The sequence below is a fragment of the Staurois parvus genome, unplaced genomic scaffold (genome assembly GCF_062004578.1).
Source record: "Staurois parvus isolate SC_StPar_1 unplaced genomic scaffold, SC_StPar_1.0 ptg001719l, whole genome shotgun sequence".
NCBI classification, from domain to species: Eukaryota; Metazoa; Chordata; class Amphibia; order Anura; family Ranidae; genus Staurois; species Staurois parvus.
In genome coordinates this window covers 587,990-732,168 of record NW_028319515.1, presented here as the reverse complement: position 1 = coordinate 732,168, position 144,179 = coordinate 587,990, and the positions used below count along the sequence as shown (strand labels likewise).

The following is a 144,179-nucleotide window of genomic DNA, read 5'->3' as shown; positions in this document are numbered from 1 at the left end:
CTGATAATTGCGCATTTGGCAGTGAGCACTTCATCTTTTGGCCCATACAGTTTGATTGACTTAGTAGCTCCATCGTAACTAACCTTCACATGTGGACAATCTTCTTTGATGCTTTTCTCCAGACCGTGTGCCAAGATTAATTTACAAACTGAGGATTCAAGAGGCACCTTATCTTCCACTGTGCTCAACTGTCTGGTGGTTTCTTCTACCAGTTTTCTGAATATTGGCTCAATCTTCGTAACATCTTCTGAAATACCCACAACGAACGCCTTCTCTGCAGCTAAGTCTGGTTTTATGAGGACTCCATCATATGATGAGACCTTTGTCCTGATGGCTTCCCACACTGGTGGCTTCAGGTCATAGTCTATGACTTTATACTTTGATATTAGAAGCGAGAACTCTGTTTGGACTGTATTGCTCCAGGTTGGTGCGATCTTTGACATGGTACGTAGATGTGCGGAGAGGTGGCTGGGAAAAGACAGTGTAATGAGAGGTTTTGGGGGGCCTGGCTTTGGCCATTTCACTTCACAATAGTGATCTGCCATTTGCTTCTCTATACTCAGCTTTATTTCTTCCTTGTTAAAGATAAATTCCAGTATTTGTGCACATATGGGACATTCTACAGGTCCAGGTGTCATGATATGTGCTTCTTTCTTTCCGTACAGCCATTGTCGGATAGACGGGTAATATGGGTACACGGATAGGACCGAGGAGTGAAATTTGTGCTCCTTTGTTAGAACCGTCTTTACAACTGCAACAAATAGATGGAAATTGATATTATACAGGGTTTATATAGCGGCAGAAGGTTTGCTCAGCGCTGTACATTGTAGTGGGGGACAGAACATGTGACAATACAGTAACAATACAATACACGAGGGGTTCGAGGGCCCTGATCCTGGGAGCTTACAATCTAGGAGGGAGGGGGTAGAGGTACAGGAGGAAGTGGCTGTGGGGGATGGAGTGGTAGGAGGAATAGAGGAGATCGGTTGTTAGGTGAGGGTGGGGTAGGCTTCCCTGAAGAGGTGGGTTTTCAGGGTGCGCCTGAAGGTGAGGAGGGTAGGTGATTAATTAGTATCACATTGGGCTTGATTTACTAAAGCTGGAGAGTGCAAAATCTGGTGCATCTGTGCATGGCAGCCAATCAGCTTCTACCTCCAGCTTGTTCAGGTAAGCTTTGACAATAAATCTTGGAAGCTGATTGGCTACCTGCACGGATTTTGCACTCTTTGGTTTTAGTAAATCTCCCCCCGTAGCGGTTCATGAACAGCTCAGATGGTTTTGGTCATGGCCTTCATGTCATTCAGAACTGGAGCAAAACATTTACTTAAATTGTTCACCTCATTTGGGCCCCAGATTTGTTGGAAAGCGATGTGAAGGGTCCGCGTGATCTGCTGTACAATGTAACAAGACAATGTTGGTCTGAACCAGCAGTCTCCAAACTACGGCCCACAGGCCACATGTGACCCTTTGCTTGCATTTATCCAGTCCTTGGTGACATTGTTCCTTCTGCTGATATGATGCACTGTTCTTCCCACTGACACCAACGACAAAGCACCAATTCTTCCATTGTCACCAACAGTGGGGCACTAGTCCTCCCACTGACACCAGCAGTGGGCTACTATTCGCTCCACTTACATTAACAGTAGGGTGCTATCTTTCCCACTGACACCAATGATGAGGTACTATTCTTCCAACTGACACCACCGATAAGAGTACTATCCCTCTACTGATACCAACGATTGGGCACAATTCCTCCCAATGATATAAAGGATTGGGCACAATTCCTCCCACTAATGCCAATGATGGGGCACTATTCCTCCCACTGACACCAATGATGGGGTACTATTCCTCCCACTGACACCAGCAGTGGAGTACAATCCTTCCCACTGACACCACCAATACAGTACTATCCCCCGCAATGATACCACCAATACAGTACTATTCCTCCCACTAATACCAACAATGGAGTACTATTCCTCCCACTGACACCGATGATGGGGGACTATCCCTCCCACTGATACCAATAATGCAGTACTATCCCTCCCATTGACACCAATGATGGGGCACTATTCCTCCCACTGACACCAATAATGCAGTACTATCCCTCCCATTGACACCAATGATGGGGCACTATTCCCCCCCACTGATATAAATGATTGGGCACAATTCCTCCCACTGACACCAAAGATGGGGCACTATTCCCCCCGCTGACACCAATGATGGGGCACTATTCCCCCCCACTGATATAAATGATTGGACACAATTCCTCCCATTGACACCAATGATGGGGCACTATTCCCCCCGCTGAGACCAATGATGGGGCACTATTCCTCTCACTGACACCAATGATGGGGCACTATTCCTCCCACTGACACCAATGATGGGGCACTATTCCTCCCACTGACACCAATGATGGGGCACTATTCCTCCCACTGACACCAATGATGGGGCACTATTCCCCCCACTGACACCAATGATAGGGCACTATTCCTCCCACTGACACCAATGATGGGGCACTATTCCTCCCACTGACACCAGTGATGGGGCACTATTCCTCCCACTGACACCAGTGATGGGGCACTATTCCTCCCACTGACACCAGTGATGGGGCACTATTCCCCCCACTGACACCAATGATGGGGCACTATTCCTCCCACTGACATCAATGATGGGGCACTATTCCTTCCACTGACATCAATGATGGGGCACTATTCCTCCCACTGACACCAATGATGGGGCGTTATTCCTCCCACTGACATCAATGATGGGACACTATTCCTCCTACTGACACCAATGATGGGGCACTATTCCTCCCACTGACACCAATGATGGGGCACTATTCCTCCCACTGACACCAATGATGGGGCACTATTCCTCCCACTGACACCAATGATGGGGCACTATTCCTCCCACTGACATCAATGATGGGGCACTATTCCTCCCACTGATACCAATGATGGGGCACTATTCCTCCCACTGACACCAATGATGGGGCACTATTCCTCCCACTGACACCAATGATGGGGCACTATTCCTCCCACTGACACCAATGATGGGGCACTATTCCTCCCACTGACATCAATGATGGGGCGCTATTCCTCCCACTGACACCAATGATGGGGCACTATTCCTCCCACTGACACCAATGATGGGGCACTATTCCTCCTTCTACTGAGCAGTATAAGCGGTATGTAATATTTTTACTCCCACTGACCACCAAGTCTTATGACATTGTTTATTCCCGCTGACACTTGGGCAGTTTTTTCTTCCACTGGTCCTAGTCTGCACCCCCACCCTGCCCTTTGTTTGGAAAGTTTGGTGACCCCTGATCTAATTTGTTAGTATTCTTGCTATATAGAGGCAGTTATTAATGGTGCAGCAAAAGCTCTGATAATGGATCATTGTCTAAATCCGGGGTCTCCATCCTCCGAGCCATGGACCAGTGCCAGTCCTTGCTCTGTTAGAAGCCAGGCCTCACTGAAGGAGCCAAGCAGAGACCAGGCTTGGTTGCATCACCGCCCACGGCACTGTCACCATCACCGGTTTTGTCCTCCTCCATGAGATTCTTAATCTCACAGGAGTGGAACCCTGTGTAATCGACTGTGTAAGGGAAAATGGAGCAGCCATTTATTGAATTAGATGGCCTAACAACCTATTTATTTTATTTCCTTGTTTCTGTATGAGAAACAACAGTTTCACACCTCATGTTCTCTCCTGCTGGCTCAACATTTTCTACTTCCAGTTCACACCACCTATTGTCTACAAGACTATTGTCACAGCCTTTGAAGATCTGTTAAACAACAAAGGACACTGGAAGTAACAATAACATGTGTTAACTATTCGCATCTCAATGAGTTACACCAAAGATACAGATGACTCTTCAAAGAAAGATCAGATAGCTAGTTACCACCCACTGTAGAGCATATAAATTGTATTAGAAAACCTTAGTAAGATAGAGCAAAACTTTGAATCCAACACCATGTATTGTTCTGCTCTCCCTGCATGGAGGTCTAGCTACATGCTTGTATAATAAACATCTACTTTTCAATCCGGCTTCAGCAGTCAAAATGTTACTGGAACCCATGAGTTTTGGGTTTCCCCGTCAATTTGGTCCTTCGAGCCGGAAAGGGAAACTCTACAGACATCGTTTAGACACAGAAGGACAGCACAACCTGGGAAGTCATCTCTGCTGGCATTGGTAAGCTAACTTTCTGCTTACTATGATTTCCCTTGTGCTGTGCCTTTGTATGTAAAGTCGATGTTGTGGAAAAGTACCCTTTCCAAGAACCTTGACTGTTGAATTTTTTTATTTTCTTTTTACTTTCCATACTATCTGTTACTTATTACTGTCCTTTTGCATGAATGTGTTCTGCTGAATGATTTGCCCTATTTCAGGCGCAATGTGTGGTTAGGTAGGATCTCTGCAGTTCCTGTTACCGGGCGACTGGGCAGGTCAGGGATCAGGTCTTCTGACTCAAAATATCTTGAGGTATGACTGATAAGGTACTAAGTGTGGTGGGGCCACGTGGTCCATTGCCATGGGTGACAGGCTGCTTAAAAAAACAGCACTGCTTGAAACATTAGTACCAGTTTTGATTGATGAAGCTTTCTTCTTTTTTTCTCTTCTGCGTGGCTCTCCATAAAGTCACACCATAAGTAGAGGAACTGTCTTTTCTATTCTACAGCAGTGTCTATAAACTGATGTGAAAGACTTTTTAGGGAAACAAAGCTGTCAGATACTATACTTTCTCTAAAAAGTTCTATAATCTTTTCCTATTGAAATTTTGGTTGCTTTGGTTGTACTGTATTGATCTCTTTATGCGCTGCCATGTGTTATACATATAAGTGGACTGTCTCTCTTTTTGTAGAAAGAAGTATTTTTTTTTTTTTTTTTTTTTTTACATTCTTGAATTGTTTTACTCTGTATAACCGAATCCCCTCAGCCTATGTGACTGAGGTGTCCCTGTTCAGTCTGTGTGGCTGATTTATGCATAGTATAGTCTGGTATATATCCTTGGCCAGGATTGGGGGCCAGATATACGGTTCCTGCTATTATCTAGGTATATCGTATCTTTGCATATGATCGTGGGGGCCTAGTAATAGAAGAATTCTGACATTATCTAGGTATATCGTATCTTGCATTTGATCGTGGGGGCCTAGTAATAGATTAATTCTTGAGGAAGTCTCACCACCGTGTGAGATGGGGAATTGTACCACCGTGTACACCCCAAATGGGTATCTGTGTGATACCACTGGGAGCTCCTCCTGGATTGCCAAAGTACATGATATATAACTTTGGAACAGGAGTGGCTGAATCCCTCAAGGAATGGAACCAAGGCACACAGGGGTTTAGTACCCCTAGAAGGGAAATTTCACCTTAAACTCTTGAAAGAATGTAAAAAAAAAAAAAAAAAAAAAAAAAAAGGGGAAATAATGAGATCTATATATAGATTTGAGGTACAGTGCAGAAAAAAATAAAAAAACAAGAGAGAATGCAGCCTTATTAGAGAAATGTGCTCATATTTTTGTCTAGAATTTAAGCAAGCTAATTGTGAGAGTATGTTGTTGTGATAAGATGTGTGAGATCCATGGATTGTATGTTGTATTGTCTGGGTTGACTGTATTAATGTGCCTAAAGTGTCGTGTCAGCAAAATATCTGACAATACTGATTCAATATCAGTGGCATAATAAGTTGAAAATTGTGAAAAGCTTGCTGGGGTAACTATTGGTTTGGACATTTAAGCCACACCCATTGCTGTTATTAAAATTGATAAAAAGTCAAGGGGAATGTTAAAAGAATTAGTGACATGTAAAAAGCATTTTCACTGATCTTATTTAAAGTTTAAAAATCAGGAGTGCTGTCTCATATGTTTAAGGTGCTGACAGCCCACCGAGTGCTGACCCCCCTTTTTCTTTAACACAGGTTAATTGCATGGTTTGTGAATGAGAACAGCTGTATTGTCATGCAAATTTACTGAGCCAAGTGAACTCTAAAGGAAATCAGATGTTAATAGTGAATTGTTATGTGTATTCACTATCTTGTGTTTGTTTGTTTTTTTAGAAGATACAGTTTTGGAAGTTCCCAATGTGTTCAGTATGGTGAAGTATAACTCTTGCACACAAATGGTAGCTTACTAAAAGGTTTACATTGAGCTGCTCATTTTTAACCACGGTGAATAATAATAATAATTTTTTTTTTCTTAATGGTATACCATAAACAAAATCCACGTGGTAATAATTAATTTGACGTCAATAATTTTTGGTATTAGAAAAGTGCACTGTTAGAACAACTAAGAGAAAATTTTAAAAGTATGTACTGTATGTTTTGTTGTTAGATCTTTAACCATTTGTTTATTAGGAGGAAAGTGTCATGTTTGTTACTAAATGTAATTGATGCTTATTCATCAGATTAGATCAATGCCCTGGTTGGACTTCTTTCAGGCTTTCAGAACGGAAGATCACAACCTTCATAAAAAAAAAAAAAATCAACCAATGGAAGCATTGTTCCAAATTGTTTTCTTCCTTGTTTTATTACTCTGTTTTCTTTTGTAAATACTTAAATGTTTCACCCCCATTAGCTGATATCGGTGTAGTTGGTTAAATTTGTACCTTCTTTGGAAGTTCCTATTTTCCTATTTATTGGGTGTTAGATCTTTTGTTGTGTGTTCTGATCTAACATGTATGGGCTCTGGTATTAACGAGTTCAACACTCTAAGAGAGGTCCCCAAACGAACCAAAGCCAGAAATCCCCTGATACCAGTGACAATAGAACTGAGCGTTTTCTATCTTATAAAGTTTTTATATTATTGTGAAAGTTTGACTATTGAGTTGAATAATTGTTTCTCTATTTTAACACCTATAATTAGAGATGAGCGAATCGAAGTATCCGAAGTGGAATTCGAGTCGAATTTCGGAAAAATTTCGATTCGTGCCGAATCCGAAAAACAGCCTAATTCGGACGCGCGAATCGAAATTTTTCCGAAAATGGCGGCTGACATGTGCGGCGACGGAGCGGGGATGTCGGGGAAGGCGCGCAGACAAGGCGCGCTGCCCCATAATGCATTCCTCAACGACATGTGATCGCATCAGCCAATCAGCAGCCAGCCAGCCAGCACTGTGTAATGGTCGAGGTATATATAGCGGCCATTTTGGAAATCTTCATTTGCCTGCAGTCATTGAACAGAGGCAGACCGCTCTGTACTAGGGACAGGGACAGAGTTAGGGCCACAGAAACGAGAATTGGGGACAGAGAGAAGTTACTTAGGGACAGAGAACCATTACTCAGGGACACAGACTTGTTAATGAGGGCCACAGAATCGTTCTTTAGGGACAAAGAAACGCTAGTTAGGGCCACAGAATTCATACTCAGGGACAGACAGAATTGTTACTCAGTGCCAGAGAATTGTTACTTAGGGCCACAGAAACGTTATTAGGGCCACAGAATTTTTACTCAGGGACAGACAGAATTGTTACTGAGTGCCAGAGAATTGTTACTCAGGGACAGACAGAATTGTTACTGAGTGCCAGAGAATTCTTACTCAGGGCCACAGAATTCATTCTCAGGGACAGACAGAATTGTTACTCAGGGACAGACAGAATTGTTACTGAGTGCCAGAGAATTGTTACTCAGGGACAGACAGAATTGTTACTGAGTGCCAGAGAATTGTTACTCAGGGACAGACAGAATTGTTACTGAGTGCCAGAGAATTGTTACTCTCACAGACACAAAATTGTTACTTGCACAGACACAGAATTGTTACTTGCACAGACACACAATTGTTACTCAGGGCCACAGAATTCATACTCAGGGACAGACAGAATTGTTACTGAGTGCCAGAGAATTCTTACTCAGGTCCACAGAATTCATACTCAGGGACAGACAGAATTGTTACTCAGGGACAGACAGAATTGTTACTGAGTGCCAGAGAATTGTTACTCAGGGACAGACAGAATTGTTACTGAGTGCCAGAGAATTGTTACTCTCACAGACACAAAATTGTTACTTGCACAGACACAGAATTGTTACTTGCACAGACACACAATTGTTACTCAGGGCCACAGAATTCATACTCAGGGACAGACAGAATTGTTACTGAGTGCCAGAGAATTGTTACTCAGGGACAGACAGAATTGTTACTGAGTGCCAGAGAATTGTTACTCTCACAGACACAAAATTGTTACTTGCACAGACACAGAATTGTTACTTGCACAGACACACAATTGTTACTGAGTGCCAGAGAATTGTTACTCAGGGACAGACAGAATTGTTACTGAGTGCCAGAGAATTGTTACTCAGGGACAGACAGAATTGTTACTGAGTGCCAGAGAATTGTTACTCAGGGACAGACAGAATTGTTACTGAGTGCCAGAGAATTGTTACTCTCACAGACACAAAATTGTTACTTGCACAGACACAGAATTGTTACTCGCACAGAGACAGAATTGTTACTCAGGGCCACAGAATTCATACTCAGGGACAGACAGAATTGTTACTGAGTGCCAGAGAATTGTTACTCAGGGACAGACAGAATTGTTACTGAGTGCCAGAGAATTGTTACTCTCACAGACACAAAATTGTTACTTGCACAGACACAGAATTGTTACTTGCACAGACACACAATTGTTACTGAGTGCCAGAGAATTGTTACTCAGGGACAGACAGAATTGTTACTGAGTGCCAGAGAATTGTTACTCAGGGACAGACAGAATTGTTACTGAGTGCCAGAGAATTGTTACTCTCACAGACACAAAATTGTTACTTGCACAGACACAGAATTGTTACTCGCACAGAGACAGAATTGTTACTCAGGGCCACAGAATTCATACTCAGGGACAGACAGAATTGTTACTGAGTGCCAGAGAATTGTTACTCAGGGAAGACAGAATTGTTACTGAGTGCCATAGAATTGTTACTCAGGGACAGACAGAATTGTTACTGAGTGCCAGAGAATTGTTACTCTCACAGACACAAAATTGTTACTTGCACAGACACAGAATTGTTACTCGCACAGAGACAGAATTGTTACTCAGGGCCACAGAATTCATACTCAGGGACAGACAGAATTGTTACTGAGTGCCAGAGAATTGTTACTCAGGGACAGACAGAATTGTTACTGAGTGCCAGAGAATTGTTACTCTCACAGACACAAAATTGTTACTTGCACAGACACAGAATTGTTACTTGCACAGACACACAATTGTTACTGAGTGCCAGAGAATTGTTACTCAGGGACAGACAGAATTGTTACTGAGTGCCAGAGAATTGTTACTCAGGGACAGACAGAATTGTTACTGAGTGCCAGAGAATTGTTACTCAGGGACAGACAGAATTGTTACTGAGTGCCAGAGAATTGTTACTCTCACAGACACAAAATTGTTACTTGCACAGACACAGAATTGTTACTTGCACAGACACACAATTGTTACTCAGGGCCACAGAATTCATACTCAGGGACAGACAGAATTGTTACTGAGTGCCAGAGAATTGTTACTCAGGGACAGACAGAATTGTTACTGAGTGCCAGAGAATTGTTACTCTCACAGACACAAAATTGTTACTTGCACAGACACAGAATTGTTACTCGCACAGAGACAGAATTGTTACTCAGGGCCACAGAATTCATACTCAGGGACAGACAGAATTGTTACTGAGTGCCAGAGAATTGTTACTCAGGGAAGACAGAATTGTTACTGAGTGCCATAGAATTGTTACTCAGGGACAGACAGAATTGTTACTGAGTGCCAGAGAATTGTTACTCTCACAGACACAAAATTGTTACTTGCACAGACACAGAATTGTTACTCGCACAGAGACAGAATTGTTACTCAGGGCCACAGAATTCATACTCAGGGACAGACAGAATTGTTACTGAGTGCCAGAGAATTGTTACTCAGGGACAGACAGAATTGTTACTGAGTGCCAGAGAATTGTTACTCTCACAGACACAAAATTGTTACTTGCACAGACACAGAATTGTTACTTGCACAGACACACAATTGTTACTGAGTGCCAGAGAATTGTTACTCAGGGACAGACAGAATTGTTACTGAGTGCCAGAGAATTGTTACTCAGGGACAGACAGAATTGTTACTGAGTGCCAGAGAATTGTTACTCTCACAGACACAAAATTGTTACTTGCACAGACACAGAATTGTTACTCGCACAGAGACAGAATTGTTACTCAGGGCCACAGAATTCATACTCAGGGACAGACAGAATTGTTACTGAGTGCCAGAGAATTGTTACTCAGGGACAGACAGAATTGTTACTGAGTGCCAGAGAATTGTTACTCTCACAGACACAAAATTGTTACTTGCACAGACACAGAATTGTTACTTGCACAGACACACAATTGTTACTCAGGGCCACAGAATTCATACTCAGGGACAGACAGAATTGTTACTGAGTGCCAGAGAATTCTTACTCAGGGCCACAGAATTCATACTCAGGGACAGACAGAATTGTTACTCAGGGACAGACAGAATTGTTACTGAGTGCCAGAGAATTGTTACTCAGGGACAGACAGAATTGTTACTGAGTGCCAGAGAATTGTTACTCTCACAGACACAAAATTGTTACTTGCACAGACACAGAATTGTTACTTGCACAGACACACAATTGTTACTCAGGGCCACAGAATTCATACTCAGGGACAGACAGAATTGTTACTGAGTGCCAGAGAATTGTTACTCAGGGACACCTAATCGTTGAATTAAATAGTATGTCAGACAACATGCAGAGGAGTGGCAGAGGAGGCAATGTTTTAGGAGCGAGCAGACGTGGCAGCAGAGGAAGGGGTCGAGGCAGCAGTATTCGCAGCCAGAGGCCAGTGCTCCCGGTGTCATCCAGCGGTCGTGTCTCCACCGACAACCCTGCCGTCATTGATTGGTTGGCTCGGTCGTCTTCCTCTTCCCAGGTCACCTCTGACACCTACAGCCAACGGTCGGTGGGTACGTCAGACACAACCGTTAGTTGGCATGGCCCGGGACCAAGCCCACTGAAATCACGTGTCCTCTACCTGCCCCTGTCCTTTGCTGTTCCCTCACCAAGCGAAGTATCGCATGCTGTGGGCTCAGCCCCACTGTACAGTGAGGAAGAGCTAACAGAGGGCGGTCAGGAACGGGGGGAGACATCGGCCTTTTCAGCAGCCAAGCGAACAAGTACTGGCGAGGAGAGTGGCTCGGTAGCCGGTCTAGAGACAGGTCTGTCTCCTGACCCAGACGCAGCCGAGGGGGCTAGTAGTGAGGCGGAGACCCTACTTGATGATGAGGAGGTTGATCGCACTTGGCAGCCTCGTCGTCATCAGGCAATTTCTTCCGCATCATCAGGAGAAGAGGGTGGCAGCTTGGCAGCGAGCAAAACAGTCGGTGGGTTGCCCAGGAGACAGCAGCAGGGTCGCATCAGTGTCAGTGGAGCCAAACGTCCACGGAGTAGAGCACCAGCTCCACTGCAGCCTACCACCACGGCCAGTAGTGGTGCCGGTGCGCACGGAGGAAGTAGCAGTCAGCCAGTGAAGAGTAGCGGGGGCAAAGTTTCCTACTCGGTGGTGTGGCAATTTTTCCTCAAGCCGCCCGAGGAAGTAAACGTAGCCGTATGTCGACTATGTGGCCAGAAATGCAAGCGTGGCCAGGGGGCCCATGTTGGGACTACAGCGTTGCGTCAGCATATGCAGCGTCACCATTCGGTGGCCTGGGAAAACCGTGATAAACATACGGCGGTTCTGCCTGCCCCAGCCCCCGCTCCATCACCCGCTCCGTTACTTGCTCCGTCACCCGACGTCGTCAATCGCCCTCTATCAGCCAGTCAAGGCTCCAACACCTCTGCTGAGGGGAGTTGTCGCTCATTGGCATCTTCCGCTCGTTCAGATGCTCCTTCTCCTGCTACTCCTCTTCTCGGATTCCGTCAACAGTCTTTCTTGGAATCCGTATCCAAGAGACAACAGTTTGCGAGCACGCACCCGACGGTGCAAAAGCTGAACGTCCTCCTGTCCAAGTTGCTGGTGCTGCAGTCCCTCCCTTTCCAACTGGTGGACTCAGCACCTTTCCGAGAAATGATGGCTTGTGCCGCGCCGCGGTGGAGAGTGCCAAGCCGTCATTTCTTTGCCCAAAAGGCAGTGCCAGCCCTGCATTCACATGTAGAAGAGATGGTGGGCCAGTCTTTGAGCATGTCGGTCTCTGCCAAAGTGCACGGCAGCGCCGACGTGTGGAGCTGTAACTACGGTCAGGGACAGTACATGTCATTTACGGCCCACTGGGTGAACGTGGTGCCGGCACAGCCGCACCAGCAACTTGGACAGGTCACGACGCTTTTGCCTCCACGTTTGCACGTCCTTGGTCCAGCAAGCATGTCCGCCTCTACCACCTCTTTTTCCGCCGTGTCCTCAGCCGCCACCCCCGTGCCAAGTCCCATTACCCGACCGGCATATCACATGTGCAGGGCGCAACGGTGTCACGCTGTGCTGCACCTGGTATGCCTTGGCGAACGTAGTCACACAGGGGAGGAACTGCTGAGTGTAATGAACAGAGAAATCGACAGATGGCTGTCTCCGCGCAAACTAAAAATCGGAACCATGTTGACTGACAACGGAAAGAACATGGTGTCTGCTCTGCGTCAAGGAAGGTTGTGCCATGCGCCATGCATGGCTCACGTGTTCAATCTGGTTGTCAAGCGGTTCCTAAAATCCACCATCCCACTGCAAGACATCCTTAAAATGTCACGTAAACTGTGCATGCATTTCAGCCATTCCTACACCGCAAAGAACACCCTCATTGAGCTGCAGCGGCAGAACGGAATTCCACAGCATCGCCTGATCTGCGACGTTGCAACAAGGTGGAATTCAACCCTACACATGTTAGACCGCCTTTACGAGCAGCGAAAGGCCATCACCGATTTCCTGATGTTACAAGCGGATAAAGGTACTCCCCTGTGTAACTTAGATGTCAGCCATTGGCAGCTCATGCGTGACACCTGCCGCTTGCTCAGGCCCTTTGAGGAGGCCACGCTATTCGTGAGTCGGCAGGACTATGGGATGAACGACGTCATTCCTCTGTTGCACGTCCTGGAACAAATGCTGTTAACAATGGCTGGTCAGGGTGCGGTAGACGTGGCGCACAGATCTCAACGCCACATGACCCCTGTGGGGGCAGGACAGGAAGAAGAGGAGGAGGTAGAGGAGGACATTTGTGCTCAGGAATTATTGAGTGAAATGGGTGGTTTTTCCACTCAGCGGACAGGAGTGGAGGAGCAGGAGCATCTGGTAGAGGAGGAGGAGGAGGAGACAGAGGACCCAGACGCACCGTGGCAGTATGCTGTGGAGATGGAGGCAGGGAGTCCCTCGCATTCCTTGGCACAAATGGCCCATAGCATGCTCGGTTGCTTGCGTAGCGACAGCCGAATAATAACCATCAGACAGAGGGATGACTTTTGGCTGTCCACCTTGTTGGACCCTCGCTACCGGTCCAAAATGGTGGCCTTTTTCACACCTGCTGAGAGGGAGGCCAAAATTACGTACTATAAAAACCACCTATGTAGTCAGTTGGTCTCTGCCTTTGTGCGCCAACGTCCATCCTCAGACACTGTGGGCCCTGTGCGCTCGCGTTCCGCTGGCATGGCAGCAGGGGAGGGGTGGGGTGGTAGGAGCAGTGGCAGCTCCACCAGCAGCGGCTGCCTCAGTCTGCAGTCGATGATGAGTAGCTTTCTTCACCAGCGCAGTGAGGAAACTACTAACCAGCCGCAGCAGCAGCAGCAGCATCAGGTGGACCTGGAGCAGGAGCTCAAACAACAGGCTTGGGCCTACTTGGACAGCACCCTGCCAACCGAGGTAGACAATCCCCTTGACTACTGGGCAACGAAACTTGACCTTTGGCCCCAACTAGCTGAATTTGCCCTTGAAAGGCTGTCATGCCCGGCCAGTAGCGTGGCATCGGAGCGCGTGTTTAGTGCGGCAGGAGGTATTGTAACTCCGCGGAGGACACGACTGTCCACCCAAAGTGTGGAGAGACTCACGTTTGTGAAAATGAATCAGGCGTGGATTAGTCTGGATTTCAAACCACCAGTTCCTGACACAACTGACTAAATCCGCCATGAATCATGCCTCAAACATGTGCCACTTTCAGGTCTCCTCACACTGCTGGTGTGTTGAATTTTTTGACATAGGGTGCTGGCAGATTACGGGCCTCCTATAGCTGCTGCCAGGCCCCTAATCTGCCATAGGCCCCTATATACCGCCTCCTCCTGCTGCTGCCAGGTCCAGAGTCTCTCATGGGTCCCTGTACGGCCTCCCATTGCTGCTGTCTCCATCGCCACACTCTGCTGCCATGTGCCACTTTCAGGTCTCTTCACACTGCTGGTGTGTTAAATTTTTTGACATAGGGTGCTGCAAGATAACGGGCCTCACATAGCTGCTGCCAGGCCCCTAATCTGCCATGGGCCCCTATATACCGCCTCCTCATGCTGCTGCCAAGTCCAGAGTCTGTCATGGTCCCTGTACGGCCTCCCATTGCTGCTGTCTCCATCGCCACACTCTGCTGCCATGTGCCACTTTCAGGTCTCTTCACACTGCTGGTGTGTTAAATTTTTTGACATAGGGTGCAGGCAGATTACGGGCCTCACATAGCTGCTGCCAGGCCCCTAATCTGCCATGGGCCCCTATATACCGCCTCCTCATGCTGCTGCCAAGTCCAGAGTCTGTCATGGTCCCTGTACGGCCTCCCATTGCTGCTGTCTCCATCGCCACACTCTGCTGCCATGTGCCACTTTCAGGTCTCTTCACACTGCTGGTGTGTTAAATTTTTTGACATAGGGTGCAGGCAGATTACGGGCCTCACATAGCTGCTGCCAGGCCCCTAATCTGCCATGGGCCCCTATATACCGCCTCCTCCTGCTGCTGCCAGGTCCAGAGTCTCTCATGGGTCCCTGTACGGCCTCCCATTGCTGCTGTCTCCATCGCCACACTCTGCTGCCATGTGCCACTTTCAGGTCTCTTCACACTGCTGGTGTGTAAAATTTTTTGACATAGGGTGCTGCAAGATAACGGGCCTCACATAGCTGCTGCCAGGCCCCTAATCTGCCATGGGCCCCTATATACCGCCTCCTCATGCTGCTGCCAGGTCCAGAGTCTCTCATGGTCCCTGTACGGCCTCCCATTGCTGCTGTCTCCATCGCCACACTCTGCTGCCATGTGCCACTTTCAGGTCTCTTCACACTGCTGGTGTGTTAAATTTTTTGACATAGGGTGCTGCAAGATAACGGGCCTCACATAGCTGCTGCCAGGCCCCTAATCTGCCATGGGCCCCTATATACCGCCTCCTCATGCTGCTGCCAAGTCCAGAGTCTGTCATGGTCCCTGTACGGCCTCCCATTGCTGCTGTCTCCATCGCCACACTCTGCTGCCATGTGCCACTTTCAGGTCTCTTCACACTGCTGGTGTGTTAAATTTTTTGACATAGGGTGCAGGCAGATTACGGGCCTCACATAGCTGCTGCCAGGCCCCTAATCTGCCATGGGCCCCTATATACCGCCTCCTCCTGCTGCTGCCAGGTCCAGAGTCTCTCATGGGTCCCTGTACGGCCTCCCATTGCTGCTGTCTCCATCGCCACACTCTGCTGCCATGTGCCACTTTCAGGTCTCTTCACACTGCTGGTGTGTTAAATTTTTTGACATAGGGTGCAGGCAGATTACGGGCCTCACATAGCTGCTGCCAGGCCCCTAATCTGCCATGGGCCCCTATATACCGCCTCCTCCTGCTGCTGCCAGGTCCAGAGTCTCTCATGGGTCCCTGTACGGCCTCCCATTGCTGCTGTCTCCATCGCCACACTCTGCTGCCATGTGCCACTTTCAGGTCTCTTCACACTGCTGGTGTGTAAAATTTTTTGACATAGGGTGCTGCAAGATAACGGGCCTCACATAGCTGCTGCCAGGCCCCTAATCTGCCATGGGCCCCTATATACCGCCTCCTCATGCTGCTGCCAGGTCCAGAGTCTCTCATGGTCCCTGTACGGCCTCCCATTGCTGCTGTCTCCATCGCCACACTCTGCTGCCATGTGCCACTTTCAGGTCTCTTCACACTGCTGGTGTGTTAAATTTTTTGACATAGGGTGCTGCAAGATAACGGGCCTCACATAGCTGCTGCCAGGCCCCTAATCTGCCATGGGCCCCTATATACCGCCTCCTCATGCTGCTGCCAAGTCCAGAGTCTGTCATGGTCCCTGTACGGCCTCCCATTGCTGCTGTCTCCATCGCCACACTCTGCTGCCATGTGCCACTTTCAGGTCTCTTCACACTGCTGGTGTGTTAAATTTTTTGACATAGGGTGCAGGCAGATTACGGGCCTCACATAGCTGCTGCCAGGCCCCTAATCTGCCATGGGCCCCTATATACCGCCTCCTCCTGCTGCTGCCAGGTCCAGAGTCTCTCATGGGTCCCTGTACGGCCTCCCATTGCTGCTGTCTCCATCGCCACACTCTGCTGCCATGTGCCACTTTCAGGTCTCTTCACACTGCTGGTGTGTAAAATTTTTTGACATAGGGTGCTGCAAGATAACGGGCCTCACATAGCTGCTGCCAGGCCCCTAATCTGCCATGGGCCCCTATATACCGCCTCCTCATGCTGCTGCCAGGTCCAGAGTCTCTCATGGTCCCTGTACGGCCTCCCATTGCTGCTGCTCCATCGCCACACTCTGCTGCCATGTGCCACTTTCAGGTCTCTTCACACTGCTGGTGTGTTAAATTTTTTGACATAGGGTGCTGCAAGATAACGGGCCTCACATAGCTGCTGCCAGGCCCCTAATCTGCCATGGGCCCCTATATACCGCCTCCTCATGCTGCTGCCAAGTCCAGAGTCTGTCATGGTCCCTGTACGGCCTCCCATTGCTGCTGTCTCCATCGCCACACTCTGCTGCCATGTGCCACTTTCAGGTCTCTTCACACTGCTGGTGTGTTAAATTTTTTGACATAGGGTGCAGGCAGATTACGGGCCTCACATAGCTGCTGCCAGGCCCCTAATCTGCCATGGGCCCCTATATACCGCCTCCTCCTGCTGCTGCCAGGTCCAGAGTCTCTCATGGGTCCCTGTACGGCCTCCCATTGCTGCTGTCTCCATCGCCACACTCTGCTGCCATGTGCCACTTTCAGGTCTCTTCACACTGCTGGTGTGTTAAATTTTTTGACATAGGGTGCAGGCAGATTACGGGCCTCACATAGCTGCTGCCAGGCCCCTAATCTGCCATGGGCCCCTATATACCGCCTCCTCCTGCTGCTGCCAGGTCCAGAGTCTCTCATGGGTCCCTGTACGGCCTCCCATTGCTGCTGTCTCCATCGCCACACTCTGCTGCCATGTGCCACTTTCAGGTCTCTTCACACTGCTGGTGTGTAAAATTTTTTGACATAGGGTGCTGCAAGATAACGGGCCTCACATAGCTGCTGCCAGGCCCCTAATCTGCCATGGGCCCCTATATACCGCCTCCTCATGCTGCTGCCAGGTCCAGAGTCTCTCATGGTCCCTGTACGGCCTCCCATTGCTGCTGTCTCCATCGCCACACTCTGCTGCCATGTGCCACTTTCAGGTCTCTTCACACTGCTGGTGTGTTAAATTTTTTGACATAGGGTGCTGCAAGATAACGGGCCTCACATAGCTGCTGCCAGGCCCCTAATCTGCCATGGGCCCCTATATACCGCCTCCTCATGCTGCTGCCAAGTCCAGAGTCTGTCATGGTCCCTGTACGGCCTCCCATTGCTGCTGTCTCCATCGCCACACTCTGCTGCCATGTGCCACTTTCAGGTCTCTTCACACTGCTGGTGTGTTAAATTTTTTGACATAGGGTGCAGGCAGATTACGGGCCTCACATAGCTGCTGCCAGGCCCCTAATCTGCCATGGGCCCCTATATACCGCCTCCTCCTGCTGCTGCCAGGTCCAGAGTCTCTCATGGGTCCCTGTACGGCCTCCCATTGCTGCTGTCTCCATCGCCACACTCTGCTGCCATGTGCCACTTTCAGGTCTCTTCACACTGCTGGTGTGTTAAATTTTTTGACATAGGGTGCAGGCAGATTACGGGCCTCACATAGCTGCTGCCAGGCCCCTAATCTGCCATGGGCCCCTATATACCACCTCCTCCTGCTGCTGCCAGGTCCAGAGTCTCTCATGGGTCCCTGTACGGCCTCCCATTGCTGCTGTCTCCATCGCCACACTCTGCTGCCATGTGCCACTTTCAGGTCTCTTCACACTGCTGGTGTGTTAAATTTTTTGACATAGGGTGCTGCAAGATAACGGGCCTCACATAGCTGCTGCCAGGCCCCTAATCTGCCATGGGCCCCTATATACCGCCTCCTCATGCTGCTGCCAAGTCCAGAGTCTGTCATGGTCCCTGTACGGCCTCCCATTGCTGCTGTCTCCATCGCCACACTCTGCTGCCATGTGCCACTTTCAGGTCTCTTCACACTGCTGGTGTGTTAAATTTTTTGACATAGGGTGCAGGCAGATTACGGGCCTCACATAGCTGCTGCCAGGCCCCTAATCTGCCATGGGCCCCTATATACCGCCTCCTCCTGCTGCTGCCAGGTCCAGAGTCTCTCATGGGTCCCTGTACGGCCTCCCATTGCTGCTGTCTCCATCGCCACACTCTGCTGCCATGTGCCACTTTCAGGTCTCTTCACACTGCTGGTGTGTTAAATTTTTTGACATAGGGTGCTGCAAGATAACGGGCCTCACATAGCTGCTGCCAGGCCCCTAATCTGCCATGGGCCCCTATATACCGCCTCCTCATGCTGCTGCCAAGTCCAGAGTCTGTCATGGTCCCTGTACGGCCTCCCATTGCTGCTGTCTCCATCGCCACACTCTGCTGCCATGTGCCACTTTCAGGTCTCTTCACACTGCTGGTGTGTTAAATTTTTTGACATAGGGTGCAGGCAGATTACGGGCCTCACATAGCTGCTGCCAGGCCCCTAATCTGCCATGGGCCCCTATATACCGCCTCCTCATGCTGCTGCCAAGTCCAGAGTCTGTCATGGTCCCTGTACGGCCTCCCATTGCTGCTGTCTCCATCGCCACACTCTGCTGCCATGTGCCACTTTCAGGTCTCTTCACACTGCTGGTGTGTTAAATTTTTTGACATAGGGTGCAGGCAGATTACGGGCCTCACATAGCTGCTGCCAGGCCCCTAATCTGCCATGGGCCCCTATATACCGCCTCCTCATGCTGCTGCCAAGTCCAGAGTCTGTCATGGTCCCTGTACGGCCTCCCATTGCTGCTGTCTCCATCGCCACACTCTGCTGCCATGTGCCACTTTCAGGTCTCTTCACACTGCTGGTGTGTTAAATTTTTTGACATAGGGTGCAGGCAGATTACGGGCCTCACATAGCTGCTGCCAGGCCCCTAATCTGCCATGGGCCCCTATATACCGCCTCCTCCTGCTGCTGCCAGGTCCAGAGTCTCTCATGGGTCCCTGTACGGCCTCCCATTGCTGCTGTCTCCATCGCCACACTCTGCTGCCATGTGCCACTTTCAGGTCTCTTCACACTGCTGGTGTGTTAAATTTTTTGACATAGGGTGCTGCAAGATAACGGGCCTCACATAGCTGCTGCCAGGCCCCTAATCTGCCATGGGCCCCTATATACCGCCTCCTCATGCTGCTGCCAAGTCCAGAGTCTGTCATGGTCCCTGTACGGCCTCCCATTGCTGCTGTCTCCATCGCCACACTCTGCCATGTGCCACTTTCAGGTCTCCTCACACACTGCTGGTGTGTTGAATTTTTTGACATAGGGTGCTGGCAGATTACGGGCCTCCTATAGCTGCTGCCAGGCCCCTAATCTGCCGTAGGCCCCTATATACCGCCTCCTCATGCTGCTGCCAGGTCCAGAGTCTCTCATGGGTCCCTGTACGGCCTCCCATTGCTGCTGTCTCCATCGCCACACTCTGCCATGTGCCACTTTCAGGTCTCCTCACACTGCTGGTGTGTTCCATTTTTTGTCATAGGGTGCTGGCAGATTATGGGCCTCCCATAACTGCTGCCAGGCCCCTAATCTGCCATGGGCCCCTATACCGACTCCTCATGCTGTGACGTTGCAACAAGGTGGAATTCAACCCTACATATGTTAGACCGCCTTTACGAACAGCAAAAGGCCATCACAGATTTCCTGATGTTAAAAGCAGATAAAGGTACTCCCTGTGTAACTTAGATGTCAGCCATTGGCAGCTCATGCGTGACACCTGCGCTTGCTCAGGCCCTTTGAGGAGGCCACGCTATTCGTGAGTCGGCAGGACTATGGGATGAACGACGTCATTCCTCTGTTGCACGTCCTGGAACAAATGCTGTTAACAATGGCTGGTCAGGGTGCGGTAGACGTGGCGCACAGATCTCAACGCCACATGGCCCCTGTGGGGGCAGGACTGGAAGAAGAGGAGGAGGTAGAGGAGGACATTGGTGCTCAGGAATTATTGAGTGAAATGGGTGGTTTTTCCACTCAGCGGACAGGAGTGGAGGAGCAGGAGCATCTGGTAGAGGAGGAGGAAGAGGAGACAGAGGACCTAGACGCACCGTGGCAGTATGCTGTGGAGATGGAGGCAGGGAGTCCCTCGCATTCCTTGGCACAAATGGCCCATAGCATGCTCGGTTGCTTGCGTAGCGACAGCCGAATAATAACCATCAGACAGAGGGATGACTTTTGGCTGTCCACCTTGTTGGACCCTCGCTACCGTTCAAAAATGGTGGCCTTTTTCACACCTGCTGAGAGGGAGGCCAAAATAACGTACTATAAAAAACACCTATGTAGTCAGCTGGTCTCTGCCTGTCTGCGCCAACGTCCATCCTCAGACACTGTGGGCCCTGTGCGCTCGTGTTCCGCTGCCATGGCAGCAGGGGAGGGGTGGGGTGGTAGGAGCAGTGGCAGCTCCACCAGCAGCGGCTGCCTCAGTCTGCAGTCGATGATGAGTAGCTTTCTTCACCAGCGCAGTGAGGAAACTACTAACCAGCCGCAGCAGCAGCAGCAGCATCAGGTGGACCTGGAGCAGGACCTCAAACAACAGGCTTAGGCCTACTTGGACAGCACCCTGCCAACCGAGGTAGACAATCCCCTTGACTACTGGGCAACGAAACTTGACCTTTGGCCCCAACTAGCTGAATTTGCCCTTGAAAGGCTGTCATGCCCGGCCAGTAGCGTGGCATCGGAGCGCGTGTTTAGTGCGGCAGGAGGTATTGCAACTCCGCGGAGGACACGACTGTCCACCCAAAGTGTGGAGAGACTGACGTTTGTGAAAATGAATCAGGCGTGGATTAGTCTGGATTTCAAACCACCAGTTCCTGACACAACTGACTAAATCCGCCATGAATCATGCCCCAAACATGTGCCACTTTCAGGTCTCCTCACACTGCTGGTGTGTTCCATTTTTTGTCATAGGGTGCTGGCAGATTACGGGCCTCCCATAGCTGCTGCCAGGCCCCTAATCTGCCATGGGCCCCTATACCGCCTCCTCATGCTGCTGCCAAGTCCAGAGTCTCTCATGGGTCCCTGTACGGCCTCCCATTGCTGCTGCCTCCATCGCCACACTCTGCCATGTGCCACTTTCAGGTCTCCTCACACTGCTGGTGTGTTCCATTTTTTGTCATAGGGTGCTGGCAGATTACGGGCCTCCCATAGCTGCTGCCAGGCCCCTAATCTGCCATGGGCCCCTATACCGCCTCCTCATGCTGCTGCCAGGTCCAGAGTCTCTCATGGGTCCCTGTACGGCCTCCCATTGCTGCTGTCTCCATCGCCACACTCTGCCATGTGCCACTTTCAGGTCTCCTCACACTGCTGGTGGGTTCCATTTTTTGTCATAGGGTGCTGGCAGATTACGGGCCTCCCATAGCTGCTGCCAGGCCCGTAATCTGCCATGGGCCCCCGTACCGACTCCTCATGCTGCTGCCAGGCCCGTAATCTGTCATGGGCCACTGTTGTCGCTTGTTGGCATATTCCGCTCGTTCAGATGCTCCTTCTCCTGCTACTCCTCTTCACGGATTCCGTCAGCAGTCTTTCTTGGAATCCGTTTCCAAGAGACAACAGTTTGCGAGCACGCACCCGACGGTGCAGAAGCTGAACGTCCTCCTGTCCAAGTTGCTGCTGCCAGGCTCGTAATCTGTCATGCGCCCCTGTACCGCCTCCTCATGCTGCTGCCAGGTCCAGAGTGTGTCATGGGCCCCCGTACCGACTCCTCATGCTGCTGCCAGGCCCGTAATCTGTCATGGGCCCCTGTACCGCCTCCCCATGCTGCTGCCAGGTCCAGAGTGTGTCATGGGTCCCTGTACGGCCTCCCATTGCTGCTGCCAGGCCCGTAATCTGCCATGGGCCCCTGTACCGACTCCTCATGCTGCTGCCAGGCCCGTAATCTGTCATGGGCCCCTGTACCGCCTCCTCATGCTGCTGCCAGGTCCAGAGTGTGTCATGGGTCCCTGTACGGCCTCCCATTGCTGCTGTCTCTATCGCCACACTCTGCCATGTGCCACTTTCAGGTCTCCTCACACTGCTGGTGGTTTCCATTTTTGTCATAGGGTGCTGTATGGCCTCCCATTGCTGCTGCCTCCACCGCCACACTGTGGCTCCACACTCTGGTTTTGGCCCCGTGACTGCCCAAATGAGTGAAGTGTGCGGTGATTCTAAGATCGACGGCACTCATCTGCATGTCATACTGACTGACAGTATTATTTCTCTTCCCCAGCAGACTCCAAGGGCATTTAAATTAAAGGTACAGTGTTCTGCACTAATATTAAGTCTCTCTGAAGCCTAGAAACACCCTTTTTTAAGTTAAATTCACAGCGAATTTATTCGACTCGAATCGAATATTGTCCACGAATTCGCCGAATCAGTCGAATCGAATTTTTCATTTCTTCGCTCATCTCTAAGAAATATAATTAATGTGTGTTAGTGTTACTATATTGATTGTTAAGCTTAGTTAGATATTGTCAGGGTCTTCAGCTTTTCTTCAGATCTGTCTCCTCTATTTCCAAAGAGCAACAGGTATGCTGGTACATGTAGTTCCATGACTTTAAATTATAAGGTTCTGCTGTTGCCTATTGTCCCACAGGACTTGTGTTTAAGGCTGCTTAACCTCCTGCTGATTATTTAATGAACCCAGCCAGGCCATCTCTTCTCATTCTAATGTGGCTCATTGCCTCAGGCTTTACACCTTAAAGGTCCTAGAAGATTGTCTCTGTGTCTCCGAATGTGTTTCAATCCTGTTTCCTGTTTGGTGTCACCGTACATCTCTATCTGCTCTTAGAGACCCCTGTTTGTTTGCTTGCTTTACTACCTACTCCTAGTTTTCTGTTCCCAGTGTCTGTGTGTTTCTATGCATGTCAGCTTGAACTGAGCTCCCTACTGTCCAGTGATCCCTGTGCCTCATCACTGCAAGGGGTTCTTATTTATCAGTTAGTAATTCCCAGTAGCTTCCTGCCTGGGTGAGTACGAGGACCGCAACCTGGGGACTGTCTGCAGCAAACCCATCTCTACCTTCAAGAGCTCTGGAGAAGACAAGGCAGTTCCTTAGACTCTGCGCCTCGGCCCTTACAAGGGCCCTCGCCCTTGTTACATGTGCGGACATGCTGTGTTCTCCCCAGATGATACTGTTGGGTATCCTTCCGTTCTTAGACTCCTTGATATATCAGCTGTATCCTGTGTGCCTGCATTCCCTGTGAGCCCTGATCCCCAGTGCTACAAGTGTTTCTTACTAGCATTTTGTGTCCTGCTTGACTTTAAAACCAGTACCCCAGTGCTGAACTGTCCTCCTGCCATCCTTCTAAGTCCTGTATTCTGTGCTCTCCAAGTCTCCTGTCTCTGTATTTACATGTTCCTGGTCAACTGTAAGGTCACTGATCCCAGCCATACATGATAGGCCCTTTTTAAGATGACGACTGAGTAACACATTATACAAAGTGAGAGTGGTTTCTCCTCATATTAAGATGTATTTCTTTTTTTTCTAGGTCTTATTGTCTCTATAACACAGATTTACTTCGGCAGAAAAATAAAAATGCCATGGCTTCATGGGCATTTTTGTTAAATACCTAATGTTGGACTAGCAATCTGAATGACGCCATCTTCAAAAATATCCTCCCTTATTCCTGGACTTCTTGACATCAGCCACAAACAACAGTGATGGAGAAAAGTGGTTTCAAAACTTTTGAGTATCTGAAGAACATTTCCACTTATCATTTCAGCTGTCCATGAATAGAAGTCAAAGCTCAATTTGCTATAATTGCAGCAGATCTGCACACCTACCGGAAGTTTCTTGTCATGTGGACTGCGATGGTCCTGAAGAAAATATTATGTATGAACATTGTACGAGTTCTTAGGTGTTGCAGTACAGTCTTATGGAGGACTAGCTGTCAGGGATACATTGGAGGAATCAACTGCAGACTTGGCGTTCATAAACAGTTAGCCCAACACACAGTTTTTTTAGACTTTTTGATTTTTAATTTTTGTTTAATGTTTTGCATTTTTCAGCCTTTGTGAAGCAAAATTAGATTTTTCTGCAGAAGTAAATTGGATATATATATATCAGGAGAAATATGAACTAGAAAGAAATATTAGGCAAACAAAGTGAGATGTATGAGAATTTAAAGGAGGGGAGGAATTGTAAAGTAAAAATGTTTCTCAAATTTCTTTTTATGAAGGGATAATTGTTTGGACAATATGATGTCCAAGAGGAGGGATTGTAAGGGAAAATGGAGCAGCCATTTATTGAATTAGATGGCCTAACAACCTATTTATTTTATTTCCTTGTTTCTGTATGAGAAACAACAGTTTCACACCTCATGTTCTCTCCTGCTGGCTCAACATTTTCTACTTCCAGTTCACACCACCTATTGTCTACAAGACTATTGTCACAGCCTTTGAAGATCTGTTAAACAACAAAGGACACTGGAAGTAACAATAACATGTGTTAACTATTCGCATCTCAATGAGTTACACCAAAGATACAGATGACTCTTCAAAGAAAGATCAGATAGCTAGTTACCACCCACTGTAGAGCATATAAATTGTATTAGAAAACCTTAGTAAGATAGAGCAAAACTTTGAATCCAACACCATGTATTGTTCTGCTCTCCCTGCATGGAGGTCTAGCTACATGCTTGTATAATAAACATCTACTTTTCAATCCGGCTTCAGCAGTCAAAATGTTACTGGAACCCATGAGTTTTGGGTTTCCCCGTCAACTGCACATGTGCCGGATTTGTCGGTGGGAAGAATGTCCCTTACATTGGGGGTCGGTGGGAAGAATGTCCCTCACATTGGGGGTCAGTGGGAAGAATGTCCCTCACATTGGGGGTCGGTGGGAAGAATGTCCCTCACATTGGTGGTCAGTGGGAAGAATGTCCCTTACATTGGGGGTCAGTGGGAAGAATGTCCCTTACATTGGGGGTCAGTGGGAAGAATGTCCCTTACATTGGGGGTCGGTGGGAAGAATGTCCCTTACATTGGGGGTCGGTGGGAAGAATGTCCCTCACATTGGGGGTCAGTGGGAAGAATGTCCCTCACATTGGGGGTCAGTGGGAAGAATGTCCCTTACATTGGGGGTCAGTGAGAAGAATGTCCCTTACATTGGGGGTCAGTGGGGAGAATGTCCCTTACATTGGGGGTCAGTGAGAAGAATGTCCCTTACATTGGGGGTCAGTGAGAAGAATGCTCCGTACATTGGTGGTCAGTGGGAAAAGAATGATCCCCTTACAGATAGCTAAAAAGATCACTGGTGTCAGTGGAAACTTATCTGAGAGGCAGGAATTGCTCAAGGAACCCCTAACAACCTCTGGAGGAACTACCTGCCATAGTCAGACCTGACAATGGTTCAAACTCTTCTTTAATCCCGCCATAATTGAAAAAATATTTTTGCTGAGGTTCCAGTCTGTGACTCTGACCAATATTTATCCTCAAACACAAAACATACAGACCGAAACCTGTTACCTTCAGCACTGGAGAATGTAATGATGGCGGCACCTTCTTCCAGTAACATCTCCTTCTGCTCTATCGGTCCACCTCCGTGCTTTGCACTCTCAAAGTAAAGTTCTAGGTAGTCCTCTGCTGTGTTGACCGGGAGACCCTCCACCCTGACACTTCTGGTGTTCTCCAGACATTTGGCTCTCAGTTTTTGTTGTTTGATTCTCGGACTTCCAGAAAACCTTCCAATGAAATCCGGAACATCTGCAAGAAGACAAGTCACAATCAGCTCATGAAGAAATGTCTACACAGGAGTGTCACGGATCCAACCCACACGTACACGCCCACAGTGACTAGCTAACCAAGGTGCGCATGTCCGGCTGTGATTTGGGGTTGTGAGGGAATGAGGGGGACTTAGTCTGAATATATATAATCAGGGTCCTCAATTTATTGATATATGGACGTAGGATGGATATTAGTCCTTGGCCAATCAACCCTGGGGGTGTTCCTGTACCAGCCCACAGGATGTTCTGGGTACTGAAGTGCCCAAAGTCGATTGGACTAGGAACGGTTTGAATCAGGGATAGAATTTCCGACACCAGTGCATCAGTCCGATCGCGACAGTACCAATCGCTGTTCAGCTGTCGCAATCAGGCGCCATATAACCATTTTCTGCGTTTCTCTGGGATTCCACAGAGGCTACAAATACAGTTTTACATGCAGATGTAGCCTACAGTGTGTCCAATCAGAAGGAAGTATTTTCATCTCTCTGCAACTAATATTTTAGCTTTCATGAGAGATTAAATATTTTCCTTTGACCTGGGTATCTAATTCATGGCTTGGCAGACAGGTCGGAGCCACTCCTGGTCTCCTGCTGGGTCACGAAGCGGAAATGGCTGGAGCTTCTCTTTTAAACTTCCAGAAGGTGACAAAGTCTGACTACATAGGTGGCAAAGTCTTATTGGCATCTAGGTGTCACCTCCAGCTTAGAAGCTGCTCTGTCCTTTCAGAAGCTAATTGGTGAACATATGTCTCTGACTGAATTCTGAACACACCTTTAATAACATGGAATGAAACTAAATCTACAACATATTTCTACTGATCACATCTCAACTACCCAAACCTTATGTTTATGTTACAAGGAGGAATATCCAAAGACATCAAGCGGAGCTCCAGTGACTTTTTTTTGGTTTTCTGCTGCGGGTAGAGTGGGGAAGGGATCGAACCTCTGTAATGATTTTAGGCTTCATTCGTGCTGTTGGTTACGGCCGTACAAAGCAGAGTGTCTCTACAGGCAGGGATCACAGGTGTTTGCAGACAGTCGCAGTCAGAGAGCCTGCAGGTAGGTGCAATCTCCATCGGAGGTGGCGCTCTTCGCTTTGTTGGTGTGGCAGCAGAAAGCACACAGAGTCCCAATTTGCCAATTAATGATGCTTTGAACCAGGGGCGGACTGACCATTCGAGCACTGGGCACTGCCCAAGGGCCATGAAATGCCCCTTTTTTATAAGCTTTTTTGGGTGTGCTTTGAGTCTGGGCAAGGACACAGGGGCCCCATGATCCCCTATTGCCCGGGGGCCCCATGAATTGTCAGTCCGCCCCTGCTTTGAACTTGTTAACAGGCCCACAGGGGACCTCGCCCAAATAGAACACCTACACCAGTTCAGAGCAGAGTCAGCGGTTGACATCGCCTGTCACGAGGAGCGGAATGCGACCAGGCCAGTCCAAACAAAAGAGGAGCTTCATGAAGAGGTAGACGTTGGCCCTACTCTACCGGAGGCTCTTCTTGTTGCTAGTCCTGTCCCCGACAGATGGGCATCCTGTCCTTACGCTAGCCAATTGCATAAAGCATGCCAAAACCTGGGGGGCAGGGACTTAAAAAGACTCTGCGTGACCGAAGATGGCCACCGGGGTCACCTGGATCCAACGTGTCCAACCAGACCACTGCTCCAGGGGACAGAGGAAACGATAGAGAAACAAAGTTTCTCGTGACTTTCTAATGCAGCTGCATTGCCATTACGGAAGAGCGCCAACTCCAATGGAGACTGCGAACTGCACCTGCCTACAGGATTTGTGACTGCAACTGGTCACCGCCTGCAGAATTACGGCCACGTGAATGAAGCTTTATCAACAAAATGGCCCGGTACCCCAACATGTAACACCCCTTCATAGGGAAGCACCAATATGTCGGAGGATGAAATGTATCGACCTGAAAATAGTGCCAATAGGAAAACAGGGTGCTGATAATGGCCGCCGTAAATGCGCAATTTTATCTGTGATTTTGCTGCGATTCACGATCTTACCATGAAATCTCCATCTTTCCACATTTAGGGTGCATTTTTCATAGGTCATGTGACTAAAAAAACCCACATCAAAACGCAACACGTCTGCATTTTTGATGGGTTTTCAATTGCATTTCAGGTCTGGTCACACCAATGCAGTTTGCGGTTTGTCCGTTTTGCATGTTTTTGCACTCGTTTTTTGATACTTTTTTTGTCCATCTTGTTGCTGGGAAGATTAAAAAGGCAAAACACATCTCATGTGCATTTTTGATGCATCTTCAATGCATTTCAGGCCTGGTTCGCACTAATGCAGTTTGTTCATTTTGCAGTGCGTTTTGCATTTTTTGCACGCATGTTTTTCACACTTTTTTTTCTTGTCCATCTTGTTGCTGGGCAGATTAAATCTGCAAAATGCACCAATGCAGTTTCCGGTGTCTCTGTCTTGCGGTGTGTTTTGCATTTTTTGCACTCTCTTTGATGGGTTTTTTTTGTCCATCTCGTTGCTGGGCATATTAAAAATGCATAACGCATCCCATGTGCATTTTTTATGCATTTTCAGTGCATTTTAGGCCTGGTTTGCACCAGTGCAATTTGTGTTTTGTCCATTTTGCAGTGCGTATTTGCATTTTTTGCACGCATGTTTTTCTCGCTTTTTCAAATTTTTTTTGTCCGTCTTGTTGCAGGGCAGATTAAAAATGCAAACCGCAACACGTGTGCATTTTTGATGCATTTCAGGCCTGGTTCGCACCAATGCAGTATGCGGTTTGTCCATTTTCTGTGCATTTTGCATTTTTTGGCACGCATGGTTTTCACACCTTTTTTGATGTTTTTTCTTGTCAATCTTGTTGCTGGGCAGATTAAAAATGCAAAACACGTCCCGTGTGCATTTATGATGCGTTTTCAGTGCATTTCAGGCCTGGTTTGCATCAATGCAGTTTGCCAATCACTGATTGGCCAATCAGTAATCACATGCAGAGTAGTAAGCAACATGTCACTTCTGACATTGCTTACTACATGTGAAATCTGTGAATGATCACAGAGATCACATGGTACAGGGCTATTCACATGCATTCCAATCACAGCTCACACAGTATTTCTCAATGGCTGCAGGAATGCAGACAGGGAGAAAGAGAAATGATTGCTTTTACAGCCTTTATGGGTGTAAAAGCAATCAGTGTAAAAAAAAAAAAAAAAAAAAAAAACTTCATTACCCCCCACAAGTAGTACAGTGTCACCATGGTGACCCCACACTGCTAGGGTGACAGTATGTTAAAACAAAACAAAAATAATAATATAAAAAAAATTTAATTTTTTTTTTTAATTATAATTTTTGGATATAAACTAATTTGGGTTATTTTTTTTTTACTAAAAAGATAACTGAATACATTTTGGCTGAGATTTATGATGAAATATTATTTATTTGCAAACATTTATAAAAAAAACACTTTTTTTCAAAATTTTTGGATGTTTTCTTTTCTATAGAAGAAAAAAAAAAAATCCCAGCAGTGAATAAATACAACCAAAATAAAGTTTTATCTGTCTCAAAAAAAATGCAAAAAAATTCATCTGGGCACAGTGTTGCATGACCGCGCAATTGTCATTCAAAGTGCAACAGCGCTGAAAGCTGAAAATGGGCCTGGACTGGAAGGGGGGGGGGGGGGGGAGAAAGTGTCCGGACTGGAAGGGGGGGAAAAGTGTCCGGACTGGAAGGGGGTGAAAGTGTCCGGACTGGAAGGGGGTGAAAGTGTCCGGACTGGAAGGGGGTGAAAGTGTCCGCACTGGAAGGGGGGAAAGTGTCCGCACTGGAAGGGGGGGAAAGCGTCCGGACTGGAAGGGGGGGAAAGCGTCCGGACTGGAAGGGGGTGAAAGCGTCCGGACTGGAAGGGGGGGAAGCGTCCGGACTGGAAGGGGGGGAAAGCGTCCGGACTGGAAGGGGGGGAAAGCGTCCGGACTGGAAGGGGGGGAAAGCGTCCGGACTGGAAGGGGGGGAATGGTCCGGACAGGAAGGGGGGGAAAGTGTCCGGACTGGAAGGGGGGGAAAGTGTCCGGACTGGAGGGGGGGGAATGGTCCGGACAGGAAGGGGGGAAAAGTGTCCGGACTGGAAGGGGGGGAAGTGTCCGGACTGGAAGGGGGGGAAAGTGTCCGGACTGGAAGGGGGGGAATGGTCCGGACAGGAAGGGGGGAAAAGTGTCCGGACTGGAAGGGGGGGAAAGTGTCCGGACTGGAAGGGGGGGGGGGAAATGTCCGGACTAGAAGGGAGGGAAAGTGTCCGGACTGGAAGGGGTTAAAAAGTTGAATACAGTTTTATATATATATATTTATAAAAAACTGTCCATTTCGGTTTCGGTTTTCGGCCAAATGTGTCCTAAATTTTTGATTTGAGTCCAAGAATGTTCATTTCGGTGCACCACTACCCCTACGCATAGAATACACAATAACAGTTCAAACTGAATCCACCAACCAAACGGTTCCATGATCCCAAATAGTTCAGACATCACAAAACCGTATCCAGCTGAAAAAAGGAACTCACACTCCCATAGATCAATCCCAGTATTTTCAAGTAAAGGAGAAAATTATCATTTAAAAAATAAATTGTGGGAAAAAAATGAAATAATGAAGAAACTGTGATATGAAAGTGGATAAAAAGTAATGTAAGTGCATCGACCCTACATGTACCCTACTGCATGGTATGTGCTAAAAAGAGATCCCTGAAATAGCAAAAGGTAGGCCTAAATGACCCGGAGCTGGGGAGGAGTGGTGGTGCAAATCCCAGACTGGCTGGATATAAATTAGTATTCTGGAATATTGGCAAAACTGGGGAAAGGATGCTCACAGCATATTGTGGTGATCCACTTGGGTCATCCCACTGGTGAGATCTACAGACCCTCTCGGTGGCGGAGAGGAGCGCGAACACCAAGTTTCCCAGGAGCTCAATGAACCCGGTATCTCACCATTCTCAGAAGTAAAGGTGACAACAGCAGACTGGATCTCCGGAATCCTCTCCACGTGAAAGTCGGTCTCTTCAATCTTCTCACTGATATTCTCCACCAGGAGGTTTAACATCTCCGGAGTGCAGCTGTCCTGGAGGTTCTCAATAAGAACCTGAGAGGATGGTGGGTCCTGTGTCACCTCATCGTCTTCTCTGGTGGGTTTCTCTGTCAAAGAGAAAAAATGTGACAATTACCAACACGTAACGCCTTTTCAATGTCAAGTCCTGGTGGAGACTGTTACCAGCTAGGAAGGCCTACAAACTTTGGATTACGACCTCATGACCCTAATGTGAAACAATAGTTCTAAGGAAAGCGTTACTAATATGCAAGTTGGCATTCTTACATATTTGTGCCTATTGGTGGGGGCCAGGGGCGGACTGACCATTCGGAAACTCGGGCACTGCCTGAGGGCCCGGGGTCAGTAGGGGGCCCCATGAGATGCCCCTGGTACCTTTTTCATAGGCTTTTTTGAGTTTGGGCAAGGACACAGGGGCCCCATGATCCCCTATTGCCCGGGGTCTACATGCGTTGTCAGTCCGCCCCTGGTGGGGGCAAACACTGTAGGTGCTGGTTTGTGGAGGGGCAACTGAGTTCCCTCCAAGGAGCTTCAACCAGGGAGTGTCTGCCAGGGTTGTGAAGGTGCCTACAAACACATCTTTCCTGATACAACCATGCATGCCTGGATGAGGAAAACATTTTTACTATCTGTATGAAACTTCGATCTGTGTGGGAATACCTATCAGGATCCGGATCAGAACCTGCAACCTCCGCTGTGTCCAGCGATGTCTCTTCTTGCTGAGTCATCTGGGATGCTGGACAGCTCCCTGGACAGTTCCTTGAATGATCCTGACTTGAACCCTGTTTTATTTATTTATTATTTTATTACAGGTACTTATATAGCGCTGTCAATTTACGCAGCGCTTTACATAAACATCGTATAGCCACATCAGTCCCTAACCCTCAAGGGGCGTACAATCTAAGGTCCCTAACTCACATTCATACGTACACATACTAGGGCCAATTTAGACAGGAGCCAATTAACCTCCAAGCATGTCTTTGGAGTGTAGGAGGAAACCGGAATACCTGGAGGAAACCCACACAGGCACAGGGAGAACATGCAAACTCCAGGCAGGTGGTGCCATGGTTGGGATTCGAAACGACGACCCTAGTATTGCCAGGCGGAATTGCTAACTATTTTCTTGAACCTTGAACTCTTTCCTCTTCCCATGAACTTCCTGATTTAAGCCATGAATCTGCACTTCCTGTTTTCCAGATGATTGTACTCTCTCCATCCAATGTCTCGTTTTTGTCACTCCTGCCAACATCCGTATCTTTGCTACTTTATTTCTTGACCACGCTTCTGCTTGATCCCAACCTGCAACCACTTGTTACCCACCTTCGTCTTGTTTACTGACCATGCTTCTGCTTGAACCCAACCTGCAACCACTTGTTACCCACCTTCGTCTTGTTTACTGACCACGATTCTGCTTGAACCCAACCTGCAACCACTTGTTACCCACCTTCGTCTTGTTTACTGACCACGCTTCTGCTTGAACCCAACCTGCAACCACTTGTTACCCACCTTCATTTTGTTTACTGACCACGCTTCTGCTTGAACCCAACCTGCAACCACTTGTTACCAACCTTCGTCTTGTTTACTGACCACGCTTCTGCTTGATCCCAACCTGCAACCACTTGTTACCCACCTTCGTCTTGTTTACTGACCACGCTTCTGCTTGATCCCAACCTGCAACCACTTGTTAACCACCTTCGTCTTGTTTACTGACCACGCTTCTGCTTGATCCCAACCTGCAACCACTTGTTACCCACCTTCGTCTTGTTTACTGACCACGCTTTTGCTTGATCCCAACCTGCAACCACTTGTTAACCACCTTCGTCTTGTTTACTGACCACGCTTCTGCTTGATCCCAACCTGCAACCACTTGTTACCCACCTTCGTCTTGTTTACTGACCACGCTTCTGCTTGAACCCAACCTGAAACCACTTGTTACCCACCTTCGTCTTGTTTACTGACCACGCTTCTGCTTGAACCCTACCTGTTATATCTGCAACTGAACCCCGACTTGCTCACCTCCTGATTGGGAAATCCTGAGGACTTTAACCTGATACTAACACAAAGGAAAACCCATCCCCACCATCAGGAGCTCTGGTGAACACCGACTAGTGCACTAGACCCTGCACCTTGGGTGAGCCCGTGTCATCCACCATGGTGATTGGCTTGTGTATTTATCCAGCAGCCAATATCTTGCTGGACACAGGAATATTATCCAGTTTAGATTTGGGTTTGCCCGCCTGTATTGTCTTTCTCTCAGAAGGGGGTGTAACCCCTGTGCCCACCACTAGACTTGCTGCCGGATGATTCACCATATGCATCTAATGAGGTAAGCATGTATAAAACAATTATCCTTTATATAATAATGCTGATGACAACTGGATGCCATATCTATGATTGTTATTAATTGATGACTATTTGACCCAGTTTATTCCCTCATCACTAATTTGGGTCCTGAGGAAGCAAGATGCTGGCGAAACGCATTGGCCTTTAGGCACTGGAAGAACAGGATATATTTCAGTGGACTTTCATCACTCTACTGCTCATACGTGATTGAGCTGCCTTCCAGTAGCTAATTAATATTCATGAGGATGTTTTGGGCCCCCAGGTCCAATGGGGAGCTTCTCTGTGTTTTTCATAGGTTTTTATAAGTATTCACATAATAAAAATTCTTCTTTTTTATGTGGATTTGCTGTCACCTCTTAGGCCGTGCCGATATAATCCTACATTGAGATAAGCTGGAAATTGGTTGTCAATTGCCAGAACATTCCGAGAAGATTTGTGAAGCACCTCCCATATCTTGTCCCATTCTCCAGGAGGTTTGGAGGTCGCAAAGTCTGGCTCCCACCTAGAACAGTAGGCCGGCATCTGAACATTTATATTACCCATTATGGACTGTTATTTAGCTACCTTCTGCCCGCCCTATAGTCCAATGACGGGCGCAAGGTGGTTCTCTCGTTCTGATAGGACGTCATATGATGTCCTTCCATTCTCACTGCGCATGCGCGGCTCAGGGAGTGTCCCTCGGACCCAGCGGATCACGGAAAGAGCCGAAGATGTCGGCTCGGTCATGTGATCAGCTGTGTCCAATCACAGCTGATCACATGTAAACACAGAAATGCCAGTTATCGGCATTTCTCTCCTCTCAAGCTGTCACGCTGACAGAGGAGAGGAGAGCCGGTAATTGGCATTCCGCGGAGGGGACATGTACACTGATCATCAGGGCACTGAAGATCAGTGTGGCCCCAGAAGTGCCACCTGTCAGTGTCCATCAGTGTCAGCGGTCAGTGCTCATCAGTGCCACATGCCAGTGCCCATCAGTGCACATCAATGCCACATATCAGTGCCCATCTGAGCTGCCTTTCAATGTCACCCATCAGTGCCAGTCGGTGCCACCTATCAATGCCAATCAGTGCTGCCAATCAGTGTCGCCTATCAGTGTCGCCTATCAGTGCTCATCAGTGCCGCCTATCAGTGCCACCTATCAGTGCCAGTCAGTGTTGCCTATCAGTGCACATCAGTGCCAGTCAGTGCCACCTAACAGTGACAGTCAGTGCTGCCTAACAATGCCAGTCAGTTCCGCCTATCAGTGCCAGTCAGTGCCGCTTATCAGTGCTATATATCAGTGTCATGCATCAGTGCTGCCTTTCAGTGCCCATCAGTGATGCCTGTCAATGCCCATCAGTGCAACCTACCAGTGCCTCCTCATCAGTGCCCATCAGTGCCACCTATCAGTGTCCATCAGTGCAGCCTATCAGTGCCCATCACTGCAGCCTCATTAGCGCACATCAGTGAAGGAGAAAAATCACTTATTTACAAAATTGTATAACAAAAACTAAGAAAAAAGGTTTTTTTTTCAAAATTTTCAGTGGTTTTTGGTTTGTTTAAGAAAAAATAAAAATCCCTGAGGTGATGAAATACCACCAAAAGAAAGCTCTATCTGTCTCAAAAAAATGATAAAAATTTCATATGGGTACAGTGTTGCATGACCGCGCAATTGTCTTTCAAAGTGCGACAGCGCTGAAAGCTGGAAATTGGCCTGGACAGAAAGGGGGTAGAAGTGTCCGGTAGGCAGGAAGGGGGTAGAAGTGCCCGGTAGGCAGGAAGGGGGTAGAAGTGCCCCGTAGGTGGGAAGGGGGTAGAAGTGCCCTGTAGGCGGGAAGGGGGTAGAAGTGCCCGGTAGGCGGGAAGGGGGTAGAAGTGCCCTGTAGGTGGGAAGGGGGTAGAAGTGCCCCGTAGGCGGGAAGGGGGTAGACGTGCCCGTAGGCGGGAAGGGGGTAGACGTGCCCGGTAGGCGGGAAGGGGTAGAAGTGCCCGGTAGGCGGGAAGGGGGTAGAAGTGCCCGGTAGGCGGGAAGGGGGTAGAAGTGCCCGGTAGGCGGGAAGGGGGTAGAAGTGCCCGGTAGGCGGGAAGGGGGTAGAAGTGTCCTGTAGGCGGGAAGGGGGTAGAAGTGTCCTGTAGGCGGGAAGGGGGTAGAAGTGCCCAGTAGGCGGGAAGGGGGTAGAAGTGCCCTGTAGGCAGGAAGGGGGTAGAAGTGCCCTGTAGGCGAGGGGTTAAAGGAGACCAGACCCTTAGTCATCGGGTTAGTATGGCACCTGGATTCAGATGCCTTCTGGGGAGTAGACTGTGACGGGAGTCACTTTGGGTGGGGGGCCCATGGAACACAGCTCACTTTGGAGAGGTCGGGGGACCCCTGTCTCAGCTCCCCATATCCCTCTTATGTGTAAGTCACCCTGTGCCTGTTAGGGGTGCAGGGTGAAATATCCTAATATTGTGTAGACATGTATAGGAGATAGGTGGGAGTTTTGGATTGTTTGGTGTTATGTGATTGCATCCCATTGTTCTATTGTGTGTCTTGCTTGGGAGCAAACTATAATGGGATGTATGTGTTTATGTGTATTGGCTTGGTGGGGGGTGTCTGCTTATGTGTTTCTTGTTGCTAGATTTGGTTTGCCTCGCCCTGTGTCCATATGCAGGGAGGGGGGTTGTTCCCTTAAATGTTTATATCTTGTATCTGTGTTAAAATAAAGCCGTCTATTTCCTGGTTTCGTTCAAGAGTGGTGTCCGTGGATCTGTGTTCGGACGGGGAAGCGGGAGTCTAACAGAAATACCCCAGTGCAGTCGGGATCCGGTTCCGTTACATAGACCAGTCATGGTTTGGGTCAGGACTCTAGTAGATGGTGAATCTGTAAATATCGGAACCTCTCCGATTCTAAATAAGATTCTTTAAGCGATTGGAAAGATTGGATCCCCCTTGTGGTTAATAGGGAATGAACAATTGTAAAGTTATGTTGCTGTCACCACCGATAATCCTGCAGATTTTCTTGTCCCGGAGGAAAGAGGGGGCAATTGAACAGTGGCAACAATGGAAGATGCGAAGAAATCATCCCAGCCAGATATTTAACCGAGTCCCAGACCGCCGGGGTATGTGACAGGACCGGGCGGGTGTGCACCATTTCTTCAGGATCAGACACCCACTTAGCATTGTGTTGGGTATCTAGGCCAGTGGTGGGCAACCTTTTTTTTCAACTGAGCCAAATCTCGCCAAAACCACGATTGAAATTTATTTTGAGAGCCACATTTTTAAAACTGAAAATACATCCCCCATATAGTAATTCATCCCCCATAGTAATTCATCCCCCATATAGTAATTCATCCCCCATATAGTAATTCATCCCCCATATAGTAATTCATCCCCCATATAGTAATTCATCCCCCATATAGTTCAATTCATTCCCCATAGTAATTCATCCCCCATAGTAATTCATCCCCCATATAGTAATTCATCCCCCATAGTAATTCATCCCCCACAGTAATTCATCCCCCATATAGTAATTCATCCCCCATAGTAATTCATCCCCCCATAGTAATTCATCCCCCCTATAGTAATTCATCCCCCATATAGTAATTCATCCCCCATATAGTAATTCATCCCACATAGTAATTCATCCCCCATATAGTAATTCATCCCCCATATAGTAATTCACCCCCCATATAGTAATTCATCTTCCATAGTAATTCATCCCCCCTATAGTAATTCATCCCCCATAGTAATTCATCCCCCATAGTAATTCATCCCCCCTATAGTAATTCATCCCCCCTATAGTAATTCATTCCCCATATTGTGTCAATTCACTTACCTTTGCTCCGCGCGTTCCTCTCGCCGTGTTCCCGCGCCGTTCCGGTCTTCAGGGCGGACTGTGAGAGGAGAGGAGTTCGTCATGCTGCCCCGCCTACATCCTGACAGCCAATGTTTGCCACGCTCCGCGGGCCGGATTAAAAGGTCCGCCGGGCTAGCTGCAGAGTCCTGACTTTTGGGGCGGCCGCCCGAGAGGAGGGAGGGAGGGGAGCGGGCGCCCGGCACACAGAAGAGCCGCATTAACGTGTGTAAAGAGCCGCATGTGGCTCGCGAGCCGCGGCTTGCCGACCACTGATCTAGGAGGTCCCAGGTCTCAGCAAAGCTGGCTCTCAATACTGTTCAAGCCAATGTACAGTATCATTGCTCCCCACTGATTACCAAGAAATAGGCCCAGTGTTGGCGGACCCTGAAATTCTGAAATGGCGCACACTAGTAGGACGTTTGTAGGCCTGTGTGTGAGATATCATGAGAGTCAGATCATCACCATCTGACAACTGCTTAAACTACGTTTCCTCCAGCATTAGGACACATGATTAAAGGATGAAATTAAGGTTCCAGGGATGGAGGGGGAAGATAAAGAGAAGGATGTTTTGCGCACAGAACAGCCAGACAGATATTAGCCTTGTGCATTGAGCCTACAGCTTCTGGGACTATAAGAACTTGGGCTGTACAGTCTGTATTTGTATGGTGAACGAAGGACTGTCCATAGTGACAAAAGCTCATATGTCCATTTTTTTCTGCTTTTGTTTTAAATAATTTGAGATGACTTGCAGTGTTTGCATCCTTGACTAGCATTGGTGGAATCTCTGCCCCCACATGAGCAAAATAATACCAAATTCCTGATTGGTGTGAACTTGGATAGGGTTGGGTTGTATGGGATGCCCAGGGGAACTGCAACTGAGGACAACTCCTTAGCAATTCAGTACAAGTCTCTTTACAGCAAACTCTTCTTGGAGAGCTCTCCAGTCTCTCCTGGTGCACCACCCCAGACCACAAAGGAATCCTCACCTAATCTATCTGTACTGGGTGAAGCCCTGGGCAAGGGGGTCCAGAAGCTGCCACTTTAATAAAGCAGTCCCAGATGAGGAGCCAGTTGGGTTGGTCACCTGACTGCCCTCTAACCTAATCTGGCCCAGGGGGTGTAGGATTACTCCCTCAGTCCTCTCCTGTGAGCGTGATGGGTTTGGTGGCTGCCTTCAGGCCTTACACTGGGCTAGCTCCTTCCCTGCTCCACAAGATGTCCTCTCTCAGGGCACCCTCCCAGGACTTCACACTCCAGCTCACTCCATCTTCTACTGGACACTGACCACTTCCTGATGAGGCTCTCTCATACTGAAGAGCTACCCTGACCCTATGCCAACCCTCCTGCTTGGGGATGTCAGAGTCCCTTTGAGTATGCAGATCAGCCCCTCCTCACCTCCAACCGTTGCCTTCTAAAAATGTCTCAAGCCTCTAGAGCAGGGGGAGGTATCAGGGAACTGACCTGCAGAGCCCACAGCCCTGACCTAAGTTAACCTGGTTTACTCATCTCAGGCTGCCACTCAACCTCTATCTAAAACCTACCTAGCTCCCTGGCTAACTAGAGGGGCACTACAACTTGCCAAGGCCTTTCCTGACAAACTAAGGCAGCAAGTGGAGCTACAGATATCCCACTACACCCAATGATCATCTAAATTGTTCTAGAAATATGAGATGGTGTGATTGGTTGTTCTGAGAACAATATACATGAAACAATTTATTTATTACAGTTTCACCTATTGATGTCCGTTACCTTCTTCTCCTGGACTCTGATATACTTCATGGTCCTACAAAATGGAGAAAACACAACATTTTATTGTCAGAGCAGATTTGAAAGTGATTATAAGTGTCATAGAAATAGAAATGCAGATATACGAACACAAGGGTTTATATAGAAACTTCTCTAACTGCTGTGTACTCAAAGCCCAGCTTGTGGCCCATTTCATTGCATTGCTTTTTTCTTTCCTGGCAGGAGGTTGCAACCACTTCCATACCGTGCACTTTCACCCCTTCCTGCCCAGGACAATTTTCAGCTTTCAGCGCTTTTGCACTTTGAATGACTATTGCGCGGTCATGCAAAACCGTACTGTAATGGTCGCGCGTACTGGGCACACGAATAGCTTTTAGGGCAGATGTCTCCTCTGTCCTAAAAGTATCCGATGACACCAAGATCAGTCTGATCACATGCTTTACCGTGTTTACATCTAGGGCAGGGGCAAGGGCAAAGACACAGGGCCCCATGATCCCTTATTGCCCGGAGGGCCCCATGAGTTGTCAGTCTGCCCCTGATCTGGGGAAACCGGAAGTGATGACAACACACGTTGCGTCGGTTTCTCATACCATAGAGCTCATCGGTGACCTTATGGTCCTCCATGAGCTCTGTGGTAAGCCTGCTGTCATCAGTTCATGGGTTCTTCTGTGGGACGGTCCTCCATGGGTTCTGTGGTAACCTTACGGTCCACCATGGGCTCTGTGGTAAGCCTACTGGCATCAGTTCTGGCTTCTCCAGTGGGACGGTCCTCCATAGGCTCTGTGGTAACCATACGGTCCACCCTGAGCTCTGTGGAAAACCTGCTGTCATCAGTTCATGGGTTCTTCTGTGGGACGGTCCTCCATGGGTTCTGTGTAACCTTACGGTCCACCATGGCTCTGTGGTAAGCCTACTGGCATCAGTTCTGGCTTCTCCAGTGGGACGGTCCTCCATAGGCTCTGTGGTAACCATACGGTCCACCCTGAGCTCTGTGGAAAACCTGCTGACATCAGTTCTGGGTTCTCCGGTCGGACAGAGAGGCACTGATGGGAGCGACCCCTCCCTTCTCCTGTAGCCGCTTTGATGGCTATTACAAACAAGCCGATCGCCTCCTGAAAAAAACAATATGGGGATGATGGCTGTTGCCGCAGGGATCATCCTGGTATACCACTTGAAACTGCCGACCTTTCACGAACATTAGATGGTCTTCAAGTGGCTGTACCCCAATCCAACAGATCTGGCCCCCCCTCCGGCCTAGATGGTTTTGGATGTAGAGACCACTGCACTCTGTATTTGCATCCCAAGGGTACTTGTCCTAATTCTATGAACCCAGAAGTTTCTTTTAATGCTCTTCTCTTATTTTACATTTTTGTTACAGATGTTTAAGTGTTGTTTTACCAAAAATGGCTGCTGAGGCTGCATGACGACTCTTACTGATATATTCCACATGTACAATTGTATATGCTCTTTACCTGTCATACTGTTGTGACTACAGAGCTGTATACTGTGCCTTTTACTATATGTATATCCTAATAAAAAGTGACTCAAATTTGTAGCACCCTCCCTAGATATCTAGGGGGCGCCAGATAGTTGTTTTTTCCAGCTAGGAAGGCTGAATAGCAGCCTGGGCTGAGCTAGAAGGGTTTATTTTAGGTCAGGGCTGAGAGGCTCTGCAGATCAGTTCCTTGACACCTCCCCCTGCTGCAGAGATCTTGAAGATTCTAGAAGCAGTGGGTGGAGGTGAGGAGGAGCTGGCCTGCACATTTGGAGGACATGGCCAATCCCAAACAGGAGACTTGGCATGGGGCTAGGGCAGCCTGTAAATGTGCTGAAGCCTGTTCAGTAGCAGGCGAGTTCGAGTGAAAGATAAAGTGAGAGGGTGGAGGCAGAAGCGCCTGGGAGGGGGCCCATTTGGAAAGAGGCTCACCTACAGGCAGAAGAGCTGGAAAGGAGGAAAGCTCAGGATCTCATTGGCCCCCAGAGTGAGGACCATCTGTGCAGCAGGGAAACTCACAGACAGGGGACTGAGTGAGTAGACCTGCAAATGGGATTGGTGGGGAGAGGCTGGTGAACTGCTTAAAGGTAACAATTTCTTTTCAGGCTTAGAGTGAGACTGATTTCCTCTATGAGACACTTACTGCTGGGGACTTCCTGTGCAGGGGATGAAACCTTTACTTCCTGTGTGGGGGACGAAGCCTTTACTTTCCGTGTGGGGGACAAAGCCTTTACTTCCCGTGTGGGGGACGAAGCCTTTGCTTCCCGTGTGGGGACGAAGCCTTTGCTTCCTCGAGGGGGGGGATCTCTTTGTACTTGTGTGTTTCCTTCATCCGGTAATTGGACAATCAGCTGTAATGTTGTTCCACCTGGTAAATTCAGCTGATGGTTCTTCCTCTGCAGACCCGATCTCGTGCTGCGATGAAAGGAGAAAATAAGGAAAATATCTAAGAGATACAAGAATCATAAAGTAAAGTACGATGTATAACGCACAGGGAACCGGAATCCTGATGGAAAAGCTAAAAAAGCTGAAAAACTTAGCAACAAATATTACTTTTCTCTATCGGTTAATAAAAAAAAAAAACGGCAAAGCTAAAAAATGCCTTAAAAATGCTGTATGAAATGTGTGTGAAAAAAAAATGCACGAAAAACTCTCCTTATTCACTATGATAAAGTGTGAATGTAGCCTACAAGTGTGGGGAAGGGGATCCCTTGCAGCACCTTCATGTGAATTCTCCTGGGATGAGATGTTTTGGGATTCAGAACTGACATCGGAAAGTTCATTGTCTTATGGACAGCACATGGAGCTTTTGGCCACCGCAGGGATTGTTTGTTCATCTTTAATCGTTTCTCAATAAAGTTGAATGTAAGAGTGCCGGACCTTCCTTTATTGGTTATACTCATGGAGGGTCCCACAGGACAGAGGGGGGAGTGCGGAACGGACTTGTTCTCACAATGCAGGAGCAGAATCGGGGGATGGGGACAGAATGTTGTCAACCTATAACAGGAAGTGCCTTAACAAGGACCTTCATGGCAGGATCGTCATTATTTTATAAAAAACTGTAGATTTAAAAGAGGAACTAAACTGAAAATGCTATTTTATTTCTTTTTAATATTCAATGCAAACTCTTCAATCCATCCATGTCTCCATCCATCCATATCTCCACCCATCCATGTCTCTGCCCATCCATCCATGTCTCCATCCACCCTTCCATGTCTCCATCCATCCATGTCTCCACCCATCCATCCATATCTCCACCCATCCATGTCTCCATCCATCCATATCTCCATCCATCCATATCTCCACCCATCCATGTCTCCGTCCATCCATATCTCCATCCATCCATGTCTCCACCCATCCATGTCTCCATGTCTCTATCCATGTCTCCATCCATCCATGTCTCCATTCACCCATCCATGTCTCCATCCATCCATGCATCCATCCATGTCTCCATCCATCCATGTCTCCATCCATCCATATATCCACCCATCCATGTCTCCGTCCATCCATATCTCCACCCATCCATGTCTCCACCCATCCATGTCTCCACCCATCCATATCTCCACCCATCCATGTCTCCATCCATCCATGTCTCCATCCATCCATGTCTCTCTCCACCCATCCATGTATCCATCCATCCATATCTCCACCCATACATGTCTCCACCCATCCATATCTCCATCCATCCATATCTCCACCTATCCATGTCTCCGTCCATCCATATCTCCATCCATCCATATCTCCACCTATCCATGTCTCCATCCATCCATATCTCCACCAATCCATGTCTCCATCCATCCATGTCTCCATCCATTGAGGTCTCCACCCATCCATATCTCCACCCATCCATGTCTCCATCCATCAATGTCTCCATCCACCCATCCATGTCTCCATCCATCCATATCTCCACCCCTTCATGTTTCCATTCATCCATGTCTCCATCCATGTCTCCACCCATCCATGTCTCCACCCATCCATTTATCCACCCATCCATCTCTCCACCCATCCATCTCTCCATCCACCCATGTCTCCATCCATCCATATCTCCACCCATCCATGTCTCCATCCATCCATGTCTCCATCCACCCATCCATATCTCCACCCATCCATGTCACCATACATCCATATCTCCATCCATCCATATCTCCACCCATTCATGTCTCCATACATCCATGTTTCCACCCATCCATGTCTCCATCCATCCATGTCTCCATCCATCCATGTTTCCACCCATCCATGTCTCCATCCATCCATGTTTCCACCCATCCATGTCTCCACCCATCCATGTCTCCACCTATCCATTTCTCCTCCATCCATGTCTCCATCTATCCATGTCTCCATCCATCCATGTCTCCATCCATCCATGTCTCCATCCATGTTTCTGCATTACTTTGCTCTGACTTTCATGCGACTTGAGGGCCATAGACTTCAATGTAAACCCCCCAAAGTGGCAAGAAAGTCGCATCTGAATGTTGTATATGCGACTTTGTAAAGCAGAAACAATTGTCCTCGGTCAAAGCCAAAGTTCAGTCAAAGTCGGACCCGAAGTCTTATCTGAGATATCAGTGACTGAGTTTACATCTATTGTAACAACATCATCCCAATGACAGAAACACACAAACATCCCCCGCTGGCTGAATTCCCTCCAGGCACGGCCTCCTCCCACACACCTCGGCCTCCTCCTACACACCTCGGCCTCCTCCCACACACCTCGGCCTCCTCCCACACACCTCGGCCTCCTCCTACACACCTCGGCCTCCTCCTACACACCTCGGCCTCCTCCCACACACCTCGACATCCTCCCACATAGCTCCGCCTCCTCCCACACACCTCGACATCCTCCCACACACCTCAGCCTCCTCCCACACACCTCGACATCCTCCCACATAGCTCCGCCTCCTCCCACACACCTCGGCCTCCTCCCACACACCTCGGCCTCCTCCCACACACCTCGACATCCTCCCACACACCTCGACATTCTCCCACACACCTTGACATTCTCCCACACACCTTGACGTCCTCCCACACACCTCGGCCTCCTCCCACACACCTTGACGTCCTCCCACACACCTCGGCCTCCTCCCACACACCTCAACGTCCTCCCACACACCTTGACTTTCTCCCACACACCTCAACATCCTCCCACACAAAACAGAAAATTACAGAGCCTCTCGCTACACTTGGGAATAAATATAGATTGTCATCCCCCACCCCCTGACTGATGGCCAACCACACTGCCCCAAATATTGCCCAATTAATAAACCCCCCATAACCACCTACCCCACGCTACACAGTCACTTCCCGACTCACTACCCAACCTCTGCGACAGATCAATGGTCCATTCTCTGGACAGACAATCATTTCCCTCCTCCTTGTAGTGTATGAGGATCCCCTCCAGTACTCAGTACTTACCTGCCTCCTCCTTGTAGTGTATGAGGATCCCCTCCAGTACTCAGTACTTACCTGCCTCCTCCTTGTAGTGTATGAGGATCCTCTCCAGTCCTCGGTACTTACCTGCCCCCTCCTTGTAGTGTATGAGGATCCCTCCAGTCCTCAGTACTTACCTGCCCCCTCCTTGTAGTGTATGAGGATCCCCTCCAGTCCTAAGTACTTACCTGCCTCCTCCTTGTAGTGTATGAGGATCCCCTCCAGTTCTCACTACTTACCTGCCCCCTCCTTGTAGTATATGGTGATCCCCTCCAGTCCTCAGTACTTACCTGCCCCCTCCTTGTAGTATATGGGGATCCCCCTCCAGTCCTCAGTACTTATCTGCCTCCTCCTTGTAGTGTATGAGGATCCCCCTCCAGTCCTCAGTACTTACCTGCCCCCTCCTTGTAGTGTATGAGGAGCCCATCCAGTCCTCAGTACTTACCTGCCTCCTCCTTGTAGTGTATGAGGATCCCCCTCCAGTCCTCAGTACTTACCTGCCTCCTCCTTGTAGTGTATGAGGATCCCCTCCATTCCTCAGTACATATTTGGCACCTTTTGGGGGGAAGGGGGAGCAGATACCTGGTTTTGACAGGCACCCTCTCCCACTTCCAGCTCAGTTCACTGTGAGGAAGTCACCCGGAAGTTCAGCCCCTCCTTGCTCCCGCAATATCCTGGGAACTTTCACAGGTCCCACAAGACTGCTGGACTGATCAGGAGGTGCGGCGTGACTTGCATATGTGCAGTGGGCACCCGGCTGTGAAGCTGCAAGCTGTCAAAGCTTGGTGCCCCCAGTAGAGATGCAGGCGAGAGAAGAGAAAGAAAGGGGATGGCACGGGGGAGAGAAGGGGAGAAGGGACGGTGTGGAGGAGAGAAGAGGGAGAGAGGGGACGATGCGAGGGAGAGAGGGGGAGAAGGGACGGCTCCGTGGAGAGAAGAAGGGGAGAAGGGACGGAGCGGGGGAGAGAAGAAGGAAAGAAGGGATGGTGCGGAGGAGAGAAGGGGAGAAGGGACAGCTCCATGGAGAGAAGAAGGGGAGAAGGGATGGCTCCGGGGAGAGAAGAAGGGGAGAAGGGATGGCTCCGGGGAGAGAAGAAGGGGAGAAGGGATGGCTCCGGGGAGAGAAGAAGGGGAGAAGGGGAGGTGCGGAGGAGAGAAGGGGAGATGGGACGGTGCGGAGGAGAGAAGGGGAGATGGGACGGTGCAGGGGAGAGAAGAAGGGGAGAAGGAATGGTGTGGGGGAGAGAAGAAGGGGAGAAGGGACGGCATGGGGGAGAGATGAAGGAGAGAAGGGATGGTGCGGGGGAGAGAAGGGGAGAAGGGACAGTGTAGGGGAGAGAAGGGGAGAAGGGACAGTGTAGGGGAGAGAAGGGGAGAAGGGATGGTGTGGGGTAGAGAAGAAGGGGAGAAGAGACAGTGTGGGGGAGAGAAGGGGAGAAGAGATGATGTGGGGGGGAGAAGAAGAGGAGAAGAGACAGTGTAGGGGAGAGAAGGGGAGAAGGGATGGTGTGGGGGGAGAGAAGGGGAGAAGAGACAGTGCGGGGGAGAGAAGAAGGGGAGAAGGGACGGTGCGGGGGAGAGAAGAAGGGGAGAAGTGACGGTGCGGGGGAGAGAAGAAGGGGAGAAGGGACGGTGCGGGGGAGAGAAGAAGGGGAGAAGGGACGATGCGGGGGAGAGAAGAAGGGGAGAAGGGACGGTGTGGGGGAGCACATCGCTGGACCCCAGGATAGGTAAGTGTGTTTAATAAATGTCAGCAGATGCAGTCTTTGTAGCGGATGACTATTAATAAACACAAAAACAGCCGGAGCTCCACTATAAGTCCTGCCTAGTAGCTCAGGACCTGAAATTTTGAGCCCCACTTATAGTACATATCCCTACCCCCCCCCCACTTCCCCAGTACCTACCTTTCTCCTCCTTGAAGTATATGGTGATGTACCCCGGGCTGCAGTCGCTGTCTCCGATCTCACACTCTCCTCCGTCTGATTTGCTTTTACTCCCGAAATACAGTTGCAGTTTATTCCTCAGGGCTCTCAGCTTCTCTGGCCCCTGATCCCACTGTAGGGCCACAGGGTGCTGGTACTTGCTGCCTCCCATCCTGGAGAGAAATGGGAGAGGCGGCAGAGTGAAGCTCCGTGTCTTCAGAGAATGTGGAATTTATTGTACAGAATTAGTTTCAGTTTTGCAGGTCAGGTGATTTACTGTAACTACCAAATATAAAACCTGAAGATCCGAGGAGATATCATGTACAGGAGGCGGGGCTGTGTCCTCCTGCATCCGACAGCTGATGGAGATGTGATACATTGTATCCATATCATACCGATCCATATATCCGTGTATTCCTGTCCATACCATACATACTGATCCATTCTATACATTCCTATCCATACCGTACATACTGATCCATTCTATACATTCCTATCCATACCGTACATACTGATCCATTCTATACATTCCTATCCACACCGTACATACTGATCCATTCTATACATTCCTATCCGTACCGTACATACTGATCCATTCTATACATTCCTATCCGTACCGTACATACTGATCCATTCTATACATTCCTATCCGTACATACTGATCCATTCTATACATTCCTATCCAGCAGTGATTGGCTTTCACCATTTTGCTGTAGGCCGACCCCACATTGCCTTCAATGGAGCAGTTACTGCGATCGTTCAGTATATACAATGAGGAACAGAAGTATTTGAACCCCCTGCGATTCTGCAAGTTCTCCCACTTCTCCATCATGGAGGGTCTGACATTCACATTGCAGGGGATTCCCACTCTGAGGACAGAATTCAGGAGATCACATTGTATGATTTGTAAAGAATGTATTTGTCTCGCACGGCTGAACAGAAGTATTTGAACCCCTAAGAAACAGCAAGAATTCTGGCTCTCATAGACCTGTTACTGCGCCTTTACAAACTCCCCCTCTACTCCACTCATTCATCTCACTTAGTAGCACCTGTCTGAGCTCTTTAAAGACCCCTGTCCACCCCACAGTCAGTCAGACGCCAACTACTACCATGGGCAAGACTAAAGAGCTGTCAAAAGACACCAGAGACAAAATTGTGGACCTCCACAAGGCTGGAATGGACTACGGGGCAATTGCCAAGCAGCTTGGTGAAAATAGATCAACTGTTGGAGCAATTGTTAGAAAATGGAAGAGGCTAAAGACGACTGTCAGTCTCCCTCGGACTGGGGCTCCATGCAAGATGTCACCTCGTGGGGGATCACTGATGAGAAGAAAGGTGAGGAATCAGCCCAGAACTACAAGGGAGGAGCTGGTCAATGACATGAAGAGAGCTGGGACCACAGTTTCCAAGGTCACTGTCGGTAGAACACTACGCCGCCATGGTTTCCAATCATTCATTGCACGGAAGGTTCCCCTGCTCAAGTCATCACATGTCCAGGCCCGTCTGAAGGTTCCCCTGCTCAAGTCATCACATGTCCAGGCCCGTCTGATGGTTCCCCTGCTCAAGTCATCACATGTCCAGGCCATCTGAAGGTTCCCCTGCTCAAGTCATCACATGTCCAGGCCCATCTGATGGTTCCCCTGCTCCAGTCATCACATGTCCAGGCCCGTCTGAAGGTTCCCCTGCTCCAGTCATCACATGTCCAGGCCCGTCTGAAGGTTGCCAATGACCATCTAGATGATCCAGAGGAGGCATGGGAGAAAGTCATGTGGTCAGATGAGACCAAAGTAGAACTTTTTGGTCTAAACTTCACTTGTCGTGTTTGGAGGAAAAAGAAGGATGAGTTGCATCCCAAGAACACCATCCCTACTGTGAAGCATGGGGGTGGTAACATCATGCTTTGGGGGTGCTTTTCTGTGAAGGGGACAGGACGACTGCACCGTATTAAGGAGAGGATGAATGGGGCCATTTATGGTGAGATTTTCAGCAACAACCTCCTTCCCTCAGTCAGAGCATTGAAGATGGGTCGTGGCTGGGTCTTCCAACATGACAACGACCCGAAGCACACAGCCAGGAGAACCAAGGAGTGGCTCCGCAAGAAGCATATCAAGGTTCTGGAGTGGCCTAGCCAGTCTCCACACCTAAATCCAATAGAACATCTTTGGAGGGAGCTGAAACTCCGTGTTGCTCAGCGACAGCCCCGAAACCTGACAGATCTAGAGGAGATCTGTGTGGAGGAGTCGGCCAAAATCCCTGTTGCAGTGCAAACCTGGCCAAGGACTACAGGAAACGTCTGACCTCTGGAATTGCAGACAAAGGCTTCTGTACCAAATATTAACACGGATCTTCTCAGGGGTTCAAATACTTCTGTTCAGCCGTGCGAGACAAATACATTCTTTACAAATCATACAATGTGATCTCCTGAATTCTGTCCTCAGAGTGGGAATCCCCTGCAATGTGAATGTCAGACCCTCCATGATGGAGAAGTGGGAGAACTTGCAGAATCTCAGGGGGTTCAAATACTTCTGTTCCTCACTGTAATTCCACTGATTGGAATCCGAAGATTGTTTAGATCAGGGGTTTCAAACTGATGACCGTCCAGCTGTTCCCAAACTACAAGTTCCATCATGCCTCTGCCTTTGAGAGTCATGCTTGTATCTGTCAATCTTGCAATGCCTCATGGGAGTTGTAGTTTGGCAACAGCTGGAGGGCCGTCAGTTTGACCCCCGTGGTTTAGATCATTAATGCTTCTCAGATCCTCTGTCCAGACAAACTCTTCCAGTATCTCCGCCATGGAAGTGGAACGTTCTTTACATCATTATATCTCTTAGCCTTCAGCATATTATAAACAACGGATTCAATAAAATTCTAATTCTGACCGGAGTGATAACTATGGATAAGGGGATACCACCGGTCATCCTGTACGGGGCTCAGGCCAACAGGGGGGGCCCAGGCAGCTGGGTGAATCGGATGTGGGTAGGGAGGGTGATTGGCACGGCAGGGGTGCAATTACTGGAGCCGATCCCCTGTATGACTCTCCCTACAGCAGCTGAAATCCGGCTTCTTCTCCTCTCCCTCCTGCTGGCTTTCAGCTGCTGCAGAGAGAGCCATATAGGGGATGAGTTCCAGCAATTGCCCCCCGTCTCACCCATCACCCTCCCTGTGCACCATTTGTTTCCCCCTGCTGCCCCTGTGGGCTCCCACCCCCGCAGTGCTGCTGGCTTTCCTCTTCTCCTTCCCACTTGCAGCTGCAAGCACACAATAGGATCCTTCAAGATGGAGAGTGGGGGAAGGGTCCGGTAAATATGTCACATTTACTAGCCCTTTTCTTTCCTGAATAAACACAACAACGGATTGGCTCCGATAATTCACTGTGTTCATTCATAATTGAAGCATAGTAAACTGTGTTTTTTTTTTTTGGGGGGGGGTGTTCATTCATAACTGAAGCAGAGTAAACTGTGCTTTTTTGTGTGTGTGTGTGGGGGGGGGGGGGGGAAGGGTGTTCATTCATAACTGAAGCATAGTAAACTGTGCTTTTTTTTGGGGAGGGGGTGTTCATTCATAATGGAAGCATAGTAAACTGTGCTATTTGGGGGGTGTTCATTCATAACTGAAGCATAGTAAACTGTGATTTTTGTGGGGGGGAATGGAGTGTTCATTCATAATTGAAGCATACTGTGCTTTTTTGGGGGGGAGTGTGTGTTCATTCATAACTGAAGCATAGTAAACTGTGCTCTTTTTGGGGGGTGTTCATTCATAACTGAAGCATAGTAAACTGTGTTTTTTTGGGGGGGAGGGGATGTTCATTCATAATTGAAGCATACTGTGCTTTTTTTGTTGTGTGTTTGTTCATTCATAACTGAAGCATAGTAAACTGTGCTTTTTAGGGGGGTGTTCATTCATAACTGAAGCATAGTAAACTGTGCTTTTTTTTCTGGGGGGGTGTTCATTCATAACTGAAGCATAGTAAACTGTGCTTTTTGGGGGAGGGGGTGTTCATTCATAACTGAAGCATAGTAAACAGTGTTTTTTGGGGGGGGGGCCTGTCAGGTTGGCTGTATGGGGCCCCGTGGTTTTTAACAGCAGCCCTGTTCTCAACTGATTCTACCCAGCCTGAGCATCCGTGTGCAAATCCTCCGACCCCAATAAGTAATGCAAAGCCATTGTGTAGCGCTCACCTCGGGAGTTACTTGTATACAGACAGATATAAAAGGATTATCAGCTTTAAATGTCTCTCTCTGGTTTTAGGACAAAATCCGAGAGATAAAAGATAATGAAAATAAGAGGAGAAAAAAAAATAGGTCACAATGTAAATCCATCGCTTGAGGATGATTGGAGGAGTCCATTATTCTTCCAGTCCTCGGAATTCATTTCATAGAAGAATAAGACGTTTGCTCCTCCCCCCCCCACCTAGCAAAACAGTTTCACATAGATTGTGTGGATTCCTCATCCTTCTGACATTCACTTGAAAACGAGTATTTCTGGTCACACAGATTCACACGTCTTCCACATCTGAAAGACAAGAAATTCTCAAAGAAAAGAACATAAAGATAAAACAAAGTCTTTACCACTTCCAGTCCGGACACTTTCCCCCCCTTCCAGTCTGGACACTTTCCCCCCCTTCCAGTCCGGACACTTTCCCCCCCCTTCCAGTCCGGACACTTCCCCCCCCTTCCAGTCCGGACACTTCCCCCCCCTTCCAGTCCAGACACTTCCCCCCCCCTTCCAGTCCGGACACTTGACCCCCTTCCCAGTCCGAACACTTTCCCCCCTTCCAGTCCGGACACTTTCCCCCCCTTCCAGTCCGGACACTTTCTCCCCCTTCCAGTCCGGACACTTTCCCCCCCTTCCAGTCTGGACACTTTCCCCCCCTTCCAGTCTGGACACTTGACCCCCTTCCCAGTCCGAACACTTTCCCCCCTTCCAGTCCGGACACTTTCCCCCCCTTCCAGTCCGGACACTTTCTCCCCCTTCCAGTCCGGACACTTTCCCCCCCTTCCAGTCTGGACACTTTCCCCCCCCTTCCAGTCCGGACACTTTCTCCCCCTTCCAGTCCGGACACTTTCTCCCCCTTCCAGTCTGGACACTTTCCCCCCCTTCCAGTCCGGACACTTTCCCCCCCTTCCAGTCCGGACACTTTCCCCCCCTTCCAGTCTGGACACTTTCCCCCCCTTCCAGTCCGGACACTTTCCCCCCCTTCCAGTCCGGACACTTTCTCCCCCTTCCAGTCCGGACACTTTCCCCCCCTTCCAGTCTGGACACTTTCCCCCCCTTCCAGTCTGGACACTTTCCCCCCCTTCCAGTCCGGACACTTTCTCCCCCTTCCAGTCTGGACACTTTCCCCCCCTTCCAGTCTGGACACTTTCCCCCCCTTCCAGTCCGGACACTTTCACCCCCTTCCAGTCCGGACACTTTTCCCCCCTTCCAGTCCGGACACTTTCCCCCCCCTTCCAGTCCGGACACTTTCCCCCCCTTCCAGTCCGGACACTTTCCCCCCTTCCAGGCCGGACACTTTCCCCCCCTTCCAGTCCGGACACTTTCCCCCCTTCCAGTCCGGACACTTTCACCCCCTTCCAGTCCGGACACTTTCACCCCTTCCAGTCCGGACACTTTCCCCCCCTTCCAGTCCGGACACTTTCACCCCCTTCCAGTCCGGACGCTTCCCCCCAGGCCAATTTTCAACTTTCAGCGCTATCACACTTTGAATGACAATTGCGCGGTCATGCAACACTGTACCCATATGAATTTTTTAGCATTGTTTTGAGACAGATAAAGCTTTATTTTGGTGGTATTTATTCACTGCTGGGATTTTTATTTTTTTTGCTATATAAATGAAAAAGTCCAAACATTTTGAAAAAAAAGTGTTTTTCTTATAAAATTTTGCAAATAAATAATATTTCATCATAAATCTCGGCCAAAATGTATTCTGTTATCTTTTTTTAGTTTAAAAAAAAATAACCTAAATTAGTTTATAACCAAAAATTATAATTAAAAAAAATATTTTTTACATTTTTATTTTATTTTTTTATATTATTATTTATGGGTTTTTTTCTTAACATACTGTCACCCTAGCAGTAGTGTTACCATGGTGACACTGTACTACTTGTGGGGGGTGATGAAGGCTGTACAATCATTTCTCCTTCTCTCTGTCTGCATTCCTGCAGCCATTGAGAAATCCTGTGAAAGCTGTGATTGGTCACAGCTTGTCACATGGTACAAGACTGTTGTGAATAGCCCTGTACCATGTGATCTCTGTGATCATTCACAGATTTCACACGTAGTAAGCAATGATGTCAGGAAGTGACAGTTTACAACTATTCATGTGATCACTGATTGGCCAATCAGTGATCACATAAATAGGGACCTCACACAGAGGTCCCGCACAGCGATCGGTGTTCCACTGTGTCTGAAGGACAACGATCGCGGTGCCACATGCTCACAAGGAGCGCACACAGGCAATGGATGCGGGGGGATGTTTAGAAACGTCCACCCGCTTCAGCAACACTCCCGTCCGGACGTTTATCTACATGGGACGGACGGGAAGAGGTTAAAAACAAAAACCAGACTGAATGCGGCCTTCACACTTTTTCTCTTTATTCTTATTAAGAGCACAGAGCATGCAGGATGTCACACCTATTACACCCGTGTCACCACTATGACATGATAATAAAAATTACAAAAAAGAAAAACACAAGAGAAACCCAAACACTGTATGAACCACACACATATATACATACACACACAAATACACTGTGAAACATGGCGGAGGGAGCATCATGGTTTGGGGCTGCTTTGCTGCCTCAGGGCTGGACGGATTGTTGTCATTGATGGGAAAATGAATTCCAGAGTTTATCAAGACATTTTGCAGGAAAATGTACGACCATCTGTCCGCCAACTGAAGCTCCGCAGAGGATGGGTGATGCAACAGGACAATGACCCAAAGCATACAAGTAATTCAACAAAACAATGGCTGCAACAGCACAGAATACGCCTTTTGGAGTGGCCCAGTCAGAGTCCTGACCTCAACCCCATTGAAATGCTGTGGCATGACCTTAAGAGAGCGATTCACACCAGACATCCCAAGAATATTGCTACACTGAAACAGTTTTGTGAAGAGGAGTGGTCCAAAATGACTCCAGATCGTTGTGCAGGTCTGATCTGCAACTACAGGAAACGTTTGGTTGAGGTTATTGCTGCCAAAGGAGGGTCAACCAGTTATTAAGTCCAAAGGTTCACAGACTTTTTCCTCCCTGCACTGTGAATGTTTACATGTTATGTGCAATTAAACCATGGCAACATCTAATGTTTGTGTAGTATTATGTTCAGCAGACTGTGTTCTTCTATTGTTGTGACTTAGATGACGTTCAGAGCACATTTTATGCCCAATTCATGCAAAACTCCACGGAATCCCAAGGGGTTCACATACTTTTTCTTGCAACTGTATATGTATACTGTGGGAACTCGCTTCAAAGTGGTAGAGTTTTTCATTTAAAGCACACAGCGACTTGCTTCTTTAAGGGCCTTTCTGCCCAATTTTATTTAAACAAATGTCCCATAACATAAAGCTTCCCACACAGGGGTATCCACCATCAAAAAAAACAACGATTCAGCCTCCTGGCTTATGCTCAGCTTGATGTCTGTCTCCTGCAGACTTCTTCAAGAATTATGGCTCTCGCACACAGCTAGTCTCTAGCAGCCCCTTGCTGCTTTTGGCTTCCACCTCTCCTAGGTGAAGCCCTCCTGTCTTCCAGGCAGTGACCTCCTGACTCCTATCTGCCGGGGTGGAGCCCAGAACTCTGGTCCTGACTCTATCTAAAGGCCTGCACACACCTGTGCAATCAGTCTCCTGGCCTATTCCAACACCTGGTCCCAGGATTGGAGATTTCATCCCTCCCAAATCTCTGAAATCTCCAGGCTCCAGATCCCAAAACAGACCTTACAAACAAAGGAGGAAAGTGAAAAGCCACTTTCCTCCGTATCAAACACTTACCCTGGAGCCCCTCAACCTGCCTTGTTGAGAATCCTGGGTGACAGATCGCCACACTGTCACAATACACACACACACATACAGTGAAGGAAATGCGTATTTGCTCCCCCCTGATGGTGAATGTTCGCCCCTCACACAGAAATGATCGGTCTAACAATGGAATGTTCGCCCCTCACACAGAAATGATCGGTCTAACAATGGAATGTTCGGTGTAACACTGAGAGACAGAATACAACAACAAATTCAGCAGAAATGCGTCTAACAAATGATGACGGATCTGCATGTTCATGAGGGAAAGAAGGATTTGATCCCCTTCACAAAACATGACTTAGTACTTGGTGGCAAATCCCTTGTTGGCAATCACAGAGGTCAGACGTTTCCTGGAGTTGGCCCCCAGGTTCGCACACATCTCAGGAGGGATTTTGGCCCACTCCTCTTGGCAGATCCTCTCCAAGTCATTAATATTTGGTGGCTGATGTTTGACAACTCGAACTTTCAGCTCCCACCACAGATTTTCAATCGGATGAAGGTCTGGAGACTGGCTAGGCCACTCCAGGACCTTAATGTGCTTCTTCTTGAGCCGCTCCTTTGTTGCCTTGGCCGTGTGTTTTGGGTCATTGTCATGCTGGAACACCCATCCACCACCCATTTTCAATGCCCTGGCTGAGGGTTTGTTCTATGGATAGTTGTTACTTTTGTTGAGAGTATAAGTATTTTTTTTCTTTTTTGTATTGGGTGTTAAATTGAATTGTGCAACAAGCAGCAGTGTTTGGTGGCATTACTCTTGCTTTGGTGATCTTGTGCTGAGTACAGGGGCGGACTGACAACTCATGGGGCCACCAGGCAATAGGGGATCATGGGGCCCCTGTGTCCTTGTCCAAACTCAAAAAAGCCTATAAAAAAGGTACCAGGGGCATCTCATGGGGCCCCCTACTGACCCCGGGCCCTCGGGCAGTGCCCGAGTTTCCAAATGGTCAGTCTGTCCCTGGCTGAGTATATTTGTGTATCTCAATAATGGAGGGAATTTTGGAAGTAAAGGACACTGCGGCTGTTGTTCAAGCTATACAAGGACCTGCTGACCCGTGGTGGGAGGCACACAAATGGGTGGATGAAAAGATTTGTGGCAAAAAGCTCAATACACATGAGGTGAAGTACGTTCTCATTTCTGCTGCCGGCTGGATTGCACGGCAATACAAAACTGTTTTTCAGCAGAAGCAAAAATTGGATGGTGAGGTGGAGTTTTTAAAAGCTGAAGTTGAAAATGTGAAATTTCTCGCCCAGCAGGCTGCTGTATTTAATGCAGAGAGCAAGCATATTACTAATGAAAACACAAAATGTCACAACAAGATGACGTTTGTTAATGAATGTTGGGGGAATGCCCAGTGTACTATAGGGGAGATAGGCTCCGAACGTGCGAAGGTTGACCATTCTCAATGTCTAGCAGAGATAATGTCTCTACAGAAGCAGAGTGTTGGTGTTGCTGCAAGTAAGGTCCATGATGGATGCTTAGACAATGGTTTTGTAGCAGCTGTTGAGACTGACTTGGTCTTGGAAATAGAGATTGGGTCTAACCGTAATAGTAATGCAGTGGCAGTGACCACATTGGGTGAGTCTGTTGTGGGTGAATGTTCCTCAGACAATGAGAGTGTGAGGTCTCGGGATTCCAGCCATTGTCATGTGTCTCAGTCATCATGTGCTCATAGAAGGGCTTATTCAGGGAAGCCAGTTCTGAGATGTTTTGCTTGTGAAAGGTTGGGGCCCATCGCACGATATTGCTTTGATGGTAATAGTAGTAAGCAAAGGGACTCTCGGTACCCCAAAACTGCACCAAGACACAAAGAAGTTTACTCTGCAAGGTGGGGCAGTTCTCCCAGGCATGGAGGCCACAGTAGCCAAAGCCAAGTCTTTTTTAAAACCCAAATAACGAGGTTCCAATCTGAGAATAGTCAGCTAAAGCAAGAAAGACCTCAGTTTATGGAGCAACTGAAAGAGCTGAAAATGGAGGTGTCTTCATATACGCAAAGATACTACACTGGGATGGACCACCATTTTGTTGATAGTCCGTTGACAGTTGGACGTGTGGGACGAGTTTTTCCAATATAAAGTTCTTTGGCGTGCATTAAGATTTAGCTACTGCTCTCGGAGGTTTGGCCTCAGTATTTGGGACATTATTGGAGGACCTTGGCATATATTTGTGTCTCCGAAGGTAAGCCTTCATGATTTAGTTGTTTTTAAAGTCAGGTGGGAAATAAATTCCAAATAGTTTTTGTAGTGGTTATAGTTTTAGACAGCTGGAAGACAGTTGCAGGGTAAACGCCCAATTTAGCAACTGCATCCATTCTTTGTTTTTTTTCCTAAAGATTGTAGACCTCTATGGCAGCGGGGGTGGCGGGGTGAATTAGCTTGCAAATAGTACATTGTTTTATCTTCAAACACAATGTTTAAGGACTCGGCTAATAAACCGTTTGTCTGAGAAGTTCTTGTCTTTCAGATGTTGGAGACTTGACTGGAAATGCTCATTTTCAGTGAAGAACAGAATGCCATGAAAAGCTGTGTTGTGTTGATACCAACATACATGACTTACAAAGACTTTAAACTAATGGACTTATCAAGCGATGGACTTTACATTGTGATTTGGTTTTTTTTTTTTTCCACCATCATTTTTTTTCCCTTATTTTTGTTATCTTTTATCTCTCAATCTTTGTCTTAAAACCAGAGAGAAGTATTTAAACCTGATAATCAATTTAAAACCTGTATATCCTGTACCCTCTGTATACATGTAACTCCTGAGCAGGGGCGGACTGACAACTCATGGGGCCCCCAGGAAATAGGGGATCATGGGGCCCCTGTGTCCTTGCCCAAACTCAAAAAAGCCTATAAAAAAGGTACCAGGGGCATCTCATGGGGCCCCCTACTGACCCCGGGTCCTCGGGCAGTGCCCGAGTTTCCAAATGGTCAGTCCGCCCCTGCTCCTGAGGTGAGATGCTACAAAATGACTTTGCATAACTCATTGGGCGTTGGAGGATTTGCACACGGATGCTCAGGCCGGGCAGAATAAATTGAGAATATAATACTTTGCGAGGCTTTCTGTCAGGAAATGCCTTCCAGTAGTACAAGAAAAGCGACGCAGCGCACAAATATGCGCATGCGCAGGGTGCTGACAAGACGAACAGATGTGTGGGCACCTGGACAGAGGCGTGCACGGCTGCGCACGAGCCTGCGCACTCGCACGCGCAGGTGCACGCCTGTCACTTATGCTGGCGCCAAGCGGGCTATTTAAACTGGCTGCTGCGGTTACCTAGTTGCCGTATGGTCTTTTCCCCCTGCTTGTGTTCCTGACTTCTGTGATTGTTCCCTGTTGCCGAATCCAGCCTGTGCCTGACTACTGATTGATTGCCTCCTGCCCTGACCCCTGGCCTGTCTTTGTATTACTCTTCTGCCTGCTCCTGATTGACTGACCTCCTGCTGCTGAACCTGGCCTGTGACCCCAGTACACTCCTGCCTGCTGTTCCTGCCTGATCTGTCTCATCCAATACCGAACCCGGCTTGTCTGATTCTGCTGCTCTCTACACGGTGCACCTGCATCCATCCATCCTGCACGGATCCCTCTGTACCCTGCTCTGGTCTGCTACGCATCAGTCCAACAGCTCTCATTGGACAGATCCCAGGGACTCTTACCCCACCGAGCTCCTGCGACCGCTGTCCCACTCTCAGCGGTCCCCGAGCCGGGGTTGTATGAGAGGTCTGCCTCTTCACGTCAGGCTCACTATCCAGGTACGTGACACTTTCTTTAACTTGAATGATGGGGATATTTTAGAGGCTGGTGAAGAGAGATGTAACCGGTTTCAATTTCATATTTTATATAGGAGCCATTATGAAGCATTCAATACCTCAAATCACAATGCAACCCTTCTAGTTCATTATATGTTCACTATTTATGGATCGGTTCTGAGTAAAAACCGACTCAACTGGGGCATGTAGGGACATTGTCATTTTATATATATATATATATATATACTGTGTTGTGGTGTATTCTCATGTTATTGGCCAGCATAGGACTGAGCTAGATGTATTTTACACAACAAAAGCAGCCAAGAACTCTTTCTTTGTTCATTTTATACAAGATCACCTCGGCACTCCGGGGCCAACTTGTTACATTTCAAAGGAGGTAATTTGCAAATTTGCGAGGGTGCTAAAAAGCAGATCTCTCTGTCAGACTTGAAAGGAGTTGGTCAACCTCTGCTAAAAGAGGTATTAAAGCTCTCTCTAAAAGGGGAAGTTTAAAGACTGCTCCCCTGCTCCCCATTAAGGATTGGCACCTTTGGGAGGCGGGGGGAATAGGTAACCGAATTTGACAGATACCCGCTCCCACTTTCGGTGAGGCTGATGTGTCCTTCTGCGGCCATGCAAAGTACTGGCAGAAATGCCAGATCTTCCAGAACTTCTGCCGTGGACAGGACCCTGACATTGACAGGTACCTGCTCCCACTTCCGGTCCGATCGCCTAGACGATTGGAAACGGAAGGTGTCCTCCCTCCCTGTAGTCTTTTGGGACACGTGACAGGTCTCAGAAGACTACATGTCACAGTGTGGGGTCGGGTTCAGAGACCAGTAGCTATAGCAGCAGACCAACCAACAGGATAGGTAAACAAGCAGGTCACCCTGGGAGATGACGCAGGCTCACCTGAGGTGCGGGGTCTAAGCACTAACCGGTATTCACCAGAACTCCTGATGGTGGAGATGAATTTTGCTGTGTGTTGGTCGCAGTTCTCAGGATCACCCCACCAGGAGGTGAGCAAGACAGGAACCAGTAACTGATATGGCAGGTAGGGATCTAGCAGAAGCGTAGTCAGTAAACAAGCCAAGGGTCGGTAACAAGTGGTAGCAGGTTGGGATGAGGCAGAATCGTAGTCAAGGAACAAGCCAAAGGTCGGTATCGAAGGTATGGATGGCAGCAGGAGAGACAAAGCGAGATATTGGCTGGAGAAGGCACAATAATCTGGCAAATAGGTATGTAAGCCCTTCTGGGATTTAGATGCTTACTGGGTAGTCGGTTCAAGCCAAGGTCAGGTACCAAATGGGAATCAGAGCAGATGTAGTCAGATGGGATAGCCGAGGTCATACACAGGGGAGCAAGAGAGAGAGAGTATCCATAAGCCAGGCCGAGGTCAGATCAGGGGTAAGGCAGAGTAGACAGGTCCAGGAGCATGCCGAGTCGGTAACAGGAAATCACGGGTCAAAGTCACAGGGAACAGGAACAAGGCACGGGGAGCTAGAGCTCATCCAGCAACCAGAGGAAGTGATGAGCCTCCTTATAAAGGCCATCTGGCACCAAAACTGAGGCTGATGTGTCCTTCTGCGGCCATGCAGAGTACTGGCAGAAATGCCAGATCTTCCAGAACTTCTGCCGTGGACAGGACCCTGACATTGACAGGTACCTGCTCCCACTTCCGGTCCGATCGCCTAGACGATTGGAAACGGAAGGTGTCCTCCCTCCCTGTAGTCTTTTGGGACACGTGACAGGTCTCAGAAGACTACATGTCACGGTGTGGGGTCGGGTTCAGTGACCAGTAGCTATAGCAGCAGACCAACCAACAGGATAGGTGAACAAGCAGGTCACCCTGGGAGATGACGCAGGCTCACCTGAGGTGCGGGGTCTAAGCACTAACCGGTATTCACCAGAACTCCTGATGGTGGAGATGGATTTTGCTGTGTGTTAGTACCAGGTCGCAGTTCTCAGGATCACCCCACCAGGAGGTGAGCAAGCCAGGAACCAGTAACTGATATGGCAGGTAGGGATCAAGCAGAAGCGTAGTCAGTAAACAAGCCAAGGGTCGGTAACAAGTGGTAGCAGGTTGGGATGAGGCAGAATCGTAGTCAAGGAACAAGCCAAAGGTCGGTATCGAAGGTATGGATGGCAGCAGGAGAGACAAAGCGAGATATTGGCTGGAGAAGGCATAATAATCTGGCAAATAGGAAGTGCAGAGACATGGCTTAAATCAGGAAGTTCATGGGAGGAGCAAAGAGTTCAAGGTTTATCAGAAAACAAGGCACAAGGCAGGTATCACATACCTGGTGATGGAGGCCAATGGAGAGAGGGCTTCCCTTGCGGCTAAGTCCAAAATTGCACAGGTCGCCTGTAGGAGTGCTGGTTGGTGGTCCACTCAGAAGCACAGCTGGTGCACGGAGATAGGTCTGCAGATAGGTGGGGCCTGTGCGTGGTATGGAAGCCCTTCCGGGATTTAGATGTTTACTGGGTAGTCGGTTCAACCCAAGGTCCGGTACCAGGTGAGAATCAGAGCAGACGTAGTCAGATGGGAAGGCCGAGGTCATACACGGAGGAGTGAGAGAGGGAGTATCCGCAAGCCAAGCCGAGGTCATATCAGGGGTAAAGCAGAGTAGACAGGTCCAGGAGCAAGCCGAGTCGGTAACAGGAAATCACAGGAAACAGGGCACGGGGAGCTAGAGATCATCCAGCAACTTGAGGAAGTGATGAGCCTCCTTATAAAGGCACCAAACTGAGGCTGATGTGTACTTCTGCGGCCATGCAGAGTACAGCCAGAAATGCCAGATCTTCCAGAACTTCTGCCATGGACAGGACCTTGACAGCAAGATTGTCCAATAGATCAGGCAGAGTGTTGTCCAGCATCCCAGGTAGCTCAGTGAGAAGAGTTACTGCCTGACACAGTAGAGGTCCCAGGTTCAAGTCCAGGCCCTGACACTACAGGACCATTCATGAAGCGCAGAGCTTCTCATTCATGCGCAGTGGGTACCCAGCTGTGAAGCTGCACAGCTGGGTGCCCACACTGAAGATGTCATCCTCCTGGAATACAGGATGGCCAGTGAAACGGGCTGTGGGGGACAGGTAAGTGGCTGTTTTTTAAAAGTCAGCAGCTATAGTTTTTGTAGCTGCTGATTTTTGTTTTTTGACCGGGTGAGTGGAACTCCGCTTTAAGTACAGTAAATAGCATTCTTCAAAGGGTAACTTGTTTATCTAATTAATAGTAATAGAATGTAGTTTAGGAAATATTGGGATAACTCTACTTCAGCTGTCCAAGCCCAAAAGGCATTACCCGTCACCCAGAAAATCAAAGGGGCTCCTAAAAGTGACCAATCAGAGTGCTTGCCATTGTATTAAGGAAGCTTCTTTTTGGCTGGTGGTCAGAAAGGGGTTCTCTGGAGGTTTCTAATGATTGCATGAATATTCTACGTATCCCGTCATCTGCCTTGTCTGTACCTCTGTCTTATGAACTGTCTCTGAACTGATCAAATGCATCTCTCCGGAAAAGAACTGTTAGCTGCTGCTGGAAAAGTACATTTATAAATATACACGGGTCATACGTCCTCCATCATTGATAGAAGACAACAGAACTGTTCCTGTGTGGACCTCATAATTGATAAGACAACACATGCCAAAGAACTTTAATTGGAAACACTCATCCCACACGTCCAACAGTCATGAAGGCTTGTCCTTGGAAACACAACAATATGCCAAGGTCCTCCATAATGTCCCAAATACTGAGGCCAAATCTCTGAGAGCAGTAGCTAAATCTTAATGCACGCCAAAGAACTGTAATTGGAAAAACTCTTCCCACACGTCCAACTGTCTATGGACTATCAACAAAATGGTTGTTCATCCCCGTGTAGTATCTTTGCGTATATGAAGACACCTCCATTTTCAGATCTTGCAGTTGCTCCATAAACTGAGGTCTTTTTTTCTTTAGTTGACTATCCTCAGATTGGAACCTCGTTATTTGGGTCTTAAAAGAGACTTGGCTTTGGCTACTGTGGCCTCCATGCCTGGGAGAACTGCCCCACCTTGCAGAGTAAACTTCTTTGCATGTTGGTGAAGTTTTGGGGTACCGAGAGTCCCTTTGCTTACTACTATTACCATCAAAGCAATATCATGTGATGGGCCCCAACCTTTCACAAGCAAAACATCTCAGAACTGGCTTCCCTGAATAAGCCCTTCTCTGAGCACATGAGACTGAGACACATGACAATGACTGGAATCCCGAGACCTCACACTCTCATTGTCTGAGGAACATTCACCACCAACAGACTCACCCAATGTGGTCACTGCTACTGCATTACTATTACGACCAGACCCAGGGCTGCTGTTAGAAACAATGGGGGCCTCATACAGCCAACTTGACAAAAAAAAAAACAGTTTACTATGCTTCGGTTATGAATAAAAACAGTGAATTATCAGCACCGATCATTCATTGTGTTCATTCAGGAAAGAAAAGGGCTGGTAAATGTGACATATTTACTGGACCCTTCCCCCACTATCCATCTTGAAGGATCCTATTGTGTGCTAGCAGCTGGGAAGGAGAGGAGGAAAGCCAGCAGCGCTGTGGGGGTGGGTGCCCACAGGGGCACCCAGGCAGCAGGGAGAAACAAATGGTGCACAGGGAGGGTGATGGGTGAGGCGGAGCGGGCAATTACTGGAACTGATCCCCTGTATGGCTCTCTCTGCAGCAGCTGAAAGCCAGCAGGAGGGAGAGCAGAAGAGGAGCATCTGGGCAGCAGGGGGAAACAAATGGTGCACAGGGAGGGTGATGGATGTGGTGGGGGGGCAATTGCTGGGCCCGATCCCCTGTATGGCTCTCTCTGCAGCAGCTGAAAGCCAGCAGGAGGGAGGGAAGAAGAGGGGCACCAGGGCAGCAGGAGAAAACAAATGGTCCCAAAAAACCCCCCAGTTTACTATGCTTTGGTTATGAATGAACACAGTGAGTAATCGGTACCAATCTCCCACTAGTCCATTGATGGAGAGGGGCAGGGGAGGGTCAAACCAGGATGCTGTCCAAGCAGCTGACAACCTCCTTATCAACTGATGAGGTCATTGGTTGTCAGGATGCCGGCGGCTAAAAGGTTGTAATGGTGCACAATGAAAACCTGTGGCTTTGTGTAGCTAAAAGGCAGGCTTGTTCCACCCACTGGCTTTTTTAGACATTTTGCCAAGGCACCCCTGAAGAAAAGTCAAGGCACCCCAGGGTGTGGTTGAGAAAGGCTGGTCTAATCATCCATCGTAGACACCAACACTGTAGAGACATTATCTCTGCTACACATTGACAATGGTCAACCTTCGCACGTTCGGAGCCTATCTCCCGTACAGCACACTGGGCATTCCCCCAACATTCTTTAACAAACGTCATCTCGTTGCGCCATTTTGTATTTTCATTAGTAATGCTTACTGTTTTAAATTCAGCAGCCTGCTGGGCGAGAAATTTCACATTTTCAACTTTCAGCTTTAAAAAATTTCACCTCATCTTCCAATTTTTGCTTCTGCTGAAAAACAGGTTTGTATTGTCCGGCTATCCAGCCGGCAGCAGAAATGAGAACGTACTTCACCTCATGTGTATTGAGCTTTTTGCCCCAAATATTTTCCTCCACCCATATGTGTGCCTCCCACCACGGGTCACCAGGTCCTTGTATAGCTTGCACAACAGCCGCAGTGTCCTTTAGAGCTCATATACACAGGGCGTGTGGAAAACTCTTCTGAACGATGGAAACCAACTGCTGGAAAACGTAGGTTAACCCCTTCCCACCCTGAGGGTAAAACAAATCTTAATGCCTAAGCACAATTTTTCAACATTGACCTGTGTTAGTAAAACCGTCCGTATCATCACAACTACTTCGTACATCCAGGTGGATTATACCGCGTTTTTTTCAGGACAAATTGGGCTTTCATTTGGTGGTAAATGGTAATGGATATCTCCTGATTTTTTTTCTTATCAAAGGAAAACTGGCCCAAAATAGTAAAAAAAAATATTTTTTTTAATTTAGCTGTGTGCTTCTTGTTACTACCATAACCTACCACCAAACAGCAACCCAAAATAAATCCTCCAGCTCTTGGCGATCGCAGCGATACCATATATGTGGATGTTAGTTGTTGTTTGTAGCCGGAGTACGGCCCAGAAACAATAGTGCGCATTTTGTCTTTTTTTACCTAAAACACACTGACACTGACACTTATTTTATATAAATTCTGACCTTTGACCCTGACCTTGACCCAAACACTAACCCTGGCACTGAACTACATCAAACCTTCATCTAGGGATTTATTCTTTATTTTTATTTTATACTTTAATATTTATTTAACTTTTTTTTTTAATGCTAGGAGTTAGTGAGATACAATGTGTATAATGATACAATGTATAATAGAATGTATATAATGATACAATGTATAATGGAATGTATATAATGATACAATGTATAATAGGATGTATATAATGATACAATGTATAATAGGATGTATATAATGATACAATGTATAATGGGATGTATATAATGATACAATGTATAATGGGATGTATATAATGATACAATGTATAATGGGATGTATATAATGATACAATGTATAATAGAATGTATATAATGATACGATGTATAATGGAATGTATATAATGATACGATGTATAATGGGATGTATATAATGATACGATGTATAATGGGATGTATATAATGATACAATGTATAATGGGATGTATATAATGATACAATGTATAATGGGATGTATATAATGATACAATGTACAATGGGATGTATATAATGATACAATGTATAATAGAATGTATATAATGATACAATGCATAATAGGATGTATATAATGATACAATGTATAATAGGGTGTATATAATGATACAATGTATAATGGGATGTATATAATGATACAATGTATAATAGAATGTATATAATGATACAATGTATAATAGATGTATATAATGATACAATGTTTCTCTCTCCTTCATTCATAGAGAGAGAAAAAAAACAAGGGGGCCGGGCTGTACAGTGACTGATCACTGTGATAGCCAATCAGAGCCAATCGGGAATCATTAGAACGGGACTCAGTGCTCTCAGTGACACCGCGGTCTTTGTGCTGGGAGCACGCAGTGCGACTCGCTCCCAGCGGAAAGACAGGTATGAAAAAATGCGGCCCGCCATGGAAAAAAGCCCCGTTCTGTGATGCCACGTAATTGTGTGACATTGGCTGTGAGGGGAGTGACTTTTGGGGGTGGGGGGACCTCTGTGTCAGCTCATGTTCCCCTCATTATGTTTATTTCACCCTGTGCCTGTTAAGGGGTGTGAATGTAAATGTCCTAGTATTGTGTAATGGTTTTTTGTCCTTTGTTCTCGGCCACGTGGCTGTCCATTGTCCTTTGCCATGTGCTATAGCCCTTCCCACTGATGGGGCTGGCTGATGATGTATTTCCTGTAGCCCATCCCACTGATGGGGCTGGCTGATGATGTATTTCCTGTAGCCCTTCCCACTGATGGGGCGGGCTGATGATGTGTTTCCTGTTCCTGGTTGTGTTTCCCCGCCCTGTGTATATAACTTGTGTTGTGTGTAAAAATAAAGGAGTAGACTTCCTGTTTTAAGAAGAGTCGGGTGCTGTCTTATTACCTGCATGATCAGTGGGTGGTGTGGTCCATGGATGGTGTTCGGACAAGGAAGCTGCGGTATAACGGAATATACCCAAGTGTGGTCTGGGGTCTGGTTCCGTTACATCGGCGTCAAGGGGTTAAAAACCGTCAGTTTAGTTGTGTTTATGCGTGTTTGCGTTTAGGAGTGTTTTTAAAAGATAACCTCAGGAGACCCTCCCAAATGCCAAGAATGCACTGAAAAATAGTAAATAATTAACAATTTCTTCTTCCCTCATCCAGGGCATTGAAAATGGGTCATGGATGGGTGTTCCAGCATGACAATGACCCAAAACACACGGCCAAGGCAACAAAGGAGCGGCTCAAGAAGAAGCACATTAAGGTCCTGGAGTGTCCTAGCCAGTCTCCTGACCTTCATCCGATTGAAAATCTATGGAGGGAGCTGAAAGTTCGAGTTGCCAAACGTCAGCCACCAAACCTTAATGACTTGGAGAGGATCTGCCAAGAGGAGTGGGCCAAAATCCCTCCTGAGATGTGTGCGAACCTGGGGGCCAACTCCAGGAAACGTCTGACCTCTGTGATTCCTTGTCGGCATAGTGTGTTACCAATTGTTTTCTTGGTGACTGTGGTCCCAGCTGCCTGGAGATCATTGACAAGATCCTCACGTGTAGTTCTGGGATGATTCCTCACTGTTCTCATGATCATTGACACCCCACGAGGTGAGATCTTGCATGGTGCACCAGACCTAGGGAGACTGACACTTGTTTTGTATTTCTTCCATTTGTGAATGATTGCACCAACTGTTGTCACCTTCTCACCAAGCTGCTTGGCCATAGTTTGGTAGCCCAGTCCAGCCTTGTGTAGGTCTACCATCTTGTCCCTGACATCCTTGGACAGCTCTTTGGTCTTTGCCATGGTGGAGAGTTTGGAATCTGATGGTTTGATGGCTCCTGTGGACAGGTGTCTTTTATACAGGTAACACAATGAGATTAGCAGCACTCCCTTTAAGAGACTGCTTCTAATCTCAGCTTGTTACCTGTATGAGAGACACCTGGTAGCCAGAAATCCTGCTGAATGATAGGGGATCAAATCCTTCTTTCCCTCATGAACATGCAGATCCGTCATCATTTGTTAGACGCATTTCTGCTGAATTTGTTGTTGTATTCTGTCTCTCAGTGTTACACCGAACATTCCATTGTTAGACCGATCGTTTCTGTGTGAGGGGCGAACATTCCATTGTTAGACCGATCATTTCTGTGTGAGGGGCGAACATTCCATTGTTAGACCGATCGTTTCTGTGTGAGGGGCGAACATTCCATTGTTAGACCGATCATTTCTGTGTGAGGGGCGAACATTCCATTGTTAGACCGATCATTTCTGTGTGAGGGGCGAACATTCCATTGTTAGACCGATCATTTCTGTGTGAGGGGCGAACATTCACCATCAGGGGGGAGCAAATACACATTTCCTTCACTGTATAACTTTTCCCGCAGCAACTAGTCCAACAGTTTTTTTCCAGAGAGATGCATTTATTCGGCCAGCGACAATCCCCCAGGCAATAGGAAATCATGAGGACCCTGTGTCCACTCCCACACTCAAACTACACCCAAAAAAAGCCTATGACAGGCACCATGGGCTTCTCATGGGGCCCCCTATTGACCCTGGGCCCTCGGGCAGTGCCCGAGTGACTAAATGGTCAGTCTGCCCCTGGGAGTGTACAAGGGTCAGTAGGGCAGAGGACAGGGGTCAGCAGGGCAAAGGATGGGAGATCAGCAGGGGAGTGTACAAGAGTCAGTAGGGCAATGGAAAGGGGTCAGCAGGGCAAAGGATGGGAGCTCAACGGGGGAGTGTACAAGGGTCAATTGGACAGAGAACAGGGGTCAGTAGGGCAAAGGATGGGAGATCAGCAGGGGAATGTACAAAAGTCAGTGGGGCGATGGACAGGGGTCAACAGGGCAAAGGATGGGAGCTCAGCGGGGGAGTGTACAAGGGTCAATTGGACAGAGGACAGGGGTCAGCAGGGCAAAGGATGGGAGATTAGCAGGGGAATGAACAAGAGGCAGTGGGGCAAAGGATGGGAGATCAGCAGGGGAATGAACAAGAGGCAGTAGAGCAGAGCACAGGGGTCAGCAGGGCAAAGGATGGGAGATCAGCGGGGGAATGTACAAAGATCAATTGGGCAGAGCACAGGGGACAGCAGGGCAAAGGATGGGAGATCAGCAGGGGAATGTACAAGAGGCAGTAGAGCAGAGGACAGGAGTCAGCAGTGCAAAGGATGGGAGATCAGATCTGTGGGGGCATCTAGTGGTCACATCTGCACTCTTCACGTGAACCCATTGCAGCCTCTGGCATTTCTTGAAAGTCGCAGGGCGTCACCCCGTACAATGAACGCTCTGCAACACATCACATTTACTTTCACATTGCTGTGCGGGGAATTCCCAGAAAGAAACTGCTGAGATCAAATCCGAGACGAGTCCCCACTGGCCTTCACCCGAGAAATGCTCTCCCGTAATTGCATTTCTTCTTTCGGTGTCTCTTCAATAAAGCCACATGGAACCAAAAAAGCAAACATTCGTTAGTCCTCATGCACGCCGGACGATTTCAGTCTAGGTTCACACCTATGCAGCTTGCGTTTGAGGCGTTTATGCATCGAGTTTTGCGTTTTTGCACTTGTGTTTTTGATGCATTTTTGCCTTTTTTTAATTTTTTAAACATTTTTCTTTGTGCTAGGCAAATTTTAAATGCAAAACACAGCAAAAACCCAACAAATGCTTTTCTGCAGCGTTCCCATTGAGGTCTATAGAAACAAAAACGCAATGTTTTACGTTAAAGTCCCTGCCCCTTTCCAAAAAAACGCACCGGGGTGAAAACGCCGAAATGTGAACCTGTCCAATAGGAAATCATGTTAACCACTTGCCAACCGTGCTATAGACGAATGACGGCTACAGCGCGGTGGTACAGTTCTGGGAGGGCGTCATATGACGTCCTCCCGGAACGCGCCTTCCTGCGCACCCCCACAGACACAGCTGATCATGTGATGTGGTAAAAGGCCAATGACAGCGGCCTTTTACTTCATGATCAGCCGTGTCCAATGACAGAGCAGATCACCGGTAAATGCAGTTACTGGTTATCAGCTGCACTTTCCTCACCCTGTAAGTACTGCTGATAAACCGATAATTGTCAGAGGACGTCACGGCATCGATCCTCAGGGCACTGATGATTAGTGCCCAGCAGTGCCACCCACCTGTGCTCATCAGTGCCTAACAGTGTCACCCACCAGTTCCCAGCAGTGCCCCTGTAATGGAACCGGACCCCGACCGCACTGGGGTATTTCCGTTAGACTACCGCTTTCCTGTCCGAACACAGATCCCCGGACACCACCGCTGACCATACAAGACTAGAGGAGACCACCAGACTTGAAGGAAACCAGGAAATAGACTCCTTTATTTTAACACAGATACAAGATATATACATTCAAGGGAACAACCCCCCTCCCTGCATATGGACACAGGGCGGGGCAAACCAAATCTAGCAACAAGAAACACATCAGCAGACACCCCCCACCAAGCCAATACATAAACACATACATCCCATAATAGTTTGCTCCCAAGCAAGACACACAATAGAACAATAAGATGCAACCACATGGCATTAAACAATGGACAACCCCCCACCCCAATATCCGGACATCTCACCCTGTACCCCTAACAGGCACAGGGTGACTTACACATAAGAGGGATATGGGGAGCTGAGACAGAGGTCTCCCCACCTCTCCAAAGTGAGCTGTGTTCCATGGGCCCCCCACCCACAGTGACTCCCTTCACATATCTCCCATTTCGGCAGGAGACTAACACAGGAGGAAACCCCAGACGGGTGGACTCCGAAGTTAGTCTGTACTTCCAGTCCCCCAATGCCAGCACCCACACAGTACCCCAAGCAAATTGTCTTACAGAAAGCATTACTCACCCAGCCAACCTCTGCCTCTCCCGTAGAACATACCCGCCGCTGGGGAGAAGTACGGACTGGTCCTTCTCCCTGAAGTCCTCTCAGCTGCTGGAGAGAAGACAGGGTGGCCGGTCCAACTCTGTCATGCTGCTGAGGATCTGGGCCGACTGCCCAGCCTCCCTGGGGTATCCAGGTGGTGACTGTAGTCTCATCCACTTTGACCTGATGGACATCCCCCGGTGTTTGCAAAGTAAGGCTGACATCCTCCTGTCCCAATGCCAGACCCTTTTCTGGGGTTGTGTCAGTGGAGACTGAAGTCCCATCCATGTACATCAGCTCAAGCTGCAGTTGTGAGGTGCCGATTGCATCCTCTTCCTGTAGCTCCTGCGGTGCTGATTGTTGTGGGCAGAGGTCAACCACGCCATGCCCTGATGCCAGCACTTCTGCTGGAGGCACGACGGCTGGTTCCTCCTCAGCAGAAAAGTCAATCAAATCCCCAGTCTCTGGAATTTCCACTGCCGATTCTTGGGCATGCTGCTGAACATGTTTTAGCAGTTGCCTGTATGCCCTTTCCAGATCCTGTACTTTCATCAGCAGGTATTCCAGATCTGGTTCAAGCTCTGAGACCCCTGTGAGACTGAACATAGCCTCTCTGTCTTCTTGCAGGTCCTCCAGGGTAGGTTCTCCTTCATCGCCAAACACAAAATGATCTGTAAGGCTCTCCCACAGCAATCCAGGGCCACCAAAGTCATATCCCTCTGGAGAGCATTCTGTTGTCACCTCGAAATATTCCTGCTCTGCGTACCATTGCAGAGCCCGATATCTGTTGTCCAGCTCTATCTCCTACTGGACCAGCCTGTCCAACTCAGTCACCCATTGCTCCTGCGTTCGCTCTCCCAGAAATGGCATCCGTAACTTCCGATGGTCCCTGGCCCATTCCCCTGGGGTTGGATAGCACTTGCCCTTGTCCATACCAGCAACCTGGAGGGCTCAACTCCAAAGCACCTCCCAAATCTGCTGCCAGAGCTCCACGTACTCATCCGTAGACACAGTCCTGGGGTATGGTGCAAGAACGATCCGCAGCAGCCCCGGGAACTCTGATGCCAGGTCCATATCTCCACTGGGGTGACCGACGTCTCCTTTCCTGATCTTGAATCCCGGTGGTGGTTTGGACGTGTTTACAGCCAGGAAGCACAATCCCACCGCTTGCCACCAATGTAACGGAACCGACCCCGACTGTGCTTGGGTACTTCCGTTAGTATACTGCTTCCCCGTCTGAACACCGACCACAGCTGCCCAACAGTGCCACTCATCAATGCTGCCTAGCAGTGTCACCCATCAGTGCCCAGCAGTGCCGCCAGTCAGTGCCCAGCAGTGCCGTCAGTCAGGGCCTGTCAGGAATGGACTTGTCAATAGTGGTGGGACTCACCTGCCTTGTGGGCTGCAGTACCAGGGCTGGCCAGTGGGTGCTCTCAACAACCAGAGGCTCACTTCGGCAATTACCCATCACCTGGGGCTGATTGCAGGTGGTGTATTTAAGGGATGGCCAGACCTGCAGTCAGTGCCTTGTTGTACTGTTTGCTTGGCCCTGGTTTCCTGATCCTGTTTCTGCCTGTCCTGACCTCGGCTAGTCCTGACCACTCTCCCGCCTGCTCCTGGTACTCCGTTTGCCCGTTTGCTACTGACCCGGCCTGCCTGACTACTCTTGTATCGTATGTTTGTTATCTGTTAGAGGTTTGGTTCAGTTTGTTTGCACTGTGTTATGTTTAGTTTTGCACTGCGTTTGTATTGTCAGTCTCAATAAATTATATTATTTACTATATCTTAAACTTGCGTTTCCCTGTGTCAGTCCACACACTTCTGGTCATACCCGCATCCCTGACATTGCCGCCCAGCAGTGCACATCAGTGTGGCCCATTAGTGCGGCCTATCAGCGCCCATCAGTGCCGCCTATCAGTGCCCATCATTGTTGCATATCAGTGCATCATCATCAGTGCCGCCTATCAGTGCTGCCTATCAGTGCCCATCAGTACTGCCAATCAGTGCCCATCAGTGCTGCCTATCAGTACAGACTCATCAGTGCCACCTCATCAGTGCCCATCAGTGCTGTCTGTTTAAAATGTAACAATAGTGAGCGCTGTCTAACAGCAGCTGATACACTCAGGTAACCACATAAAACCTTCAGTATAACATAAATATTCAAGTGCAGCGCTTGGAATAAAAATATAAATCATAATAATAATAGTAAAGTCTCAATAAAGTTCAGTATACAATGGATAATGTGAATGGTGCCAACGTGCGTATCCTTATTAGGTGGTGCTCCATATAAATAACAAAGTTGTGCGCTCACCAGAAGCGCATAGATTATCTGCTAACATTGTATCTCTATCTAGACCCGCCACATCATTCATCGTGTTATCCAAAATTAGCTCACTATATCCTTTTTCCATAAATCTTTTTTTTCAGAATCTCTAGCCTGAAGATGGTAATCATTTATATCTGTACAGTTTCTGCGAATCCTAGTGAACTGTCCCTTCGGGATATTAGCTAGCCACAGGGGGGGGGGGGGTGGCAGCTATCTGTGAGAATGTATCTGTTGGTTTAAAAAATGATTTCGTAGTGATCCTCCCATGGTAATTGTCAGGAATGGACTCAGCACTGGTGGTGGGACTCACCTGCCGTGTGGGCTGCAGTACCAGGGCTGACCAGCGGGTGCTCTCAGCAGCCAGAAGCTCACTCCTGCAGTCAGCCAACACCTGGGGGCTGATTGCAGGAGGTGTATTTAAGGAATGGCCAGACCTGCAGTCAGGGCCTTGGTGTATGTTTCCCATGAGCCCCTGTACTGTGTATCCTGTGTTCCTGTTCTGCTGACTATCTGATTTGTTGCTGACCCTGCCTGATCCTGACCTCTGCTGACTTCTCCTGCTTGATCCCTGGCTTGCCTGACCATCCTTCTGCCTGATCCTCTGTACCGCGCTGCCCGTGAGTTACTGAACCCGGCTTGTGACCCCGACTATTCTCTACCTGCTCCTCCGGTACCTCGCTGCCCGCACGTTGCTGACCTGGCCTGCCTGACTACGCCTGACACTACCCAGACGATCCATCCATCCCGCACAGATCTGTCCCTGTTACCAGGTCTGCCAGCCTCTTCATGTCAGGCTTTCCCCCGGTACATACCCTCGGCAGACCCCTCTACCACAGTTGGGTGCACTCAGGGGCCGCGACCTGGTCTCAGTCCTGCGCCAAGTCCATTCCCACCATCAGGGGCTCTGGTGAAAAAGCAGACTGGGGCTTAGACTCCGCACCCTGGGGAATCCTGGTCTGTGGGTCACTAGAGATCCTGCCGGGCGGTGCCTGACAGTAACTTACGGCCCGCCTGACCATTCCACCTCTCCAGCCCTGACTACGCCTGTGTTCCTGAAGCCTGCTACTTCCCTGTGTCAGTCCACACATTTCTGGTCACACCCCGAATCCCTAACAGTAATTCATTAGGGTAAGGTCTAAAAAGTTGATCTCTGTTTTACTAAAGGTATATGTCAAACTAATATTACGGTCATTATTGTTCAAAGTACCAAAAAAGTTACAGACTGTTCATCTCCGTTCCATGCTAGGAAAATGTCATCTATATATCTTTTATATAGTGAGAGTTCTGGCCATTCTCTTGCGTAGATGAAATCTTCTTCCCAATAGTCCATGAACAGGATAGCCAAACTGGGTGCGAATTTGGCCCCCATGGCCACCCCCTGAATCTGTAAGTAGTATTCGGTACGGAGTTTTTTAAGTATGCAGAACCTGGGAAGCTCTTCATTATCCAGAGAGGGGGAATTCCTGTAATCAGGTGGCTGACCCTACTGATCCCTAAGGAGACCTCTGGAGCAGACATCATTCATTTATTGCGGATGTGACGGGAGTGACTTTTGGGGGTGGGGGGACCTCTGTATCATCTTCCCAAATTCCCATTATGTTTAAGGCTCCCTGTGCCTGTTAAGGGGTACAGGGTGTGTATGTGAATGTCTGAGTCTTGTGTATAGTGTGTGTTCCTTTGTTCTCGGCCACATGGCTGTCCATTGTCTGTTTGCCATGTGCTACCCCCCATTGTGCTGTGTCTTCCTGTCCAGCCAACTATTATGGGACGTACTGTTTGTGTATTGGTGTGGGGGTTGGTTAATGTCCTTTGCCATGTGTTTCATCCCATTGTTCTGTGTCTTGGTGGGATGGGGAGGGGTGATGATGTATTTCCTGTTCTTGGTTGGTTTCCCCGCCCTCTGTATATATCCTTTTTTTTGTGTTAAAATAAAGTGTTGGCTTCTTGTATTAAGAAGAGCTGGGTGCTGTCTATCTCCTGAGGGATTTCAAGGGTGTGGTCCGTGGATGGTGTTCGGACAGGGAAGCTGCGGTATAACGGAAAAACTCAGTGCGGTCTGGGTTCCGGCTCCGTTACAGCGGAGCTGCCCATTTTGGAGACGGATCTCCCAGATGCACACCTCATCACTTTGATTTATCAATGCGCTTCTGGTAAGCGCACAACTTTGTTATTTATATGGAGCACCACCTAATAAGGATACGCACGTTGGCACGATTCACATTATCGATTTTATACTGAATTTTATTGAGACTTTACTATTATGATTATTATTTATATTTTTATTCCATGTAGTGCTGCCTGTTTGCAAAATTTTATAATAGAGACAAAGAAAAACTTTTTTTTCCAATTTTTTTGCCTTTTTTTGTTTATAGTGCAAAAAATAAAACACCCAACGGGGAGTACATAGCACCAAAAGAAAGCTCTATTTACGTGAAAAAAATGCTAAAAATTTTATCTGGGTACATTTTGTAATTTTATCCGCGTAATTGTCATTCAAAGTGCAACAGCGCTGAAAGCTGAACATTTGCCTGGGCAGGGAGGGGGTGACAGTGTCCGGTGGGCGAGGGGTTAAATGGACTGCTGTGCGGTTCTGCAAAACGCAGCGGAAAACGCCTAGGTGTGAGCCGAGGGTTACCGTATGCAGTGATCGCATGAATCCGATGATTTGTTTGGTGTCTCCTCATCGCCCCGGGTTACACACCATGGAAGGATATTCTTTGTTCATTTCCCATTTCAGAGGTTTACAGCCACCGCTTCCCCGCCGCCCTACAGGATCAATAGTGCTACAGGGTGGCAGGGCTGTGCAAAGTCACCGATATATACCTGGTTTTGTATTTCCGAGTAGGGGGCGTGCACGTGTGTGTAGTGCCCTACCCGCTCCTCCATTGGCGGCTACAGCTGTCAATCATTGGGTCCCGGCCGGAGATTACCCGCCGGCACCCGGCGATCGATGAGTATCACTAACAGGGGAGAGGCCTGTATGTAAACAACACGGGTCTCTCCCCCGTCAGCAGGACATGTTGCTTTGTATCTCTCTGCACAGCATGTCTCCCTAGTAACACAGCACACAGTTAACCCTTTGATTGCCCCTCATGTTAACCCCTTCCTGCCCAGTGCCATTAGTACAGTGTCAGTGCTTTTTATTAGCACTGATCACTGTATTGGTGTCACTGGGGATGTCAGTGACACCAAGTCAGTCCCCCCTCCCCTCCCCAGTGTCAGAATGCCCGCGGCAGTCCCGCTATAAGTCGCTGATTGGCGCCATTACATATTTAAAAAAATAAAAATCCCCGTATCCATTTGTAAACGCGGTAACTTTCACGAAAACCAATTAATTTACACGTATCGGGATTTTTTCAGTGAAGACACGGAGCAGAATACATTTTATCCTTTATTTTTTTACTGGACCTGTTTTATAGCAAAAAGTCAAAAATATTGTTTTTTTTTTCTCAAAATTGTCGTTTTTTTTTTGTTTATAGCGCAAAAAATAAAAACCGCACAGGCGACCAAATACCACCGAAAAAAGCTCCATTTGTGGGGGAAAAGTTAATTTAATTTGGGTGCAGTGTTGCATGACCGCGCAAATGTCAGTTAAAGAAACCCAGCGCCGTATCGCAAACATTTACCTGGTCAAGAAGGGGGGGGGGATCCTCTGGAGGGGGTTAAGTGCCAGAACTGGCACTGCTCAGAGAGGAGCAACCTGGGGAGGTTATCTGAAGTTCAGTACTTATTTCCAGCTGAGTGCAGTGCAAGGCAATCCACCAGCTTGCAGCCAGCAATTGAACTTTTATTAAAGTTCATTAAAGAAAAAAAAAAGGAACAGTGCAATGCGCTGAAACTGGCGCATGAGCACCGCATTGGACAGGCTGGACTGCACCGCACGGCTGGTGTTAATTCTTTGCACAGATGGGGATAAGGAAAGTCATTGTCTTCTTACACTTCAAAAGGCTGGAAAAACATCCTCTGCGCTGCATTTATCTGAAGTAAAATTGTATCGGATTCAACTTCTGTGTCTTATTGAAGAGTTAAGCTGCCTGTGGAGAGTGGTAAGTAAGCAGGTGACCACACTGTCCAGACTGACTGGATCTGAGGAGGTATGTCAATGAATAAAGCAGCATTTGAAACAGAACAGTGTGACATGGTCAGGTCTGGGGGGGTTCTGAGGTGGACTACGCCCGCCCAGTTTATAGTTGTGCCCCCTCCAGGCCAGCCCACTTGCTTGGAGAATGTACCTGGTTTGCTGAGCTCCTTCCCCCACCATCCCCACATTTAGGTGGGGGCAGCCCGGCGTAGTGAACTGTGAGCAGTAAAGTCCGTACAGCGGCAGGGGAGAGAGCTGGGAGGAGGTGCGGACTGTGCTGTGCTCTCCCCCCACCTATCAGAACAGCTCTCCTCTGTACAGCAGATGACACAGGATGGCTCTCAGATCACTATGTACGGGTTTTATTACCCTCCCCCACCCACATTTCCTACTGCCGGGAGGTCAGCAGTCTTTGGAGGAGATAAGGGCAGCAAATCAAACCGCGTGTGTGCAGGCCGATGTAAGAGCGATCCTGTATCATCCGCTCTATGGAGGAGTGTGGTTCTGATAGGAGGAGGGACAGCACAGCCCAGCCCGCACCTCCTCCAGAGATTTTCCTCCTGTAAGTTGGGGGGGGGGGAAACCTACTGATGGGGGAAACTGTAAACACAGTAGGGGGGGGGGGTGACATTGAATTGTGCTTGGGATGCTAAGTTTGTGGATGAGGGGGGATGGAGGGCTATATGTGATAAAGGGAAAAATGGGGCAATATGTGCTAGGAGGGCAGATTGGGGTGTGGATTTGTGCTGCGAAGAATTGGAGAGGAAAGAGAATGTGTGCTAGGAGGGTGAATTTTTGGGGCGGGGGGACATTTGTACTAGGAAGGAGGATTTAGGGGGGGAGTTCGAGTTGGGGGGTGGGATTGGGGGATGGAGATTTATGCTAGGAGGTAGGATTTGGACTGGGAGAATTTTTGTTTGGGGAGAATTGGGGAGCTGTGAAATTCCCAGGTCATAATGGCAGCGCAGCTGCAGCAGCCAGCTACACACTGCACAGATCAAGGCGGTGTCTTTAAGGCAATCCAATCTCAGTTATGTGCTGCGTGGGGAGGAGGAGATCAGCTGAGATCCCAGGCTCTGTACAGTGTGGCACAGGGAGGAGGAGCAACTCTGCTGAGTGCTCTGCCATCAGTAACCCTGTTGACCCCAGTTTTCCATCCTGTTGATCCCTGTCCTCTGCACTGCTGACCCCTGTCATATGCTCTGTTGACCCCTGTCCCCTGCCCTACTGACTCTTGTACACTCTCCTACTGATCTCTCATCCTTTGCCCTGCTGACCCCTGTCCACTGCCCTACTGACTCTTGTACACTCCCCTGCTGATCTCCCATCCTCTGCCCTGCTGATCCCTCTCCTGTGCTGTACTGACCCTTGTACACTCCTCTGCTGATCTCCCATCGTTTACCCTGCTGACCCCTGTCTTCTGCCTTAATGACTCTTGTACACTCCCCTGCTGATCTCCCATCCTTTGCCCTGATGACTCCTGTTCTTTGCCCTATTGACTCTTGTACATTCCCCCGCTGAGCTCCCATCCATTGCCCTGCTGAACCCTGTCCTCTGCCCAATTGACCCTTGTACACTCCCCTGCTGATCTCCCATCGTTTGCCCTGCTGACCCCTTTCTTCTGCCCAATTGACCCTTGTACACTCCCCTGCTGATCTCCCATCCATTGCCTTGCTGACCCCTGTCCTCTGCCCTACTGACCCTTGTGCACTCCCCCACTGATCTCCCATCTTTTTCCCACTGACCTGTGTCCTCCACCTTACTGACTCTTGTACACTACGCTGCTGGTGTCCCATCATTTGCCCTGCTGACCCCTGTCCTCTGCCCTACTGCAGAGAGTTGTGTGTGTGCGGAGAGCTGTGTGTGAGGAGAGCTGTGTGTGTGCGGAGAGCTGTGTGTGTGCGGAGAGCTGTGTGTGCGGAGAGCTGTGTGTGCGGAGAGCTGTGTGTGTGCGGAGAACTGTGTGTGCGGAGAGCTGTGTGTGCGCGGAGAGCTGTGTGCGCGGAGAGCTGTGTGCGCGGAGAGCTGTGTGCGCGGAGAGCTGTGTGTGCGGAGAGCTGTGTGTGTGTGGAGAGCTGCGTGTGCGGAGAGCTGTGTGTGTGCGGAGAGCTGTGTGTGTGCGGAGAGCTGTGTGTGTGCGGAGAGCTGTGTGTGTGCGGAGAGCTGCGTGTGCGGAGAGCTGCGTGTGCGGAGAGCTGTGTGTGCGGAGAGCTGTGTGTGTGCGGAGAGCTGTGTGTGCGGAGAGCTGTGTGTGTGCGGAGAGCTGTGTGTGCGGAGAGCTGCGTGTGCGGAGAGCTGCGTGTGCGGAGAGCTGCGTGTGCGGAGAGATGTGTGCGGAGAGCTGTGTGTGTGCGGAGAGCTGTGTGTGTGCGGAGAGCTGTGTGTGCGGAGAGCTGTGTGTGCGGAGAGCTGTGTGTGTGCGGAGAGCTGCGTGTGCGGAGAGCTGCGTGTGCGGAGAGCTGCGTGTGCGCGGAGAGCTGCGTGTACGCGGAGAGCTGCGTGTGTGCGGAGAGCTGTGTGTGCGGAGAGCTGTGTGTGCGGAGAGCTGCGTGTGCGGAGAGCTGTGTGTGTGCGGAGAGCTGTGTGTGAGGAGAGCTGTGTGTGTGCGGAGGGCTGTGTGTGCGGAGAGCTGCGTGTGCGGAGAGCTGTGTGTGTGGAGAGCTGCGTGTGCGGAGAGCTGCGTGTGTGGAGAGCTGTGTGTGTGAGGAGAGCTGTGTGTGCGGAGAGCTGTGTGTGAGGAGAGCTGTGTGTGTGCGGAGAGCTGTGTGTGCGGAGAGCTGTGTGTGTGCGGAGAGCTGCGTGTGTGGAGAGCTGTGTGTGAGGAGAGCTGTGTGTGTGCGGAGAGCTGTGTGTGTGCGGAGAGCTGTGTGTGTGCGGAGAGCTGCGTGTGCGGAGAGCTGCGTGTGCGGAGAGCTGCGTGTGCGGAGAGCTGTGTGTGTGCGGAGAGCTGTGTGTGCGTAGAGCTGCGTGTGCGTAGAGCTGCGTGTGCGGAGAGCTGCGTGTGCGGAGAGCTGCGTGTGCGCGGAGAGCTGTGTGTGCGGAGAGCTGCGTGTGCGCGGAGAGCTGTGTGTGCGGAGAGCTGTGTGTGCGCGGAGAGCTGTGTGTGTGGAGAGCTGCGTGTGCGGAGAGCTGCGTGTGCGGAGAGCTGCGTGTGCGGAGAGATGTGTGCGGAGCGCCTTTCTCCAAATAGGAGAAGATATCTCATTCTGCAATTGAGAACTGAAAGAGAAAGTAAAGAGCTCTGAGCCATTTTCACATCCTGAACACGCGATGTATGACTCATAAACCTTCATATTGCCAGCCGAACCTTCACTGCCAGAGGAATGGGGGACCCCCAGTACCCTTACCCCGTGTCCCTCCAGTGGGATGGTGGCCCCCAGAGGCTGAAGAAACTGAAAAATAAACTTCTGCTGTATTTCCAGAAGAGAAGCAAATCTAATGGAGGAGAATGTGAGATCCGAGACACCGACTGCAGCCGGGGATACGTCACCATATACTTCAAGGAGGAGGAAGGTAGGTACTGGGGGGGGGTCCTCATACACTACAAGGAGGAGACTATGATCTTTGATCATATCCCCCCCCCTTATGTATTATACATGGAGATCATATCCCCCCTTATGTATTATACATAGAGATCATATCCCCCTTATGTATTATACATGGAGATCATATTCCCCCCTTATGTATTATACATGGAGATCATATCCCCCCTTATGTATTCTACATGGAGATCATATCCCCCCTTATGTATTATACATGGAGATCATATCCCCCCTTATGTATTATACATGGAGATCATATCCCCCCTTATGTATTATACATGGAGATCATATCCCCCCTTATGTATTATACATGGAGATCATATCCCCCCTTATGTATTATACATGGAGATCATATCCCCCTTATGTATTATACATGGAGATCATATCCCCCCTTATGTATTATACATGGAGATCATATCCCCCCTTATGTATTATACATGGAGATCATATCCCCCCTTATGTATTATACATGGAGATCATATCCCCCCTTATGTATTATACATGGAGATCATATCCCCCCTTATGTATTATACATGGAGATCATATCCCCCCCTTATGTATTATACATGGAGATCATATCCCCCTTATGTATTATACATGGAGATCATATCCCCTCTTATGTATTATGCATGGAGATCATATTCCCCCCTTATGTATTATACATGGAGATCATATCCCCCCTTATGTATTCTACATGGAGATCATATCCCCCCTTATGTATTATACATGGAGATCATATCCCCCCCTTATGTATTATACATGGAGATCATATCCCCTCTTATGTATTATGCATGGAGATCATATTCCCCCCTTATTTATTATACATGGAGATCATATCCCCCCTTATGTATTATACATGGATATCATATCCCCCCCTTATGTATTATACATGGAGATCATATCCCCCCCTTATGTATTATACATGGAGATCATATCCCCCCTTATGTATTATATATGGAGATCATATCCCCCCTTATGTATTATACATGGTGATCATATCCCCCTTATGTATTATACATGGAGATCATATCCCCCCCTTATGTATTATACATGGAGATCATATCCCCCCTTATGTATAATACATGGAGATCATATCCCCCTTATGTATTATACATGGAGATCATATCCCCCCCTTATGTATTATACATGGAGATCATATCCCCCCTTATGTGTTATACATGGAGATCATATCCCCCCTTATGTATTATACATGGAGATCATATCCCCCCTTATGTGTTATACATGGAGATCATATCCCCCCTTATGTATTATACATGGAGATCATATCCCCCCTTATGTATTATACATGGAGATCATATCCCCCCTTATGTATTATACATGGAGATCATATCCCCCCTTATGTATTATACATGGAGATCATATCCCCCCTTATGTGTTATACATGGAGATCATATCCCCCCCTTATGTATTATACATGGAGATCATATCCCCCCTTATGTATTATACATGGAGATCATATCCCCCCTTATGTATTATACATGGAGATCATATCCCCCCCTTATGTATTATACATGGAGATCATATCCCCCCTTATGTATTATACATGGAGATCATATCCCCCCCTTATGTATTATACATGGAGATCATATCCCCCTTATGTATTATACATGGAGATCATATCCCCCCTTATGTATTATACATGGTGATCATATCCCCCCGTATGTATTATACATGGAGATCATATCCCCCTTATGTATTATACATGGAGATCATATCCCCCCTTATGTATTATACATGGTGATCATATCCCCCCTTATGTATTATACATGGAGATCATATCCCCCCTTATGTATTATACATGGTGATCATATCCCCCTTATGTATTATACATGGAGATCATATCCCCCCTTATGTATTATACATGGAGATCATATCCCCCTTATGTATTATACATGGAGATCATATCCCCCCTTATGTATTATACATGGAGATCATATCCCCCCTTATGTATTATACATGGAGATCATATCCCCCCTTATGTATTATACATGGAGATCATATCCCCCCTTATGTATTATACATGGAGATCATATCCCCCCTTATGTATTATACATGAAGATCATATCCCCCCTTATGTATTATACATGGAGATCATATCCCCCCTTATGTATTATACATGGAGATCATATCCCCCCTTATGTATTCTGTATGTCTTATTGGTTTTGAATTGTTTTGGCCTTGATTTTCTTTTTACACCTTCTGTTATTTTATATGTAACTTTTACATGATGATGGCGTTTCTTCATTTTTATATTTTTAAAAAAGCTTTTTTCCTGTTATTTAAAGCCACATATGCTTTATTTTAGCCTTTTATATGTGTTGCTCATGGGGATATATTTTGCAGTGTGTTTGGATACAGTCCTTCAGAAGATTTCCCATGTCTGTTCTGTGTTCTTTAATGACAACATTCCATCGCAGTCTAAGTCTTGCAGAGCAGCTCTCATCTTTGCTCTCTTAAAGTGAAACCTTTATATCTTTCCAGTTTGTGTTTGTGTTTTAAAGCATAGAGTAATTGAAATCATGTTATGGTCACTGCTTCCCAGATGTTCTTTAATATGAACGTTGGTAATAAGCTCTGCATGGTTTGACATGACCAGGTCCAGAAGAGCATCATTTACAGTTGGGGCTTCTATAAACTTTGCCATAATATTGTCTTGTAATATATTTATAAATTTCCACGCTTTTACTGTTTCTGCAGTGCCATGACTCCAGTCCATTTCATTGTAGTTAAAATCCTCCATTATTATCACTGCCCCAGGCCTTTCACATCTTTCATCTATTTTTTCTTAGTGGGCATTCATATGAGTCCTGGACAATTCAGAAAATTCATATTCAATAAAGAATTCATATTTTAAAGTGACAGTTATTATGTGCAGGAATCAATAGCAAGCAAACGGAATCTTGTGTAGGTCTGACAATGACAGAGTTAATTCTGTAGAGAGATATCACTGATTGAAGAACTCCAGGCACCAATCAAAGACAGTCCAACCATGCTCCACAAATTCAGCTGGAAAGCAAGAAGTCACACACTGATGTTGTCAGATCACATCCATATTTATGAAAAACAAAAAATGTGGACTAAAAATTAGCAACTGTATCTTTAAGGAGCACTGATGTCCCCTCTGGTGTATCTCCTCAGACCACAGATGAATCCTCCTCTTCAGCCCTGCTGTCTTGAGGGTATCCCTGGGCAAGGGATTCAAAGATCTGCACTTAGGTAGTCCAGGTTGAGAACTGGTTGGGTATTGCACCTGACCGCCCTTTCCCGTTATCTGGCCCAAGGGGTGTAGGAGTACTCACATTGTCCTGTCCTGTCAGCTTGGTGGGTTGTAGCTGCTTTCAGGCCTTATGTTGGGCTGGCTTTTTCTCGTCCGACAGGTTGTCCTCTCTAGAAGACTTTAGCACAGTGGAGATACTTCTGTCCAGCAAACATCCTATAGTTAGGCTCCCCTTCCTGGGGCCACTTCCCAGGCTCCACTTTCCAGCAACTTCTCTCAGTCCATATTCCACTCGACTCCACAGGCTCTGCCATTTTTAAGGGTTTCTCTTGGCCATTATACCTGGACTCCTGCCTGAGGATTGGCCAAGTTCCCTCAAACATGCAAATCTGGGCCTCCCACCCCCCATTCCAGAAAGTTCCAGCAGTTTCTGGAATGGTGGTAGGGCTTCCTGGTTATCAGGAAGTCACTATTAAGAGGTTGCAGTTTACCCTGAGAGGAACACACTGAGACTGTACAACCGAATGTAAGTCACCTGTTATTACTATCTATGAATAAACCCTACTGATTGGAAATACTACACAATGGAGGATCTGTTTTTCCACTCACTGTCTTTGTGAGAGAGAGCTTGCAGACAACCGGTGGTGAGGAACCTGGGAGGCATAGCAGTGAAGGAGTGGAGGAGACCTGATAGGAGGAATATCAGGAAGGTGCCAATACCAGGAATCTTGAGGATCCAGGGTGATCCTAAAGGCTTGTGGGCCCCTTGGGGTCGCAGGAAGGAGGTGAGCAGGCATTTCAGCCAAAGTGGATAAGAAGTGTGTTGGTTCACGTGTGGCACTATCTATACACACTATGCATGGTTATCAAGAACACTTCGAATAGATGAATGTCAATGAGAAAATTGGACATTGAATGAAGTTGAAGTGGCACCGTCACTTGCTATTTATTGATCTATTTATTGTTTGGAGTGACACTATCACTTTTATTTTTTGATTTAAGGTCTCATTTCTCACCCAGTGGTATTAGAGCACTGAGAAGACCACAGCACTTGTCACATTCATTTTATATTTTATACTTTATATTCCGATATTGTTGGTTTTGTTTATGTTTTAGTGCTATTAGTGGCATAAGAGCACTGTGAAGATTACAGCACTGGTCACATTCACATTTTCATTTTATATTTTTATAGTATATTTATGGCATTTTTTAAAGCGCTACACTAATTTATACAGATTTTTACACTGATTAGGGTATTGGTTGGAGTGTCAGCAGCTTACTCACTAGGAGGGGGAACTGTCCATAGAAGCGCAGGAGGATCCATTATCATCAGCTTGGTGGGTTGTAGCTGCTTTCAGGCCTTATGTTGGGCTGGCTTTTTCTCGTCCGACAGGTTGTCCTCTCTAGAAGACTTTAGCACAGTGGAGATACTTCTGTCCAGCAAACATCCTATAGTTAGGCTCCCCTTCCTGGGGCCACTTCCCAGGCTCCACTTTCCAGCAACTTCTCTCAGTCCATATTCCACTCGACTCCACAGGCTCTGCCATTTTTAAGGGTTTCTCTTGGCCATTATACCTGGACTCCTGCCTGAGGATTGGCCAAGTTCCCTCAAACATGCAAATCTGGGCCTCCCACCCCCCATTCCAGAAAGTTCCAGCAGTTTCTGGAATGGTGGTAGGGCTCCAGAAGCCCTGACCTGTACAGCCTCCCAGCTAGTCCTGAGGTGACCTCACTACCTCACTCCTGGGTTGACTCATCCCAGGCTTCTAGCAAGCCTCTGACTCACAAAAAACAAACCCTATCTAGCTAAACCTAGATGGCGCTACATTACAAAAATGTCTCTGACACTGGGGCTGATCATTTCTTATAGGTCAAAGAAAAGGATGAATGTACATTGTATGAGCAGATGACACCATTGGGAATCTCACCAGGTTCCACCACTCATGAATCTCATTTGTGTTGTATTTCTAATTGTAGCCACCCTGCCATATGCAAGAGTGCCTCTTAACTTCAGCCTGCATTTCTGTAACCAGCCAGGGTTACTTTTTAGGTTTGTCTTTCCCAGTTACCCCAAAGTGCAGCCTGACTGTCAGTTCTCCCCAGGAGATACCTGTGACAGCGGTGCGTACTGGGCTAGGGTATAAATACATGGGATGAGCTGATGCAAACTCTCTTTACCTCAGGCTCTGGTCTGGGGAGGGTGTATGCTATAAAGGTGCTCTCTGTAGGCCTGTCTGCTGGAGGAGGCCTATATGGAATGAGCCCTGAGTTAGCCTTCTTTGGGGAAGGCAGCATGTGAAGGGGTCGTAAAGCTGCTTCTAATGAGTGTTTGCCAGGATGGGAGCCCTAGGTAAAGCTGGTGGACTCTCCTGAAGATACTAGTGTTAATATCGGAGTGAAAGGCTCTTTCCTACTCCAAAGTTTATGTAGTGCCGGAGTTCTACTTCAATTCAAAGCACCTTTTCCCTTTTCCTTCTGGACTGTAATGAAGCTATTCTCTGTTTTTATCCAGTGACTGGCACCCAATTATTCACCATCCCACATTTTCAGGCCAGAATTCCCCCCTGAGAATTGAATGTCAGCTCTCCATATACCCCTGGATGGTGTCATTTGCTTGGGGGGGGGGGGTAGAGGGGCTACATACTGTAAATGCATAAGTAAAGTCATTGTTGTTACATGTATGAGAGCCTCATGAAACAAAGGACAGGCACATACCTACCCTGCTGTCATTCTGGGAAATATCAGCCTGTCTATGACTGCTGCTTCTCAGGATCCATAACAAAAACTGTATTAGACTGAAACTTTAGGTGTAAATCATTTTACCTGTAATATTGTACCGGGGATGGTTAGGAGTGGGGAGTTGTCCTTGGTAGGCATCTAGGTGGAGTTGGGAGGGGGAAGGGTGTCTTGGGTAGGTGGAGCTGGGGGGAGATGGGTGTCTTGGGAGAATAGTTAGGTAGGGTTTTGAGGGGCGGAGAAAAGTGGCTTGGGTAAATAGCTATTTGGGGCTAGGAGGGAGGGAGGTGTCCTGGGTAGGAAGCTATGTGGAAGGATAAGGGGCATCTTGAGTATATAGCTATGTGGAAGTGGGAGTTGCATTGGGTAGGTATTTATATGGGGTTGGAAGGGGGAAGGGTATCTTGGGTAGTTAGCTACATGGAGCTGGGAGGGGGAAGGAGGAATGTCCTAGGTATTAGGTAGCAATGTGGGGCTGGGAGGGAAAGGGGTTTTTGGGTAGTGTGATGGAGTGACTTTTGGGGGTGAGGGGACCTCTGTGTCACATCATGTTCCCCTCATTATGTTTAATTCACCCTGTGCCTGTTAAGGGGTACAGGGTGTGAATGGGAATGTCCTAGTATTGTGTATTGGTGTGTTGTCCTTTGTTCTCGGCCACATGGCTGTCCATTGTCCTTTGCCATGTGCTGTAGCCCTTCCCACTGATGGGGTGGGCTGATGATGTGTTTCCTGTAGCCCTTCCCACTTATGGGGCGGGCTGATGATGTGTTTCCTGTAGCCCTTCCCACTGATGGGGCGGGCTGATGATGTGTTTCCTGTTCCTGGTTGTATATCCCCGCCCTGTGTATATAACTTGTTGTTTGTGTAAAAATAAAGGAGCTGACTTCCTGTTTTAAGAAGAGTCGGGTGCTGTCTATTTCCTGAGGGATGTCAAGGGTGTGGTCCATGGATTTGTGTTCGGACAGGGGAAGCTGGAGTCTAACGGAAATACCCAAGTGGGGTCTGGTTCCGTTATCCATTAGGTATCTAGGTGGAGCAAGGGGGGGACTTGGGTAGGTAGCTTCGTCAGTCTGGGAGGGGTGTCTTGGGTGGAAACTATGTGGGATTTGGAGGGTCAGTTAGGTGGGTGTTTTTTGGTAGTTAGCTATGTAGAAGAGGATGATGTGTTTTGAGTGGACAACTATGTGGGGTTGGTTGGGGAAAGGGTGTCTTGGGTAGGTTGCTATGGGGCTGGTTGTAGGTGAGCTAGCAATGTTCTTTGAATTTTTGTCAAAGACTAAACCATAAAAACTGTCACTAATAAAAAAGAAAAACCTTGTGTCCATCCCTCTACAATCCATATCAACATAGTTTTCTATATCAAAGAGATAGGTAGCTATGTGGGGCAGGAAAGGGGAGGGGTGTGTTGGATAGGTAGCTATGTGGAAATGGGGGGAGAAGGGGTGTCTTGGGTATATAGCTATGTTGGAGAGAGAGGTATGTTTTGGATAGGTAGCTATGTGGAGTTGGAAGGAGGAAGGTTGTCTTGGGTAGGTAGTTAGGTGGGGCATTTTAGGTATTAGGTAGTTATGTGGGGATGTTGGGATAAGGGATTTCTTGGGTAGGTAGCTAGGTAGACCAAGGAGGTAGAGGGGCCCTGAGTATTTAATGCTGGGGTGGGGTGTCTTGGGTGTGCAGCTATGTGGGTTTGGGAGGGGCAAGAGTGTCTTGGGTAGTTAGCGATATGGGGTTAGGAGGGTAAAGGGTGTCTTGGGTAGGTATGTAGGTGAGGCTGGGAGGGGGATGGGTCTCTTGGAGAGGTAGCTATGTGGGAGGGGTGTCTTGAGTGGGCAGCTATATGGGGTTGGTAAGGGAAAGGATGTCTTGGGTAGGTATCTATATGGGGCTGGGAGGAAGAAGGGTGTCCTATGGTGGTAGAAATATGAGGTTGGTTGTCCTGGATAGGTAGCCATAAGTTGTGGGTGAGTTAGGAATGTTCCTTTTATTTATGTCGAACAAACAAAACCATACAAATTAATGCTATTAAAAAACAAAAATGCTGCATCCATCTGTCAACAATTAGGAAAATTTATGATGTGTAAAAAGTGATTCTGAATGCTGATGTTTCCCTTTTTTCGGGGACAGAACTCAGAGGAATATAGGAAGGACAGGACTGTCTGGATGGTCCAATATACAATATCTGTGAATCTTCTCTATCGCAGCACGAGATCGGGTTCTGCAGAGGAAGGATCATGAACTGAAATTACCAGATGGAACGACATTACAGCTGGAAGTCCGATTACCGGAAGACACACAGAGTACAACGACCTCCCCACCCCCACAGAACAAAGCTGGGGTAAGTGTTGGGTACAGAGAATGGGGGAGGGTCTCACCGGGTTGTAGAGGTTTTCAGTCTTTGTGGAGAGTCTCTGCCGATGTTCACATAACCTCCAAGCTCTGTGCTAACAGCCTCCATATATACAGTTGTGTTAAAAATACTAGCAGTCAGACATCACTAACCGGATCAATCTCTGTTTTTGGTAGAAATGATATCTCTACATGGCAGATAATTTCCTAGCAGGTGTAGTATAGTCATAGAAATCCAACAGACCCAACAGTCATGACATGCATGCTGCTGATTCTGTGTCATTGAATCACTCATTGAAAGGGGCGTGTTCACAATAATAGCCGTGTGGAGTTCTATTAGTGACGTCATTCATTCTTTGATAAACAGGTGGCAATTATTGCCCTTATTTAAGGAAGGAAGGCAGCAAATGTTGGACATGCTGGTTACAGTGCATTTCTCTCTGACATTCTGAGGAAAATGGGTCGTTCCAGACATTGTTCAGAAGAACAGCGTACCTTGATTACAAAGTTGATTGGAGGGGAAAACATATAAAGAAGTGCAGAAAATGATCGGCTGCTCAGCTAAAATGATGGCAAATGCTTTAAAATGGCAACCAAAACCTGAAAGACGCGGAAGAAAGCGAAAAACTACCATTGGAATGGATAGAAGAATAGCCAAAATGGGGCGGACTCAGCCAACAATCAGCTCCAGGAAGATGAAAGAAGGTGTGACGTTCCCTGCGAGGACTCAGCCAACAATCAGCTCCAGGAAGATGAAAGAAGGTGTGACGTTCCCTGTGAGGACTGTTAAAATTAGAAGACGCCGATGTGAAGCCAAGCTATCTGCAAGAAGTCCCCGCAAAGTCCCACTGTTGGGAAAAAGACGTGTGCTGAAGAGGTTACAATCTGCCAAAGAGCACATTGACTGGCCTAAAGAGAAATGGCGCAACATTTTGTGGACTGATGAAAGTAAGATTGTTCTTTTTGGGTCTAGTGGGCGGAGACAGTTTGTCAGACGACCCCCAAACACTGAATTCAAGCCACAGTACACTGTGAGGACCGTGAAGCATGGTGGTGCAAGCATCATGATATGGGGATGTTTCTCATACTACGGTGTTGGGCCTATTTATCGCATACCAGGGATCATGGATCAGTTTGAATCCATCAGAATACTTGAAGAGGTCATGCTGCCTTATGCTGAAGAGGAAATGCCCTTGAAATGGGTGTTCCAACAAGACAACGACCCCAAACACACCAGTAAATTGCAACATCTTGGTTCCAGACCAACAAGCTGCTCCATTGAAGCCACACACACTCTTGGGGAAGGTGGAATTCTGAACCATTGCCAGTACCAAATGCACAGCTGCCCAATCAAGGTGATGGTTGTCTGCAAAACGTGGACCCAGTAGCAGTGATGTATTTAGATTTTGTGCTGCCTTAGACAACACAAAAATCAACTGCCCCCCCCCAGCCACAAAGAGAGTCTGACACAGACCAACACAACCCCACCCCACCCCTCTCGTGGAGACAGCCTGACATTGATCAATAATTCCCCTGCTGCTTTACTCGAGAGAGCCTTCCACTACCACTACCCCCCCATACATCAGCCACCCCCACTTTCTTCGACAAGAGAGAGAAGGACACTCACCTTCACAGTTCTGGACATCCCCAGGAACGAGAGTCGGGCTCTGCATACACCATGAAGCAGCCCACAGCCTCTCTCAGATCCCACCTGGTCCAATGCCAAGCATCTCCCTTCTTCCATTCCTTCTTCTGGGGGGCGGAGCTTCCCTCCTGAAAAATGCCACCCTTGGCAAATGCCTTGTTTGCCTTGTGGTAAATATGCCCCTGCCCGGGATTGGAGGCTTTATCCCTCCCTAGTCTCTGCGAAGCTTCGGGATTTTTTGATCCCAGAAAGAGTGAACAACTAGTTTCCTTTGTACCAAACACACATCCTGGATCCTATATGGATGAGAATCCAAGGTGACACGTAACCCGTCTCACACTGTTACAGGAGGACATGGCACTGTCACACAATGTAAATGCTGCTTTATCTGTATACAGATGAGTAGAATCTAGGCCAGTGTCAGGAATGGATTCACCACTGGTGGTGGGACTCACCTGCCGTGTGGGCTGCAGTACCAGGGCTGGCCAGCGGGTGCTCTCAGCAACCAGACTCACTCCTGCAGTCAGCCAACACCTGAAGCTGATTGCAGGAAGTGTATTTAAGGAATGGCCAGACCTGCAGTTAGTGCCTTGGTGTATGTTTCCCATGAGCCCCTGTACCTGGTATCCTGTGTTCCTGCCTAGTTACTGACCCTGCTTTGATCCTGACCTCTGCTGACCGTCTCCTGTTGAACCCCTGGCTTGCCTGACCATCCTTCTGCCTGATCCTCTGTACCGCGCTGCCCGTGAATTACTGAACCCGGCTTGTGACCCTGACTATTCTCTGCCTGCTCCTCCGGTACCTCACTGCCCGCACGTTGCTGACCTGGCCTGCCTGACTACGCCTGACGCTACCCAGACGATCCATCCATCCCGCACGGATCCAGTCACTACTGTCCAAACCTGCCAGCCCCTTCACATCAGGCTTTCCCCCGGTACATACCCTCGGCGGACCCCTCCACCACAGTTGGATGCACTCAGGGGCCGTGACCTGGTCTCAGTCCTGCGCCAAGTCCATCCCCACCATCAGGGGCTCTGGTGAAAAGGCAGGCTAGGGCTTAGACTCCACGCCCTGGGGAATCCTGTTCTGTGGGTCACTAGAGATCCCGCTGGGCGGTGCCTGACAGTATCTTACGGCCTGCCTGACCATTCCACCTCTCCAGCCTGATTACGCCTGTGTTCCTGAAGCCTACTACTTCCCTGTGTCAGTCCACACATTTCTGGTCACACCCGGATCTCTAACAGCCAGACAGTAGAATTGTGACTTCCAACCCAGATATACTAACAGCTGGTTAATTAAGAACTGAGGTGAAGAGATATTCAGTGTTTTAGTTGGCAGGAGAACAGATTCTCCAATGTGTGGGAGCAACTGAAAGATGTTGGAGCAAATGACTTTCAGAATAATTTTCTCAAAGATGAAGTCCTCATTTATTTTACTGCAGCACCACCCCGCTAGGAGTCACAAAAGATTTGGGTCCCCCTATAGCCCTGTACAGCCGGGCAACACACAGAATTGCACTTCAGCTTGCATCCAGGAAACACTAAACAGTCCTTGAGCTTGGCTTTTTATGTTTTTTTAGGGGAATTGAACTTGGATGGGGTAAGGGGTGTATGGGATTCCCAAGGAAACTATAACTGAGGACAAACTCCTCAGTAACTATGTACAAGTCCATAGAAGAATTTCTCTTCTTGGAGAGCTCTCCAGCCTCTCCTGGTATACCACCCCAGAAAGTCCTCTTCTATCCAGCTTCCTGAGGGAATCCCTGAGCAAGGGGATCCAGTACCTGCCACTTTAAGATGAAACAGTGCCGGATAAGGAGCTATTCAGGTTTCCCACCAGAGTGCTCTTTTCCCCTTAACTGCCCTAGGGGGTGTAGGATTACTCACTCCTGTGAGCTGGTGTGGGTAGGTGGCTGCCTTCAGGTCTTCTGCTGGGCTGGCTCCTTTCCTGGCTCCACTAGTGGTCCTCACTATGGGGGCCAGTGAGGCTGAGCGATCCTCCTGTCCAAGGACCAGCCTGTAGGTAGACCCCTTCCCACTGTGTCCCCTCCCAGACTCCTGCGTCTCAGCCTTCCTCACATCTTTCACCAGAACTCTCCTGCTACTGAGCAGGCTCAGTCATACGTAAAGGCTACTCTGGTCCTATGCCAAGCCTCCTGCTTAGGGATTGGCCAGAGTCCCTTGAGTATGCAGACCAACCTTTCCTCACCCTCACCCACTGCTTCTAGAATCTTCTCCAAAATTCTAGAGCAGGGGAAGGTATGAAATAACTGATCTGCAGGGCCTCTCAGCCCTGACCCAAATTTGACCCAGCTGACTATTAACCAGGCTGCTGCTAAGTCTCTCTAACAAAAAAAATAATCAGCTAGCTCCCCCTTGCTAACTAAGAGTGCGACATTACTATGATGAGAAGACAAACAAACACTTCCTTTCCTATATGTGTTTACAGAGCCAAATGGCCATAATACAGATATGTGGCTTCATGTCTATGAGCTTGTAGAACCCCAACTTTGATGTGTCTGTTGAAAAGACAAGCTGTGTTTGTGTCCTAACAACAACAGTTTCACATATCTAACCCGACCGAACAACAAATACAATAAAAAGGCAATTCAAGGAAAACCCGGGGTTCCTTGGTTAGACACGTCATACATAAGGCCCTCAGTGGATGGGCTGTGGAATCCAACATTCTTAATGTTTAATAATATATACTGACCCCCAAAAAAGCTCCAGATTTGGGAAGTAAAATTTATCCCCACAGAAGTAATGATTGTGTTTTTTTTCTTTTTGCAGGTTTGTGGGTCAGAAAAGAGCCAGAAACTCTCAGGTAAGTGAACAATGTAGAGTATCCTGGGGAGTTACCTGCAACAAATAAGTCTCACAGGGAGGTGTCTACAGAAAGGGTTAGCAACTGTGGAATCACCAGTGCCAAAGAGTGTAATTGGCAGCTCACGAGGCTGTCAATAACGAAACCTGGACCGCCATTCTGTGGCCAAGCTATGTCCCTGAAATCACTAACATTCAGGTTTTGGTCCTCCAGCACCACTGAAGGTGCAGGAATAGGGGCTGATCTGAGCTGTGAAGGTGCAGGAATAGGGGCTGATCTGAGCTGTGAAGGTACAGGAATAGGGGCTGATCTGAAGTCTGAAGAGGGAGGAATTGGGGCTGATCCGAGGTCTGAAGAGGCAGAACTTGGGGCTAAACTGCTGTGGGAAAGTACAGGAATTGGGACTGAACTAAGATCTGAAGGTGCAGGAATTGAGGCTGATTTGAGATATGAAGGTTCATGAATTGGGGCTTATATGTGTGAAAGTGCATATATTGGTGCTGATTCTTGTTCTGAAGTCTGAGGAATTGGGTGTGAACTGAGGAAATTGGGGATTATTTGTGGTCTGAATGTGTAATCTGTGGGGCTAATCTGAGGTCTAAAGAGGCAGGAATTGGGGCTGATCGGAGTTGTGAAGGGGAAGGAATTGAGGCTGATCTGAGATCTGAATATGCAGACATTGGGGCTATGGGCTTTGGTGAAGTTTTAAGAGGCAGGAATCAGGGTTGATTTGAGGTGTGAAGGTACAGGATTTGGAGCTGATCTGAAGTCAAGGAGGCAGGAACTGAAGCTGATCTGAGTTCTGAAAAAGCAGGAATTGAGGCTGATTTTTGATGGGAATGTACAAGAATTGGGGCTCTGAGGTCTAAAGGTGCAGGAAGTCAGGCTGATTTGAGACATGAAGGTGCATGAATTGGTGCCCAACTGAGGTCTGAAGGTACATTATTTAGGGCTTATCTGAGGTCTAAAGGTAAGGGAACTGTGGCTGAACTGAGATCTGAAGGTGCAGGAATTAGAGATGATATGAGGTAGGAAGGTGCAGAAACTGGGCATGAACTGACATTTGAAGGTACAGGAATTGAAGTCTGAAGAGGCAGACATTGGGGCTGGTCTGAGGGGTGAAGATGCAAGAACTGCAGCTGATCTGAGGTGTGAAGGTACAGGTTTCAGGCCTGGTCTGAGGTATAAATGTGCTTGAATTGGGGCTGAACTGAGGTCTGCAGGTGCAAGCATTGGGACTGATTTGAAAACTGAAGAGACTGGGATTTGGGCTGATCTGAGGTTTAAAGAATCATGATTTGCAGCTGATCAATGGTGGTACAGAAAATGGAGATGATCTGAGGTGTTAAGGTATATGAAATGGGGCTGAACTGACATTCAAAGGTGCAGGAATTTAAGGTCTGCAGAGGTGGCATTTGGGGATGATCTGAGATCTTAAATGTGCAGGCACTGGGGCTGGTCTTAGCTTTGAAGAGGCAAGAATAGGGGCTGATCTAGGTGTGAAGAGACTGATCTGAGATCTGAGGAGGCAGGAATTTGGGCTGATATGTGAAGAGACTGATCTGAGATCTGAGGAGACAGGAATTTGGGCTGATCCAAGGTCTGAATGAGCAGGCATTGGGGCTGAGCTGAGATCTGAAAAGGCACTGATCTGCGGTGGGAAGGTAAAGGAATTGGGGCTGATTTGAGTTATGAAGGTGCATGACTTGGGCTGATCTGAGGTGTGAAGGTGCATAAATTGGGGCTGATTTGAAGACTGAAGAGTCAGGAATTGGGGCTCATCTGTAGTGTGAAAGTGCAAGGATTGGTCTTGATCACAGTTGTGAATGTGCAAGAATTGGGGCTGAGTTGAGGTCTGAAGATGCATGAATGGGCGCTGGTCTGAGTTCTGAAGAGACAGGAACTGAGGCTCATCTGAGGAATGAAATCAAAGGTATTGAGGCTGTTCTGAGGTGTGAAGGTGCAGAAATTGGGGATAATCTTAGGTCTGAAGAGGCATGAAAGTTATAAAAAAGGTGAGCTATGAGAGGTCATGATTTGGGACTGATCTGATGAGGTAAGGTGTAGGAATTTGGGCTGATTTGAGGTCTGAAGGTGCAGGAACTTGGGGTTGAACTGAGGTCTGAATGTGCAGGATTTTGGGCTGATTTGAGGTCTGAAAGTGCAGGAACTAGGGGTTGAACTGAGGTCTGAAGGTGCAGGAATCGGACTGATTTGAGGTCTGAATTTTCAGGAACTTGGGGTTGAATTGAGGTCTGAAGGTGCTTTAATTGGGGCTGATTTGAGGTTTGAAGGTGCAGGAACTTGGGGCTGATTTGAGGTCTGAAGGTGCAGGAACTTGGGGCTGAACTGAGGTCTGAAGGTGCAGCAATTGGGCCTGATGTGAGGTCTGCAGGTGCAGGAACCTGGGGTTGAACTGAGGTCTGAATGTGCAGGAATTGGGACTAATTTAAGGTCTGAAGGTGCAGGAACTTGGGGTTGAACTGAGGTGTGAAGGTGCAGGAACTTTACATTGAACTGAGGTCTGAAGGTGCAGAAATTGTGGCTGATTTGAGGTTGGAGAAGGCAAGAATTTGGGCTGTTCTGAGGTCTGAAGAGGCAATTGGGGTGCAGGAACTGGGCCTGATTTAAGGTCTGAATAGGCAGGTTTGGAGGTGGTCTGAGTCTGAATACGAAGGAATTTGAACTGATAAACTACCCAAAAAAGCACTCCAACCCTTCCTCCCCCATTCCCAAAAAAGAAACACATACTCTAAATAAAGATAAAAACAGTAGAGTTTTTTTTCAAGCAAATTTTTTAAGCATTTCAATGATTCAAACTAAATCAGTTTATAATTATTTCCAAATTCACTCAAGTCATCCCTAATTATCATTGGTTATGGTGCCCTTCTATATCTGCAAATTTAAAGCAACAGTGGGCAAAATTTATGGGCCGTCTACGTAAACCAAAGTGGGCAGAAAATGTATTTACAGAAAGTTTAAAGCAAAAAATGATCAACAGGGGCTACAAAGTGTCTGCCAGATGTTCTCAGGGGACAAGGACAGAGCTGAGTATGTTCTGCTTGAAGGAGGACGTTATCCATTGCTTTATATGTACATCACAGGTGGTACCGGAACATGTTCATCTAGCACAGCAATGGGCAAACTACGGCCCGCGGGCTGTATACGGCCCGGCGGACCTTTTAATCCGGCCCACGGAGCGTGGCAAACATCGGCTGTCAGGATGTGTGTAGGCGGTGCAGCGTGAGGAACGTGAGGGGAGCTAGGCTCCTCTCACAGTCCGCCCTGAAGACCGGAACAGCGCGGGAACACGGCGAGAGGAACGCGCGGAGCAAAGGTAAGTGAATTGACACAGGGGGGACTTGGCTTACTACTTGGGGGGGAATAGTACTGTGGGGGATGAAATACTATATGAGGGATGAATTACTATATGGGGGATGAATTACTATATGGGGGATGAATTACTATATGAGGGATGAATTACTATATGGGGGATGAATTACTATATGGGGGATGAATTACTATGGGGGATGAATTACTATATGGGGGATGAATTACTATATGAGGGATGAATTAATATGGGGGATGAATTAATATGGGGAATGAATTACTATATGGGGGATGAATTACTATAGGGGGATGAATTACTATGGGGGATGAATTACTATAGGGGGGATGAATTACTATAGGGGGATGAATTACTATATGGGGGATGAATTACTATGGGGGATGAATTACTATGGGGGATGAATTACTATAGGGGGGATGAATTACTATAGGGGGGATGAATTACTATAGGGGGGATGAATTACTATAGGGGGGATGAATTACTATATGGGGGATGAATTACTATATGGGGGATGAATTACTATGGGGGATGAATTACTATATGGGGGATGAATTACTATGGGGGATGAATTACTATATGGGGGATGAATTACTATGGGGGATGAATTACTATATGGGGGATGAATTACTATATGGGGGATGAATTACTATATGGGGGATGAATTACTATGGGGGATGAATTACTATATGGGGGATGAATTACTATGGGGGATGAATTACTATATGGGGGATGAATTACTATATGGGGGATGAATTACTATGGGGGATGAATTACTATATGGGGGATTAATTACTATGCTTACTATGGGGGAATATTACTACACTTACTATGGATGACACATACACATCATTCATCTACTCTTGGTCCGACCCCCGGGTCCAATATATGAACCCATTGCGGCCCTCAAGTCAAAAAGTTTGCCCACCCCTGATCTAGCACCTAGGGCAAGGCTGCAGAACTGCGCCCCCTCCCCTACTGATAACACATGCTGTGTAATGGGTTTACTGCTTTGTGCCCATTCTCCGACCCCTTGCTCTGCTGTGCCCAGGGCAGTCCTTGTCCCAGCCCTGAACATGGGGAAGTTAAATACGGATGTTTGGAAATACATTGGATGGGGATTTAGTAATAGTAGGTCTTTAGTTTTAACAGTTTTATAATTCTTTCCCATTTTCACTCACAGAACAACCAACTCCGGGGAAAGAAGAGGTGTCACCTAGCTGTTCCTCCTCCAAGGTTCTGATTGAGAACATCCCGGCCATCTACACTCAAGAGATATTAAACCTCCTGGTGGACAATATCTGTGAGAATTCCAAGAACAAGGAATTTTACATAGAGGATATTCCGGAGATCCAATCTGCCGTCATAACTTTCACATGCGATATAGGTCAGACACTCAACAAAGATGATGATTTATGAACAAACATGATGCTACTGTCCATAACAACGAATCAGATTCCATGTTTTATCTTCTCAGTGGTGATTATAGAGTAGATGACATGTGATTGGTTGGTATGGGCTGAAGAAATATTTATCTTCCACATTTCACATTATTAAGCGTGACTTGATGTGAGAGGATTTGCAGGTCCAATGTTTGGAGAAGGACCCTCCTGTGAACTGGTCACTGTTTCTTTAACACACTAGTCAGTCTTGTCAAGGTGTCCATGACAGTTGCTTTTGGAGCCATGTGCCAAACCAGGCAGGCAGCATGCTTGGATATAGCTGGGAGTTTAGTGGCTTTAATCCAGAACCGTTTTATGGTGTCCATCTGGTCCAGTAATGGCATCTCGAAAGGCTTCGGATAACAACTATTTTATTTCAGGCTGGATGGAGTAAATGAGCAAAATTGAAAAAAAAAAACCTAAGTACATCTCTGCAATACATTCATATTGTCTCATGTTTTGCGTCCTTAAAAAAAAAGAAGCTGTATATACCACTTGATCTTCCAGAAATCCTCTAAGTAGTTGTCAGGACCCAGATATGAACCTGCAGCCTCTGCTGTGTTTGGTAGTATCTCTTCTTGCTGAGCCACCTAAGATGTTGGCTAGTGCCCTGCCTGATTCCTTAGAGAACCTTAGCTTGTGTCTTGTTTCTCTTGAACCTTGCTCCATTGGCTCCTCCCATGAACTTCCTATTTTAGCCATGCCTTTGCACTTGCTGTTTGCCAGATTATTGTGCTCTCTCCAGCCAATATCTTGTTCTTGTCACTCCTGCTGTCCGTCTCTTTGCTACCACCCGTTACTGATTCTTGGCTTGTTCCTGAACTAAGCTTCCACTTGATCCCAACCTGCAACCAGTTGTTACTGACCTTTGGCTTGTTTACTGACTGCACTTCTGCTTGATCCCTGCCTGCTTTATCTGCTACTGGACCCTGGCTTGCTCACCTTCTGGTGCAATCCTGAGGACTGTGACCTGGTACTAACATGCAGCAAAACCCATCTCTACCATCAGGAGCTCTGGTGAATACCGGTTAGTGCTTAGACCCCGCACCTTGGGTGAGCCCGTGCCATCCACTGGGATGACCTTTTTGTATACTTATCCAGCTGGTTGGTGGGAGTCTCTCTACTGCTATGGCCCTGCCTAGTGCCCTGCCTGATTCCTAAGATAACCTTAGCTTGTGTCTTGTTTCTCTTGAACCTTGTATCATTTGCTCCTCCCATGAACTTCCTATTTTAGCCATGCCTTTGCACTTGCTGTTTGCCAAATTATTGTGCTCTTTTCAGCCAATATCTCATTCTTGTCACTCCGGCTGTCCGTCTCTTTGCTACCACTCATTACCGATCTTTGGCTTGTTCCTGAACTAAGCTTTCGCTTGATCCCAACCTGCAACCACTTGTTACTGACTTTTGGCTTGTTTATTGACTACGCTTCGACTTGATCCCAACCTGCAACCACTTGTTACCGACCTTTGGCTTGTTCCTGAACTAAGCTTCCTCTTGATCCCAACCTGCAACCACTTTTTACCGACCTTTGGCTTGTTACTGAACTAAGCTTCCTCTTGATCCCAACCTGCAACCACTTGTTACTGACTTTTGGCTTGTTTTTTTGACTAGGCTTCAACTTGATCCCAACCTGCAACCACTTGTTACCGACCTCTGGCTTGTTCCTAAACTAAGTTTCCACTTGATCCAAACCTGCAACCACTTGTTACCGACCTCTGGCTTGTTCCTAAACTAAGTTTCCACTTGATCCAAACCTGCAACCACTTTTTACCGACCTTTGGCTTGTTCCTGAACTAAGCTTCCTCTTGATCCCAACCTGCAACCACTTTTTACCGACCTTTGGCTTGTTACTGAACTAAGCTTCCACTTGATCCCAACCTGCAACCACTTGTTACTGACTTGTGGCTTGTTTTTTGACTAGGCTTCAACTTAATCCCAACCTGCAACCACTTGTTACCAACCTTTGGCTTGTTTACTGACTATGCTTCTGCTTGATCCCTACCTGTTATACTGTATCGGCTACTGGACCCCGGCTTGCCCACCTCCTGGTGGGGCAATCCCGAGGACTGTGACCTGGTACTAATATGCAGCCAAAACCCATCTCCACCATCAGGATCTCTGGTGAATACCGTATAGTGCTTAGACCCCGCACCTTGGGTAAGCCCGTGTCATCCACCAGGATGACCTGCTTGTGTACTCATCCAGCTGGTTGGTGGGAGCTTCTCTACTGCTATGGTTACTGGTCTTCGAACCTGACCCCTGACCGTGGCAGTAGTGTTGTCAGCCATGCCCATTTCTTCTGTGCTGGACTAGAGAGCCCACATCCTTATGCTATGAAGATGATGGTAGGCGGAGATGTTTTGTGAACGGGGAGGAGCTGGGGACTGTTTGGGATTTCAGAGAAGCGGAGCGACTACAGGAAGTTAAGAGCTCACTGGATTTCTGGCAGATCAGCAGCTATTTTTTGATTCTTCCATTTTTAAAAGCCTAAAACATGTTGTAGTGCGTATGCATTGCAGAAATGTATCAAATATGTTTGTTTTTTTAAAATAATGGCCAGGAATATGCATTGGGTGTATGTTATTAGTCCAGACCTGATCAATTATTTAGCTGCGATCCTTCAGTAAATACCAGCGGGGCCGTATTGCCAGGCTGGGCTGGGAAGGAGAATATACGTGTATCTACTTATTCACTGGGATGTGATTTCTCCATTCACAGATATTGCAGATTTCATTGGAAAATTCTCCGGTAGCCCAAGAGTGATACAGCATAAAATAACAGCGAGGAGTCTGGAAGAATTCAGAAGTGTCCGAGTGGAGGGGATCCCCCCCAATACCCCGGAGGACATGGTCGCTTGTCACTTCGAGAGTGCAAGGAACGAAGGAGGGAGTGTAGAAGATGTGGAGATGTTATCGGATGAAAGAGCCGCGCTGGTCACATTTCACCAGGCAGGAGGTGAGAGTTATAGATGATGAGGGCGCAGGGGGTGGAGGATAGCCGTGTCTAGGGCAGGAGGGGGTAGACCTGATACTGTATATTGTCACCCTATCTGACAATTCAAGCACTGGCAGTGAGGGCTGCAGGGTCCTACCCACCGCAGAGAAATACAATCTGCCAATGGATCATGAATATCCAATATTTAAAGGATAAAACATGCTATGTAATTGTTTACACAAATTGTTTTATTTTAACTTTATTAAAACTTTATTATTTCAACTTAAAAAAATGAAAACATTACATTACATCCTTCAAGCGATATGTCAGATTTGGGTTGTTTCATATGCTGTATGTATAAAGGATTCCACCATAAATATTATTATTATACAGTATTTATATAGTGCCAACAGTTCGCTCAGTGCTGTACATTACAATGGTGGACAATACATGAGACAGTACAGTAACAATACAGTGAGATACACGAGGGTTTCGAGGGCCCTGCTCCTCGGAGCTTACAATCTAGGAGGGAGGGGATAGTGATACAGGAGGAAAAGCTGTGGGGGATGGAGTGGTAGGAAGAGTTGGAGGAGATCGGCAGTTAGCAGAGGGTGGGGTAGGCTTCCCTGAAGAGATGGGTTTTCAGGGTGCGCCTAAAGGAGAGGAGAGTGGGTGATAGTCTAATGGATTGGGGTAGGGAGTTCCAGAGGATCGGTGATGCCCTAGAGAAGTCCTGGAGGCGGGCATGGGAGGAGGAGATCAGGGAACTAGAGAGAAGGAGGTCTTGTGAGGAGCGGAGAGCGTGTGTTGGGTGGTACTTGGATATTAGGTCAGTGATGTAATTTGGGGCAGTATGGTGGACAGCTTTGTACGTCAGTGTTAGCAGTTTGAATTTTATCCGTTGGGCAATTGGAAGCCAGTGGAGGGATTGGAAGAGGGGGGTGGGGGACACTGAGTGGAGGCCAGTGGAGGGATTGGCAGAGGGGGGTGGAGGACACTGAATGGAGGTCAGTGGAGGGATTGGCAGAGAGGGGTGGAGGACACTGAGTGGAGGCCAGTGGAGGGATTGGCAGAGAGGGATGGAGGACACTGAGTGGAGGCCAGTGGAGGGATTGGCAGAGAGGGGTGGAAGACACTGAGTGGAGGCCAGTGGAGGGATTGGCAGAGGGGGGTGGAGGACACTGAATGGAGGCCAGTGGAGGGATTGGCAGAGGGGGGTGGAGGACACTGAATGGAGGCCAGTGGAGGGATTGGCAGAGGGGGGTGGAGGACACTGAGTGGAGGCCAGTGGAGGGATTGGCAGAGGGGGGGTGGCAGAAACGGAGCGGTTGGAAAGGTGAATGAGTCTGGCCGCCGTATTCAGGATGGACTGAAGCGGGGATAGCCAGCGGCGTGGAAGGCCAGTGAGGAGGGAGTTGCAGTAGTCGAGTCGTGATATGATGAGGGAGTGGATGAGCTGTTTAGTGGTTTCTGGGGTTAGGAACGTGCGGATTTTGGCGATGTTGCGGAGGTGGAGTCTGCATGTTGCGGAGGTGGAGTCTGCATGTTGCGGAGGCGGAGTCTGCATGTTGCGGAGGTGGAGTCTGCATGAGTTTGTTAGCGATTGGACTTGGGGCTGGAAGGATAGGTTGGAGTCTATCCTATTAGAGAAATAGAATTTCTTAATTGTTAGATTGCCCCTCTGCTTGTCAGTCTTAATAGTTTTTATTGAATTTTGACAATCAGTTAACAGACATACAAATCTCCGAAATGATCAGGAAACATGTTCAGGCAATGGCTTGAACCAAGAGGACAAAGATACATAAACTCCCTAAAGGAAGAGAAGCTAGGCTCTCTGATTTTCACACGGGACTGCTGAGATTCAGGTCACATTCTACATAAAGATGAATTGACAACAATAATAGCACATTTTGGCATACAGTGTGATCAGAAGCAAGCACTGCGTCTAAGATGAGACTTTGCACCAGATCAGCGTAAACAGTAACAAGTTCACCAAAATGCAGCAATGAGCAATAATGTAACCTAATTAACTGTGTTCAGGGGACTATACTGCCACGGTGCTTTACTGGGGACTATGCTAGGCCTAGGCACTTGTTAAATTAGTAATGAGTAGGGGCTGCTGGAATGGCCTGATAGTTGCAGTCATTTAGGATGTTCTTCTGCCAGCTATAGTTGGGGCCCATTAAGAAGCTGCGGTGGATTTAACAGCAGTTTTGATAAACCAACATGCAGAATAGCAACAGTACAGGTATGGTATAAGTACAGTATACAGTACTTTAATTTTCTCTTCTCTTCAACGTCCCCAAAATATCACTGGAAAAGGCGCCTAAATCTCTAATAGCATATTCTACCAGAGCTTGGTAAAAGGTAAATGGAAAGAGGTAGGGCTTAAATATGTGAGATTTTTAAAAATTATTATTATAAAATGTGACGGGAGTGACTTTTGGGGGTGGGGCAGGGGCGGACTGACAAATCATGGGGCCCCCGGGCAATAGGGGATCATGGGGCTCCTGTGTCCTTGCCCAAACTCAAAAAAGCTTATGAAAAAGCTACCAGGGGCATCTCATGGGGCCCCCTACTGACCCTGGGCCCTCGGGCAGTGTCCGAGTTTCCAAATGGTCAGTCCACCCCTGGGGTGGGGGGACCCCTGCTCAGCTCCCCATATCCCTATTATGTGTAAGTCACCCTGTGCCTGTTAGGGGTACAGGGTGGAATGTTCTAATATTGGGGTGGGGGGGTGTTCATTTTTCACTGCCATGCTGCTGCATCCCATTGTTCTATTGTGTGTCTTGCTTGGGAGCAAACTATTATGGGATGTATGGGTTTGTGTATTGTCTACTGCCACATGGTGTTTATTTACTAAAGCTGGAGAGTCCAAAATCAGACTCCCTTCTGCATAGAAACCAATCAGCTTCTAACCTCAGCTTGTTCAATGAAGATTTGGCAATGAAACCTGGAAGCTGATTGGTTTCTATGCAGAAGGGAGTCTGATTTTGGACTCTCCAGCTTTAGTAAATAAACCCCATGGTGTATCCCATTGTTCTATTGTGTGTCTTGCTTGGGAGCAAACTATTATGGGATATATGTGTTTGTACTGGCTTGGTGGGGGGTGTTTCCGGCAGCCTTTCCCCCTGATGGGACGGCCTGCTGATGTGTTTCCTGTTACTGGGTATATTTTCCCGCCCTGTGCATATATCTTGTATCTATGTTAAAATAAAGCAGTCTATCTCCTGGAATCCTTCCAAGTCTGGTGCGGTCTCCTCTTGTATGGTCAGCGGTGGTGTCCGTGGATCTGTGTTCGAACAGGGAAGCGGAAGTCTAACGGAAATACCCTAGTGCAGTCGGGGTCCGGTTCCGTCACATAAAATATTTCCAAAAACTTAATATAGCCTAATATATAAAAAAAACTACAGTCATGGTCTGTCTTTTCCATCTTCTTTGTTTACAGCTGGATATTTCTTGCAAAAATGATATTATAGAGTATCAATTATAGTCTACTAGTTTCCATGGAGGCTAATGGTATTTCCATTGTAATTGTACGTATTGCTCCCTCCCATACCTTCTAACTAACAAGCACCATGTTTCTCTTCATTGTAGTTCTGAGGACGGTGATGACAAAGCGGCACGTGCTAAATAATAATCCAATATCCTTGTACCAATATTACCCATCCATTGGTCACTGCTTGTATGGGAAGGAAGGCCCTCGTATGGAAATACCTGATTCAGTAGAAATCCCCATCAGCCCACATATACTGGCATTCATTTTGAAGGATGAACAGATAAAACTAAATGTTGAAAAAGCAATGGTGGATATTTACTGTGATATCACTTGGCCAAATTTAGACCTCCCCACTCCTGTCATCAAACTGACTTTGCCCAGTACCCTCTCCATTCATCTCCGAACCTTGGCAAAGATAGTTCCAACATGGAGCGATAACGTCCACAAAAAGTTTAAACTTTTTATATCACAGTATAAAGCCGCAGAGTGCGACATGAAGCCACCAGTATGGGAAGCCATCAAAGAAATGATGTCTAGCTCATCATATGATGGAGTCCTCATAAAACCAGACTTAGCTGCAGAAAAGGCTTTCATTGTGGGTCTTTCAGAAGATGTCATGAAGATTGAGCCAATATTCAAAAAACTGGTAGAAGAGACCATTAGACTGCAGAACAGAGTGGAAGATGAGGTACCTCTAGAGCCCGAAACTTTTAAATTAATATTGGTGCATGGTCTAGAGAAAACCATCCTGGAAGCTTGTCCACATGTAAAGATTAGTTATGACGGACCTTCTAAGGCAGCCAAACTCTATGGGCCAAAATATGAAGTTCTCAATGCCAAATGTGAAATTCTCAAAACTAAGCAAGGCCTGAAGTCTAAATCCATTCACATCGATCCACAAATCATCAAGTTTCTGAAGGCAGTGGACAATGAAGAATTGTCATGTAGTCTTCTTATGAAAAACAACATAAAAGCAGCTTTTTATGTGGAAGATAATGAAGTCATGTTAACTGGTTACTCCGATAACGATCTGAGAAATGGTGAAGAAACCATGAAGAAGGAATTGGTCTGTAGGCTGATTTCTGTTGAGGATAAAAGTGTCACTCAGAGTCCGGAGTGGGGAAATCTGAAGAGCTTCCTAAAGGAGAAGATTAATATTGATGGCATGAAGGTTTCCATAGAGGAGTTCCCTGTGAGGGATGGAGCTGAGGTGGTGATTACTGGTCTATCCTCGCCTGTAGAAGAATCCTACCAGCAGATCCATGACTTTGTGGATAAGAAAACTTTGGTGGAGAAGGACATCAAGCTGAAGTTGGAGGCAGTTTTGCACTTTATGAAGGAAAAAAGGAAGCAGGAATGGAATAGAATAATACGGAATGTGAAGGTTGTAAAAAAAGAGAACTTCATCTCCTTGTCTGGCCCAAAGTTCTATGTAGAGGAGGCAGAAACCAACATAAGAAAAATGATTTCCAAAATGTATTTTGACACTTTATACATTGATAAACCCGGGGTCAAAAAATTCTTTATTGAAAATGAAGATATGTATGTTACTACAGTATGGCACAATCACAAATGTGTGATACAACTACAGAAGGAGGCAGATGACAGAATTTCCAAAGTAAATGAGCTCCATTGCCACGTCAGCCTCCAGAATGGAGCCACAATGGTTATATATAAAGGTGATCTGTGCCAACACAATGCTGATGTCATCATAATTGCCTCAAATAAGAATTTAAAGCCAACCAGGGGACCAGCACTGGCTTTGGTGAAAGCAGCAGGACCCAGTCTTCAGAAGGAATGTGAACGCATTGTTCAAAAGGAAGGAGAGCTGGAGCCGGGAGAGTGTGTCATAACAGATGTGAGCAATTTATCATGTAAGAAGGTAATTCATGCATTTGGTCCCGAATGGGATAAAAAAGAAAATTCAAAATGTGAGCGTCTTCTACGGAAAGTGATAAATGAGAGCTTGGTGATGGCTGCAGATAATGGTCAAAGCTCTGTTGCACTTTCTGTTGGTGACTTTGTTACTTCTGGGTGTTCTTTGGAACTTTGTTCCCAAAACATTGTAAAATCCATAAAATCATACACAGAAAGCCAAGAAGGCGCCAGCACCATCAAACACATCCATCTCGTGGACAGTGATGAGGGCATTTTAAAGACAATTACTAAATTCTTGAATGTAGAGTTTAAAGGAAAACATGTGCAGCTTACTCCAAAAGATGGTGTAAAAAAGCCTCCAAAGAAAATGGAAATGATGAACAAAGTCAACGACCAAATGGTGACCACCAAGGAAGGGTTGAACATCAATATAAAACAAGGAAATATTGAAGATGCGATGGTAAGTTCTATTCATTACATGTTTTCTCATCATATGGTACCCAACCTATGACTCAGGAGACACATGTGGCCCTCAGGGTCCCAGCTGATAGTAGTTTGTATTTTTCTTACTTACTGCTTTCTCGGACCAATGAAGGAAATACAGTGTTCTGCAAACTGGGGTCTAGTAGTTAAATGCTTTGGTGTATTTCTTTGCACCATCCTTTTCTGTACTTTCCATCCTTTTTCTGTTATTTCTTCTCTGATCTTTTATGGTTGATCTTGGTGCAAGAAATATCAATCATGGAGCTCAAGTATATTTTTTAAGCGGGCTATGAGGGCGGGGCATTGATTTGTGGAGGCATTGATGTTGTAAATTAGCTGTAATAGCAGTAAGCTCTAGCAGTCTTGTGTAACCTGTGGTCTGTGAATGTTTCCTGAATCATTTCTATGGTTTCCAACTCCTCTAGCATGATCACAGTCTCTATCCATAGCCTCTTGCATGTCTGCGGTCTCTAACTATCTCTCATTGCATGTCTGCGGTCTCTAACCATCGCTCATTGCATGTCTGCGGTCTCTAACCATCTCTCATTGCATGTCTGCGGTCTCTAACCATCGCTCATTGCATGTCTGCGGTCTCTAACCATCTCTCATTGCATGTCTGCGGTCTCTGACCATCTCTCATTGCATGTCTGCGGTCTCTGACCATCTCTCATTGCATGTCTGCGGTCTCTGACCATCTCTCATTGCATGTCTGCGGTCTCTGACCATCTCTCATTGCATGTCTGCGGTCTCTGACCATCTCTCATTGCATGTCTGCGGTCTCTGACCATCTCTCATTGCATGTCTGCGGTCTCTGACCATCTCTCATTGCATGTCTGCGGTCTCTGACCATCTCTCATTGCATGTCTGCGGTCTCTGACCATCTCTCATTGCATGTCTGCGGTCTCTGACCATCTCTCATTGCATGTCTGCGGTCTCTGACCATCTCTCATTGCATGTCTGCGGTCTCTAACCATCTCTCATTGCATGTCTGCGGTCTCTGACCATCTCTCATTGCATGTCTGCGGTCTCTGACCATCTCTCATTGCATGTCTGCAGTCTCTAACCATCTCTCATTGCATGTCTGCGGTCTCTAACCATCTCTCATTGCATGTCTGCGGTCTCTAACCATCTCTCATTGCATGTCTGCGGTCTCTGACAACTATTTGCAGCATTAAATTTACCCAATATTATGTGCAGCCTCTTTTCAATGTCAGGGGCTGCAGTTGAGGTCCCCCCATCTCAAGAAAGTTGACTATCGCTGTGTAAAAAGATAAAGAAACATCGATCTCTGCTTCAAATGCATGGCTGTGTATACTGTGGGCTGCAGATAAGGCAGGTCAAAGTCATATTATGCAGTGGTCCAAACTGAGAGGACTAGATGCTTGAGGGGGCCACCTTACATCTGCTGAGTGCTGCACCTAATTAATTCCAAGAGAAAGGGGATAAAAAAACCCAAATCATGCAAAATTATGTAAGGAATTATAATTTATCAACTGGAGAACAACTGGGAATGCAATTGTCCACTACCCCCTTAAGAATTGCTAATAATTTGTGGGTTCCCTGTCAATCTGGACCTCTTGTTGAAAGCCCAACCTCTGCTGACACCACCGTGCTCTTGTGACCAAGATAAATCACACCTGTAAGATGGACTCACACAAGTCAGTATAGACCAATATGAAGTTTACATTGGAATTAAAGGTAACTTGGTCAGAAAATATGATCACTCTTGGCAATTGAGAACAAAAGTAACAACATACACAGTAAAGTAACAACTGTTAGCAGGCCTGCCTTTAGAAATAATCCACTGCCTGCAATCTAAAGCGACTGCTGAGCAGGAACAACTATCAAGAAACAGGTAAACTCACTGAGGGTTCTCAGAACTAGATGACAAGGATTAGATGTGAAGGAAAGAGAATTCTCATTTGTTGAGCAATGTCCTTTTAAGAGCACTACCGTGTCTATTGCAGGCTTGTTGGGGCCCCAGTTGGTATGAAGTTGAGTTAAGGTGTGGCTTATAGTTCCTCAGGATGCTAACACAAAGATGGTGAGGGGAAAAAGATCTATCACTTTTCCTCTTGATGGTAGTAAATTAGTACGGGGTCCCCTTTAAAGCAGTAAACATGCTTGAAGTAATGAGTGAAAACAATTAGCATAAGTGTCCTCTGAATATCAAAGGCAAAATGAACAGTAGTAGGAATCCTGCTTTGATAAAAAAGGGAATTTGTTTCAGTTGGCACTGCTGTATTCTGGCTTGCAACTGTACGTCCTGCAGACAGCTTCTACGATAAACTGTAATGCAGTTGTGTCTCAACAATGGCGGTGGGGAGAACTAGGCCGCAAACTGGGGTGGCTGTATGTAATGTTCCTAACTATGTGTAGGCAGATAGCTGAGGTGGCAAACTGTCAGTATTCATTTGGTTAGTGGGTGCATGGGTCTCTCTCACCCGGTCTAAATGGTCCAGCAGATTGTAGCGGTCCGTCGTTCCCTGAAGACAGGGTCAGTCCATGGACTTGGCATCCCGTCTGGTCTCCTGATGTCAGATTGGCCTACTGGGCAACTTGGCAGACCGGGTGGTCAGAAGGCTCTTTCCGCTCTTCCTCTCTCTCCATCCCTGGCTCTGCGACCTAGTTCAGCACTTCAGCCGTCAGCACACCTCCTTCTCCTTCAGTCTCTTTCTACACTCTCCTGACCAATCTCATGGGCTCTGCCATCCATATGCCCCCGCCCACACCTTTCTTGGGAAATGTAGTCCCTGAACGCCCTGCTCACCAGTTGAGTCCTTCTGTTCAGCATACAAGTTCCATAGGAATGTTCTGTCCATATGAGTGACCCTGAATGGCAGGCCATTGTCATCTAATGTCCATCTTAATGTATTATTATTATACAGTATTTATATAGTGCCAAAGGGTATGCTCAGCGCTGTACAGTAGCAAGGGGGACAGAACATGAGACAAGACAGTAACAAAACAGTACACGAAGGGTTCGAGGGCCCTGCTCTTTCGAGCTTACAATCTAGGAGGGAGGGGAAGGTGATACAGGAGGAGATGGCTGTGGGGGGATGGAGTGGTGGGAGGACTGGAGGAGGTTGTTAGGTGTGGTCAGGTGTTAGGTGAGGTTGGGGTAGGCTTCCCTGAAGAGGAGGGTTTTCAGGGTGTGCCTGAAGGTGAGGAGGGTGGGTGACAGTCTGATGGATTGGGGTAGGGAGTTCCAGAGGATGGGGGAAGTCCTAGAGAAGTCCTGCAATCGTGCGTGGGAGGAGGAGACCAGGGAGCTAGAGAGTAGGAGGTCCTGTGAGGAGCGGAGGGCACGGGTAGGGTAGTATTTGGGTATCGGGTCAGTTATGTAGTTTGGGGCGACATTGTGTATGGCTTTGTAGGTCAGAGTTAGCAGTTTAAATTTGATGCGCTGGGCAATCGGGAGCCAATGAAGGGATTGGCAGAGGGGGGAGGCAGGTGTGGAGCGGTTGGTGAGGTGGATGAGTCTAGCCACTGAGTTCAGGATAGACTGGAGTGGGGATAGCGTTTGTTTGGGTAGGCCAGTGAGAAGGGAGTTGCAGTAGTCCAGGCGTGAGATGATGAGGGAGTTGCAGTAGTCCAGGCGTGAGATGATGAGGGAGTGTACGAGTTGTTTGGTGGTGTCTGGGGTGAGGAATGTGCGTATCTTGGAGATGTTGCGGAGGTGGAGCCTGCAAGATCTAGATAGCAGTTGGATGTGGGGTAGGAAGGAGAGGTTGGAGTCCAGGGTGACACCCAGGACTTTGGCGTGTGGGTTGGGAGAGATGGTGGCGTTGTTAGTAGTGATGGAGAGGGTGGGGGGCGCGGGGGGGGGGGGAAGACCAGGAGCTCGGTTTTGGATAGGTTGAGTTTGGAATTATTGCAAGTAATAACATCTCAATGGTCTACACAAGTAAGACAACCTCTCGCACATCTCTGCCCACAGAGTATCATAAGATGTGACCCCATGCAGTACTTCTAATATGATGTATTCCATATCAAAGATGTGAGTCAAGGAATATAACTCAAATAAACTGCCTAGTGAGCTTGTCAGAAAAGGAAAAGATTGATAAAACAACATTTTACAAATGTGTACACACATACTATACTTGACTTTTTCATTTATTCAACAAAAAATATCAATAGATGTAAAAGTTTACTGTGGAAAATCTATGTTTTTGACCAGTTCTTCATGTGAAATTCCTATAGTTGAAAGATATTTGTAGGTTTCCTTGCACAAACTGCCCTTTTCAAAACCCTGAGAACATTGCTCAGGGATCCTGATGTGAGCTTTGACTAGGCCAGTTCATAGCTCTTCATTTCTTCTTTTAGAGCCAATGCTTGATGGATTTGCTATCATTAACACATTGAAAGATCTACTGCTGGTTTGAGCTTTAACTTTCAAACAAATGGCCTTACATTCTCATCAAGCAGCAAAGCAACACCAAACCATAAAATGACCACTGCCATGCTTCACAGTTGGTCTAGGTTCTCCTCCTGAAATGCTCTCTTTGGTTTTTGTGACTTCTGTTACTATGGCTAAACAAACGCAGAAACACTGGTATTCACTTATATGTTTAATGACAAACTGTAGATTTGTTCCGGTGTTCTTATTGGACAACAAAGGCGTTTTCTTGGCATACGTCCTATGTAGGTTAGATTTGTTCAATTACTCTCTGATTGTAGATGCGTGCACCATGACAGCCATTGCCAGAGGTACCTGCAGATGACTGTAACTGCAGATTACATTTTGTGGGACTTCTGACTTCTGTTGACATCCAACAGTTAATTCTTGGCCTGAATTTGCCAGCTCTGTACAGATAAGCAATCCTTTGAAATCTTTGCTACATTTTTTTTCTTTGCAAGGCTCACCATAATATCTAATGGATACAACTAGACTCATAGTTTGCCTATATATATATACATACATATATATATATATATATATACATACATACTTACATACATACATACACATATACACATATATACATACATATATACATATATATATATACATACATATACAGTGGGGATGGAAAGTTTGGGCCCCCCAGCTAAAAATTTGTATTAATGTGCATAAAGAAGCCAAGGAAAGATGGAAAAATCTCCAAAAGGCATCAAATTACAAAGCAGTGCATGCTATAAATTCTGCAGGGTGCCCAAACTTTTGCAGACGCCATTTTTTTGTTTTCTGTTATTTTGAAAGTGTAAATGATGGAAATAAAATCTAACTTTTGTTGACATATTATAAGAATGTCTAATCTGTAATTTGATGCCTTTTGGAGATTTTTCCATCTTTCCTTGGCTTCTTTATGCACATTAATACAAATTTTTAGCTGGGGTGCCCAAACTTTCCATCCCCACTGTATACATATATACATACATATATACATATATACATACATATATACATACATATATACATATATACATATATATATATATATATACACAGCACATTGGTTTTTCAACCCACATGGAAGAAAAACATATTTTAAAAATATTCTTCCCACCAAATATATTGACATATATTTGAAATACTACAATTTTGCCTGTATTCAATATATTTAACAATGTATTTATATATATATATATATATATATGTAATGTCCAGCGCTGAGTGCTTTATAAATACTGTATAATATATATATATATATATATACACTGTATGTAGAAATGTGTTTTTATTACAAAATATTTAAAAAAAATACATTTGCAAATATACTGTATTTCTTTAAAAATACATTTAATCTATTTTTGAAATTCATTTACAAATATATGTAAAAATATATGTTAAAATTACTTTTTTATATGTTACAAAAAAATCCAGAAGAATATATTTAAAAAATATATATATTTTAAAATATTTTTCATATACAGGGGGGCAAAAAAGTATTTAGTCAGCCACCAATTGTGCAAGTTCTCCCACTTACAAAGATGAGAGAAAAAAGAAGAAGGTCCAGGTCTGTGAGAGCCAGAAATCTTGCTTGTTTGTAGGTGACCAAATACTTATTTTCCAAATTGCATAATTTGCAAATAAATTCTTTCCAGATCAGCCAATGTGATTGTCTGGATTTGTTTTCTCATTTTGTCTCTCATAGTTGAGGTCTACCTATGATGCCAATTACAGGCCTCTCTCATCTTTGTAAGTGGGAGAACTTGCACAATTGGTGGGGACTAAATACTTTTTTGCCCCACTGTATGCTTTAATATATAAAAAAATGTATTTCAACATGCAGTATATATATATATATATAGAGAGAGAGATAGAGATAGATAGATATTTTTTTTTTAATATATTGAATACGGCCAAAATTGTAGCATTTCAAATATATGTCAATATATTTGGGAAGAATATTTTTAAAATATATTTCAAATATATTTTTCTTCCATGTGGGAAGGTACAGTTTCAATGTGTGGACGCCATACTCTATATCCTTCTATACCAAATAGCCTTCTAGCTACACAAAATTTGAATATTGTTGTGGGATGCAGAGTGTTATTAATATAGGAAGTGAATATTTTTGATGTTTGTATGTGAGTACAAATGTATCAAAGAAGGCATCCAACCTAGGGTGGCCACCTCATCCCTTTAAAGCCGAACACATATTAAATACAGGTTCTGGTGCTAATTTGTGGCAGATAAAGCGAGTTTAAGCGAGATTAATTACCACCTTAATCAGCCTCAGAACCTGTGTAATTAATATGTGTTCGGCTTTAAAGGGATGAGGTGGCCACCCTAATCCAACCACACATAATGTTCTAGAATCTCCTATATGAAGGAGATATAATTCCATCGGATTGCCAGACAGAGAAGCCACAGGAGATATAATTGTTCCTGAATGCCAGCTCTGTAACAGACTGACAGGTCAGATCTTTTTATCAATAGCCGTATGCCTGTATTGTATTCTGACTGAATAGACTAAATGGTGGTAGCCAACTCCATGCATAGACTATTCGATGCCACAACGAATACCAAAATATTGGCGAGTCAGGTGCGGTGGAATTTCCCCAGCCAAAGGGGTGTGGTAACCATTTAGCAAAACTGCATTCCCTTCCAAAGAAGATCTAATCTTTGGCACCTAATCTGGAACACCTGATTCTAATTTCACGGATGGGAGGGTGCAGTTACTTTTTCCACTTGACAAATCTGCACTTTCTTTAATTTAGATGATGAAGATAAATACACCTTGTCAGTTTTATGTGCCATCTGTTCAAGTATATCACATTTATCCGTAGACTCTGTTTGAAAGAAGATCTAATGTTTACCTGTATATAGACACTATATTGCCCCAAGAATTGGACCGCCGGCCTTTCCACATACATGACCTTTAATGGCCTCCCAGTCCTAGTCCGTAGGGTTCCATACTGAGTTGGCCGGCCTTCCCACGCACATGACCTTTAATGGCCTCCCAGCCTTAGTCCGTAGGGTTCAATATTGAGTTGGCCCCGCCCTTTCCACACACATGACCTTTAATGGCCTCCCAGCCTTAGTCCGTAGGGTTCAATATTGAGTTGGCTCCGCCCTTTGCAGCTATAACAGCTTCAACTCTTCTGGGAAGGCCGTCCACAAGGTTTAGGAGGGTGTCTATGGGAAGGTTGGACCATTCTTCCAGAAGCACATTTGTCAGGTCAGGCACTGATGTCGGGGGAGGAGGCCTGGCTCGCAGTCTCCACTCTAATTCATCCCAAAGGTGTTCTATGGGGTTGAGGTCAGGACTCTGTGCAGGACAGTCAAGTTCCTCCACCCCAAACTGGCTCCTCCATGTCTTTTATGGACCTTGCTTTGTGCACTGGTGGGCAGTCATGTTGGAACCGGAAAGAGCCATTCCCAAACTCTTCCCACAAAGTTGGGAGCATAAAACTTTCCAAAATGTCTTGGTATGCTGATGCCTTAAGAGTTCCCTTCACTGGAACTAGGGGCCAAGCCCAACCTCTGAAAAACAACCCCCCACCATAACCCCCCTCTCCACCAAACAATGCAGTCAGGCAAGTACCGTTCTCCTGGCCACTGCCAAACCCAGACATGTCCATCAGATTGACAGACAGAGAAGTGTGATTGGTCACTCCAGAGAACACATCTCCCCTGCTCTAGAGTCCAGTGGTGGCGTGCTTTACACCACGGCATCCAACGCTTTGCAATGCATTTGGTGATGGAAGGCTTGGATGCAGCTGCTCGGCCATGGAAACCCATTCCATGAAGCTCTCTACGCACTGTTGTTGGGCTCATCTGAAGGCCACACCAAGTTTGGAGGTCTTTAGCTATTGACTCTGCAGACAGTTGCCGACTTCTGCGCACTGTGTGCTTCAGCATGCTCTGACCCCGCCCTGTCATGTGACATGGCCTACCACTTGATGGCTGAGTTGCTGTTGTTCCCAGTTGCTTCCACTTTGTTATAATCCCACTAACAGCTGAGCGTGGAATATTTAGTAGCCTATCACGGGACCACGCTTGTAGTCACTGAGCTCCTGAGAGCGACCCATTCTTTCACCAATGTTTGTAGAAGCAGTCTGCATGCCTACGGGCTTGATTGTATACACCTGTGTCCATGGAGGGGATTGGAACACCTGAATCACATGATATGGAGGGGATTGGAACACCTGAATCACATGATATGGAGGGGATTGGAACACCTGAATCCAATGATATGGTAATATCCTTGATCTTGTCTTCTCCAACCACTGCGCTCCCCACAACCTCACTAACACCCCCTTCCCTCTCTCTGACCACAACCTGATTACCTTCTCTATCTCCTCGTCCTCCAACGCCTACCCCTCCAAATGTCACACTACTACCAGCCGTAACCTCCGCAACCTTAACCCTGCCTCCCTCCACTCTGCAACTGATCAACTCCATGACAGCATCCTCCCCCTGTCCTGCCCCGACCTGGCTATGACGGCCTACAACAACGCACTGTCAACAGCCCTTGACTCACTAGCGCCTTTAACCACACGCAACATCAGACCCCGACCGCTCCAATCATGGCAGACTGATCACACCAAAACCCTCAAACTACACAGTTGTGCCCTGGAACGACTATGGCGCAAAACCAAATCCCAACAAGCCTTCACCCGCTACAAATCTGCCTTCCACACCTACACCTCCTCCCTCCACGCAGCCAAACAAGTCTACTTCCAACACCCTCATCAAGGCCCTCTCCTCCAATCCTCGCCGACTCTTCTCCACCTTCAACTCTCTACTCTCGCCACCCCCACCTCCACCCAGCACCTCACTCACCACCCTTGAGATTGCCAATCACTTCAAAAACAAGATTGACACAATTCACAAGGACATCGCCGCAACTCACACGCCTTCTCAACCCGTCCCCTCTCACACAGCTACCCCCTCATCCCCCCTCCCCCTCGATATTACCCACAGGGACTTTGTCGCTGCTCAAACTCCCTCCAACCCCCTTCACCCTCACTCAGCTACCCCCTCATCACCCCTCTCCCACGGCCCCACCACTGCTCTGACCTCCACTTCCACCCCACCCTACATTCCTCATACTGAAGCTCCCCCCACACTCCGCACCTTTGACCTTACTACCATCGAGGAAGTCTCCAAGATCCTCTCTGATGCCTGCCTCACCACCTGCCCCCTCGACCCTATCCCCTCACAACTCCTACGACCTCCCTCCCCCTCCATCCTACGCTCCCTCACCCACATCTTCAATCTCTCCCTCTCCTCCGGCACTTTCCCCTCCCCTCCGAAACATGCACACATCACCCCCATACTTAAAAAGCCCTCCCTGGACCCCAATGACCCGAACAACCTCAGACCCATCTCCCTGCTCCCATTTACATCCAAACTCCTTGAGCGCTGAGTCTACACCCGCCTAAGCTCTCACCTCAATGACAACAACCTCCTCGATCCCCTACAGTCCGGCTTCCGTCCCCTACACTCCACCGAAACCGCCTTACTCAAACTCTCCAACGACCTGCTAACCGCCAAAGCTAATGGCCACTATTCAGTGCTCCTACTCCTTGACCTCTCTGCGGCCTTCAACACAGTCCACCACCCCCTCCTCCTCAAAAAACTACACTACCTCGGCCTCAGAGACTCTGCTCTCTCCTGGCTCTCATCCTACCTGTCACATCGCTCTATAATGCTACCACCTCCCCCTCACTCCCCCTCTCTGTTGGGGTCCCTCAAGGCTCTGTCCTCGGGCCCCTTCTCTTCTCCATCTACACCTCCTCCCTTGGCCAACTCATACACTCTCACGGCTTCAGCTACCAACTATATGCCGACGACACACAAATCTATCTCTCAACCCCCCACCTCACCCCCTCAGTCTCCGCCCGAATCACACACCTACTGAGCGACATGTCAGACTGGATGTCGCTCCACTTCCTTAAACGGAACCTCTCCAAAACCAAGTTTCTTGTCTTCCCCCCAGGCCGGACACCACCCCCCATTGACTTCTCCATCACATCCAACAACGCCACCATCAAACCCGCCCCGCAGGCCAGAGTACTTGGTGTCATTCTGGACTCCAACCTATCCTTCCAGCCCCAAGTCCAATCGCTAACAAACTTGTGCAGACTCCACCTCCGCAACATGCAGACTCCACCTCCGCAACATGCAGACCCCGCCTCCGCAACATCGCCAAAATCTGCACGTTCCTAACCCCAGAAACCACTAAACAGCTCATCCACTCCCTCATCATATCACGACTCGACTACTGCAACTCCCTCCTCACTGGCCTGCCTCGCCGCTGGCTATCCCCGCTTCAGTCCATCCTGAATACGGCTGCCAGACTCATTCACCTTTCCAACCGCTCCATCTCCGCCACCCCCCTCTGCCAATCCCTCCACTGGCCTCCACTCAGTGTCCTCCACCCCCCCTCTGCCAATCCCTCCACTGGCCTCCACTCAGTGTCCTCCACCCCCCTCTGCCAATCCCTCCACTGGCCTCCATTCAGTGTCCTCCACCCCCCTCTGCCAATCCCTCCACTGACCTCCACCCCCCTCTGCCAATCCGTCCACTGGCCTCCACTCAGTGTCCTTCACCCCCTTCTGCCAATCCCTCCACTGGCTTCCGATTGCGCAACGGATCAAATTCAAAATCCTAACATTGACATACAAAGCCGTCCACCATACTGCCCCGAACTACATCACTGACCTAATATCCAAGTACCGCCCAACACGCACACTCCGCTCCTCACAAGACCTCCTTCTCTCTAGTTCCCTGGTCTCCTCCTCCCATGTTCGCCTCCAGGACTTCTCCAGGGTGTCACCCATCCTCTGGAACTCCCTGCCCCAACCCATCAGATTATCACCTACTCTCCTCTCCTTTAGGCGCACCCTGAAAACCCATCTCTTCAGGGAAGCCTACCCCACCCCCTGCTAACTTGCCGACCTCCTCCACTCTTCCTACCACTCCATCCCCCACAGCTATCTCCTCCTGTACCACCATCCCCTCCCTCCTAGATTGTAAGCTCCAAGGAGCAGGGCCCTCGATCCCCTCATGTTTTGCATTGTATTGGTATTGTTCTGTCACATGTTCTGTCTCCCATTGTAATGTACAGCGCTGAGCGAACTATTGGCGCTTTATAAATACTGTATAATAATAATATTATGGAGGGCTGGCCCAGTACTTTTGGCAATATAGTGTGTGTTGAAAAAGCCAACATTTTCCCCGGGGCGTACTTACTATTTTACATGACTGTGATTGGTGGTCTTTAGTCAGTAACTACTCTCTAACCACTGACTCTTCTTGGATTGGTCAGTAATGATCTGTCTTCTTTCTGTAGACCGATGTCGTGATGAACTGTATGGGAAAAGAGCTAAATCTTCAGCAGGTGGAAGACGGCTCCATCAATGTTACTGATATCTGTAAAATGCCCTGTAACACTGTTATCCATGCTGTGCTTCCAGAGTGGGATGGTGCAAATGGCTCTTCTGAGAAGGTATGGAAATGAAAGAAAGAGAAGTCCTCTCAGGTAATAGAAAGTGTGACAATCTCATACAGAGGTGGACAAGTTGCAGCGCTTGGCACTGTTCACCTTAGGATTCATATGCAGTGACTCCAAGGAAACCAATATATACTGTATGCTATTTATTTATTTTTTAATTATGTTGTCAGAGTTGTTTCCAGCATTTGAACATGTACACGCATACATCAGGTTACAGGAACTGTGACGGGAGTGACTATGGGTGGGGGGCTCATGGAACCCAGCTCACTTTGGAGAGGTGGGGAGACCCCTGTCTCAGCTCCCCATATCCCTGCTATGTGTAAGTCACCCTGTGCCTGTTAGGGGTACAGGATGGAATGTCCTGATATTGTGTAGACATGTATAGGTGGGGTGTGGGGGGTTGTTCATTGTTTACTGCCACGTGGTGCATGCCATTGTTCTATTTTGTGAGTCTTGCTTGGGAGCAAACTATTATGGGACGTATGTGTTTGTGTATTGGTTTGGTGGGGGGTGTCTGCTGATGTGTCTCTGGTTGCTAGATTTGGATTGCCCCGCCCTGTGTCCATATGTAGGGAGGGGGGTTGTTCCCTTGAATGTTTATATTTTGTGTCTGTGTTAAAATAAAGGAGTCTATTTCCTGATTTATTTCAAGACTGGTCTCCTCTAGTCTCGTATGGTCAGCGGTGGTGTCCGTGGATCTGTGTTCGGACAGGGAAGCCGGAGTCTAACGGAAATACCCCAGTGCAGTCAGGGTCCGATTCCGTTACAGGAACATTTTCAGAAATTTTACATATTTGTTGTGCTATCCCCAGAGAAGCCGCTGAATTGTTTTGTGACTTCTCTGCACACCTGAAGATGACACACCTCGCTCACCCAACACTTACCCCGAGGTATTTCAAAGGATTTATTAGGCCAAGCATGGCGTAAAAGAAAAGAAGATTAGCAAACTTACTTATACAAACAATCAACGAGACAATAATGTTACTCTAATACAATGGTTCTCAACCTTTCTAATGCCGCGACCCCTTAACCACTTCCTGTCCGGACACTTTTACCCCCTTCCTGTCCAGGGCAATTTTCAGCTTTCAGCGCTATCACACTTTGAATGACAATTGCGCGGTCATGCAATACTGTACCCATATGACTTTTTTACCATTTTTTTGAGACAGATAAAGCTTTATTTTGGTGGTATTTATTCACCGCTGGGATTTTTATTTTTTTTACTATGTAAATGAAAAAGTCCAAAAATTTTGAAAAAAAGTGTTTTTTTAAATAAAATTTTGCAAATAAATAATATTTCATCCTAAATCTTGGCCAAAATGTATTCCGTTATTTTTTTAATAAAAAAAAAAAATCCAAATTAGTTTATAACCAAACATTATAATTTTTAAACATTTTTTTTTACATTTTTATTTTATTTTTTTTTATATTATTTTTTATTTTTATTTTTTATTTTTACATACTGTCACCCTAGCAGTACAGTGTCACCATGGTGACACTGTACTACTTGTGGGGGGTGATGAAGATTTTTTTTTTTTTTTTTACACTGATTGCTTTTACACCCATATAGGATGTAAAAGCAATCATTTCTCTTTCTCTCTGTCTGCATTCTTGCAGTCATTGAGAAATACTGAGTGAGCTGTGATTGGTCACAGCTTGTCACATGATACAAGGCTGTTGTGAATAGCCTTGTACCATGTGACCTCTGTGATCATTCACAGATTTCACACGTAGTAAGCAATGATGTCACAAGTGACATCTTGCTTACTACTTTGCATGTGATCACTGATTCGCCAATCAGTGATCACATGACCGGGACCTCGTACAGAGGTCCCGTCCGACGATCGGTGTTTCACTGTGTCCGGAGGACACAGCAGACACCGGATCGTGGTGGTGCGCGCTCCTAGGGAGCGCGCACAGCTAGAAAAGGCGGGTGCCGTTTAGGAACGGCAACCCGACCTTGGACTGCCACCGCCCGGCCGTTTATAAACAGCAGGCGGACGGCAAGAGGTTAATACAGTTCATGTTGTGGTGACCCCCAACCATAAAATTATTTTCGTTGCTACTTCATAACTGTAATTTTGCAGTGGGAGGAATAGTGCCCCATCATTGGTATCAGTGGGAGGAATAGTGCCCCATCATTGCTGTCAGTGGGAGGAATAGTGCCCCATCATTGGTGTCAGTGGGAGGACTAGTGCCCCATCATTGGTATCAGTGGGAGGAATAGTGCCCCATCATTGGTGTCAGTGGGAGGACTAGTGCCCCATCATTGGTATCAGTGGGAGGAATAGTGCCCCATCATTGGTGTCAGTGGGAGGAATAGTGTCCCATCGTTGGTATCAGTGGGAGGAATAGTGCCCCATCGTTGGTGTCAGTGGGAGGAATAGTGCCCCATCGTTGGTGTCAGTGGGAGGAATAGTGCCCCATCGTTGGTATCAGTGGGAGGAATAGTGTCCCATCATTGGTGTCAGTGGGAGGAATAGTGCCCCATCATTGGTGTCAGTGGGAGGAATAGTGCCCCATCATTGGTATCAGTGGGAGGAATAGTGCCCCATCATTGGTGTCAGTGGGAGGAATAGTGCCCCATCATTGGTGTCAGTGGGAGGAATAGTGCTCCATCATTGGTGTCAGTGGGAGGAATAGTGCCCCATCATTGGTATCAGTGGGAGGAATAGTGCCCCATCATTGGTGTCAGTGGGAGGAATAGTGCCCCATCATTGGTATCAGTGGGAGGAATAGTGCCCCATCATTGGTGTCAGTGGGAGGAATAGTGCCCCATCATTGGTGTCAGGGGGAGGAATAGTTCCCCATCATTGGTGTCAGGGGGAGGAATAGTGCCCCATCATTGGTATCAGTGGGAGGAATAGTGCCCCATCATTGGTGTCAGTGTGGTGGAGGGGGGAATAGTGCCCCATCATTGGGGTCAGGGGGGGGAATAGTGTCCCATCGTTGGTGTCGGTGGGGGGGAAATAGTGTCCCATCGTTGGTGTCGGTGGGGGGAGGAACAGTGCCCCATTCTTGGTGTCAGTGGGGGGAGGAACAGTGCCCCATCGTTGGTGTCAGTGGGGGGAGGAACAGTGCCCCATCGTTGGTGTCAGTGGGGGGAGGAATAGTGTCCCATCGTTGGTGTCAGTGGGGGGGAGGAATAGTGCCCCATCGTTGGTGTCAGTGGGGGGACGAATAGTGCCCCATCGTTGGTGTCAGTGGGGGGAGGAATAGTGCCTCATCATTGGTGTCAGTGGGGGGGACGAATAGTGCCCCATCGTTGGTGTCAGTGGGGGGACAAATAGTGCCCCATCATTGGTGTCAGTGGGGGGAGGAATAGTGCCTCATCATTGGTGTCAGTGGGGGGAGGAATAGTGTCCCATCATTGGTGTCAGTGGGAGGAATAGTGCCCCATCATTGGTATCAGTGGGAGGAATAGTGCCCCATCGTTGGTGTCAGTGGGAGGAATAGTGCCCCATCGTTGGTGTCAATGGGGGGAGGAATAGTGCCCCATCGTTGGTGTATGTGTGGGAGAAATAGTGCCCCATTGTTGGTATTAGTGACACAAATGATTGGGCACTATTCCTCCCACTGACACCAATGATTGGGCACTATTCCTCCCACTGACACCAATGATACTTACCTTGCTGACCCCTGCTCCAGCCTGGGCTCGCTCTCTCCCTCTCCCATCTACAGTCAGCATACCTGGCTGCAGCAGCAAAATTTGCACTTACCTGTCAGCTGTCTTCCTTCTCTGGCCTCTCTCCTCTTCACTCGCTCCGGCAGCTCCCTCGATCTTCTTTGATCTACGCGCGCTGCCGCTCGGCTCCTCCTCTCCAAGCTCCACCTCCTCGCCGGTGATTGGCCGCTTGTGTGCCTCTCCTGAGCTACAGTTCCGGTGGCCAATCAGCGGCGAGGAGGCGGAGCTGTTGAGTGATCCCGGAGGTGTGGCCAGGTGACAGGGGCAGCATATCATCCCGCCCACACATCGCCTGAGACAGAGGAGCCGTGTCTCGGTTCCTAAGACCATCGGAAATATGTGTTTTCCGATGGTCTTAGGCGACCCCTGCGAAATGGTCGTTCGACCCCCAAAGGGGTCGCGACCCCCAGCTCTAAGACATATGGCTAAACACCTGCAGTATTCTGCCGAATAGTAATTAACAAAACGGCATTCACCTAGCAACAGCATATAAAGACAACTTGCTATAACACTCTCCATTTTGTTACACTAGCCAGTGAATGATGGAAAAAAACAAGTGTTGGCTGGCAAAGTTGGGGCCCTTGAAGAAGTACAACAGTTTCCAGAAGACAAAAGATTAACTTGTTACATAGTTACATAGTTAGTCTGGCTGAAAAAGACAAAAGTCCATCCAGTTCAACCATAGAAAAAAAAAAAAAAAGTTGTAATCCTACACCCACACTTGATCCAGAGGAAGGCAAAAAAACCCAGCAAAGCAGGATCCAAAAACTCCCTCCTGATCCCCCGAGAGGCAATTGGATATTCCCGGGATCACCTTTCCCTATAAATGTTATATCCAGTTATATTCTGTGTATCCAAGAAAGAATCCAGGAATTTGAATTTGCATGATGTTAGTCCCTTACCAGACAATGAACCAAATGCGATATCTCCTGCGCTCCGGGACCCAGACCGGTGGTAAGTAGATGGAATCAGACTCCAAAAAAGCAAGGAGGGGACCACCGAAATAGTTAAGGTCGTGCAGCTCCACACCAAGGCTGGGGAAGCCCAAACAGAACTGTGAGGAAGAACAAAAAAGAAAAAAGAAGCGCACCAACCTTGCGCATTACCTCAGTAACCAAAATTTATTAAATAAAAGAATGGTACTCACAAACAGCGAATAAAAACAGGCATGTCAGTCCTCAAAGGGACTTTAAAGGCAAGATGCAAATGCGAATCCCATCATGGAGGAAGCCACTCAGTACAGCTGACGCGTTTCGAAGGACAAGCCTTCTTCCTCAGAGCTGACTGGACTGAGAATGTGACTGACTGGACATTCTCAGTCCAGTCAGCTCTGAGGAAGAAGGCATGTCCTTCGAAACGCGTCAGCTGTACTGAGTGGCTTCCTCCATGATGGGATTCGCATTTGCATCTTGCCTTTAAAGTCCCTTTGAGGACTGACATGCCTGTTTTTATTCGCTGTTTGTGAGTACCATTCTTTTATTTAATAAATTTTGGTTACTGAGGTAATGCGCAAGGTTGGTGCGCTTCTTTTTTCTTTTTTGTTCTTCCTCACAGTCCCTTACCAGACCCAGGGCACCCTCGTCTGGGTCTTCAGACACGTGATCTGAGTCAGTAAAAGTCAAGTTTAAGTCAGACAGGGATATAAGTTGTGATCTTTCTCGTGCAATTCTGCTGAGACAGTCCCTCTATAACAGAACCCCGACTGCACTTGGGTATTTCCGTTATAATACCGCTTCCACCGACCACGGACACCACCGCTGACCATACGAGACTAGACGAGACCAGTCTTGAAATAAATCAGAAAACAGACTACATTTTTTTAACACAGATACAAGATAACCTCAGGAGACCTTCCCAAATGCCCAGAATGCACTGAAAAACAGTAAACAATTAACTATTTCAGACATTTTGAGAGAAATAGAGAGAGCAGAAGCAGAGAGAGCAGTATGTGTTGAGATGACCGATCTTTTCTGGTTGTAGTCACTATGGATCCCATCATGAGCATAATGCGGCACGTTCTACCATTGTTTCCTTTACGCGAAACCTGGAAATGACTGCGCTGGTGTACCGGGTCCATTTGAATACATGGAAAATGCTTTGCATGCATTTTTGATGAAGAAAAAAGGCTCCGGGCAGCATCTGGATATGGACCAGCCCAAAAACGCTTCTAAACGCAAACGCGCATAAACACGTTAAACCTCCCTGGCGGTATGATTATATCAGATTTTTGGTGCTGAAAGCGGTACATTATTTTGCATGCAAATTTGGCGTTTTATATTGTAGGCTGTAATTTTTAGGAATAACTCACTGAAATCTGTCCGGACAAGAGTCTAGTAAACATCCCGGAGATGATAAAACTTGAAACGCGAAATCATAAATTATAATATAATAATCATAAAAAATAATAATATAATAATAATAAATGTAATTCAATAATATAATCAAACCAAAAACACTGAAATGTGAAATATAGCGCCAAGTTGGCCCATCGCTGAGCTCAGTCGCAGAATCGTTTTCAGTGTCTGATGAGGAATTTCCCCCACCAATCATTATCACTCAATTCTGCAAGTGGTTCTGATTTACTATCGCTGTTCTCTAGCCGGTCTAAACCCGCGTCTGACCTAAAGGGACGCTTTTTGGACGCCATGGACGTTCCTCAGTTTCCAGGCAGAAAGGGCGGTAAAAATGCAGGCAGGGCGCCGGACAAAGCACTCGGGACACAATGTATGTGAAATGGTTTGATACAGGAATGTTATACGATGTGATTTTAGTGATTTTAGTGAATGTCACTTTTTGTCATTTTCAAATTTCCCGCCAGTTCCGTCCCCCGTACGTCCTGACGCTCGCAGGGAACGGAACCCGGAAGACAGATGCCGGCATCGGCCGGAGGACATTACAGGGGACACTGCAGGGGGGACATCGTAAGTGATCGAGGGATCACGGAGCAGCGCTGCAGGGTATTCCCGAGTGTAGCTCCCGGGGGGGGGGGGGGGGGGGGGGGTTACCGCTTGTGGTGCTGAAACTTTACCCCGAGCTACATTCGGGAATACCGCCAGGGGGGTTAAACACGTTTACAAGCATTTACACGCGTTTACAAGCGTTTGGCACTTGAAACGCTGGTAAATTCTACTCCTGAACGTGATTTTGGTGCTTTCAAGAAAATGCCTGTAAACTCAACTGCTTGTAAACGTCTGTAAACGACCATGTGTACACGGACATACAGGAAAACATAAAGGAGAGTTCAGGGGCTGCTGAAAAAAATGCTCAACAGCTACTGAACGTCAGTTTAGCAGCTGCAGTGTACATGAGTCCTTAATTGTCCCCAGTAAATGATGTATGCGATTAGCACTAATTAATAATATACATTGCTAATAAAAAGTAAAATGCTAACCTCAATTTTTAACATACAGTCAAGTCCATAAATATTGGGACATGGACACAATTCTAACATTTTTGGCTCTATACACCACAATGGAATTGAAATGAAACGAACAAGATGTGCTTTAACTGCAGACTGTCAGCTTTAATTTGAGGGTATTTACATCCAAATCAGGTGAACGGTGTAGGAATGACAACAGTTTGCATATGTGCCTCCCACTTGTTAAGGGACCAAAAGTAATGGGACAGAATAATAATCATAAATCAAACTTTCACTTTTTAATACTTGGTTGCAAATCCTTTGCAGTCAATGACAGCCTGAAGTGTGGAACGCATAGACATCACCAGACGCTGGGTGTCATCCCTGGTGATGCTCTGCCAGGCCTTTACTGCAACTGTCTTCAGTTCCTGCTTGTTCTTGGGGCATTTTCCTTTCAGTTTTGTCTTCAGCAAGTGAAATGCTCAATCGGATTCAGGTCAGGTGATGGACTTGGCCATTGCAGAACATTCCACTTCTTTGGTGTCTTTTGCAGTGTGCTTTGGGTCATTGTCCATCTGCACTGTGAAGCGTCCAATGAGTTGTGAAGCATTTGGCTGAATATGAGCCGATAATATTCCCGAAACACTTCACAATTCATCCGGCTGCTTCTGTCAGCCGTCACATCATCAATAAATACAAGAGAAGCAGTTCCATTGGCAGCCATACATGCCCACGCCATGACACTACCACCACCATGATCACTGATGAGGTGGTATGCTGAGGACCATGAGCAGTTCCTTCTCCATACTCTTCTCTTCCCATCACTCTGGTACAAGTTGATGTCGGTCTCATCTGTCCATAGGATGTTGTTCCAGAACTGTGAAGGCTTTTTTACATGTCGTTTGGCAAACTCTAATCTGGCCTTCCTGTGTTTGAGGCTCACCAATGGTTTCCATCTTGTGGTGAACCCTCTGTATTCACTCTGGTGAAGTCTTCTCTTGATTGGTGACTTTGACACACATACACCTACCTCCTGGAGAGTGTTCTTGATCTGGCCAACTGTTGTGAAGGGTGTTTTCTTCACCAGGGAAAGAATTATTCGGTCATCCACCACAGTTGTTTTCCGTGGTCTTCCGGGTCTTTTGGTGTTGCTGAGCTCACCGGTGCGTTCCTTCTTTTTAAGAATGTTCCAAACAGTTGTTTTGGCCACGCCTAATGTTTTTGCTATCTCTCTGATGGGTTTGTTTTGTTGTTTCAGCCTAATGATGGCTTCACTGATAGTGACAGCTCTTTGGGTCTCATCTTGAGAGTTGACAGCAACAGATTCCAAATGCAAATAGCACACTTGAAATGAACTCTGGACCTTTTATCTGCTCATTGTAATTGGGATAATGAGGGAATAACACACACCTGGCCATGGAACAGCTGAGAAGCCAACTGTCCCATTACTTTTGGTCTCTTAACAAGTGGGAGGCACATATGCAAACTGTTGTAATTCCTACACCGTTCACCTGATTTGGATGTAAATACCCTCAAATTAAAGCTGACAGCCTGCAGTTAAAGCACATCTTGTTTGTTTCATTTCAAATTTATTGTGGTGGTGTATAGAGCCAAAAATGTTAGAATTGTGTCCATGTCCCAATATTTATGGACCTGACTGTACGTCCATACCCATAAAATGTGGCTTACCATCACCTACCTGTATTAGCAGCTGATCATATCTGTTGACAGATCCTCAGGAACAGTATGAGCTACAGTCTGAGTTCCGCTGAAGAAAATCAATGCAGATCCATCACAATCCCGGTGATTGGAACTGGAATTCCGGGATTTCCCAAGGAGACAGTGGCTGCATTAATGTTTGATGAAATTCTCGAGTTCAGCAGCAAAAATCAACTCCGATATCTGAAACAAGTGGATTTCATGCTGCCCCCGAGCGACACAGGAACCATAAAGGTAACGAGGAGTTTTCACGGGATTGTGGTTAGAAGATCGAAGTAACAGAGCGTTGTGCGATTTTTGTGGTTCTCGTGGAATGAGCAATTTAATAGGAAATATTCATCCTGTATTGTTGATTTCAGGCTTTCACCTCTGAGATGGAGAGAAGGACCGGCACTGGAGAACAAGTAAAATATCTCAGATGTAAGTTGTATCCGTGTCTATGTACAGGAACATTATAGACTCCATATACTGTAGAGTCTATAATGACGGCTTAAAATTTCAAGTCTAGACCTACTAGCCAGGCACAAACCTTACTGTCCACCAGTTGCCCCACCCAACCATGCCAAGGTCCGCCTCCAACCCCACCCCCGCCCCAGCCCTGCCCCCAACCACGCCCCCCTAAAAGCTTATGAAATTACATTTTTCTTTAGAATAAAGAGTCCAAAATATAAAAAAACTGCAATTATAACATGGCTTAATTATGTCAATTTAAACATAATAGCAATAGCTTAATAGCAATCGGGTGCAATCAAAATATCAAGTTTTACAGCTTTAAACCTGTAGTAAACATTTTGTATTTTCTTTGTTTATCTCCTGCATCTTTAAAAAGAGACTTTAGTAACTAAAGTCTCTTTTAAAAGTTGTAAGTTTAGTTTACAGAAGTATAGCATAAGAAAAAGTGCTTACCTCGTGTCCCCCAAGGTGGTGGAGAGCGGGCCTTGTGTCTCCCAAGGTGGTGAAGAAGAGGGCCTCGTGTCCCCCAAGGCGGTGTAGAGCAGGCCTCGTGTCCCCCAAGGTGGTGGAGAGCGGGCCTTGTGTCTCCCAAGGCGGTGGAGAGCGGGACTCTTGTCCCCCAAGGCGGTGGAGAGCGGGCCTCGTGTCCCCCAAGGCAGTGGAAAGCGGGACTCTTGTCCCTCAAGGTGGTGGAGAGCGGGCCTCGTGTCCCCCAAGGCAGTGGAAAGCGGGACTCTTGTCCCTCAAGGTGGTGGAGAGCGGGCTTCGTGTCCCCCAAGGCGGTGGAGAGCGGGCTTCGTGTCCCCCAAGGCGGTGGAGAGCGGGCTTCGTGTCCCCCAAGGCGGTGGAGAGCAGGCCTCTGTCCATCAAGGCAGTCAAGGCAGTGAAGTGCAGGCCTCTCCTCATGTCCCCCAAGGCGGTGGATAAGAAACCAGAAGTCAGAAAACGGAAGCCGGCTTCACATGGAGGCTTGGAGTGCAAGTGGAAAACAAATCGATCCCCGGGGCCTGGGGATCGCATTGCAAGTCACCTGCTCCATTGCAAGCCTTCCGCTCCATCTGTGCTTGCCACAAAGGGATTTCCCCTGGCATTTGGCGAGCGGACATTTCAAGCCCTGCTGTAGACAATGTGCTTCATTGTAATGAAGGAATGTACAAAGCTGCCCATGGTGCCGGGTGTCCCTGAGTCCTAGTACAGGACCAGTGGATTCCACGAGTCTATTGTTGTCTGTGTCCCTACCGGGGAGCTCCACCCTCACTACTTGTTCTGAGAACCATTATTGCTGAGGCAGAAAGTAAAGGGAAATCCAAAATATTACAGTTGTCACCAGAACAGGAATAGTGAAGAGACCTATCTAGGTACACCTGTTCCTGTGGCAAATGTTCCCCTCACCTTCTAGGGGTTCCTCTCACTTCCTGTTGTGTCTACAAGAAAAAAAACGAAGGAAAATCCAACATGGAAAAAAAAATGGCTTTAGATAAACTTTAAGTATAAATTTAGGTACAAAAGGAAAAGTCCACGTAAAATGACAAATGAACTCTGTGGTCCTTGGTGACTCCGGTGCCTTAGTTCCATCTTGGATTTTGGGTTGTTTACCTTCTGATGCATTTTCGATAACATAAAGTAAATGTATAATTTGTAAAATGAAATACATAGACAAAAACTTCACAGAATTTAAAGTCTGGCTTTTTATAAAATAACAAATATTTCTATACTTACCTGTTGTGTGTGGTGGTTTTGTACAGAGTAGCCTGGATCCTCCTTTTCTTGGGTCCCCCTCTCCTGGCTCCTCCTGTCTGTCGCGTGCCACCACAGCAAGCAGCTTGCTATGGATGCACCCACTGCTCCATGTGTCCTTGGCCCCCACCCCCTCTCTCTCCTCATTGGCTATGATTGACAGTAGTGGGAGCCAATGACTCTTGCTTGCTGTCTCAGCCAATGAGGGGCAGAGACCCGGGACAGCCGAGGCTGTCATTCTCATTGCTTGATAGCAATGAGGCTCAGGCAAGTATTGAGGGGGTTGGGGGGGGGGGGGGATGCTGCACACAGAAGGTTTTTTACCTTCATGCATAGAATGCGTGAAGTTAAAAAGCCTTCAGCCTTTACAAGCACTTTAATCTGGAGGAGGAGAGGGGTGTGTATTACATTGCTTTAATACGAGTGTCACGGTCAGAGGTCAGGCTCGGAGGCCAGTAGCTATAGCAGTAGAGAGGCTCCCACCGACCAGCTGGATAAATACACAACATGTCACCTAGGCGGATGATGCGGGCTCACCTGAGGTGCGAGGTCTAAGTACTAACCGGTATTCACCAGAACTCCTTATGGTGGGGATGGGTTTTGCTGAGTGTTAGTACCAGATCCTCAGGATGGCCCCACCAGGAGATGAGCAAGTCAGGGGTCAAGTACCAGATATAGCAGGTAGGGATCAAGCAGAAGCATAGTCATTAAAGAAACAAAAGGTTGGTAACGGGTGGTTGCAGATTGGGATCAACCAGAATCATAGTCAAGGAACAAGCCAAAGGTCAGTAATGGGTGGTAGCGAAGATACAGGTAGAAGCAGGACTTACAAGAGCGAGATATTGGCAGGAGAGAGCACAGTAATCTGGCAAACAAGAAGTGCAGAGACATGGCTTAAATCAGGAAGCTCATGGGAGAAGCAAAGAGCTTAAGGTTCAAGAAAAACAGGGTCCAAGACAGGATTATTCAAGGAATTGTCCAGGAAGCTCTTCAACATCCCAGGTGGCTCAGCAAGAAGGGACATTGCCAGACGCTGGAGAGTTTGCAGGTTCAGACCCGGGTCCTGACAACTAGATTGGGTTGCCACAAGGTATTTGCTTCTAATAGCATCTATGACTATTCAAGCTGAGGGTGCTTTTGGAATGTTTGATCCTCTGAAGTGTGTGTGGGGTTGTGGGGGGAAAGGCCTTGGTGGTGCATGGTTCACCTTTTCATACTGTAGGATCTTACTACACAGTTAGACAGAGGAGGACTGAGAACCTTTGCCCTGGATGGGTAAACACAACCAACTGGCGCTTTCATGCTAGGGGCAGATTTCTGTTCGCTATAGAAAGTATACTTTTAAATATGGTAAACCACTAACCACACATATAAAAACATTATCTCCAATTCATATATTTCTAACGTCAAATATAAACTAGGATAATTAGCCTTTTTCCACCAAAAACATTTCAAAAGGTTTTTGTAGATTACAATACTGAACTTTAAAACATAAATATTACATTTTAAGGAATAAAAAAATATAATGGGAGTCTCCAATAGAAAAAGTTACCTTGGTAAGATTCATTTACCATATTTGAATGAGGAGAGTCCTTCCCATCAGGCCAAACCCTTGCACCTGATGGCTACTCCACAACTCCCTTTACAACTATTTTGTGTGAAGACCTCATTGCACCTCTACAATACCTTTTTAATCCCATAAACCTAGAAAATTATTGTCATCCTCATTCTCTAAACACTAACATATCAATGATTCTCGAAACAAAGATCCTAATATTTTCACATGTAGCACTACCCCCTTAGGAGTCTATGAATTTTGGGTCCCCCTATAGTCCTGCACAGCCAGGCAACACTCACCTTCTTCCACACTTCACACTGGAGGCAGTAAACAGTCCTTAAGCTTGTTTTGTGTAGTTTTATTAAGGAATATTGAACTTGGATGGGGTTGAGGGGTGTATGGGATGCCCAAGGAAACTGCAAACATGAGAACAAACTCCTTAGCAACTATGTACAACTCCATAGACAAAAAGGTTTCTTCTCTGGAGAGCTCTTCAGCCCTCCTGGTGTACCATTTCAGACCCCAGATGAATCCTCCTCTTCACCCAGCTGCCTGAGGGAATCCCTGGGTAAGGGGACCCAGTTGCCATTGTAGATAAGCAGTCCCAGATGAGGGGTGTATTGGATGCCCAAGGAACTGTGAACATGAGGACAAACTCTTTAGCAATTATGTACAAGTCTATAGACAAACATCCTCTTCTTAGAGAGCCCTCCTGGTGTACCACCTCAGACCCCAGATGGATCCTCCCCTTCATCCAATTACCTGAGGGAACCCCTGGGCAAGGGGACCCAGAAACTGCCTGTTTAATAAAGCAGTCCCAGATGAGGAGCTAGTTGGGTTTTCTACCTGAATTCCTTCTCCCCCTATCTGGCCCATTGGGTGTAGGATTACTCGCTCTGCCTCTCCTCTAAGCTTGTTGGGTTGGTGGCTGCCTTCAGGCCTTATGCTGGGCTGGCTCCTTCCCTGCTTCCCAGGCTGCCCTTTTTCAGCAGACGGTTGAGGTAGAGAGATCCTCCTGTTCAACATCTAGCTGTAGGTAGACCCCTCCCTAGGCCCCCTCCCAGGCTCCACACTCCAGCCCTTCACTCTATAATCATTTTAATTATATTATCTCTAGCCTCCCTCTTAGATATGAAATTGGATTGCTCTTCGTTATTGAGTTTTGAGAGATATTTCTTGATTCTTAAAATAATTAATTGGAAAGATATTTTGATGAAATCTCCCAGAAAGAAAGCCTCAAGGTCTCAAAAAGATAGTCCGTGAATCCCCAATTAAACACCTGTATGCATACCAAACTAAAGAATTGATTTATGGATTCAACCAGCACTTATGGGTTTTTTGTATACTTATTCATAATGTGCTAACATAGATAAGCAGGCTGATGGTCAAAAAATTAATGAACAACATCTTTAATGAAAAACATCTTAAAAACATGCAAAACAAAACAATAAAGCACCACACTCCATCCATGAGAGCTATATACCCCATAAGCAAATTTGCAAGGATAAATCCACCGGTGAACCCGCCAGAGTGATAGCCACCTCTGAAATCCTATGCCAGATCAAGGGAAGACCAGGGCAAGCCCAAAATACATGTACGAGGGTACTAGCCAGGCCACACCCCCTAAAGCAAAGGTGCAATGTTCCCGGAAACATGACATGAAGTCTAGAGGGGGTATAGTAAAACCTTCAGGGCCGTCTCATGAACTGAAAGAGATCTAGAGCACTAGATAGATTTTTAGATAGAGACTGAGTAGCAGCCTGGGATGAGTCAGCCAGGTCACGTTAGGTCAGGGCCAGGGGCGGACTGACAACTCATGGGGCCCCCGGGCAATAGGGGATCATGGGGCCCCTGTGTCCTTGCCCAGACTCAAAAAAGTCTATGAAAAAGGTACCAGGGACATCTCATGGGGCCCCCTACCGACCCCGGGCCCTCGGGCAGTGCCCGAGTTTCCAAATGGTCAGTCCGTCCCTGGTCAGGGCTGAGAGCTCTGCAGGTAAGTTCCCTGATACCTCCCCCTGCTCTAGAAGCCTGAGAAGTTTCTAGAAAGCAGTGGGTGGGGATGAGGAGGGGATAGAGATAATATAAATAAAATGATTATGTTTCTTGACCATGCTAACCATAAAAAAGATAGAAACTCTCTTGCTTTCTATTGATACTCACAAGGCCTTTGACAGGGTTGACTGGAAATGAAAAACAACCTATGTATCGATTCAATTTTCTGCCTGTTATGGTGTCACAAATCTTCTCTCTCTATAATAACCCTTCTGCAAAAATTAAAATGAATCATTGCTTGTCAAATCTATTTTATGTTAAAAATGTAATGAGATAAGGATGCCCCGTTTCTCCTATATTATTGATTCTCTATATGGAAGTGCTTTCCCAGAAAATCTGAAAAAAAAAAATGAAAATAGATGTGGAATTCAGGTAGACAACATAATATTTCTGCATCTGCAGATGATCTCCTTCATACCATCACAAAAACCTACACAACTCATACCCTCAGGAAATAGGAGAATTTGGCCTATTGTTGGTGTAATGGAACCGACCCAGACTGCACTTGGGTACTTCCGTTAGAATACCGCTTCCCCGTCTGAACACCGACCATAGACCCCACAGCCGACCAAACAAGACCAGACCACATCAGTCTGAACATGGAACTCTTTATTTGAAACTCGAACTGGCTTTTTATACACTCAGGGGGCAATCCCCCCTCCCTGAATAATGACACAGGGCGGGGCAATCTACATTTAGCAACAAGAGGCACAGGGATATTCAAACTTCACACCAGCAGACAGTCCCATCAGGAGGGAGGGCTGCTGGAGACACCCCCCACCAAGCTAATACACATAAACACATACATCCCATAATAGTTTGCTCCCAAGCCAAACAATAGAACAATGGGATGCAACCACATGACATTAAACAATCAACAACCCCCCACCCCAATATTAGGACAGATCACCCTGTACCCCTAACAGGCACAGGGTGACTTACACATAATAGGGATATGGGGAGCTGAGACAGGGGTCTCCCCAGCCCTCCAAAGTGAGTTGGGTTCCATGGGCCCCCCACCCAAAGTGACTCCCATTCAAATTAAATATAAACAAATATGACATTTTTAACATAAATCTGAAATGAAAAAGTGTGGGTGAAGCTTTTTTCAAGATTGTGAAAGATTATCCCATTTACCCCCGATACACATATCCGTGTTCCTGCGGGCCGCGTTTTGCGGGGGCATGAGATTCATTTGAATGGACACCCGTGCCCCGGGACACGCCAGAAAGAAGTCCCTGCACTTCTTTGGAAACCACAGCCGAGGTTCCCAGTGCGGTTGCGATTTCCAGTGCGGGCGGCATGCCAAGTGGCCGCACATTTGCGTGCAATTAAGAAAAACATATGTCCTAAGAGCGTGCGCCCTGCGCGCTCCCAGCACACATGTCCCGTACTCACGGAAAGGTCCAGATCTCCTCTTTCAATCGGGACCTTTCCTGATCATGTGATGGCGAATCATGGCGGTCACATGACCTTAAAACCCTGCCCCGTCTCCTGGCTTCTGAACCCCTTAAAGGGCCAGGAGGCGCCAGCGCCAAGGGGTTAAGTGTCTGGACTTGAAGTGGTTAAGGGGGTGATGTAGACATCAGTAGTGTGCGATCAGCAGCAGTGGCATCACGGCCTTTATCATTGGTGATACGTACATGTTGGCCGTGAGCGGTGGTGATAGCCAACAGGGTCTATGTATGTATGTATGTATGCACTGTAAGTATGTATGTACTATATGCAGGGGCAGACTGACCATTTGGAAACTCAGGCACTGTCCGAGGGCCCGGGGTCAGTAGGGGGCCCCATGAGATGCCCCGGTATATTTTTCATAGGCTTTTTTGAGTTTGGGCAAGGACACAGGGGCCCCATGATCCCCTATTGCCCAGGGGCCCCATGAGTTGTCAGTCCGCCCCTGACTGTATGTACTGTATGTATGTACTGTATGTATATGCTGGCACAAATGTTGCATGCATACAATGTATCAGACATCTCTTTCTGAAGGACCTTGATCCTCTATCAATCAATATGCCTCTGTGAATGAGGTCCTACTGACCTACAAGAATTTTGGGAATTTCCTTGTGTCTTACCCCAATATTTTTTTATCTTCTCTTAACAGCCTTTTTTATATTTCTAAGCCATTCTACATTAGCCTTTTTCTGGATTATATGCCAATTTATAATACTTTTTTTTTGGAATACAAACCAATCCGACAAAAAGAATGGAAGAAGGAATGGCAAGGAAGAAGAAAACAAAAAACCCAAAGTTCTTGTGCTGAGAGAAAACATAGAGCCGGCCATTTTCCACCTGTGTGCAGAAAGCCGTGAATCTGAGAAAAAGGTCATAGACTGGCTCCGAGGTCTCATCACAAAGGATCAGCATGACGATACTATCACCAATACCTGGATACAGGACTTGGATGATAAGGACCGAGAAATTCTGGCTCAGCTTCAAAGAGACAACGGAGTCCATGTTAGTTTGAACTCACCACAGTCCACCATTAAAGTGACGGGCCGCACCATGGATGTTCTGGAGGTCCGTGTTAAAATTGAAAACATGGTGAGAAGCGTGCAAGAAAAGAAGACGCGGGAACGAGAGGCGGAGCTGTGCAGAAACATGGTGCAGTGGGCATATTACCGAGACTCTGGCTTTGCTCCCTTCGACCCAATAACAAACCACAAGCTGGAAAGAGCTTATAATGAGCAGTTAGGTTCTGTGGATATTGATATCGCGGGTGTGAAGCACCTGGTGGTCATAGAGCGGAAATCTGCGAGAGATGCCAAAGGGAACGAAATACAACTTCAACGTAAAACAAAAAAAGGTAATTTCTATTCATTCTTCAAATGTTCATTAGTCATCATATAAAATATTGTTAATGATCATCAGCCATTATTAACCACTTCCAGTCCGGACACTTTCCCCCCGTCCAGTCCGGACACTTCCCCCCGTCCAGTCCGGACACTTCCCCCCCGTCCAGTCCGGACACTTTCCCCCCGTCCAGTCCGGACACTTTCCCCCCCTTCCAGTCCGGACACTTTCCCCCCCTTCCAGTCCGGACACTTCCCCTCCTTCCAGTCCGGACACTTTCCCCCCCTTCCAGTCCGGACACTTTCCCCCCCTTCCAGTCCGGACACTTCCCCCCGTCCAGTCCGGACACTTCCCCCCCGTCCAGTCTGGACACTTTCCCCCCCTTCCAGTCCGGACACTTCCCCCCCTTCCAGTCCGGACACTCCCCCCCCTTCCAGTCCGGACACTCCCCCCCTTCCAGTCCGGACACTTCCCCCCGTCCAGTCCGGACAATTCCCCCCCGTCCAGTCCGGACACTTTCCCCCCTTCCAGTCTGAATACTTCCCCCCCTTCCAGTCCGGACGCTTCCCCCCCTTCCAGTCCGGACACTTTCCCCCCTTCCAGTCCGGACACTTTCCCCCCTTCCAGTCCGGACACTTTCACCCCCTTCCAGTCCGGACACTTTCCCCCCCTTCCAGTCTGGACACTTTCACCCCCCTTCCAGTCCGGACACTTCCCCCCCTTCCAGTCCGGACACTTTCCCCCCCTTCCAGTCCGGACACTTTCACCCCCTTCCAGTCCGGACACTTTCTCCCCCTTCCAGTCCGGACACTTTCCCCCCTTCCAGTCCGGACACTTTCACCCCCTTCCAGTCCGGACACTTTCCCCCCTTCCAGTCCAGACACTTTCCCCCCCTTCCAGTCCGGACACTTTCCCCCCCTTCCAGTCCGGACACTTTCTCCCCCTTCCAGTCCGGACACTTTCCCCCCTTCCAGTCCGGACACTTTCACCCCCTTCCAGTCCGGACACTTTCCCCCCTTCCAGTCCGGACGCTTCCCCCCCCTTCCAGTCCGGACACTTTCCCCCCCTTCCAGTCCGGACACTTTCCCCCCCTTCCAGTCCGGACACTTTCCCCCACTTCCAGTCCGGACACTTTCCCCCCCTTCCAGTCCGGACACTTTCACCCCCTTCCAGTCCGGACGCTTTCCCCCCTTCCAGTCCGGACGCTTTCCCCCACTTCTAGTCCGGACACTTTCACCCCCTTCCAGTCCGGACACTTTCCCCCCTTCCAGTCCGGACACTTTCCCCCCCTTCCAGTCCGGACACTTTCCCCCCCTTCCAGTCCGGACACTTTCCCCCCCTTCCAGTCCGGACACTTTCCCCCCCTTCCAGTCCGGACACTTTCCCCCCCTCCCCCCCAGGCCAATTTTCAGCTTTCAGCGCTATCACACTTTGAATGACAATTGCGCGGTCATGCAACACTGTACCCATATGAATTTTTTTGCATTTTTTTGAGACAGATAAAGCTTTATTTTGGTGATATTTATTCACCGCTGGGATTTTTATTTTTTTTGCTATGTAAATGAAAAAGTCCAAAAATTTCGAAAAAAGTGTTTTTCTTATAAAATTTTGCAAATAAATATCATTTCACCATAAATCTTGGCCAAAATTTATTCCATTATCTTTTTAGTAAAAAAAAAAAATAACCCAAATTAGTTTATAACCAAAAATTATAATTTTTAAACATTTTTTTTTTACATTTTTATTTTATTTTTTTATATTAATATTTATGGTTTTTCTTTTTTTTTTTTACATACTGTCACCATGGTAACACTGTACTGCTTGTAGGGGGTGATGAAGATTGAAGATTTTGTTTGTTTTTTACACTGAATGCTTTTATACCCATAAAGGCTGTAAGAGGAATCATTTCTCCTCTCTGGCTGCATTCTTGCAGCCATTGAGAAATACTGTGTGAGCTGTGATTGGTCACAGCTTGTCACATGGTACAAGGCTGTTGTGAATAGCCCTGTACCATGTGATCTCGGTGATCACTCACATATTTCACACGTAGTAAGCAATGATGTCAGAAGTGACATCTTGCTTACTGCTCTTCATGTGATCACTGATTGGCCAATCAGTGATCACATGATCGGGACCTCACACAGGGGTCCCGTACAACGATCGGTGTTCCACTGTCTCTGGAGGACGCAGCGGCACCGGATCGTGGTGCTGCACGCTCCCAGGGAGCGTGCACAAGCAGGGGGCGGGGAGGCCGTTTATAAACATCCACCCGCCCCTACACTGCCCCATCTGGCCGTGTATATACAACGGCTGGATGGGAGGTGGTTAAGGGTGGGATGGCTCCAGCTAAGAGAAGATGAATGAATTGCCAACCCTGGGAGTTCTCGGGGGTCACAGAAGTGAGGACTCTCTGTATTACCAATCTGGATGACCAAGGTGCAGTATGAAGGTATGATGAGGACCTCCAGATTGGATGTGCCCATAGACATGACATGGCAGTCTCCCAATACACCTTGTGAGAACTAGCATCACCGGTAGAGCTTTTACAGCACACAGCCAATCGCTTTCTTCTTTTTTAAAGGCCTTTTAGCCCAATTTCATTTAAAGGAAAGTTCCATGCAATATATGTTTCCCACGCAGGGGTATCTGAAGGGAAATATATGTTTTTTTAGGTCTGTCATTTTGTTTTCCCCCCAACTCCATTCTATATTTTCTACTAACATGTTGATTAATTGTTTTGTATTATACCCAGAATGAGTTAATGAAAATATGCTGTCAGTTATGTGTTATAGAACTGTGCTCACAATATTCTTCTATTTCTAGCTTAGCCTTGGTAGAGGCAGGGATAGTATCCAATTATTTCTTTGTACTAACAGCACCTGTTTCTGTTATGATATAATTAAAAGTCAAATACTTCTGTCCCATGGGAAAATAATTGTTGGATACTTGTAACTGATTTCAAGGCCTGAGAAAGTCATGTTCATAGCCTTGACAAGTATCTAGCGAGATTCTATTGTATGTAGTAGATAAGTGTTTTAAAACAATGTAGAAACTTTTATTCCTGGGAAAGTTAAACTCCGCTTCTCATCACTTTTCAGAATTGACGTCAATGTTGTCTTTTTGTATTCAGCCAATCAATTACTGACAACTCAGCTTTTTGATACTCTGTGCCCCCCACCTTTCTTTTTTCTGTTATATTAATTTTCTTCCCGCTAATAAACTTGAGAGATTGATTTCAACTATCACTGTGTGTATGTCTGTTGTCTTTTCTGAGATGAAGTCAATCTCCCCGACGCGTCGTACCCTCAGCAGCCTGATAAAGACTGATAGCCAGGGGCTATGGACAACCTTTCAATTGGAGGTTCCACCGAGATCGGGAGGTCAACCCGTTTGCGGTCACCCGGTAAGATAAACAAAGTCTGTCTGTCTGTCCGGCTGTCCGTGGGCTCTGACTAAACTCTCGATCTCTGAACTGTGACAGGAGTATTCCGGGAATACTTCATTGAGTCTCCGGGAGACTCAGATAAGGAAAGGTGATTTATGTAGACGGGGTCTACATTTCAAATATCTAGATGGGGTCTAGGTACATTACAGAGTCTTAACTAGTCTGTTGAGGGTAACCAACTTTCTTTTCTTTGCTTCTATCATCAAATGCATAGAGTATAAGATAATTTGTTTATGCAAATAAGTGAACCCGGTTGGTAAGTGAACGGGTCAAAGTCATTGAAATAGAGTCAATATTTAAGTTCTTATTGTCGATCTTTTGTTGAGAGTGATAAGTGGTTATGAGTCACTAGACCCGCTCTGTACTGTCAGCTCCGTACTGTCAGAATATATCTTTCCTTCTCCAAAGAGGACGTGAATTTTTATTGCAGCACAGCAGCAAATCCAACCCACAGCCCCATCCCCTGTCCCAGTCCAGGATGCGGTGGAAGACCAACCTGAACCCCCACCCAAGGAACTCCTGATTCCACACAGAATAAGGAAACTTTTTTCTGCTGAAGGATTAAAAGAGATATCAGGGTCCCTATTAGTAGACTTGGCAAATAAAGCAGGAATAGATACAATTTTCAATCCCAGATGGGCAGGTGGAACCAGACACAAAGTGGTGACACAGACCAAGCAATATCCATTTCTCACTGTAGGAGACACGTTATTAATTAAATGTTTGGAAATAGAGGACATTGACTGTATTACAAAACATTGTTCTGTTGGTGTTTGACGTTTCGTTTTTTTACCGCCATACCGTCTGATGCTGAATGTTTTTCAGTAATTGATTTAGCAAATGCATTTTTAGCGTCCTTGTTGATGCAGAGACACAGCCCATTTTTGTTTTCTGTTTAATGCCTCGGGGTTTTTGTAGATTTTTCTGTAGTCTACTCAACTGTTCTCCAGGCCACTCTGAGGGGGTGGTCACCGGACTATGGGTCAGTCCTGCTGCAGTACGCGGATGTCATCTGCCTCTGCAGTCTCACTAAGGGGGCCGGCCTGAGGGATGGGGAGAGTTTGTTGAAATGTTTTTTTGAAGGTGGACACAAAGTGTCAAAGAAAAAACTACAATGGTGTAAAACAAGTGTTGAATTCTCGGCCTTTTGGCTAAGATCAAGTGTAGTATCTGTTCTTATCAGTGTCCAGTGGGGGCGCTCCCGACCATTCTAGCTTTGCGGGGATGGTTGTTGTATAGTACCCTCACTGGAATGATGGGGGTCCGGAAGGCTAGTACCGGAGGGACAGAAACCAGGGAGCGCCACGAGTTAAGCTGGGGCCCCGGGAGTAATTCCTCTGGGAAGACTGGAAAGACCCAGTACCTCCTGATTTGGACGGATCTACCTTGGTCTGGCCAGGGGCTGGGGACGCAAAAAGTCCGCAAACTCAGTGCCCCCTGGGGAAGACGCTCTCAGGGGTGTCACTAGTAACACTTGGGTGTGGGACCCCACGGTGTGAAGATGACACATGGCCACTGTTTTTCACCTCTTTTTGCACAGCGCCCTAAGGACCAGGCCTTTTGGCTACGTTCAGGGCAATTTTTGCTACGGGCCTCAGGGCCTGGTCTGTGCACGATTCGGCACGGTACCACTTTTTTATTTTTTCTTTCTCTTATTTATTACGCACTTACCCACGTTTGTCACTTTTTCTTTGCCTTATGTGTGTGTTTTTCACGGATGGAGGGTGTGGGTCCTCGGGCCTACCCTGAAGTCTAGGGGGAGGATGTGTGGCCATACGGTTCCTTCCTCCCCTGATCCCTAGAGGACTCTTCTCCGGGAGAGTCCCCTTGCCTAGTACTGAATGTCCGGCTTCGGCTGGGCATAGGGAACGGTGGTCCACCAGGCCTTTTGGCCAGGAGGACCAAGTGGGAACCTTGTCCCCGTCAGGAGCTTCGTGCCCCGGGGGATCAGGGTAAGCGGTCCAAGCCCCTTTAGGGGTAGGACACAGCACACCCCTAAGTGCACTTTTTCGTGTGGTGTTTTGCACTTGCACATTTTTTGTGAACACTTACGGGTTTTTACGTTATAGTTGCACGTTTGCGGACTTAAAAAAAAAAAAAAAAAAAGTGTTGAATATCTGGGTTTTGTGTTTACAAAAGGAGGAAAGGAAAGTCAGTCAAAAGAGAGCTGTGGCTCTCCTGAAACTTGCCCGCCCACAAACCAAGAAAGACATGCTCTCCTTTCTTGGAGCCATTGGTTACTGCCGCCAGTGGATACCCGACTGTTCCTATTATGATAAGTCACAACCCAGCAAATGTCAGAAATTGTTACGTGGTCAGATGACATGGTTGATGCATATGTGTACTTGAAAAATGCAATGGTAACTGCCCCTGGCCTTAGCCTTCCTGATTATGTAAAAATGTTTCATGTGTATGCAAGGGACAATTGTAAGACCATGGCTGGTGTACTCGCCCAAGAGCACGGAGGAAGACTTCGCCCTGTAGCTTTTTTCTCAAAAAAATGGTGCCAGTTCAGGTCCAAGGCATGCCTGCGTGTCTCAAAGTGTTGGCATTTTACGCTATGACTGTGGAAATGTCTATGTCATTCACCTTAGGACACCCTATGATATTGCACACTACACATAATGTAGCTATTTTACTAAGATATATACACACTCAACACATGTCCTCCCAACGACTCAGCGGATATGAGGTTATCTTGATGAGCAACCCCATGTTGCATATCAAGTATAGCGCAAACAACCCAGGTCCAGCAATGATCCTAAAGGCACTGTTGGATCTCAAATTGTCAAACGATCTGAAACCCGAGGCTCATGACTGCCTCAAATCCATTGAGGCTAATACTTCACCCAGACTAGATTTATCAAAGATTCCAATCCCAAATGCTGATGTTGTTTTCATAGATGGCTCCTGCACTACGCCAAATGACAAATCCCTTTTCAATCAGCCCAGGTTGCTGAATTGATTGTTTTCACTAGAGTATGTGAACTGTACAAAGATCAGTCTGTCACTATTTACACGGATTCTAAATATGCCTATGGAACAGTGTATGACCATGGTGTATTATGGTTTCTCAAAGGCTACATAGGAGCTGATGAAAAAAGATTGCCCATTCCCAACTAGTAGCCAATTTGCTCAAGGCTCTCACACTTCCCAAGGAATTTGCTGTCATACACAGCAGAGCACCAACCAAAGGGGACGATGATATAACAAAAGGTAACGCTCTAGCAGATTATGAAGCAAAAAAGGTAGCTCAACAACAACTTGCTTTACTGCAGATGCCCACTTTATGCCCATCCTCCCAGATGATTCCCAATTGATCACAACTTTGTAGCAGTCAGTTTCCACAAAGGAGCTCGAAGACTGGTGCTACCCTATTTTACAGAAGAATCCAAAGACTGGATTAATCTGCAAAGAGGGGAAACTATGCACCCCACGGTGTAGCGCCCTGATATACATTGCATAATACCATGGGATAGGACATATAGGATAGAAGGCAACCCTAAAACAACTCCAAAAAGATTTTTATATCACAGGAATGGTGGAGTTAGTACAAGATTATGTGAAAAGATGCATCACATGTATCAGGTGTAACCCAAACAACCCAAATAAAGCCATGCATCAACACCTGTCTCACCCCACAACACCTTTTATACATTTTCAGATTGACTTTACACACATACCCCAAACAAAAGGGAGGACAACAACCAGCTTGTGTGGTCACAGATGTGTTTTCCCAATGGCCAGAAATGTATCCCACAAAAAGAGAACGATGTTATCCGCAAGTTTCCGTTTTTTTTACAGGAAAATACCTACACGTTCCAGGCCGGAGATCGTATTGTGGTGAAACAGCTGACGAGAAACAAGAAACAGCAGGATTTCGCCTATGGACCAGAAACTACGGTCGTAGCAGTAACCAGAACAGCAGTCCTCACTGAACATAGTTCCATCTGGATCCATGCTTCCAGAGCGAAGCTGGTCGAGAAAGGCCCAGGACCAGACCCAAGGAAAACAGGAAAGGAGGTACTAACGGGGGCAGAAAGCCCTGACCTCGAACAGGACAATCAAGGAAAAGGGGGTATTAACGGGGGTAGAAAACCCTGACCCTGAAGAAGATGAACTGCTTCCCCAACTTTAGGCCATGGTTCTGCCACTTTCTCCTGATCATACTGATTTTGTTGGCACCTAGCCATGGTGAAATGTTGATAATACAGGACTCAGGCCACACCATATTGTGGTATAATTCATCAAATACTGAGGTTGCCACCTTTATTATTAATTACTGCCAAAGTGTACAATGTTCCCATAACTCCCACTTACTCTGGTTGTATAATATGTATCATACTGCACATGAAGTTAGCCATGTACAGTGGGGATCGAAAGTTTGGGCACCCCAGCTAAAAATTTGTAATAATGTGCATAAAGAAGCCAAGGAAAGATGGAAAAATCTCCAAAAGGCATCAAATTACAGATTAGACATTCTTATAATATGTCAACAAAAGTTAGATTTTATTTCCATCATTTACACTTTCAAAATAACAGAAAACAAAAAAATGGCGTCTGCAAAAGTTTGGGCACCCTGCAGAATTTATAGCACGCACTGCCCCCTTTGCCAAGCTGAGACCTGCCAGTGTCATGGATTGTTCTCAATCATCGTCCGGGAAGACCAGGTGATGTCAATCTCAAAGGTTTTAAATGCTCAGACTCATCTGACCTTGCCCCAACAATCAGCACCATGGGTTCTTCTAAGCAGTTGTCTAGAAAACTGAAACTGAAAATAGTTGACGCTCACAAAGCTGGAGAAGGCTATAAGAAGATAGCAAAGCGTTTTCAGATGTCAATATCCTCTGTTCGGAATGTAATTAAGAAATGGCAGTCATCAGGAACAGTGAAAGTTAAAGCAAGATCTGGAAGACCAAGAAAAATATCAGACAGAACAGCTCGCAGGATTGTGTGAAAAACAATTCAAAACCCATGTTTGACTGCACGATCCCTCCAGAAAGATCTGGCAGACACTGGAGTTGTGGTACACTATTCCACTATAAAGAGATACTTGTACAAATATGGTCTTCATGGAAGAGTCATCAGAAGAAAACCTCTTCTATGTCCTCACCACAAAAATCATTGTTTGAACTTTGCAAATGAACATATAGACAAGCCTGATGCATTTTGGAAACAAGTGCTGTGGACCGATGAGGTTAAAATTGAACTTTTTGGCCGGAATGAGCAAAGGTATGTTTGGAGAAGAAGGGGCACAGAATTTAATCAAAAGAACCTCTGTCCAACTGTTAATCATG

At 47.3% G+C, this 144,179-nt stretch overlaps 3 protein-coding genes and 1 pseudogene across 3 annotated transcripts in view; 3 read left to right on the top strand and 1 right to left on the bottom strand.

The window, feature by feature from the left end:
• LOC149434657 (protein mono-ADP-ribosyltransferase PARP14-like) overlaps positions 1–39,180 on the bottom strand; it is a gene marked incomplete at its 3' end in the record, with an annotated part of 58,389 nt that extends 19,209 nt beyond the window's left edge. The window contains exons 1-4 of the mRNA XM_089663556.1: positions 39,153–39,180; positions 31,131–31,334; positions 25,926–26,162; positions 1–751 (exon numbers count right to left, since the gene is read on the bottom strand). The exon at positions 1–751 is cut by the window's left edge and continues 1,495 nt beyond it. Coding sequence (XP_089519682.1) covers positions 1–751; positions 25,926–26,162; positions 31,131–31,242 — 1,100 coding nt within the window. The remainder of the gene's footprint in view (positions 752–25,925; positions 26,163–31,130; positions 31,335–39,152) is intronic.
• Positions 39,181–79,578: 40,398 nt separating this feature from the next.
• Positions 79,579–103,778, top strand: LOC149434656 (protein mono-ADP-ribosyltransferase PARP14-like). The gene is made up of 7 exons (XM_089663555.1): positions 79,579–79,768; positions 85,013–85,156; positions 87,955–88,106; positions 92,552–92,585; positions 97,115–97,318; positions 100,092–100,328; positions 103,756–103,778. Exons 1-7 carry the CDS (start codon positions 79,579–79,581, stop codon positions 103,776–103,778), a joined length of 984 nt encoding a protein of 327 aa, XP_089519681.1.
• Positions 103,779–103,885: 107 nt separating this feature from the next.
• LOC149434654 (protein mono-ADP-ribosyltransferase PARP14-like) lies at positions 103,886–143,286 on the top strand. The gene is made up of 6 exons (XM_089663554.1): positions 103,886–106,144; positions 117,918–118,073; positions 126,854–127,075; positions 127,201–127,261; positions 134,749–135,450; positions 142,687–143,286. The coding sequence occupies exons 1-6, from the start codon at positions 103,886–103,888 to the stop codon at positions 142,818–142,820; spliced, it is 3,534 nt and encodes a 1,177-aa protein (XP_089519680.1). The 3' UTR covers positions 142,821–143,286.
• LOC149434655 (U2 spliceosomal RNA) lies at positions 140,014–140,129 on the top strand (annotated as a pseudogene).
• Positions 143,287–144,179: the final 893 nt, after the last annotated feature.

What these genes read in the sequence shown, in the direction of transcription:
- LOC149434656 (XM_089663555.1), top strand. Translation starts at nt 79,579, where the DNA reads ATGGGGGACCCCCAGTACCCTTACCCCGTGTCCCTCCAGTGGGATGGT. An exon ending in AGGAGATACCTGTGACAGCG is followed by an intron (nt 85,157 to 87,954) that starts GTGCGTACTGGG and finishes TACAATATCTGT; the next exon opens with GAATCTTCTCTATCGCAGCA. An exon ending in CACATTTCACCAGGCAGGAG is followed by an intron (nt 100,329 to 103,755) that starts GTGAGAGTTATA and finishes CTTTGTTTACAG; the next exon opens with CTGGATATTTCTTGCAAAAA.
- LOC149434654 (XM_089663554.1), top strand. Translation starts at nt 103,886, where the DNA reads ATGTTTCTCTTCATTGTAGTTCTGAGGACGGTGATGACAAAGCGGCAC. An exon ending in GAAATATTGAAGATGCGATG is followed by an intron (nt 106,145 to 117,917) that starts GTAAGTTCTATT and finishes TTCTTTCTGTAG; the next exon opens with ACCGATGTCGTGATGAACTG. An exon ending in CAAATGGCTCTTCTGAGAAG is followed by an intron (nt 118,074 to 126,853) that starts GTATGGAAATGA and finishes ATCTGTTGACAG; the next exon opens with ATCCTCAGGAACAGTATGAG.